Consider the following 144,179-nt stretch of genomic DNA (forward strand, 5'->3'; position numbering starts at 1 on the left):
TAGATGATACAAGGTACTTGTATATTATGACCATGAGTTTTTATTGGTACGTGTACATCTTTCCCTCTAGTTACCCTGAGTAATCATGTTTCATTTACGCTAATGAGGTATTTGCCAGTTTACCTTTCTCATTTTTCTTTTCAGAGTTTTCTGCAAAAATATCTATCACCATAATCACTAGATTCTATATTCAAGTGCACAAATATCTGTAATTGTCTATGCCTTTTTAATTTTCTTAATGCAACAGAAATAATTTTCCCCTTAATTCCCTACTTTATTCATTATTTTCCCCTATCTAAGGTGTAAGTAGTATACTGACCTCTGCCATACTTGTCCCTATAGTACTGATCTCTGCCGTAGTCCTGCCGTGATCTGGGTCTATCCGTGTCTCTGTTGTAGTCGTGTCTGGATCTAGGTCGATCAGACTCTTGTCCTCCCTTGGAACTTGATCCATCATCATCAACTGTTGAAAATAATCATCATAATCACTTCAAATTCCGAAGTATATATTTTTAAATTTGATTCAAAATCTTATATTAGATTAATTTGATATTTGTTAGAATGAAAGAAAATTTCATACGGAGAGAGTGTCTTGATCTCGGTCGATCGTATCTCTCGTCTCCATAGTAAGGATCCCGTCTCCTCGACGGTGGCTGTCTGTCGTAATAGGGATCATAATCCCGCTCCTTTCCCCGGGATCTGTCACTTTTATAATTATCCCGATCTCTATCACGATAACCCTCACTCTCTCTTCTTCTTTCCTTATCCTCCATCCTCCTGGTTATCTCCAGTTCCCTGTCGATGGAGGAGCCCCGTTCGTGTCGATCTCTCTCTGAACCTCTCTGATGGGGTCTCTCCTGTCTGTTATCATACTGCTTACTTCCCTGCTTTGAGTCAGCAGCTGGCTTATCAGTCTGCTTTTCACTCATACTGTTGATCAACATTTGGACAGGAGACAGTACGTCCCTGCTGTCTTTGGTTGTTTTCGAGGGGGAGGTTTTTGTTGAAGACGTGGTACTTGAAGCAGGAGTGAGGATTGGTGTAATGGCAGGTGCTGCTGGAGCCAGCAGGATGTTAGCCACAGGCAGAGTATCATTGTTTGCCCAAAGTGTTGTGGCAGGAGACATGTTATGCTTTGCTCTTTGTTTCTGCACCTGTTGAAATGCCGATTCTATTCGTCGAGGGGACATCACACCACGAGTTGACCCCATAGGGGGTCGAGACTTTGTTGTGTCCCTTGGTGGCCGTTTGAATTTCTCATTCTCCTGTCCCTGCTTTGAAGAAGGAGATGTCAGTGACTCTCTAGAACTTGATATTTGGCTGGGAATACTGGGGCTGCTAGCCTTGACCTCTTTTTCAGATTTTGGCTGGTCCTCGGATTCACTGGACTGAGACGACAACGTGCGTCTCCTGTTTGGCGGCTGGAACGGACTTTCCTTTCGAGGCATGATTGGACTCTGTGGTTGTGTTTTCTGGGCTGCCCTCATTGAATCCTCTGAGCTGGCTACTATAGGGCTTGGCATCTGTGGATTATCAGACCTAGAAAAGGGCTGTGATATACTTTGTGCTTTTGTATCTGCTTTCTTTGAAGCATTTGCCTTATCTTTTCTAAATGGGTTGTTCTCACTAAGTGCCCCACTTGGTGGGGGACCAGCGGGAGGGGGAGGTTTATTTCCAGCCTCATCCTCTATTTTATTCTGGCCTGGAGAAACATTGGGAGATGATGTCAGCTGTGGCTGAAGGTGTTCTGTTGTGAGCTGTAAATTATCAACAGTGTTCTCCTTCTCTTGTTCTAAATGAGTGTTGTTTTGACCCTGAAGAAAAAAACCCAAAATATTGAAATATACAAAAACACATATTTGAAAACTTTAAATGCTGAAAAAGAAAAAAAAATTATCGATCTTTAAACTGTTTTAAAAACTTAAAATGCTGAAAGAAAAACAAATTTTATTGATCTTTAAACTTTTTTTTTTTCAAGCAGGACTTTAAATGTTTTTCGAAAGTTTTCCATATTTATTACCTGTTGAGATGACTCTGGAGTGTGTCTAGCTGAACCATCATCTGAGTTTTTCCCAGAACCAATAAAAAACTGCACATTATTGTCAAGAGACCCCTCACGACTGTGCTTAGTTTCTCCCCCAGGAACCTCCAACATCTGACTGGATTCTGGGGGCACCACTTCCCAGTCACTCAATCCATGCTGATCATCAGAATGGGGACTTCCTCCCGACACATTTTCAGACACATTACCTGTGCTGTTCACTTGTCCATGTATGGCTGACTGGTTCAGGTCATTTCCCTCAGGGGGATGCTGTGTGTTTGTCTCACTTTCTTTTAAATCTTCAAACTGTCCCTGGGTTGACATAGACATCTCCTGCATCTGATCAGTGACTTGCTGAACACTTGGAGTTGACACAGCATTGGCTGCTGTGTCCAGCGACCCTGTAGAATAATTCAAGGTTTGCAGGCTTTCGCCACTGATCTCTGGCTTAATCACATCCCCTGCATGCTTTTCTTCTTGCATTTGATTCAGTGAATTCTGAAGAGATGATTCTTGGAATGAACTATCATAAGTCCCAGTATTAGATTCTGTGTCATAATCATCATTCTGAAAAAATCCTGACATTCCCTGACTAGTGGATGACTGGTCCAACTTTTCAGAATCAACAGACTGGTCTGTATTTTGTTCATGATGCTGACCATCACTTAAAGGGTGACTATTTGTCCCCATGTTCTCACTATATTCATAACCTGTATAATTACCACCATACTCATTATAGTTTTGAGGAAAATTTCCTGATGGTGTTTCTATGTTAGATCCATTGAACTGCTGCTCTGGTTGCATATTACCTTGACTTGGGTCATAACCATGTGTCTGGTCATATTGTTCATAAAATACCCACTGTCCTTGATTATGGTCATAATACATTTGTCCCTGATGTCCATACATGTTTGGATTTTGGCCAAATTGACTTGGATCTTGTTGAGCATAATTCCAGTTCCAAGATGGATCATGCCCCATGTTGTAATTTTCTGGCTGTCCATTGAATGCCTCTTGTTGGTGTCCAGTATTTGCATCTTGTTGTGCAGGATCAAACTGACTTGGACCATTAGTCTGCTGTTGTGCTGGATCAAACTGACTTGGGCCATTGGTCTGCTCTGAGAACTGAGCTGGATTGAAAAGCTTGACTCCCCCTGGATCAGTATTCTGTTGCTGATAGCTCCAGGGAGCTGAGTGACTCATACTGTCAAATAACCATTAAAACAGGGTAAATGCACAAATAAAACAAGAGGCCCATGGGCCACATCGCTCACCTGAGAAGCTTTGACCATTCTGTTCTTTACCAGATTTCCCCCTTGTTATACATAATGCATCCCCACCCTACCCCACTGATCATAATTTAGACATTTTGAAATCTACACTACCCCATGATCCTTCCATGGGCATATATGTTTCAGCTTTTTTGGCCCAGTGGTTCCTGAGAAGAAGATTTTCAAAGATTTTTCCTATATATTTCTATGTAAAACTTTGATTCCCTATAATGGCCCGGCCCTTCCCCCAGGGGTCATGATTCCTACAATTTAGAATTTATACTACCCCAGACTGCTTCCACATAAGCTTCACTTTTTCTGGCCCAGTGGTTCTTCAGAAGAAGATTTTCAAAGATTTTTCCTCTATATTTCTATGTAAAACTTTGATTCCCCATTGTGGCCTCGCCCTTCCCCCAGGGGTCATGATGTGAACAATTTAGAATCTACACTATACTAGGATGCTTCCACATAAGTTTCAGCTTTTCTGGCCCAGTGGTTCTTGAGAAGAAGATTTTCAAAGATTTTTCCTATATATTTCTTTATAAAACTTTGATTCCCCATTGTGGCCCCGCCCTTCCCCCGGGGGTCATGATTTGAACAATTTAGAATCTACACTATACCAGGATGCTTCCACATAAGTTTCAGCTTTACTGGCCCAGTGGTTCTTGAGAAGAAGATTTTTTAATGACCCAACCCAATTTTTGTCTTTTCTTGATTATCTCCCCTTGCGAGGGGATATGTCCCTTCATTTTAACAATTTAAATTCCCTTTTACCCAAGGATGCTTTGTACCAAGTTTGGTCAAAATTGGCCCAGTGGTTCTTGAGAAGAAGTCAAAAATGTGAAAAGTTTACAGACGGACAGACAGACGGACAGACAGACAGACGGACGGACAGACAGACGGACGGACGACGGACAAAATGTGATCAGAAAAGCTCACTTGAGCCTTCAGCTCAGGTGAGCTAAAAATAGTCTTTAACTCGGATAAAGATGTGAAAACACTGTTTCTTTTGTTTGCACATTTCCTATCAAATAGCAAAACATTTAATGAAAATTACCAATGAGAGGTTTTGTAAACACGAATTCTGCAATTTCTTTGACATAGAACACACCATATACCGGTCTGGTACAATCACTAAATTTTAGCTATGTAGCTTAATTTACCTACTTAGTTTTATTTGCCTACCTGAGTTAGCTTTATTTAGAGCTACCAACTCAATTTATTTCTATAAAAAAGCATTTTTCTCAGGATGTGCAGAAAATCTCATTTTGATGCAGTGATCATTTTCAACCTTGAAATCATCTGAAAACAATTCATGTAAAAATCACTCTTGAAGAAATCTGCACAATTGCAATCAAAGTTCTGAAAGTTTTTGGGCTATGTATGACAATTAGATCAGTTACTTCTTGAATGAAATGACAAAGATGTCCAGTTCTGGTTAACACGATAATAGGTCGGTAATTATTCAGCACAGTGTGAAGTAATCATACTCAGCCATGCCTCACCGCACCTAATAGAGAGGACAGTTACCCAAACAATGGAATTACATGTTTTGTTCCAAATTGTCCAAACGCAGCAATGTATAAACTGTCTCTGCTTTGGATTGTTTTTTAAAACCCCCCTAGTATAAATATTAATAGCCATTTAATTGCGATTTTTTGTCTCTTTTTACTTAAAAGAAAAATTGTGAAAAATTGCATTGAAATAGCTAAATAAAGCTACCTGAGTTAGGTAAATAAAGCTACGTAGGTAATTCTACCTACGTAGCTAAATCTAGTGATTGTACTGGACCTGATATATTAACAGCTTATTTGCCTCATTGACAATATTATCAATAGCTTACTTATTTTATTATTTTTTTTTTAATCTCATCTTTTTTAAACTTTAGATTTTTTTAAACTTTGGATTTTTCACATTCAGGCAGTATAACCATTCTGTTAAAGTAAAGTGTTAACTCCCTTGGAATGTTCACTGATTCTGGTTCATGATTTTTATTCGAGTTGATTTGTTAACATATACCTATTACAATATAACAAATATAAAGTAATCAACAATAATATTTACATCGTATAACTGTCGCCATGATGCAAAATTGCCAAATACACACAGCTGTGACAGATGACTGGTATCTAATCTTTCTGTCAGGGTCGTTAAAAATAGGTAGAATACGTAACATTAAAGAGGAATATCTATAATAGATACTTCTACTTTTGAAAGGAAGATATTAAAGTTTGATTTAAAATGGTATACCTTATTTACAATTGCCTTATGTTCTAATCCAGACGTGGAAAGTTTACCGGAAGTTCACATAGAAAACAGGAAGTTGGCGTACTCAGTTTCTTAATCTTCAAAACGTTTTTGTTTAGGATAATGGAGATACAACATACAGTCTGAAAATTTACACTGAATCTTCCCCACGTCACCGAAACAGACGTCTCAACTAGGTCTAACATATTTCGTACCACGGTAGAGAGTGCAGTACTGGAGGAATTGGCTTGAAATATGGTGCTTATGACAACGATTGCGAGGGTGGCGGACGCCCTTCCATTGGCAGCGTCAATGCAGGAGGATGAACAGGTAAATATTTTTTCCACAATTTCTTCTAATGTTCTATATCCAAAAAAGACTCATGAACTGGTCTGATGATACTGTTGTGAATTCAGGAGTTTGATGTGGACAAATAGTTCTTAAGATGTGTCCCCTGTTTGTGAGGCCACTTCACTGCTGGTCATAATGGCATCTGTGCTCTGCCCTTTCCCTGGAACATGATCATCATGATACAACCTGGCATGTGCCTAGCTAGGTTGGGAACGCACCTGTCCAGTGACCACCAAATGGTGATTTCACCCCCATTTGGTTGTTGATCGCCAATATCAGTGGCGATATTTACTGATTATTTGGGAGAGAAAAATTGTATTGTAAAAATTGTTCATTTAGTGCATGATTTTACATATAGTGTGGAATAAAATACACAGACATTTATCTGTGCTCTGTATGAATAAATAGGGATGGGTATCGCCAAAAATTTCGCACCGCGATATATCACGATTTTTTCCCAAAATATCATGATAATATCATGATATTTTTACAATCAATTTTTACAATGATTTTTAATGAATTGTCATTATTTTTCTTAGAAATATGCTAGAAAAACAAAATTTCACTTTTTAAAAATTTTTATGTACATAAAATTAATCATGTTTGGATGGTAAGATGCTGTTCTTTGCACCTTTTACAACATTTTAAAGACTTTCTATAATTGAAATTTGAAAGATTGGACAAAGAAATGAATAATTTCTGGACTTTATAATATGTACTTAAATACCGGTATTTAGGTTTCCGTATCACGATATATCATGCAACAAAAAATCGTGATATATTGGTATACCGATAAAATCGCACATCCCTATGAATAATATGAGAAAATTTAATATTGCTCTGTTCTTTGTGTAGTGTTGTTAAAAACCCCACATAAACAAGTGCAACATATCACCATTTTAACATTTATAGAAGTAGTCTCTCCTTTCTGAACATTATTGCACTTGTCAATCGACTCGAGTTTCTTATTTTCTACGCAACTAGAAAGAGTGCGTTTGAATGAGAAACCAAGAACATCAGAGTTTTTTGTATGCATCATAGGATTGATCAGGTTGAAAAAAGATTTATGGAATGGTCCTAAAATGTACCAAGATAAAAATCTGGGCCCACACTTTTACATCGTATAGCACCATACATGTAAGACATGTGCATGATCAGTCCCTATCTAAATTAAATTTCTTAGTCCGTCAATCATTTTTGTGCATATTTACAAATGTTTTGCTTTGCTCTGTTAATGTAGGCCAGGACACAGCCCAAAGTGATTCCTGTAAAATTCTTTTTTTGTAGGGATAGTAACATATTAATTAAAAAGTATTTTAAATATACTGTGGATCACCAAATATTCACAAGACCTTAATTTTACGAGATTGTCATTTGGTCTTTACAAACAGGGCATAATTTTAAAAAATTGAATTTTAATTGATGCTGTAAAATCTTAACTTATATAAATAGACGAGAGAGTTTAATTTTCATGAGCACATGGTTGCGTATAATTACTTGAAAAGTTCTCCTGAATAAAACATGATTTACCTGAATAAAACATGATTAACAGTAGCATTAGGAAAAGTCAGGCATCCTAGATGACTGCCTATACTTTAGATAGGACTCCAGGTCATATTGATGGGATGGCAAGAGAGTGCCCTAGAATTAAGATGCAGTTACAGTATCCCATAATTCTTAAATATCTACTGTTATTTATACCATGATTACAGTGAATAAAGCAATAAAGTTCCAGCGAGGAAGGGGGAAAAATATATAATTGTATATAATTACATATTTCCTTTATGTATGCCAAATCACATCTTTATCTTTTGCACTTTGTCATGTCAAAATACAAGTGTGTATAATTTTTATGTTTCACCAATGCATGAAAGATAATTAGTCAGTTGAATTGCTTCCCAGAATTATATACAGTCACATACTTGGAATAGTACTGGGTGTTTCAACAAACATGTTTTGGATGTCTGTATTTTTGTACAGCAAGAAAATATTTACAAAAGAAGTATTCAGAAGAGGAGCATTTTTTGTTGGAAAGTTTTTTTTTTACATTGTGTCTGAATCAAAGCAGTTTGGAATCAGACAAAATAAGGCTGGTAAATGACAAACATAGCAGTCTTTAGGAACACATTACACCATGATGCTAAACTGAGAAATGCTTGTAAAATTTCCATTTATAAATACGTGTTCTGCCTAACTTTTTTGGAATTCACAACGGCGGGACTTGTTTGCTAGAATACTTACATTCATACTAACCATTTAGAGTATATTTTCTGGTGAAATTTATATTGAGATTTCACTTTCTTTATAAGCTCTAGTCAATGCAGTAGCAAGAAATTTTTTTTGTAGAAATCGAATACATGAGCATGTCCAACAGCACAGTAGCATAATAAAAGAAAGACTTGAACCTCTGAACATGTGTGTCAGAGTTAAGATTAAAAAAAAAAGATAGAATTACATGTACATCAACTTCTATAGAAAATTTTCACCTATTGCTAAAATTAAGTATTTTCTTTATGTAATACAGCAAGGGAGAGACTTGATGGAATATCAGAACCAAGCTAAACAGTTGTTTAGGAAGCTGTCTCAAGATCCACAGCCCCCAGCAAGGTGTAGTCTAGAAACTGGACCATTTATATTTCAGTAAGTTCAGCTTAAATGTTTTATGATTTTTTTAACCTTTACGAGAGGATGATTACTTTAAACATTATATGTATGTTAATACATGTAGTATCAATGAAAGCTACTGGTAGCTAATAGCTATCAACTGTTGATTTTTGATCCATAAAACAATGTTTGGATAGATGAAAATACCAGCTTTGAAGAAAGAGACACAGGGTTGAAGATTCTTTAAATAATTTGCATGTACTAATTAAGTCACATTAACAGACCTAGACAATTCACTAATCTATGGGTCAATAAATTGAATACCATGTACATGTATTACTTATTTTAAACCCCTTAAAATAATTGTTTATGTCCATTGTTTGATTCATAACTCTGTATTAACACCCCTATATACGACTAGTTATTTAGAACAATAACATAATACTGTATAGTTTCATTTTTTTTCCACATATGTTATTGCATTCTGTAAGGTTCTGCATACAGTGTTCCCATTTTCAGTTATGTGATAGAGAGAGGGGTTTGTTTCTTGGCGCTGTGTGAGCAGTCATTTTCAAAGAGACTGGCGTTTTCCTTCTTAGAAGATTTACAGACTGAGTTTACTTCCCATTATGGACAGAAAGTGGATTCTGTTTCCAGGCCGTATAGTTTTATAGAATTTGGTAAGTCTTACATCATTGTTTCGATACAACATAAAATTTGTGTAACTATTGTCTGAAGCATACACATGTAGTATACAAACATATTTCTATATTTTTAAAAGATGCATTGAATGTGTAGTTAACATGTTGGAATTTCACATGACTGACATGTATACACTTGCCTTTTTTTACCATTCTGTAAATAAGATGCTTTATTATTGCACTTTTATCACAGATTCTTACATAAAGAAATCAAGGAAGAGTTACATGGATTCCCGAGCGAGGAAGAACCTGAGTAACATTAACTCGGAGTTACAAGACGTACACAGGATCATGGTACAGAATATAGAGGACGTCTTGTTAAGGGGAGAGAACTTGTCTGGTAAGACATTTACTCATTAACAGTATCAATGTATTTCTACTGCCTGAAGGCTGAAATATTAACAAAAGCATATCAAGTCAGTAGCTCAAACAGCAACTTTTGAATTAATAAAAACTAATACAAGGGTCCTTTACCCCCACCCCACAAAAATAACTTTACCAATTGTTACCTAACCAAGTAAACCAACCAATGTCAGAGACATCAAAGTGTGAAACCCATGCACTCACTTATCACTCACTTATCACTAATCACTGTCTCAAATCACCAAACATGTCAAAATTACTTACTACAATACTAGTACATTTACTTCACATACATCACATTTCTTGGGAACAGGTGTGTTCAGACAGCAATGAATTTGGTGCAAAGATTAGCTATACTCAAAAAAAGAATACTAATTATACCCCCCGCAAACGAAGTTTAGGGGGGGTATATTGGAATCACCATGTCCGTCTGTCCGTCCGTCCGTCTGTCTGTCTGTAGACGAGATTTTGTCCGGACCATTACTCAGAAACTATTGGAAGGATTTGTCTGAAAATTTGTACACATATTATTCACCATATGAAGTTGTGCACCTGATATTTTCATCTTGATTGGATTATTATTTTGAATTTTACAGGTGTTTTTTCATTTTTATTTTGTGGTTTTGTCTGGACCGTTTCTCAGAAACTATTGCAAGGATTAATCTGAAAATTTGTACACTTATTATTCACCATATGAAGGTGTGCACCTGGAATTTTGAACTCTTTTTGTTAATTTTTTTGCATTTTACAGGTTTTATTTTTTATTTTAATTGACTTGTTCATTTTGGGCTCATGTATAAGGTTTGAGATATAGAATCTAGAATATCTGTTCAAAAATACTACAGCTTAAAACTACTCATAAAAACTTAAAAAAAAGAAACATCATCAAGTGTTAAAAACAGTTTTTACACTGCACAGAAGATAATGTAATTTCATTTGTCTCTTGGGAATAATGACTGGACATGCATCCAGTTAAAGATAAATTAATGAGTTTGGTATTGGAAGTTGTTAAGGCATATCTCTTATCAAGCGTGTGTGTTATCTAATCTCCAGGGAATAAGGCACAAGAATTAAAGATCTCTCTTCTCTTATTCTCTTAATTGTAATTTATTGTCTGTCAAAGCACTTCATTACTGGATAACCAGCTCTTTATTTTCAAAATGCATTTCAAATTGATATATCAAGATTAATTTGATTTTGTATAATGGTTTTTTTTCAACAATCAGTTTGCAGAGTGACATAACACATACCCGGGGTAATTGCAATATACATTGTATTTTTTTAATGCAGAAATAAAAAAAAATAAAATGAAAAAAAAAAAAAAATAATGTTACAATGGAATTAAATTGTATTAGTATTGATGTTTCATTTGGTTGCATCTTTGTTTCATTCATTAAGAAACATGATGAGCAATAATATTTCACTGCAAATATTTGTAAGTAAATTGTGAACACCTCTAGATCCATACAGTATTTTTGAATTGGCACCTTCTCTGAAAAACCCAGAGGGGGGTATTTGTCCCTACTGGACAGTTCTAGTTTCTCTTTTCTTTTACTTTTGTTGCTTGTTTTCATTTTACTTTCTTTGTAAGACTTTTGATGTCATGAGATTGTTCGTAACATAGAGATTACTTTTCCTATCATTGTAGAACTTGACAGTAAAGCCAGTAATCTGTCTGTGATGTCACAGAAATATAGGAAAGATGCTCGATACCTAAATCTGCGATCAACCTACGCCAAAATCGCGGCCATAGTCATTGTCATCATCGTGCTCCTGCTGTTTTTGAGGTACATGATCTGGTGATGAAAAATACAAAGACGTTAGGGAAGTTTAAAAAGTGCTGTAAAAACAAGCATCTAGTCTACCCTTAATATGCAACACACCCCAGGTTCATGGAGTTGGGAAATAATTAAGTTAATGTGCATTGTATTATTGTTATGAGGGTTTAAAATGGTGTTGCTTGGAAGTACATGTACCAAAAGAATCAATTTGTGAAAAAGATATTTTTCATCTAGACTGTTTACATGTCAATATTAGATGAAAAACAGATTCAAGGGATTCATGTATGTTAATAGTGTGTTTGAAGTCTTTATTCAAATTTTACTTTTCAATGTTTTCATGTGTTCAAAGCATTCAGTTGTGCTTTAGTGGGAGGATATGTGCTAACATTAGGCTGTGTGAACATGCATGTTTTAATGAATGACAAGAGTAATAGTATACTGTACCTTTAAGTTTTTGTTTTCATCATTTCATCTGCTGAGGTTGTATAGTACTGGGTATAATTATATGTTCACAGGGTTGTCCCTAAGAATTAAAATAGAGGGGGACATTTAACAAGTAGAAGGGGATCTAGGGTTCCTTCCCAAATGGGGAGTTAAGGAGAAATGTTTAAATAACTAGGGGATTACATCACTATAGGTGGGAAAAATCCCCAGTCCTCGGGTCTTAGGGACAACCCTGAATGTTCTGTCATTATGTGAGTATGAATCACAAGAAGAGATAGTGATGACTGAATTGTACATATGGAGCTGGACATTACATAACTGAGGTGGACTTTTTCAAGTCCATTCCATTTTCATGTTTGAAAAGCTTATATACTGAATATCACCAAATATTTGCCATGCCTTATTTTTGTGAGCTTGTCATTTGCTATTTTGAAATTACACATAAATATATTTCTACTGATAAAAATAAATGCGAGAATTGATTTTTCGCGAGTAGAGATGATCTTAAAAAAAATTTAAGTTCTGATGAATACAAAAAGATTTATAGGGCTCCAATCGTTAGATATTTTAGGGCATGAACATTAACATTTTTATTAGTGTTTTTCATACATACATGTATGTTTATTTATTAGAGATGAAATGTTCTGTAAGATTTGGATGAGTGCTTGGTGTGTATGTGTCTTTATATGTCACTTTATGACTTGTTGAATATACATTGAATTTCATGACTTTGTTATAATTGGATTAAACTAATTCTACAATATTATGGAGTTAAATTATTTCTTTTACAGATCAGGCTAATCACCATATATAGTTACATCTTGTCAAGTTATCTTGCAGTCCAATTTATTACAGTGGTTTCTGACCTCCATCCCCCACCATTGAAAATGGAAGAAAATCTCAAAAGATTTTGAAGAAATAAATGTTAAGATATAATAGTATGATACTTTGGTATTTGGATCATGGAGTCAGAATTTGACCACCTTCTCCCTTCTTTAGCCAAGTTCTTTGTTGTCCCTTCCAGTCCTTAACAACCTTTACTGATCTCCAAACATATTTAAAAACCCAGATATCAGTAAAATTTCCTAAGCCCGGCCTTATTCACTTCTTCCTGTGCCAAGATTTAATGTTTTCTTCCTAAACTCAGACATTTGTTGTTTATCATCCCTTTTGAGAATTTTTCTTTGGTATGGAGACACCAAAAACGTAATTAATATCCTCCTGATCCCAGTTCTAAGACCTTTCTTAATTAATTAACTGAGACCTCGGTCACCCCTTCTATCGCCAAGACCTATGTTGCTGCTTTCTTAGGCCAGGCATTAATCAGCCCTGTCTGAGCTTAAATCCTGGACTCCTCCCTTATCCTTGCCTTTATTAACCCTCTCCTGAGCCTTTATACCTTAGTCAACCCTTCATAAGCCTTGTCTGACCTTAGGAATTTTTCATCCCTTCCAATGCCACATCTTAATGAACTCATCTTGAGCTTTGACATTAATCAGCTTGTACATGTTGTAATTCATTACTTTTTGAGCTCTGACTTATTTCATACTTTTTTATGCCCAGATCATAACCAGTCCTTCCTGATCCAAGACTTTTAAACACATCCCTTTTTGAGCTATGACCTTTATCAGTCCTTCTTGAGCCCCAGACCTTCTTGAACGCTTATCTTTTCTATATATAAAATGCGAGGATAACGAACTGCATTCAAACAAAAATCTATTACAATACAAATGGGGAGCAGAGCAGACACGAACATATGAGGTAGGATCAGATGCAGTGGAGAAGTAAGCATACCCTGTCCACCGTTCACACCTGCTATGTGCTCCTTGTCATGATCGCGGGAATGGAAAAATCCACGGACAATTCAGTGTGTAAATAATTACCTAACAATTGTATAAAAAAAGTCAGTCAGCGTGCGACTTATTTAAATTTATGATTAACCCGATGTGCTCAAAAGGTCATTGTATTGACCATAGAATATACAAAATGCTTACTTTTCCCAAGACTGTTGGAATGCTTGGTGGATCAACTTTTTTGTCAATAATATGTCCCGTATTTGAGATTGTTCATACGTAGAGCATTCTCTTGAGTATCAAAGACATATTTAAACTTAATATGCGCGTGATAAGGGTTATATTGCCACATAGAAAAGGAAAGTTGACGCACAAAAAAGTTGAAGTCATCAGGTTTATTATAAAATTTGTGAGCTTGGTCATCATTAACATCTTTTCTAGTAAAATATATCCAGGTATGAAACAGATGTGTCCTGTGGTGGTATATTTCTGCCCCATACATGCAAGATAAATTATGTCAACATGCAAGATAATGTGTCAAACTCTGAACACATAGTATTTTTTGTTTCAAGTTCAATGGGATATATCAAGTCAATAAATGGAAGTAACTATTCTTAATTGATAATATGCCTTTGATAAATCGAATTGTCGAGTTGAAGGCCACAGCAAGTGTTTTCTTCTTCTTGGGTATAATGTTTCAAAAAATAAATTCTGCTTCAAATGAATGCAAAAATAAGTCTGCTAAAAACAGGGCACAATTGACTGTGAGATTGTTGGAAGACTTGATTTCCCACATGACATAGTTATTGTCAGTCAGAAACTCAGACACCTTTTTAAAATACAGTATCAACTTCCTAGTACTTTTGTGTAAAATCGAAAAAAAATCATAAAATAATTTGGCAAAAGACCAACTAGGTAAGTAAACCGAGTTCTATTTTTATTGAAAATGCAGCTGTCAATGATGTCAGAAAGCCCGGACTTTAATTTATCGTGGGAAGTGGTGCAAAAATGTTGAAAATTTTCTTGATTTTGTAAAATTTTGCGATTTCAAATTTTCTACAAGTTCATTGGAGTTTTCGAATACCTAAATCTGATTTACACCACTTTTCGAATATATTATTGTACAGTACTCCTGAAGTTTCTCTGCTGCTGTTAATATTCTAGTGAGAAGAAAAGAAAGAGGCTTGTAAAACATTTACTAGAATCTGCTTGTTTGAAAAGAATTTTATGTAGTTAAGGAATCCAGTATAAGTATTGTAATTCAAATTTAACTTGAGTGTTAGCAAGATAGAATATATTTTTAAAACTGATGATGCTTAAAAGAATTTCATCCTTGAAGGAGGAGCCATGGGTAAATGTTGCATTTTCATAAATAGCCGAATGATATCCCAACTCCTTTAGAATATAACAAACACAGTGATGTCGTTAGTCCGGACTATGTTGTCGTCTACTTTGTCCGTGGGATGAAACGAACGGGAAGGCGTATGTGAGCAATGGTAAGAATTTAAGAAAATACATTTTTATGAAAAAGTTTGGTCAATTCTTCTCTGAGGAACGTGATTCAATGTTTAATAAAATTTTTCGATCAGGAAGAACTGTCAAGGTGGCAATGCCAAAAGGAGGCCTCGATCGCTGTTTATTTTTTAGCAGTATTATTTACAGATAATGGTTTTAACCGATGATCTCTTTTTTTCAGTTGAAATTTATAACAAGACAAATAATTTAATTTCTAACAATGAAAACAATTTAATCTATAATTCTATTCTTTCTTGCCCCCCCCCTTCCGTGTATGTGTGTGTGAGAGAGAGGGAGGATGTGTAAAAGAGGGTGTGTGTGTCTGCATCCTATAAAAAGGACAAACGAGTTTCTTTTAAAAAATGAATTCTCGAACGCCCTGCATATATACAAATATTTATTCAATTCTGCAAATTTGTTTTTAAAAAGTCTATAAACCGCATTAAGATGCTCATAGCTAGGTGCATTTAACACCAATTACCAGTCCATGAACAAAACTCAATGAACATTGAAATTTTAATTGCACATTTATTCATTCACACTGCTCCGAAAGAATCCAGAGAGAGAGAGAGAGAGAGAGAAAGAGTTGGAGGATTTTTAATGGTGATAATATACTGAAAAAGTTTGTATATCCTCATTCCACCCTAACCTCCACAGCTGGGTGAGAGAACTGAATAAATTTTCTAAAAGTTCAAATAAAATGTTTTAAAGAGGAATGGCTATCTATTTGTGGCAGATTATAGCTAGAGTACTTAACATCACATCCGTTACACTCACTTTCCATTGCACAATACAATTAATGAAAGTAAACTGGAAATCCATATCTTATATTGAGTTCATGTCCGGAAGCTTTGGTAGTGAAAGTCCACAAAATAACAGAGGAGCGTCGAGTTTGATGTCTTTTAAATTCCTTACACCTATCGTCTGTTTAAATCACATATCGGGTTTCCCTGTCGTGTGGCCCCGGATTGTGTTTAGGTTAAATTTTCTTCCTGGTCTATCTTTGTCAGTTGAAATGTACTTCGTTAGAATTTCGGACATAATATAAAAGTCAACAGAGGTCTGTAATTTTTCCTGTCCCATCTGGAAATAATATCAGAAGCTGGACAATTGGTCTCTACTGAGGTAAGTGAAATATCTGGGGGAGGGAGAGGGGGATGGTACCTCTCATACCGTCTCTGGTCACTGTGTTTATGTCTCTCGGATAACTTATGTCCATCTCACAGGTCGCAAAAATCTCTGAATAACCAAGACATGTTTAGAAAATGTTTATTTTAAACAGTGTATACAGTTTTTCAAGTTTTAACCACTTTCCTATTCTGTGCTATTGATGTCTCTTTGATATACGCAATGTGCATATCTGTTTAAGATATATATACATGTGACCTACTTACAATGTAAATCCGTTATGAAACAGCGTGTTGACAGCATTCAGTATTATATGTGTCTTATCTTATACATGCCTGTAGACTTTGAATATTTTTATACTTGATTCATTTGACAATTTGTAAAATTAATTTTTTTTTTTTAAAAAAGCGTAATGATATATGGTAGAAATGTGAAAAATACACTGTACTAGTATTTATCCAATGGTATTTTTTTTTATTTTACACGATTTGGATTCGGCAGGACAACATGCAGAAGTTTTTATAATAACAGTGAACATAGAAACATAAATTAGCATGAAGGAATTTCATACTAATTTACCGAAAATACGTGAGGTACTATTTGATTTAACATCATCATTTAAGGCATCAAGTATTAAAAAAAAATCATAATCAAACGGAAATTATTGTCACTCAAAGTCTGCCCATTGTACGTGACGTCCTTGTGTTTCCGATGTTACCGGCGTTATTAGGATCGAGTATTTCCGACGATCCAATGCCTCCTGGCCTTCAAGGGATGGTCCATTCAGGTTCTTATTAAAGTAACTTCAAAGTCACTTTATTATTAATTAGGTTCAGGCACGTAGCATCGTTTTTGAAAGTGAGGGGGGGGGGGACGGTCAGAGAAAATTTTTTGTTACTTACCTGAAAAAGTTGACAAGCAAAAAAAAAAAACAAAACAAAACAGGGGGGGGGGGGAAGTTACTCAAATTCGAAAATCCTATTTCGTGGGGGAAAGGGGGGGGGGTGTAGAGGCTAACTTTTTCAAAATCAGGAAAATGTCAACTACTGTCAGTACCAATTCCTAGACTATATTTTCCGTGCATAACTAATAGTGGGGGGGGGGGGGGGCAACCAGACTTTTAATTAACATTTCCTCTAGTATAAGTAAGGTTTGGGAAAAAAGTGGGGGGGGGGGCAGGCCCCCTGTTGCTACGTCCCTGAGGTTTGCAGATGTATTGTACGATTTTCCATTACAACTCCTGTCCTTCGTAACATCCACAACACATGCAGTGCACATGTACTAGTATCCCCCTTTTTTGTAACATGATAGGTTACTCAAATCAAAGTGTTTCCTTACAGAATTAAGAAGGATCTTCTCTTCCCTCTGACAATTAAGTTGAAATCAAATCTGAACGTCCCTGAATGCGGACATAACGGAATCACAATGAGCTATACGTGTTATATAACAAAATACAGGAAAATATTCTAAAATGTCAAGTAGATTCAGGCTGTAAATGGCCATATTAAAATATAAATTTGTTAAAAAGGAGGTCAGAGTAGAAAATTAGTATCTCTTGTCCAATATGGCGCCCCGTTCGAGTCGAGGTGAAGCACCAGTGAGAAATACTCTTGTACAGAATCTGAGAATGACGATGTAGCAGTCGTAATTATCCTATGTCAGAAAGATAAAAATGAAGAGACCGAGTCGACCACAAGCATATAAACTTAATTAAAACCATCTCTTTTAACTTATTATTTTTTTTTGAAACACCGATGCCCCCGTATGACAGCTCATGTGATGGTGAAAGTTAAAATTTGTTCACATGCCAACTCCGAGGTCAAGGTCAAGAGAAGAAAAAATGCTAGTAGCTAAAAAGATCGGTACTCAAGGAAAGGTACATGTATTGTCCTATGGAATAAACATTGGAAATATGAATCACTTGCACCAAGTTTTTAAAAGTAATGACCAAGGTTAAAGTTTTCAAAAAATGTGGATCAAAATCTAAGGTCAAAGTTAAAGGCCTATCAAAATCAATATAAATAAAAAATTATGGCTAAGTTAAACGGTAAAACTTTGCAAAAGACTGTAAAACTAGGTTTGGTAAAAAGTAATTTACAAATGAATGAGATGTATTTGTGAAACAATGATGCCTCCGTATGGCAGCTTAGAGCAAGGTTTGAAGTTTCTCAAATGCAAGTCAAAATTATTGGTATCCCCCCCCCCCCAAAAAAAAAGTCTTGTCACAAAGAATACAACTGTGAAATATGAAAGCCCTAGTAATGATGTTTCAAAAGTTATGAACAGGTACAAAAACTTAAACCTTAATCCCATACCTTTTGGTTGGTTCTAGTTATGGCTTGATGATAATAATAAACGTATACAGTACCAGTAAATTAATCCATATTTATTATACTGATTTACAAAAAAACCGGCACATGTTTCTGAGCCTTAATTAAATCTAACTACGAAATTAATTAAATATAGAGAAAAGAAATCTTTGACAGTATATTTCGGTATACATGAGCATGTCAGTGGTCAACCAGATTAACAATCATGGAAAATCTCTCACTCTGCTAGCACCACAGGGAGAAGTCAAATAGAAAGAGGCCATAGTCCGAACAAATATATTCATTTCTCTGAAAAACAAAACAAAACAACACCATATATCTATTATCCCTAATGAAGAGTCACAAAATACATGTATACTGTTTAGTTTGAAATTCTTTTTTCTTTCCAGATCATGATATAAAAAATGGCAGCCCTCGCTATGAGTGGAGCGCCTCCACCGTTACCTAGCAGGGCAGGGCGACCAGACCCACCATCAGTTAGCACCCTCCCTCGTAGGGGTCCCACCAGCGCATCCCGACCACAGTCCGCTCAGTCGCCCAGGAGCCGACGAGGGTCATCCGATGACTTACCCCCACCCCCGCCAAGAAATAGACATGACCCCCTCCCACCTGTTCCTCCCTCCATTGCAAATATACCCATCCCCCAAGTTAACCAAAGACCTAGTTCAAGTACTTTACCGAGAAATTCACGAAGTGAATCAAACCTTCAGAGTCAGGATGCCCCTCCCAGACTCCCCCCTCGAAGGGGTACTTCCTTCCACGGCTCACATTCCCCCAGTGTAAGGCACAACCTAACCAATGGCGCCATTCCAGCTCCCATCCAAGAGAGTCAAGGTACGTACGTTAGAATATATTTTAGAAATGAATTTATTTTTGAAAATTCACGAAGTCTTGAACTGTACGATGCTACATGTCGGCCTGCCACTTGGGAAATATTCAGGTTTGTACAGAAACGTTCATTTACATATACCTCCTGAATGTTCAAATAGAAGATTTGCTCATTTGAAACTATGAGTAGGACAAAAGGTGTCCATCAACTTTAAAATAATCACAAGTGGGGTATTTTATTTATGATTGTAATACACATAAGAAAACGAGAAATGATTTATCTGAAATTCTTGTTAACCCTGTTGAAATGTCATTTTTCCCGCTTGTGATAATAACCACAGTTTTTTTTTTTAAATTTGGTACTGTATTGCTGTGAGGAGCGGATAAAACCTGTTGACATTAAATATTTATTGCAGCATAAATCAATCAGAGATTAATTAAAGATTTCATTTAAAGCTCATATTAAATTTGTATTTCTTATTTTTTTTTTTTATTCAACCAATTGAAAAAAAACTTGAAATTCCTTTTATTTTAAGACCTGCAATCAAATTATTGACAAAGATATAGAATCAAACATGCATTCAACGAGAGACGTTCAATAAGTAATGGCACCTGATGTAAACCCTCCTCCTTTTTTTCAATTTTTTTAAATAGATACGATAACTTAAAAATATACACGAATTCCTTCTATGTTGTATCAATACTTCGATATTTTATATGTTATATTTGACGATTTTTCTCTTCAGTAGGGAAATAAGACACTCATCTGATAGGAATATTTTTAGTTTTATTTCCTTTTGTATGTGAACTCTAAATATTCTGTTGTGATGATGAATGATGATGAAATGTTAAGTGTTTATCAATGTAAATCTGACATAAATTTTCAGATATAATGTTGCTCACATCTCACTTTGTATTTTTGGTATCCCTGTAGATTTTAATCAATCAATGCAACTCTTTTTGTTAGTTTTAAATTTCTTAATACATCTGACTGGAACTTTTCTACTCTGAAATTTTCTACATTTTATGATAAACAGTACAAGTATGTTGCTTAATAATTGAGTAATCCTGTATTTGATTCACGTTTAGTTCAGTTTATTATTAATGAAACAAGGAAGTTGAATAACTGCTGTCTATACTTAAAATCGCTATATAGTTAAAAATATAGCTAACTCATAAAATGTTTCATTAAGTTTTCGCATTTTCCGAGACTCATGAAAGCAACTTAATCATATAAATAGAAAAAGGACGATTCGGGTTTAACTTTTTTTGGTTTTTTTTTTTTTGTACTGCAAGTGGCTTCATAAAAATATACATGACGATTAATTGTTATAAAATAAATGTACCATGATCGCCTCCAGCTTTTACATGCATCTATACGTGATTTGTCTCATTAATAAAATGAATTATTGTGCACACCAAGAGTTGAGATTTGTTGACGTTTTCTTGCATTTTCTTTGTCACATCTGCATTTGCATGGATACTTATACATGAACCGAAAACTTATACCTGCAAGGAATATGTATTTTTAAACATAAACAATTAACTGTTGCAAATCAAAAGAAATGTTTTTAAAAGATTTTTGGGGGAGAGGAGTAGGGGGATTCGTTATTTGGACTATAACACTCTGTATGACAGCTAACCATAGTCTGGTCTTGTAAACAATTGAACCGCAGGGGCATCATATCCACTCTGTTCTCTACTCCACTTATGTGGAGTAGAGGACAGAGTGGATAAGATGCCCCTGTGATTGAACATTTTCAAAAAGAAAAAAATACATGCACGTTGATGACAAAAAAATCCCCTTAAAAATAGATGTATGGTAATCATAAATGAACATACATGTACTGAGTATATGATACAGCATTCAACATCAAAAGAGCTATACATTTTATCTTGTCTAATGTCTATCTTTCCCTTTTTCTTGAGTTTCCGCTCCAAGTAGATTAGTAATACACACTAAAGTATTATGTAAATATTAAGGACAGATGATGCAAACAAACTTTTGTCAAAAATGTTTAAATTGAATGAGTTTCACCGCGTAGTCTCTAATTTTTTATTCAAAGTTGAACAAAAATGGAATTTGAAGTGAAAAATATTTGCATAGAAAAATAAGGATGGTTTCAAAAGGGTAAAATTTTGAATATCACAAAATGTTTACAATTTCTTTACATTCCAGAAAGTTATTTTTTTCCATTATTTGCAATGACATTAGGTCAAAAAAATAGATACCAATCCAGGCATCCATTTTTTTTGTTTGTATTATCTTTCCTAAAAGTGAAATCATTGAATCCTTGTTATATTTTAGATCTCGAGTCTCGCTTTATGTTCCATGATGTCAACGAATTACCAGCCCCTCCAGAATTTAAGGCTGTGAAGAAAAAGTATTCAAGTCAAGGTAAAAACTTGAACACCTATTTTGAAGGAAACATATTTTACGTCACAAAATGAAAATTTTGCTAAACAAGAAGATCCACTTCTTTCATCTGTGAAAAAAGCACAGAGATACTTTAAAATAGTACATGTATGACAAAAGTTACCAGGAAATGAACAATCTGTAAAATTTGGGGGTGCACAGATTAACATTGTAGTTGTTTTTTTTTTCACATCGATCATATCGATGTTTCGTTACCTCTTGCATGTGCATAGGCATCGGAAGCAATTTGAAAGTGGGGGGGGGGGGGGGGGGGGGGCGCGGGGTAAATGAAAGGGGGGACAAAACCTAGAAAAGGTAAATGAAAAGGGGGACTAAACTTAGAAAAAAAGATAAACCCCAATTTTCATTACATATATTATGTATATCTTTGCAAAAAAGTGGGGGGGGGGAGGGTGCTCACCCCCCCCCCCCCCCCCCCCCCCGACGCCTATGAGCTGAAACTTCTACATGTACATGTATACACAAGATTAAAGAAAGATAGCAAACTCTAAGTTTAGGATCACTATTATGGCGTGGATATGAAAAATATCTGGTTTTTACCCTGTTAGGAAAACGAGCTTTTATCAATAAGAGTGGCAGGAACAATTTCTTTTGCAGAGTTATGTGTAACAAACGAGAATAATTCTTATCAATAATATGCAGAACATTCACGTCCTTAGGATTCTAAGGCCAAAAGGAAGATATCAAGCTTTATTTCATAAAACATTCGAAATAATTATAGGTCCTTTGGTCTAGATCACATACCTTCTGATGATTAGACAATATTATATTACGAACTTCCTTTTACAACACCAAAATGTCTCACTAATATGTTTGCTTTCAATATCTCTTCAATATAATGAACTATCAAGTTGATATGTTTTTCCAAATATCTAATTAGGTGGTAAGTACTTGATTTTAAATTAACAAGGAAAAACATAGATAAAAACTAATGATTTAATGAATATGCATAATTTTTCCTCAATATATTTTCTAGAATATGAGAGGCATAAGCGACAGAAAAGAACACCGGAACCCAGGTATGACTGACATTGGATCCGCGCCTTAGTGAAGCATGAAAGCAACCTCTATAAAACGTACAGAAAATACTTGTATGCAGATACAATATTTCTATGACTACATTGGATGAGTGGAATTTATTGTAATAAACGGGACCATCACTTTCAGATGTAGCATTATAGTTATTTTGAATAACTGCTCGACACTGTTATGGTGGTGAAATAATTTATTTAATTTTAACGCTGTAAAGATGCTTTTTATTGCTAGAATATCATTTTAGTTGCCCGACACGTGCTTGATTGAAAAGTACGAATGTGCAAGTGAATAACATGTGATGTATGTTTTTATACATATTTATAAAATTTTATATATTTATACGAAAATCAAGCAATAAAAACAAATGTTGACAGATCACAGTAATAGTTCATCATTTTTGAAGTAGATATTCTACTAAGTGACAATTATGAGGGTACCTGTAAAGTGCGAAACGAAATAGAAACGAAACGAAACGAAACGAACTGAAACGAAACGAAATCTGCCGAAACGAAACGAAATCTACCGAAACGAAACGAAACCTACCGAAACGAAACGAAATCAAGACGAAACGAAACGAAATCAAAACGAAACCTGCCGAAACGAAACGAAACAAACCTTTCAGAATGTTTATATGGTCTATTTTTACTTCATATGAAATTTATATAGTTCAAGCACCACAGGCAATTGTTTCGCTTCAAGTTCCTACATAGGCGTCGGAAGGAAATTGAAAGTTGTGGGGGGGGGGGGGCTTAACCAACAAAAAAGGTAAACCCAGTTTTCAATGCCTATGTAATATTATATATTTTCAAGATAGTAAGGATTGAGGCTAAACCCCCCCCCCCTCCCCGCCGCTTCCGACACCTATGTTATATTTTGTTAATATCTTACTGAATAATTTACCTACTTAAAAGTGATATCGTTCGCTTAGAGAGACTTTTTACTTGTCAGTTAAATCGTTTAAGACGTCTATGGTCGAGCCTCTTTATTGCAAACCACTCCTTTCCTCCTCCAAAATTACCTCGATAAAAATAGGACCGTATGTACGTGTAGAAAGGATACACAAGATTTCGGTTGGAGTTACATGTATAATCTGATTGAACAAAAAACCAGACACCTTGGAATGGAATAATAAATACTCTAAGTCTCTGGTTTATCCTATGTTTTAAGACATTCGCAATACAACAGTACAGTGACTTTATTTCGACCCGTACATAAACGAGCCTTTACATGTATAACACATCAATGTTGATAGATATGTTGAATCTGGATAAATAAGGACTGAAAATAAGAGTAAGATATAAAAATTAGAAAATAATGCACATATTGAAACTATACATGCATAGTACGCTCGTGTATATTTGCAGCTTGCAAACATGTAAATGCATCATTAGACTGAGAAGGGAGCATAATTTATCGGTAATTAAATTTTATATTAACAAGTGCTTGAAGTATATGAATTTTATTTGAAGTAAAAAAAATCCACATGTAGTTACACATTTATAATTATATACATGTACCTTGATTTACAAAAAAAAAAACCCAACATTTTGATAGTTTTGTTTCGTTTCGTTTCGGCAGGTTTCGTTTTTATTTCGTTTCGTTTCGTTTTGATTTCGTTTTGTTTCGGTAGGTTTCGTTTCGTTTCGGTAGATTTCGTTTCGTTTCGACAGATTTCGTTTCGTTTCGTTTCAGTTCGTTTCGTTTCGTTTCGTTTCTATTTCGTTTCGCACTTTACAGGTACCCCAATTATGAATATATACAGCAATCAGAGGAAGAAACGCACTAAAGTAAATGAACATCATTGATGTAAAGAAATCTAACACTATTAAATCTTCAGCAGTGATGCTTTACAGAGTTATCGACATCATTGCGTGTATGAGAGGATGACTTTCATTTCCCTGTTGTTTGATTCTGCCGCAGACGACAATACTCCTGCAATCTGAAACGAAACCTCGATCTTGTCATAAATGTACCCAAAATTTCTTTTACATTTCATTGTAACATGATAATGTGAAACCACATAATCTGATTAATCTCTTAATTTTCTCCCAAGCTAACAAATTAGCAGAAATACCCCTTTCTCTAAAGTTTTCCACAATTAAGAAATGAAGCATGTTACTGATATATTTTTTACCTTAATGCATTGATTTTGATGAAACCACCTGCATCTGTTGGTTCGTAGTCACCTTGCACATCCATACTGCCAAACAAAACAAGGTTTAGAATAAAGAGTATAAAATAAAACGACCGCCTAATAACGATACGTGTTCTAATGATAATTCCTCTCACTCCGTTTCTTATTTTTTTTTCTTAAAGTTTTATTTGTTACAATTTTTTTAAAAAAATGTTTCTTTCCATTCCCTTTACTATTTAATTTATAAGTTAAATTTTGGGAAAAACAACAAAAAAGTAAGTTGCCTGACCTTACGAGTTCTGCATTGTAAAGAGATAATGGTGACTCCCGGCCTAGAATGTACACCCCTCCTTTGTACAGTTTGACAGTGACGTTACCGGTCACGTGATTTTGGCTCCCCTGAATACAGGCGCGCGTGTACTCACACTCTGGACTAAACCAAAACCCTACAAATCAGTCCTTGTGTAAAAGACTTGTACAACTTGTTACATGCCTCTTTACATGTGTCATTATATAAATATTGCATGTAGTTGAGTGTAACATTGAAAATTTTCACCCCAAAAAAACCACTGTCAACCGAGGCTGACAATGGTTTTCGAGGGGTGAAAATTTTCAATGTTACACTCAACTACGAGGGTTGTTCCAAAAAGTCGTAGACAGGGAAAACAGTTTTGTTTCTCTTTGCTTTATTAAGTTTCTTTCCTTGTCATAGCAAAAAGTAACATTTTATGATCATGCATTTCAAGTTTCATGTTGATATCGCATCTTATAAGAAAATTATGAAGAAATAAAGAAAGGATATAAGTGTTCACCGACGCACGAAAGAAAGCATAAATTACGTCTCTTATAACGTCATGGTCTCTGTTTGCTTCACTTGATATTGATATTCACTTGATATTAATATTCAATAATTTTTTAAGTGATAGACGACTCTTGATTAAGGGACATATTTAAATTCACTACTGTCCGTTTGTTTTTTACTTGTTTTTGTTTTTAGGGCAGATTCAAATTCAGTCGAAATTTAGTCGAAAGATTGTCTTACATTGTAGGCATCAGATGATGTTTTGTGGGTGAATTGAGGTGAAAACTTAGATACAGTAACTTTTACAACAGAATATAGTTTGAAAAAATTAAGAACAATTGAAATAATTCAAAATGAGCGAAAATCCTATGTTAACTTAGTAAATGAGAACGGTATTGGATTTCTAACATGTTTCCACTTATAATTTTTCTCAAAAAAATTTACATTGATTTTATAAAGGTTTTAAGGGTTTCCTAACTTCTTAAAATTACTTATACCCATATTTTGCTGTAAAATTTTCCTTTTTACCCACAATGCATCACAGTACCCAAAGCAATATAGCAAGTGATCCAAATCAAGTAGATTTTCGATTAGCACTTTGTATACAGTGGAAATCACCTGTTTCTATTTATACATACATGTACCTTTTCAATTCAAGATCAAACTACATGTATGTAATCATTTGTGGACCAGTGCTATATTTTCATTGTTGCAAGTCTGTTATATGACAATCATTTCACTTGTTCAATACTCTTATTCTAAACAAGATTTTTAGAAACAAACTAGCAGCTTTGACTTTGGGTCATAAAAATAGTTTAGGGCTGTTTTTTCAGAGGCACTTTCAAGGTGTAATGTTGTATTATATATCTCTTACATTATTTATACATGTATTATAAAATAATAAAAGAAAACATAGGAAAAATGCACAGAAAGAGTAGAGGCCCATGGGCCACATCGCTCACCTGAGAAGCTTTGACCATTCTGTCCTTTACCAGATATCCTCCTTGTAATACATAATACATCCCCACCCTACCCCACTGATCATAATTTAGAAATTTTGAAATCTACACTACCCCTGGATCCTTCGATGTACAAAAGTTTCAGCTTTTCTGGCCCAGTGGTTCTTGAGAAGAAGATTTTCAAAGATTTTTCCTATATATTTCTATGTAAAACTTTGATTCCCCATTGTGGCCCACCCTTCCCCTGGGGGTCATGATTTGAACAATTTAGAATCTACACTACCCCAGGATGCTTCCACATAAGTTTCAGCTTTTCTGGCCCAGTGGTTCTTGAGAAGATTTTCAAAGATTTTTCCTATATATTTCTATGTAAAACTTTGATTCCCCATTGTGGCCCCACCCTTCCCCCGGGGGTCATGATTTGAACAATTTAGAATCTACACTACCCCAGGATGCTTCCACATAAGTTTCAGCTTTTCTGGCCCAGTGGTTCTTGAGAAGAAGATTTTCAAAGATTTTTCCTATATATTTCTATGTAAAACTTTGATTCCCCATTGTGGCCCCACCCTTCCCCCGGGGGTCATGATTTGAACAATTTAGAATCTACACTACCCCAGGATGCTTCCACATAAGTTTCAGCTTTTCTGGCCCAGTGGTTCTTGAGAAGAAGATTTTCAAAGATTTTTCCTATATATTTCTATGTAAAACTTTGGATCCCCATTGTGGCCCCGCCCAACCCCCGGGGGTCATGATTTGAACAATTTAGAATCTACACTACCCCAGGATGCTTCCACATAAGTTTCAGCTTTTTTGGCCCAGTGGTTCTTGAGAAGAAGGTTTTCAAAGATTTTTCCTATATATTTCTATGTAAAACTTTGATTCCCCATTGTGGCCCCGCCCAACCCCCCGGGGTCATGATTTGAACAATTTAGAATCTACACTACCCCAGGATGCTTCCACATAAGTTTCAGCTTTTCTGGCCCAGTGGTTCTTGAGAAGAAGATTTTCAAAGATTTTTCCTATATATTTCTATGTAAAACTTTGATTCCCCACTGTGGCCCCGCCCTTCCCCCGGGGGTCATGATTTGAACAATTTAGAATCTACACTATACCAGGATGCTTTCATATAAGTTTCAGCTTTTCTGGCCTAGTGGTTCTTGAGAAGAAGATTTTTTAATGACCCCACCCTATTTTTATCTTTTCTTGATTATCTCCCCTTGTGAGGGGACTTGGCCCTTTATTTTAACAATTTAAATTCCCCTTTACCCAAGAATGATTTGTACCAAGTTTGGTCAAAATTGGCCCAGTGGTTCTTGAGAAGAAGTCGAAAATGTGAAAAGTTTACAGACGGACAGACGGACGGACGGACGACGGACAAAATGTGATCAGAAAAGCTCACTTGAGCCTTCGGCTCAGGTGAGCTAAAAAATAGAAGCGTGGATAAAAACACGCACTGTGAGACTTGAACTCACGAGCAAATATGTCTGCAATCCTACCACTACGCCACGAAGTCATTGTGATCAGATGAATAAATTTAAGACAGATTGTTGAATCTTAAAATAATTTTGAGATGAAAAATTAAATACATATTTTCAACATTTTCAATATGAAGACCACCTTTAACCAAAATTATCTAAATGTAATGAAGTGCAGTCACCTAAATAAAATTATTCAAAAATTGTTTTTCTGGTTAAGGGTCATCTTTTGCTACAGTTTGTCATTGTTTAGGGAGATACTTCAGTATTTACTTTATTCTCCATAAAAACTGAACGATTTTTATATTTATCATATAAGGGAACTATTGATATTTAAATATTATTTTTGTGTGATTTGCTTTAAGGCATGTATAAACTAACATTGTATGAGAAATTTTGGTTAAACAGAGTATTTAAAAAATCACTACTAGAGTAGACGTAAGTGACTATCAAATACGCTATGTCTTTTTAGCCAAACTAAACTTCGACGACGACAAACGATCGACAAAATACAGATGAAAAAATCGAATGAAATCTAGAAATGTTTAATTTGAATTCAGTTGTTGAGGATTCTTAAGGAACACTGTCTAGTTAGTATAGTATGCCAGGGCATCAACGATAGTGGGAAACATGGGATAATTTGAATAAATTATTTGCATAAATTATTCCATGTTTCCCACTATCGTTGATGTTACTGGCATATTATACTAACTAGAAAAAGATTCCTTATATTTCCATTTCATTGTGAAATTAGATTAAAGACTTTAAAAATATAGACATAGATTTAAATTACACGAGGACTCCCGTGCCAATTTCAATAGTCTTCGCCCACTGACGTCAAACACAAATGCAGTCGCATGAGATTTACATGCATATTTGGACTCCTTAGCGTCAGACACAGAGAAAAATTCGCATGAGATTTGCATACATATTAGGTCTCCTCAGCTCCTGACCTATCGACCTGCCTAAATTTACATTCCGGTACAATTATCAAGAAATAAACTCCGATAATTTTCAAAGAGTTATTACAGAGAAAAATATTAGAAATGACAATATGGGTTACTAGTATATTAATCGAAACATTGTTGGTGAGAAGCAAATGTGGTCTGCGTGTTGGAATTGCTATGAGCCAAACTTCGACCTGAAAATGTATTTCAAATGAAATATGGAAATGTTACAGTTTAATTATTTTCTAGGGAAATTTTAACTGCAAAAGTCAGTGTAGATTTGACGGTTTTAACTGTTTTCTATATGGAATATTATCCGTAGGTCGATTTTAAAGTGGGTTTTCTCGACAAAATGGGGTTGCCGAAAGGAATTTAAAGCAATTGGGAAATTGTGTAATTTAAATTCAAGTTTTGTGAAAATTAAGTTTACAACAGTGAAATAATGTGCATTTGTCTTGGATTCATGGACAGCAGATACTGTGCAGACATTGCGTTCTGAATTAACTTAGATTTATGTGTTGTTGTTTTTTTTGTTGTTATTTGCGCATACTAAATTTTAAATCGCAATTAATGTTTATGTTTTTGTTTCCCTGTTGAGCACATGCCAAATGTTCATATTCTCTTTGTTTTAACTGTGCATTCTTCTCCAAAAAGAATGGATATTTCATAAACTGGTGTTTGGGGAGTTAGCTTAACATTAAGATATGTGTACCGATATATACTACCAGTACTTGACAACACAAACAAAATGTTTGCGTTACAATTATGACATCCTCATAATGCCAAGGGCCCCGTATGGAACGCCGGGACTGTCTTATATGAAGATTAAACATTATTTGCAGTGTTTCCTTCATTTTATGCGGTACTATTTTAATTATATGAAGTAGGTTTTACATTATATTGTGCACAACTTACATTATATGCAGTCCTTCTTTCATTATATGATGTAATTATATTATGTTCATCTGTCATTATATGAGGTGTTTTTATCATTATATGAAATGCTTTTAACATCATACGCTGTAGTTCAAACATTATATGCAGTATAACACAATCTCACTCTCCGCACTCTTACTCTCTCAACTCTTAATCTCCACACTCTCTGGCCTCTCTCCCTACCCTCTCCCCCCACTCTTATGCTTCCCCTTTCCCCACTCATCTCTTTCTCTCCTTTCCTCTCTCACCCCACTCTCGCTCCCTCTCTCACCCCACTCTCACTCCCTCAGTCCCCACTTTTACTATCACTCCTCTTTCTCTCCCCACTCTCACTCCTCTCTGCCCACTCTCACTCTCCATCTGCCCACTCTCAATCTCTCTCACTCCGCTCTCTCCTAACTGTCACCCCCCTCTCTCTTTCCTCACTCTTACTCCATCTGATAGAGCGGGAAAGGATAGAATAAGAGTGGGGGAGAAAGAGGGTCTAATCTCACCCCACTCTCTCTCTAATCTCGCCCTCTATCTCTAACGACAGCGAGAGAGATAGTAGGAAGATAATTGTGATTAGGAGAGAGAAAGGAGAGTAGACAGAAGGTGTTTAGGTAGAATGGGAGGTAGTCACCGCCCACTCTCACCCTCTTTTCTCTCCCTCACTAAGTCTCTCCGTCTCACTCCTCCTCCCCTCCCGTTGTGTCTTTCTCTCTTTCTCCCCACATTCTTACTCTCTCTTTCTTTTTTTTTTATTTTGTCTTTCAGACTCCGTTTTTTATACCTTGTGTGAAATAAACTATTTATATGCATTATACATCGATTTTTCGTAATTGTTTACAATTAAAAATAATGGAAATAATTCTATTTCCATAATAATGAAAACATTCTTTTGTTGTTGTAAAATAAATTATAAAATGTCTATTCTTGATCCTTTTATCTTAAGTACATTTATCAGAATTGACAATTTGTGCCAAAAAATTATGCCATTTAATTTTACAAGGGCGATAACTTAAGACAGAAAATTATAGAGACGGCCTACCAAAATATTTTTCATTTCACTTAATATACATGTATATTTCGGGATTGATATTCACTATCTTTATCCCTTGTTTGCAATCAGTTTATTTGAATTCTATATTTTACATATTTTTTACTGCTCATGCAGACATTGTGAGGTTGCGTTGACACTAGCCAAAATGCATTTGCATCTTGACTCCCTCGTTGTTCTATTATATATTTTTGCTTTAAATTGAATTGTTCGTTTGGTATTTTATTCAAATATGTACTGTTTCTAAAACTTCAAAGAATCTTTATTTGTTACATGGTTATACTCTTCTAACCATAGGTTTTAACTTTACAGTTTTTGGTAAGTTAACCGATAGGCCTTCAGCGTATGAGTGAATTCTCACCTATAATTACGGATCCTGGTCATGTATGCCTCTGGGAAAATACAAATCATTTAATATAGCAGTAGAAACATACATTAAAAAAAGGAATTCGACTAAATTCCTTGAAAAAACATGGCCGTAGGAACCGGGAGGGGGACTGGGTCCGGGGGAGAGGCGGTACTCTCCCCCATAATTTCCCGATGTATAGAATACTATAGACATTAAGCCACTTTATGCCTGTGTCCCTTCAATAAACATGTTTGATAACCTTTTTGTTTGCTTGTCAAGGAATTTTTCGTAGTCAATAGTACCCGAACTGAAAACCCCTTCTCCTTTCCCTCAAACTGAAATTGCTTCTTACGCCCTAAAAAAAAGTGTGACTAATTTTTCGGCGTGGTACTCGCCAAGTATATGTTGGTAAACTTTCAGTATTTTATTTGAACCGGAGACATTACATCTCATAGGTAAACAATATTCATACATAAGATTTGTACAGGCTATACAATATGCATGTAATAATTGCATAACAATATCATTTAATTATTATTTAGAACATCATTTCTTACTTGATGAGAAAAATACAAAAATTTGCCCAGGTTACATAGTTCTTTAGTATTTGTAGAACTCAATAGCTGTACTAATTTAAATACTGATGGTTTTTTAAAATAATAACACTTAATATATTTACTAGTAATTCTAAGTTCTTCATATCGAGGACATTTTAATACAAAATGAAATTCGTCCTCTATCTCACCTGACCTACATATTTCACATTTTCTATCTTTTCTTTCTATATTACTGTACCTTCCCCTTTCTATTCTTAAATCATGAGCTGATAGCCTTAAACGACTGATAGGTATTCTATACTTAGAATGCAATGGTTTTCTTAAATAAGTCTGTAATGCAACATTATCCACTAAATGTTGAAATAGAAAATATTTAGGTGAATTACAAATTCTTGCCATAATTTCTTGTTTATAACAGTCATACATTCTTTGAAATATAATGTTCAGAGTATTATTATTAATACAATCACTATTATACATGTCAGCTAAACCAAGCCTTTGGAATTCCTTCTTAATGTTTACAATCCATTCATCATTATTTTCAACCATATCTTGATAACATGCTTGTAATATACAATTCTCACTGTTTTTTAATTTCACCCAGTATTTCAAAATTTTCTTTTTCCTTTCAAGTATAAGTGGAAATCTACCTGATTCACAGTAAATCGCATCATTACTAGTGCTTTGTCTGACCTTTAAGACTCGTTTACAATAATTCAAGTGAACATTTTCTATGTCTTGACCCTTGTGAAATCCCCATACTTCAGCTCCATAACTCATAACACTGTTAACATAAGTATCGAATACAGCTAATTGTGTTTCTACGTTAAAATGCAAATCCCTGATTTTACTATTTACACCATACATAGCTTTTTTACCTTGACATGAAAAATGTTTCTGTGTTTCAGTAAATTTTCCAATATAATTAAATAACATACCTAGATAATTAAACTGATTAACAACTTCAACATTGCAACCGTTGTATATCCAACGTTCATTTTCCAGTATTTTACGACTATTGCGAAAAATTAATATTTTTGTTTTTTCAACATTAACAGTTAGATTCCACTCCGTTGTGTATGTATATAATGCATCCAACATACTTTGTAAACCCTCAGCTGAGTCAGATATCAAAACAGTATCATCTGCATACATCAGTAAAAATATATTTATCATCTGCAGTTCGATTGATGGACAATTATTTGTAATAAAGTGACGTTCAAAGTCATTCAAATACATAGAAAATAATAATGGTGATAAAATTTCACCTTGTAACACACCAGACGTAATTTTGAAATACTCTGTAAGTAAACCATTATATTTTACACATGCCTTAATATTATCATATAAAGATTTGATAATACAAAATAATTTCCCTTGAATACCTTGAGTACTAATTTTAAGCCACAAGTTAATTCTATTGATATAATCGAAGGCTTTTTGATAATCTACAAAACAACAATAAAGTTTTCTTTTGTTCCTTAAGAATTTGTTAACTAATGTCTGTAGAACAAATATTGCATCAATGGTACTTGCACCTGACTTGAATCCAAATTGCGCGTCTGTAGTTATGTTATACTCTTTATCCCAATGCATCAGTCTATTATTTAATATGCTTGTAAATAATTTAGCCATGCAACTAACAAGTGTAATTCCCCTATAATTATTAGGATTATTACTATCCCCTTTCTTAAAAACTGGCACTATACACCCAGTAGCCCAACTCTCTGGGTAATGGCCTGACGTAAAGATTTTATTGAACAACATGCATAAAATAGGCATGAGTATTTGTTTACAATGGATGAAGAATTCGTTAATCATGCAATCTTCTGCATTACTTTTATTATGATTTAATTTATAAATAGCATATTCAATTTCTTGTACCGTAATTTCCTGATCTAATTCACAGTATACTGATGACTGTGTCTCTACGTAATTAAATTCATTATTCCAATTGTTTTCTGTATTACATTCAAGCAAGGTTTTGAAATGTTCTAAGAAATCGTTAGCCGATAAATCTGAACTTACTTGCCCTTTCTTACGTTCAAACAATTTGTAAAATTTTTTGGGGTTATACTTCCGAATATACTCGATTTTATTACCTTGATGTCTCTCATAATTGTGTCTACATTTTTTCATAACTTTCTTGTAAGCCGCTTTTTTATTAACTAATATTAATCTATTGTCAGTAGATTTCTGCTTATTAAAATGGTTTAGAGCTGTCTCATATTCTATGTACTTTGTCTTACACTCTTCATTAAACCATGGTTTATCTTCAGTATGTTTTGAATTAATATTTCTATTCATATTAATAGATCTATTACTCTGTGTAATTTTACAGTATGGCAGAATTAAATCACTTAATGTTTTACTAAAATTATTAACACACTGATTTACTACTTCTCTGCTATCAAACGAATGAATCAGACAATCAGAAAGCAAGTCAAAGTTATTATTGAGAGTAGTATTTATCTGCGTTACATTTTCTTCGACCCATTTTACTGATTTAAAAACCGTTCTACCTGATTGCTCTTGACCACAAACAACCTCACTTTCTTTATATGCACCACCTATAGAAAAAATAATTGGTGCGTGGTCTGAAAAAACAGAAAAATCTCCTAAAGTAAAATCTACAATATTACTAGCGTTTTCACTCTTTGTTATTAGATAATCAATAGTACTCATACCATTTGCACCATAAAAAGTTATACCCCCATGTTGATCATTTTTATGTCTTCCATTGATAATTCGCATACCAGTGGTTTTACACAAGTCTATCAATTTTCTACCAAAATTATTCACAAAACTATCACTGTTGTTCCTTGTAGACTCGTTTGTATCTAAATCGTAATCAGTAAAAGCTTGCATATTATCTGTTACCGATTTATTTATCATATCGTTCCTTATAAAATCATCTAAATTACCACATCTAGCATTTAAGTCTCCTGTTAAATAAACCTTTCCCTTGCTAGCAAATCTGCAAATTGATTCCTCTAAATACTGAAAAATATCTACATCTTCTTTTTTATAAAAAGTACTTTTTTCAGGTGGTATGTAGCAAGAAGCTAAATAAATAGGCTTTTCATTTACATTTGACTCTTTTCTAATTTCTAGCCAGATAACAGTATTGCAAAAACATTCTATAATATTAACACTGATACTGGGCACGTTTTTATAAAAAATGACAATACCTCCCCCTCTTCCACAATTTCTAGGGAAAGTGTAACAATTGTACTCATCTAAATAAATACCTAATTCATCACCTGCACAGATCCAGCATTCTAAAAGAACTATAATATCATACTTATTTACAATATTTACAAACTCCTTATCTTTCAGCTTTTGTCTAATACCCTTATTTACATTCCAAACTATGAACGAAAGGTTAGAAGTGAAGTCACTGACCTCTCTACCTCTACAAAGTTGATCAGTCACATGATTGTTGCGGCCGCACTCACGATGAAGAACGTCACGCTGCTTGGATGCACGCACTCCTATCTGAAACCCATTGCAGTGTTCTGCGATGGAGCGTGGCTCCGGTTATTATTTGCGTTCATATCATAGTCCATAGGATCGTTCGTGTCCCAATCTTCTTCCTCTGCGTACATGTAGCTATGATTGTCCGGGTCATACTGCCGACCGTTCACAATTAATTTATCGCGCACAAGTTTGACATGCGCCCCCTCACTACGTAGTTGGCGCATGATTGGTATGAGCTCCCGTCGACGTTTTTCCATGGTCACTGGATATTGTCTATGTACTCCAAAGGATGTTCCCCGTAGCCAACTTGATCGTTCCAATACCATATCCAGATCCTCTTGATACAGGAAGCGAGCAACAATTGGTCGGGGTTTCCCTTTAGTGAAGCGTCCGAAGCGGTGGACGTTACTGAATTCTACGTGATGCGTAATCTCCAGTTCGTTGTTAAGAAATTGACGCAGCTTTTCCTGTGTATTTTCATTCTTTCTCTCTCCTCCCAAACCACTAAAGACCAAGTTCATTTTCATTGACCTAAACTGCAAATCTGTTATTGTTTCTTGCATTTGAATTTTATCTCGTCTTAACTGATCCATATTTTTTGCCATGCCTTCTATCATCTTTGAATGTCTTGAAAGCTCAGTGTCAGCACTCTTGATCTTGCTTTGGGCTGTTCGTACTTGGCCTTGGACGGTTTCTGTATCGAGCTTTGTTTGTTGGGTGATTTGTTTTACAGAGGACATCGCAACTGTCATTTCTGCGACATTTTTTTTACTAGTTTCAAAAGTCTGATTCATAAATTCCATTGCCTTTTCAACTTCTGTTATTCTTTTATCCGCTAAGCAGACTGTATTTTTAACTGTTCTTAATTCTGTTTCAAACTGGCTTAGTTTCATTTCAATAATGTCCAGTTTTTGTAATTTCCCGTTCATTTCATTAACTGTCTGGGTAAGTAAGTCAATTCTACCACAAAGGGACTCATTTAATTTGTTGATTGGTGAAAGAATTTCCATTCCAACAAATGTTGCCTGAGGGCCTTGTGGACCTTCCGAAGTTTTCCCGAGTACCATGAGATCTGGTGCCGAGGGAAGCACTTGCAATTTTGGCGAGCACTTGCGAACGTTCGCTCTGCTGAACAGGCCTTAGACAACGCAAAATGCAATAACAAAATGCAATAACACAAAATATAATAACAAGATTTTAGATTATTACATTTTGCGTTATTACATTTTGAGTCGAGATCAACGCAAAATGTAATAATGTGCTTTTTTCGTTGTATTTTATTTTTGCACTGAAGACAACGCAAAATGTTATAACACAATATGTAATAAAACAAAATATAAATAATTTTTTTGATTGGGTTTCATACAAAGCAAATAAAATTAATTTAAATATATAGATGCACATGTAACCAACATAGAAAGCACACTTTACAAAACTAAACCAATGAGACCACCATTACGGCTTTTCCGGACAGAAATATACATCTAAATGTATCTTTTTTTCTAAGTCTGATTTTATTTTTATTGAATACACTGTACCTTATTATAAAGCATAAGTTAAACTTTGATTGGCATATTTTTGATAAATCAGTCTTATTAACCAGTAATAGATTTTTAATTATCAAAGGTTGATCATAGGTCAATAAAAAGCTTTTGATATGTAAGACCGCGCGGAACATTAACTGGCAAGATTGGAAATATGCAGCTTACGTCATTTCTATCTGTTACAATCAAAACATTCAATGATAGACAATGGGCGAGTACAATTCGACGCGGACGCGGGGGAAACATTGGATTGAAATTCGAGTTTGAAATTCATTTACCGTAACAAAATTCAAAATCTACCGCACGGAATGCTAACTGAACCGGACATAATATTAAACGATCAGCATCATCATAATAACAGAAATACACATGTACTACATATAATGATGGATATACTTGTACTGTATACATATAATGTGAGAAGACAGTACATAATATATTGTGTGTACTGCGTATAATGTTAGATCTACCGCCTATAATGTTAAAAGCACTTTATATAATGATAAAAACATGTAATGATAGTTGTACATAATATAATGATATCTGCATCATAAAATGAAACAAGTACTGTGTATAATGGAAGTTGCATACGATATAATGTAAAAACTACTTCTTTTGATTAAGATAGTACCGCGGAAACACTGCATATAATGATTTATCCTCATATAAAACAGTCCCGGCGTTCCATAGCCCCGAGTCAACACGCTGCCGCTGTCCAATGTGTTGACTCAGGACCCCCGGCATTTGGACGATGCAATGTTTTAATTAAATATCATGATAATTACTGAGCTCCTAAACACTTTGAGGTAAATATATAATACTATACCTTTATACACTTGATCTGAGAAGGCGATATCGAGATTCCGTTTTATTTTCCGTACTTCCTGAAAGTATTAATAATTTAAAATGATGAGAATAATGCTGAAAATTAAGCTACCAAAGGACTACAATATTCTGAATATCAGGCTACCAAGGGAAAATTTGCAATTCGAAGGTTTTTACGTCACTGTATTGACAAAAAAAAAAACAGATTTTGAAAAAAAGAAAGTAAAATGCTGTGTTCATTTTTAAAGTCATTTCCAAGTGAACATAACTTGTGATTTTCTACAATGTTTGATGGTAATAGTAATTATTTAATCATACAATATTTGCAATACTTTGTTCTATATCTTAAAGCAACATCAACAAAGTTACCCTGTCTAAGGTAAACAGCTCAATGTCCATATGTGCAGCCAGTAAAATAGTTCCACCGGGTGTTTCATAAAGACCTAGAGAAGAACCAAAGACCAATCAAAATGTCATGAAATCTCTTTTTAATACCGAACAAGATTTAAGTGAACTGTGCCACAGATAATGTAGATGCGAAATTTGAAATTAGGTACTAGTAGATACGGGAAGGCTACTAGTAAACATTAGTATGTTACCTCTAGACTTCATTCCAATGAACCTGTTTTCTACTATGTCTATTCTTCCAATGGAGTGCTTTCCACTAGAATTATATGAAAAATACAATATTTACGAAAAGAAGTGTTTTGCAGTTATTATATTTTGCAGCTAACTGTAAAGTTTCACGTTACGTCACGATCTAGTTGACAGCTGCACTCAAGGTAAATTGTACACGCCTCCTAACCGCAAGCTTTACGACTGGAAACATCCCTCATTGGTTGCTCGTGCAACAATATATTGTCAATGTTGATAATTTCAGTTGACCAATCACGTGAATTGTTTACGGTGGATGCAGCTAACGAAAAAGATCGTGACGTAACGTGAAACTTTACAGTTAGCTGCAAACTATAATATATTTTATTTATAATAATTTCAGTAGGCTTTTTGAGTTTAATATTATATACCCTAATTCATTCATGTAAGAGAAAATTTCAAGTGGTTTGTTCTTTTCCGTGCTGTTTCCTAAATTCTTAACATGAACAGGCAAACCTGTAAATAAACAAAACATTTCGTTAATTACATGTATTTATTTATTCGTAAATAGAACAATTCTTAGGTAAGCTTGGACTTTTAGTAAGGCATGGCATTCTCGGCGCTACATAATTAGCGTCTGTCAAATGGCGAATAGATTCTGATTGGTTAAGAAATTGATAACATCAGGAACTTTAGAAATTGTTGTTGACGATGAGACGACTTCAGCCTCACCTCTTTGCCGGTAAGACAATGTTATTGTTTTATATTCGATACACTAATTGGCATTTGCCGAAATTCTATCCCATGTATATTTCAACAATGAAGGAAAGCTGTGTAAGTTTCAGATGCTAATTATGTAACGTTGAGAATACCACGTCTTACTAAAAGTCCAAGCTTAACTGAGCCAAAAAATATTTTTGTACTTCAATATTATTGAGGATTAATGTACTAGGTACATTAAAAACATTTTTTAGATCGATGTACAGTGCATATTGATTAATTATTTCTCTTTATTTTTTTAATTTCTGTATCCATTTTGAAAACAAGTCTTTGAGTATTTTTTATACAATATAACATATATATAAAATTACCATTTTTAAAGGAGATGAGGATTTTCTCTGCCTGATCGGGGGCTTGTTCCGGATCTACAGTCATCTGGTAAATCCCCGGAGGGGCGTGTTTGGCTGGATCCTCCAAAACACCCGACTCGTAGCTGTATTAGAGAGAATACCAGAAACTTGAAGGGTTATGTTTACTCTCATGTGAAATAAAAGAAAAAATATATTAAAACTACACAAAAATAATAGATATCTATAGGTTTGAATCAAAGATCACTTTAACACATACCAGGGTTATAAACATTTTTTTACCCAATTCGTTCATCGAATTCACATACGATTTTGTTTTTGGTTTTGTTTTGTATGTATGTGATTTGTATTTAACTGGTATATACATGTTTATATGAATAGTCATTGCTTGGAATTCTGACCTGAACTGACACAGGGCAGGAAGCCCACCTCCCGCAAACTTCCTCAAAAATATATAAATTCTTATATAAATATAAACTTACCTTATATGCATTAAATTAGCGTCCATGCTCCACGGGGCTTTTGGGGTTACCGGCAGAGCAATGCCATGTTCCTGAAATGATGCAGGAATGAATATAACATACAAAAGTATATGATTTTACAGGTGTATGTATTTCACTATAAATTATTGGTTGATTTTTTGAAGAGATTGCAATTCATGTAGGCCCTATGAAGCACGATCTTTTTGATGGGAAGGTGAGGTGCAACCCCCCTCCCCCCCCCCCCCCCCGGTTCCTAGGGATTAGCTTTGTACGGATCATTTCGATAATTTTAACAAATGCCCAATGCATTTTTATATACTAGCGTGAAAATATCTGTGTGTATTTTAACTACTGTGAACTGCTTGAACAAAATTCAATTTCTTTAGTTGAATTAGATTACCTGAAAATTCTCAGTCGAATGATTTTACCTGTGCATATTTAAAAAGATCTGCTCTGCCCTGAAAGCGGTTGTAAAATTCCGGCAGACGCCATGGAGAAATAACCTGTACATATAAAACATTTTTTTAATAAGAAAGTGATGTGAACAACATATTCATGAAGTTTTTTTCCTGGTCGATATAATACGATTTGTCAAAGTCATCATGGGGTTCAACCTTAATTGTGGGGTGCAATGCATAAGCCCCCAACTCAAATCTGATCTGATCGTTGCCCTTGCCTGTGGCCCCATGGGAAACAAACTGCGCCTTCTCCTCAACGGCAACCTTGATCATAGCCCTGTAAAGAGAAAAAGTCTCACATTGGTCAATGCGCCTTCTCCGTCACCCTACGATCACGATGTTGAACGTCACAATCTTCACCTGGCTATACAAGGCCTCGCCAGAGCGGTGCCCAGGAGGTACCGGTCCTCATAGGCAGCGTTAGCCTGGATAGCTGGCCATATAAATTCCTCTACAAACTCAGCACGTACATCAGGAATTACCATCTACATATACAATTAAAATGAAACGTGAACACACACAAATCCTAAATGCCTAAAGGAGACGCTTTGACTATAGATACAAAAACATTGTTGTATAGACTTTTCTTTCATTTCAGTCCACTTTTAACAATAAAGCTTTTAGAATAATATACCCGCTTTGCACCAAGCTTTAGTGCCTTTTCTTTTGCAGCCTCGAAATCTTCATCCTGCCCGATGTTAGCCTATTCAAGATAAAATATTGAAGTTTGCTTTTAAGGATGACGTTTACTCAGGTTTCAGAAATCAGAGAGGAAATTTTATAAAGTATAAAATATTAAATCAAAAATTGTTCTAAATTGATAAAATAACTAAGTTTTATCTCAATATCAATTTAGAAATTTAATATGTAAGTACTTGAAGAAAATATACAGGAACAAAACTCAATGTATGGCTATGCAGAGGAAATTCGGACTAAATTTTTAATTTTTCAATTTTGTCAAAATTTTTATTTCTTGAAATATGAATCACAAAGTAAAGATTACATGTATATTAAGACATCATGTTGCAAATTTTATATGTGTTTAAGCTCATAAATTATGTCAAATAAATGAATGCTATGAAATAAATAAATTCAAAAACATGTACAAAAACCACTGCAGTCAGCATATCTCAATAATTTGATCATTGACCCCATATAATATTGATACCATGAGAATGAGGGTAACAAAAGTAACCTGAGGCTATAAATAATTTAGAGTTCTTATCAGTCAGATTTTTGCAACATTTGATTAAAAATAGGGAAAAAATATAAATATGACAGAGGAAATTCGGACTGTCATAATTATCACGTTTATGGCCCAAACTCTACTCATTTCTTTATACGGAGCAACTCTATTCCATTGTTATAATATTTCATTATTTAAAGAGTTTTGTCGCTTGTAATATTTTGTGAGTGAAGAAAAAAATGGTCATAGTGTGAAAAATTGAGGTATTTCCCGAAAAATACTCAGGGGCCCGTAGCATGAAAACGAGGCCATTGACCTAGTTATTTGAAATTGAAATTTAACACAAGAATCATAGGTGTACAATGTGAAATAGGTGGTTTTTCGTTCTTATCAGTGGAATTTTTAGTCATCTGTGTAAAGGTATACCTTAAAGTTTGTTTCTTTCGAACAACCGATCACCTTTTCCATACGTATGCCAATGTTAGACAAAACTTACACAGAAAGCAATGACTTCGTATCCCTGCTCTATCAGCCAGACCAGGATGCAGGACGTATCCAGTCCCCCGCTGTACGCCAGGACAACACGTCTACTGCTGGGGTCAGACATCTATATACTGCTACTTTCTGTAGAAATAAAATCAGTTCTTATATTTTCCATTTTAATATTTTTTACGAATAGTATTCCAAAAAAGTACTCTTTAATGTGGTAGTGATAACTCCCATAGGAAAAACCCAAATGCGCGTATCCAGCTCGAAGAACAATTTAAATTTACATAGTATTCTACTACGATTATTGCCGAGATCAAAGAAATGCCGCGGATATTATTCTCCAATAAATCACGAACGTCATCAAAAAATTATTGATCAGATCAGAAACACGTATCAAACCTGTGCACGAGAAATGTACATTTGACTTAAGAATGAAATACATGTACTTATTAAGACCACATTGATGTGTCGTCTTTTGCAATTTAAACACTGTATATTGCAGAAAGTAGGTGATGAATGTATATTTCTAAAGCAAAGCGGGGATGTTTCACAAACCTCACTACGCCATAATTTTATCCGTGATACTCCGTAATCTTACATTCCCATATAAAACACAATAATTTATGTTTTTTCCTAAACACTGGTACAATGACAAAAATGTTGTTGCAGTTGATTATCGCAAATCTCGTTTGAAAGTATGATGCAATCTGTGATGTCTTGCAATACCTGCACAGACTTTTCACACTATCTATTCACCTGAGGTATACAGGTGAACTACGATACCGTGTTGTTTATAAGAATGAAAACATGCAATTTTCTCCGAATGTCTGGATGCCTATTTTTTAATACTTGAATATATCTGTTGATCAATTTTTAATTCGAAAATGTATATACACCTTATGCATTGATTCGTGTTCCCTGATAATATATATTTGAGAACTGTAATTAATGGTTAACTATAATAAACTATGAAAGAATACGTACATGTACCATAGATAACTAGAAATATGTCCATAGGACATGAATGCCCCGTCGAGGTTATATCAGTAATGCAACATGAAAATTAGAATCTGTGTATGAAATTTCATAATATCTTGAATAGTGATGCAGTTGAATTGCTTACATCAGTATGTATCAGCATATGAGGTTTAGCACTTATTTAAGAAAAGTGAGGTCAAGGTCAAAGGAAAGGTCGAGTTCAAAAATATTGATGTAGTTGAATAGCTCTCATCAGTATTTATCGGCCTATGAAGTTTGATGAAAATATCTTGGATAGTTTCTTTGAAACTGAGCTTTGAACTGAGCTAAACGAAAAGTGTGACGGAAGGACAGACGGAAGGACGGGAAGACGGACATGACAAACACTTTACGCCCCGGCCATATTCATGGCGGGGCATAAAAACCAGTTAACTTCGTGAAGATGAATTGCTTACATTATGTATCAGCATATGAAGTTTGACACTAATTTAGGAAAAGTGAGGTCAAGGTCAAAGGAAAGGTCAAGGAAAAAATGTTGATGCAGTTGAATAGATCTCATCAGTATGTATCAACATATGAAGTTTGATAACACTATCTTGAATGGTATCTTTAAAACAGAGCTAAACACTCATTTAAGAAAAGTGAGGTCAAAGATACCATTCAAGAAAGTGTTATCAAACTTCATATGCTGATACATACTGATGAGAGCTATTCTACTGCATCAACATTTTTTGACCCTATGAAGTTTGATGAAAATATCTTGGATAGTTTCTTTGAAATTGGGCTTTGAACTAAGCTAAACGCAAAGTGTGACGGAAAGACAGAAAGACGGAAGGACGGAAGACGTACATGACAAACACTTTATGCCCCGGCCACAGTGGCGGATCCAGAAATTTTGAAAAGGGGGGCCAGACCAGTTTGAGGTCAGGGTAGGGGCCCACAGTCACACCAAAAAACATTGATTTATCAAATATTGTGTATTTTTGAAGACTCAAAAGGGGGGGCGGGACCCCTGGGCCCCCCTCTAAATCCGCCAGTGGGCCATATTCATGGCGGGGCATAAAACCACCTAACTTCGTGAAATCAGAGCCATTTTGTGAATATTTTCAATTATGATTTTCAGAACCTAAGGATCGGACTAACCTGAAGGGGGTCCGGACCTCTTTGATCCCTCATATAGATTCGCCTTTCTGCATATTACATGTATACACACATGTGCATTCACTGAACATATATCTTAACTACGCAAGAATGTACGGTGCCTGCATGCTTTCACCTGTATGGTATACCTGTCTGTCATCTTTGCCGATTTATCGACTTCTCAATCGAAAATCGACAAACATTAGCACGGACTGTTCTGAATCTTTGATCAATATTAAGGATGCAATAGGGTAGCATAATTATAAGGATTAAGATGTAAATCAGGAATGGGATTATTTTAACGATAATCTAAATGTCTGAGATACTGTGAATTTTGTGGAACACATTGCACCTGTACTTAGGTACAAACCTGATATCTATTATCATGGAATGTCACACAAGATAACGGTTAATTTTCCATATATTACATTGGAAGCTATTCTGCTTTAGATATGCAGTACTTAAACTTGACCTGAATGGAGAGAGAGAGAGAGAGAGAGAGAGAGAGAGAGAGAGAATCTCACCTTGCCATGCAGTTCCTAATAAAACAAAATTCATCACATTGACACGGAGATTAGGAAAGAGATCTATTACCCCGTTAAAAAATTCGCCACACTTACAGTGTAGGAAGGAGAGAGAGAAAGAGAGACTAGGGGGTCACCTTGTCCGTTACAGTGATAAATCAGCCACACTCTTTACCTAGGAAGAGAGAGAGAAAAAAACAGAAAGAGAGAGAGAGATCTCACCTTGTAAATTTCTGGTAGGAAATTCGCCACACTGGCTCGCAAATTACGACTTCTCTTCTGATTACAGGCCACAGTGGTTGACGACTTGCCGCAACAATCGATGGAAATTGGAATTACTGACTCCGGAGGGAAAAATGTCAACTGAAAAATTGTGTATTTTAGGGAACTAATAAATCTAATGAACAAGAAGACAAATATTACTTGCAGTATGTAATCTTCTCATATGGCCTTTTATTGATAGAAATCTGATTTCCTGCTTTAACCTTGATGATCAATTAATTATCAAAGAGACTGGAAACGCACACAGAGAGAGAGAGAGAGAGAGAGAGAGAGAGAGAGAGAGAAGAGATTCAACATAATGCTTTCATCACAGGCATTAGGGGCTGGATCTGCCCTTTTCATGCGTCCGGATCGAAAGATCCGAGGCGTATATTGTATTTGTCCTGTCTGTCTGTCTGTTTGTCTGCAAACTTTAACCTTCGCCATAACTTTTGAACCATGAAAGATAGAGACTTTATATTTGGTATGCCTACTTCACTAATGAAGGTCTTTCAAATGACACCAAGGTCAATGACCTTGTGACCTTGACTCTGACCTATATGCTAAAAATGGAGGTTTTTTTGCAAACTTTAACATTTGCCATAACTTTTGAACCATAAAAGATAGAGACTTCATATTTGGTATACATACAACACTTATTAAGCTTTTTTAAAAGACACCATGGTCAATGACCTTGTGACCTTGACTGTGGCCTATACGCTAAATATAGCTTTTTTGACGGCAAACTTTAACCTTCGCCATAACTTCTGAACGAAGATCAATGACCTTGTGACCTACACTGTGACCTTTAGGCTAAAAATATGGGTTTTTTTTTAAATTTGTTGCCGCCGGGCGCATAGTGTTTACAAACGCATCTTGTTTCATGTTTTATCTGGGGTCGACAAAGCTTTTTCCTATTAATCGAAGCTTCGGAGGTATGTTTTTGTATTATCCGTCTGTTTCACAGTTGAAACTTGAACCTTGCCCATTTTTTGAGTGGTTAGGGTATAGCTTTCATAATTTCATAGCTGTATTCCCTGTGACAAGACCTTTCTTCGGGGTATCACTAAATTTGACTTCCTGTCCTAGCTGCAGAACTGTAGCCCTCTGCTTTATCTGTCCAAATTTTAGCAGAGAGCTAAAGTTTTGCAGCTACTCCTGATCTTAAAGTTTGAATCACTTTTACCAAAAACTGTTAATCTTTAACATTGTTCATAACTTTTGAAAAGTCGGTGCTAGGACTTCACATTCTTTACTAGGACGTCATACTTCACATGAGTATTCAATGATTTGACAAGACCTTAAAGAATTTATGACCTGGACCTTTCAGTGTGACCAACTATTTAAAAACTTTAACCATGGCCATAACTTTTTATGCCCCAGTAGACGAAGTTTCGGGGGGTATATATAGTTTTTGTCGTGTCCGTCCGTCTGTCTCTCTCTGTCTGTTTGTTCGCAAAAACTTTAACCTTGCTCATAGCTGCATATTTCACATGTGTGTTCCTTGTGACAAGACCTTTCTTTGGGTACCACCAAATTTGACCTTTTGAACTTGACCTTGGAGTTTGACCCACTTTTACACAAAAATTCCAAACTTTTACTTTGGCCATATTTTTTTGACAGTAGATACCAGGACATTTATACTTAGTATATATATTCTTTGTGGAAAAACCTTTCATTGGATACCAGCAATCTTTACCTTTTGACCTTGACCTTGGAGATTTCCGTACTTATGAAAAAAACTTTAACCTTGGCCATAACTTTTGAACGGTAAGGGATATGGCTTTCATACTTTATATATTATATAATCCTTGTGAGAAGAACTTTCATTGAATACCAAGAACTTTGACCCTTTGAACTTGGAGTTTGACCTACTTTTAAAAAGCAAACCTTGACCATAGCTTTTAAAGGTTTAAGGATAGTGCTTTCGTATTTTACATATTTAATTCTTGTGACAAGATCTTTTATTTGATAGCAAGACCTTTGACCCTTTGACCTTAACCTTGGAGTTTGATCTACTTTTTAAATTTTTTAACCTTGGTCATAACTTCTGAACGGTTAGGACTAGGGTTTCCATTCTTTTTATATATGTATTCTTTGTGGCAAGACCTTTAATTGGATACCAATTACCTTGACCTTGACCTAGGAGATTTTCGTACTTATGAAAAACTTGAACTTTGACCCTTTGACCTTGGAGTTTGACCTACTTTTAAAAAGCAAACCTTGACTTTGTTGCCATAAGGGGGCATCAGTGATTCACAAACACATCTTGGTAACAGTTAGTACTATAGGTGCAGAACTGTAGCTCGTCGAAAAAACATAATTATATCGACAGACCAGAGAGCTACAGAACACCCAAAAATGTGTCGTTTCTCGATTTATTTCTCCGTGTTTTTAAAACTGTAATCTCCAAATATTACCATATCTTTTACTGTTTTCACAGCAAATCATTCCTTATAATCGTTGTTATTAGCCCGCTTGGTCCTGAAATCATTGAGGTCATCGGAAATTTCGTCTATTTAAACCGCAAATTTGGTTTGCCAGAAAATTCGGTCCATCACGCTTCAGTTAGATGTCAACTACAAGAGTATTCGATTGAGGAGTAAGAATTTTTATATATATAAATTTAGCTTTCTTGGTATGTATGGATTTGGAGGAATTAATCCAGACCCAAGCGCAACTTTTTGTGCGCAATAAATATAGTTTTGTCTATGGGTGGCACATGCAGTAGCTCTCTGGTCGTCCATCTCATTTTTTTAAAGACCAACAAGCTACAGATCTGCAGCTTTTAGTAGCTAATAGAGATTTTCATGGTAAAGATTAGAAATATGGTACTTTAATAAGCAAAGTTCACCAACACACATATATTCATTAATTTGATCATTGAACAGTATGGAAGTGGTAGAGGTAACAATTGAAAGGATTGCTAAAATCTGATTATTTTTTGAAGCCCTGTGAAATATTCCAAATCTCATATCTGACCCGAGAGTTTGTGAATCATTACATCATTTTTATACGCCCGGATCGATAGATCCGAAGCGTATATTGTTTATGCCCTGTCTGTTTGTCTGTCTGTTGTCAACTTTAACTTTAACCAACTTTTGAATCGTGAGAGATAGAGACTTCATATTTGGTATGCATACTCCACTAATAAAGTTCTTTCAAATGACACCAAGGTCAGTGACCTTGTGATCTTGATTGTGACCTTTATGCTAAAAAAAGCTTTTTTGAACTTTCAACATATCTTATGAACCATGAGAGATGGAGACTGCATATTGCATACTCCACTACTTAAGTTCTTTCAAAAGACACCAAGTCTATGACCTTGATTGTGACCTATATGCTAAAAATAGCTTTTTTGTACTTTGTTGTTGCCAGGTGCATGGTGTTTCACAAACACATCTTGTTTCTAATAATACTACGTCATTTACAACAAGAATTTCACAAGCATCTGTTGTAAAGCATACCAAAAACAAACTACAACAGCTTAACATACATTTATTAACTGAATGATTTGGTACTGCAAATTTTTGCCAAATAAATGTCTGTTAATGCATGAAATAAATATGAAAATGTCATTTCTCAATAAGCGACAATAGAACACAATGTTCACCAATCATCTTCATCACTGCTAGCATCATCGTCCCGTCCTTTGATGGTTTTCTTGGTTTTACTGAATCCTAAAATCCCCCCTTTCTTCTCCCCTATCTCTGGAGGATTCAATAGATCCCCTTGGTAACTGATGGCCTGAGCACGACCCAACCTCCATTCCAGCATCTCTGTGGGAAAGTCATCCACTCCCCCCAGATCATCAAAACCCACAATATAGTCCGTAGTTTTGCCATCCATAGCAACGCAAATTGTAGGCATCACAACAATTCTAAGCCTTTCTACTAAAAATGGACATTTTTCAGCATTAATCTTAATAAATTTGGTTTCCACGTGCTTGGGAGCCAATATTTCTAAGTGTTTGTCCACAATTTTGCATCTAAATGTACTGTCCCTGTAAAAATGACACACCACTTTCTTGCTCCTTTTGCACTCGTCAAAGAAATCTTTTTCTGTGGCTATTTCATAGTATTTGCCGTGACCTTTGGCCAGCAGTTCTTGTTTCTGTTTCTGAGCTTGCCTCATGGCTTCCAGTCTCCTCTCACGAAGTTTGTCAAAGTCGTCATCATCCATACGATCTAACTTCTCTATCTCAGCATCCACTTGCTGCTCCATGATCCGTGTTGCCTCAAGCAACTGGTGTTCCAAGGCATTTTGTGCCATTTTGACTCCTAAAACATAAAAAATCCTTTCAATATAAAATGTTAATGTATAAAATGAGTATATTAATTCATAAACTAGAAGTGTTTAGTCTGTCATTGTAATTTATGATTGTATATTCAAGACTTAATTTCCGCCATGATGGCCAAAACTATGACTAGTAAAAATACTTAATGTGACTAGAGTTTATTTATTTAAAGTAATTTTTAATTATAATTTTTATGCCAATGTTTTTATCATTTACTTTGGATATCTGAAATCCAAAGTAAATTATGAAAACAGTAACATGACATGACGTCGCTTGTTTAGACTTTACCAGCAAATGTCACTATATAAAAAGCAGGGGTTTAATAATAGAGTCAGAGGAATCATGGATTACCCCTTTAGGCTTTACTGAGTTTTTGTGTCTCAGAATTTAGATCCGCGAAATAAAGATCATAAAAGGTAGACAGAGTTGCCATACCAACTGGTTAAATTTAACTTAAAAATCAATTAACATGCTTTTGTTATAAAACATCAAGTAAAATGAGATAAGATGTTTGCTATTTGAAATGAAAGCCTAATTGAAAACAACAAGGATGTCAAATGGGACGGTTATGTTAATTTATGTATTGTGTAAAGAGATCAAAATGTAATGTTGAAAAGTAATTAATGAAATTACACGAAATAGGCCTACACTACACTGTACTTAGTTAGAATAATCTAACTGTGTCTCGGTACAAGCCCTCACCACAGTTAGAATACCACCCATATACTCGTAATGTAGCAAAAACTTGCAGAATCGCACCGAAACGATTTTGAAGGATACAAACGGATTTGCACTGAAAATAACTTGCAAATTAATCATAACAAACCTTTTTGAAATTGCTTATGCCTTTTATCCCAAAAAAATAATCCATATAAATACGAAAATCCAATTCATTTTCTCAACGTTTTTCTCTCGATTCAAATTACCTCCATGTTTACATTCGGAACTCTCTAGATTGTTCCTAGTAAATGCACTATGCGAGTTATCGCCCGTGTTTCTTTCTGCTACATTACGAATACACGGAACGAACTCTATCGTTAAACCGGGTCCGTAGGACAATATCATTTTAACGATAGAACATTCTATCTACACTGTACTCTGTAGTCTACAGATCATCACATGACTTGCGGTATGAAAAAAAAATCCAAAGGCAATGGAAGCACTATAGTCTGTCCCACGACCGGAACGTCACTACTTTTCGCAAAATATCTCAAAATAAATAAATACCTTGAACTTCAACCTATGTCCGATTGTTAGATTGATTTTTTTCCAAACTTCCTGCATTTATCCGAACCCTTGATGTCAACCGGTGTAAACACACGGCGGCAAATTCAAAGTCTACGGGGATTTAACATGGTAAACTCGTCCATTAACGTCTAGGTTACGGGGCCGGGAACCAGTTTTTGAAGGGAGTAGTCGTCCTTTGCAAAATAAATTTCCGAAAAATCTTTAAAAATTAAAGGAATTAATTTAAATTGCTTTCATTAATAATACAATTTTCACTTTGAATTAAAATTAATTTTAACAGCAATTAACAAGTTTAATTATTAACTTCGAGAAAATAGTCCGAATCTAACGAAGTACAACTTGTGGAGAATGGATGTTGACATGATGATGCAAGCTCGCCAGTGTTTAAAACGTAAGTTGTTTATTATTTCTAATGGTATTTTTGCGCTTTTGTTGTTTTACTAGCTCATATACACACAAGAAAGAAGTGTCTACAAATGGTAAGAGTGTATAAATTTCAAAACGCGTGATATTGATGACATTAGATACAAAGATTTCAGCTATATTTGTATTTGGTAAGTGCTCATGGTTATTGTGCCCTGTAACGGTCTATATGAAAGCCCATGTGTGAAAGATGGTAAAACAAGTAGGCCTAGGTAAAAAATTACCAAAAAGAAAGGCACAGCTGATTATCATAGCAATTAACTAAAGTTTATTTCTACTTTCATTTTCAATTTATAACATTTCATGTACATGCATTTGGCACATATATAACAAGCTATAGATCTAAAGATCAATTTTAATTTTACATTTATGTGTAGTATCAACACCCTGGGAGCATCAAAACAGAGTTTCAATAGATAACACATTTTAGTATTATTTTTCAAAACTTTATAATATTAAAATATGTGCATGTATTTTTTAAATCAAATCTTTGTCAATTAAACAGGATTGAGTTCTAATGGTGATTTATGTACATGCATGCATATTGATGAATTAATTAGCAGAACCAGACATAAAGTAGATGAATATGCATGTACTGGCTGTTTCAGGAAACCATTTTCTTGACCTTGCCGTCTAAATGAGAAAGTAATTTAAACACTATTCATGAAAGGAAAACAGAAAGAACATGTCTGTATAATTTGTTCAGCATAGAAAGTTAAGATAGGCTGAATCATTTCATCTGAATCTGAGTACAGACTTGTAAATATGTACATATAACACCAGAGACAAATTCCCATCAATACTGTCATGCACATACTATGAGTTCAAATTCTCGGCCAAGTCTTCTTTAAAAAAAGTTTGATTGCCCTGTCCCAATTAAACTGGCTAATGACACAATTTTTTTTTTGTAATCTCCAGGAATCATTTTTTGGGGGGGAGGGGGGAATAAATTAATAAAATTTATATTAAATTTTCTGAGAATAATTTTCTCACCTACCAGCCAACCTAATCCTGAGTTGGAAGAGGGCAAGTGAACGCTATTTTCAAGCTGCACGTAGCCTCAACATCATCATTTCTCTGTAAAGTCCTATACTGCTTAAATGTGAACTTAATTTGAAAATTTCCATTTCCTTAACTCTAGAAGATTATCATCTAAGTAATTGTTTTTAAAAAACTGCAGGCCATGATTAAATTATTTTTGTTTGATATACTCTGACACACATTTTTCAAGGAGGGTAGGTATAGGTATAGCTTTTTTTGGCTTAATAGTATTGATCAAAGTGATATTAAAGTGTCATTAAAAAATTGCAGACTCAGAAATTTATTAATGTTTAACAGTATAACAGTTTTCAATACACACTAGATTACTATAGACAGATGAAATATTAATCATTAAAAAAAATTTTAACTAATATACCACAGTTTTAAAATGAAACGGTCTCTATTTCTATTTAATGAAACTAAATTAAAAAAAAAAAATCAAGTTGCTTATAAAAATTGTTGGGGCATTTTGATGGGTCAGTCGGAGTACATCAAACAAAACATTTTATCCTTATTTGCTAGTATTTGTATAGCATGGTTGACTTTACATTTGACCTACTTTACAAAGAAATACCCCAGTCAATTTAAATTAACTTTAGACTTTTGAGTGGCAGTGTTGATAAATTAACATTTATTCAAGTTTATTAACTTATAATACTGTTCTTTGAAACTGTATGATATTCAGAAACCACACAAACTGATATTTTAAACATTATGAGATTACATTGGGATTGGGTCCCACAAAGTTGATCGAGCAATGTGACAATTGCTTTGAAACCCATATTAACACGTTAAATGATAAAATTAATAATTGTTATAATTATTTCAACTAAATTATTCAGCTGAGGGTTGCATACTGTATATGCCAGTAGCATAAAAATAGCTGGCCGCTCATAGATTTAGATGCATCTTAAAAAAGAAGCTAAAAGCAAGTGACACATTTGTTCCTTAATTTGGAACACTCTAGTTTATGATGAAATTGATGTCCTGTTATACACTTTTATGACACTTTCTCTTCTTTCAGCAGTATGAAGCTTGATTTAGACACTGCAATATAAGAGAGAGGCAGACCAGAAACCTTTGGCTAAAGCAAAGATAATATGCATAACATAAGTAGTAAGTCTACTATAAAATTCAAGATATTCAAAATATCCTGTCTCTTTTAAATACAGTGGAGCCTCATTTATCCGTCCGCTTTGTTTTATGGTCAATTTGTCCAGATATGTGAAGCATCCGCATATCTGAATTATCTGCTAAACAAGAAAAAATATTAAACGTTAAAAAATTTTGTTCTGATGAAAAATCATCCGGATACTGAAGCATCCAGTAATCTGGTGTTCGGATATCTGAAGATCCACTGTACATGTATTGAGAATGAATTTTTTATGCTCTGAGCACCTGATGTCTATTTCAATTTTCCCTCTAATCTTTCAATTGCATATTATTCTCATAATATCCTTAAATTTCTTCCCATGAACCACTGGGACAAAAAAGCTGAAACTTATGTGGAAGCATCCTGGGATAGAGTAGATTCTAAATCATTCAAATTATGATCCGGGGGGTAGGTCGGGGCCACAATAGGGAACCCAACTTTTACATTGAAATACTCAGTATATATTAAGAAAATTCTATTAAAAATTTCTTCTAGGGAATTACTGGAAAAGCAAAGCTGAAACTTATGCAAAATCATTGTGGGGTAGTGTAGATTTTATATTGTACAATTTATGATCCTGGGGGTAGGTTGGGGTCAGAAAAGGTATAACAAGGGGTTAATCTTGTAAAGAACTGCATGGTCAAAGCTATTCAGGTAAGCAATGTGGCCCATGTGCCTCATGTATTTTTGTGTGAACTAAATGCTATTGCAATATATGTGATAGTCATCATATTTTACAGGATATTTGAGAAAATATTCACTTCAAATCTGTGTAAAAGCACCTTTAATAATGCACAATCTCACCATTTGAAAAATAAATAAACCTTGATCAAGAATATATTAATGAATGAAGCATAGAATATTTGATTATACATGTACTTTTATTACTAACTTACAAAATGATGTTTTATAGGTTACGTAATTCACAAGAGTGCAAAGTTATGATGACCATACAGAGACAAGATACCACAACAAAGACATGCATGAAGAAGGATGTTCACTCAATTTTTCAGAATAATGTGTCAGATTGAAAGTCATCTTATGTTGGACAAAACAATCAGGATGTTCATCTGGATCACAGCTAGTAAGTAGTTATTTGAATGAAAAAGATTTTACTCTTCCTACGTGTACTTCAGATTGGAACCTGAAAATGAGAATTAACCAAGTATATGTATTTTTAATAAGTAAACAATTCATGTTACTTAATATGATGAACATGATCTGAATTTTTAATGTATCTTTAAATTTCACTTTGCACAAATTTATAAGTATTTTTTATGCACTGAATCTTATGAAAAATTAAAATGTTTCATCATCAATTTTTTCAGGCACAAATTAAAGTATTGACAAAACCAAAGATTACCTGGTAGTCTGCAAATGGAGTGATCATTGGATGAGCCAAACAACACCATTTTCCTCAGAAATTTTAGGATAGAGACTAGTCACTTGATCTCCATCTTCATTCATAGATGACTGATGTTGACATTTTCTCACTTCTGTTTCATGTCTTAACTACAACTTGGACTCAACACTTCAGCATCAGTGGGCGCTTGACTTTTATAAACATTTATTCCTCTGAAATTCATATAATATCCTTTAATATAGGACATATATAACAAATTATTTATCTTGTAAAATATTTTATTAAATTTTAATTAATAAAACAATGAAAACAGTTCAAACAAACTGGTTTATCCTATAATCTAAAACTGTTTTATGTTTGAAGTAATTTATAATTTTACTGTTAAGATACTTAAGGATCCTCAGACAGGAAGGATAACTCTTTAATTTACAATTTAATTCATAGTCTCAAAATGAAGCTTGAAATTTCAATCTTTTCGTGCAACAATTTTCATTTTATCATGATAATATTTATAACTTCTCAATGTCCTTTAAGGTTGTTTGAAGTTCTCAGAAAGGTCTTATAAAAAGTCCCAATTTTTAGTTTTAACTTATTAAGTAAAACTAGGATAAATAGCAAAGTCAAAATTTGTTTTATCCATATAAGGAATTCCTTATATTTCCATAGCTGGGGATCCAAGAAAACTTCACTATATCCGTGAACTTGCAATATCCATGTTCGTTCTAAACATTCAAGTTTTACTGACACAGTAAAAGTATTTCAAAATTACTTTGCCTATTTTATACAGTTATAATAAAATAATTCCAAAGTATTTTACAATTTTAAAAACAGTTTTCTCAATATTCTAGCACAAATAAATAATTTTTAAAGATTTAAGTCTGTATTTATTTCTTAAATATAAATTTTATTCTTAATACATACAAATTAAACAGAAATGATTTGAAATAAGAGGGCGAACTGGGACCGTCCCTTGACAATAGGCCGAGACAGAGATAGCTCGGCCCTGAGGACAAGACAGCCCTACTTCCCATTTGCTGTCTCGCCTAGTCTAAACAGGGCTGATACACTACTAGGTATATGATATAGGCGAATTAGGAATATACATGTTTGTGTATTGGGAAATTGTCAATGAATAAACATACTTTGAAAATTTACAAAAAATTTTGTTGGGACTGAAAACCAAACTCAAGACATCTGCATTATTTCATACCTTGTAAAATATATCTGCGGGTACTTATGGCTTAAGTTAATATCTGTAATGTACACAGCCATTTTTATGCTTTTCCATCTTGTGTCTTCACCAGGTATTCACTTAAACAATAAAATGCTTTCTTTGTTTGTTGTTACTGGAATGAACGGAAGCAGCTGTTGCAGAAAAAATACATAACCCGCGTAAGTGGGTTATGTAATTTTATTCTGCAATAGCTGCGACCGTTCATTCCAGTATTAACAACAAACAAAGAAAGCATTTTATTGTTTATATTTATATCTGTTTAAATAATCAATTAAAGTAGGATTAAAAAGATTAATTATTGATTTAATGATGCGAACGTCTTTATACGTTTCATTGATGGAACAGCCACTGATTAAGTAATCTGTACAGGCGACCTGCCTACTGTAGTTTATTTAATTATGCAGTGATGAACGCAATGGGGTTTCTTAAGAAATAAAGGAGAAAATATTCAGTGGATGTAAATATTTTTCAGTATCCTACAATAAAATATTTGTTCTGATAAATCATAAAATTTAATCTGTTAAATTGTTTTAGGGAAAAAATTTTATTTAAAAAATCCATAATTCTTCACACTTGCGTTATGTACTTTAAATTTGTGTGTATAGGAATATTTTTATTTTTGGTATTCTGTTATATTTGTGGGAAACAAAAATGCATATCCTGGGTCTGAATTTACCTAACACTGATATTACAGGAAGTTTTGGAAGGGCAAGGTCAAAATTCTTTGGTGACGTAGTTTGATGCAGACAACAAATGTTGTCTTGCACTGGGATTTTAAAATAAAATATCAACGAAGGATTTATGTGTTTAAAGCGTTGGATGTATAACAAAGTCAGGAAATCTGTGGCTTGTGCATGTAAGGACATCACTTGTTCACATAGATATGAAGCTTATTTTGACCGTGTGTCACAGTTTACAACAAACTATAAGGGGTTGGATTTATATGGAAAGCTGGGGAGAAACAGGTAAGACAGCATTTTTTAAAAATCTTAATACAGCTGTAGTGATATAAAAGCAATTATTCACTCGAGCTAAATTTGCTGTAACCTAGCCTTGATTTTTTTTTATATAGCAAGGTTATGATGGCAATTTACTCACCCCTTATATGAATTGAGTCATACCTCTTTGCTTTATGCAGTGTATAACCCTTTAATGAATCTTTGATCCCTTCGGTCTCAGTCTGGGTATGAACAGATGAAAGTTTTGTTGAAGACGTAATTTTTGCAGTACAGATATATATACTTGGCAGTCTCGGGCGTTATAGGTAATTCAGACGTCGATAATAGCACTGGTTCTCTGCCCTTGATTCCAGTCGCTGCCGCTAGGAATTACAAGGACAGGTAACCTCCGCCGCCATGACAGTGGAAAAACTCACTGCTTGCTTCGCGCATAGTACTGCGCATTCCAAAAATAAATAGCATCAGTTTGCAGAGAAGAATGTTAGGTGGATCCAGCGATTTAAATAACAGATAAAACAAAACGTAGCATATCTTTCTTGATGAATTAATAGAGCAATTGAATACGGTGAAATTATTCAAATAACATAGTAAGGACTTTCTTAACTGAGTATATCATTAACTTACAATATAATGTCACAATGAACTTTCAAATGTTCCGTAGTGTTAACATATTGTAATTCTCCTGGTGCAGCACATGGAGTTAGAGAAATGAGTTATAGCATAAATTCCCCGTAAACTTTAGAACACGAATAATGTTAAAGAACAAGTGTTATAACTAAATCGATGATTTAATTATCATATCAGTGGTAAATATGTAGGAAAATTAATCATGCAATAGACCTTGATTTGGTAGCTAGGATATGCATATGGGACCTGTGATATCGCTTTACATTTAATGGTTTTTGAGGCAGCACTTCTTTATGGTTTTATAGATGCTTTAAAATCCGTCTACTTTCTTTGTTAACAGCAGTGTAGCATGTGTAGAGCAGAGGGAAGGGTTTATTTACTTCAGCACTTCTGGATTTACGCTAGTCTAAATATAGATTTTATCATCAGTGCCATTTCCTGTGACGCGATAAAATGGCAGTGGTTACCTGTCGTTGGTTTTTTAGGGCGCTTGCGCCCGTGAACCAATGTCAGGGTACCAGTCTAACGTCGATAACCATAGAGCACTCCCGAACGTGCGTGACGTCATTTCCTTACTGACGGCAATGTACGGAAAATTACGAACAATGGATGATCCCCTTCCGAAGCGGTGGCCATTTTGACAATGTTAAATCCCCGTAGACTTTGAATTTGCCGCCGTGTGTTTACACCGGTTGACCTCGAGGGTTCGGATAAATGCAGGAAGTTTGGAAAAAAATCAATCTAACAATCGGACATAGGTTGAAGTCCAAGGTATTTATTTATTTTGAGATATTTTGCGAAAAGTAGTGACGTTCCGGTCGTGGGACAGACTATAATATATCACCATGACTTCTTATCTAACACTTCAATCTTCAAACAACAGTCTTTAATTTTTCAAGATTTTGGGTATCACGTAATTTACGCACTGGGGAACAGAGGAATTCCTGGCTAAAAGCAAATCCGTAATTCACAAATTATTCGTGTACTTTAAAGAATCACCAAACATTTAAGACTTAAAAGTACGCCCAAGTCTGATATATACACTTTGTAATTCATCATTTACCTTTTTAAAACGTTTAAAATTACCAATAAAGTGTCCAGCAGTTGTTTTCTTCAATGTAACTCTTACACGCCCAAGAGACTGTCTATAATTGGTTGAATAAATGGCTTCCGGTAAAATTAACCAATCAAAATATGTTTTACGAAACTTAAGTTTAGTGACAAACCGTAAACAAAAGCACGTTGTAAAAGTAATATGTCCAAGCAAGCAGTTGGTGCCAGTGTTTACCTTGTCGTCAAGGCCACATCGATACACACTTACGGGTGAAACACAATATAGGGTGCATTTAGAATACCACATTGTTATACATGATTTTAAGAAATGTTATTTTCTTTACATGCAATTTATTGTAATTCATTTATAGGAATACTTATAAAGGACTTGTGTGCAAAATTTTGTTGATCTAGCCTTAACAGAATTTAAGTAAATGCAAAAAATGTACCCCCAAAATAACTATTTTTCAGCGTTATGCGGTTGCGCTTTGAAATTACAGCATTTTTCAATTGAAATAATTGTTAAATATCATAAATTTTCATGCCAATGATCATTATCAGACTTTAGAATTTATTTTACAAATTATTTTGGTGCTTGAATTTTCAGAATTGAATAACAACTTTTGAAGATATGAAAGAAAATGTAACAGGGGTGCAATGTTATACATTTTTCACATAATTTTACCCCTCTCATTATACCAAATAAAAATAATGTCCATGTTATTTAATTTTTCAGATTTCTGTCTAAAATCACAGTATTAATGCTCTGTTACTTACAGAAAAAAGTTGGGTTATGTAAACATTGTAAAGAAATTTCATCATGTTTTAATGTGGAAAATTAAGTTTTTACAAAAAACTGTAGTGTCCGTAACCACTTAAATTCTGTGAAATTGGAAGGCTCTATAAATATCTTAACAAATTTCCTAGAGAGGCATTTCATATAGATGCTGAGACGTGTTGTAATTTTCCTGATCATCACCACTGTTTCTCTGTTATGATCACAAATGTGGTTTACGGACACCACAAAATCCTGTAGTGTCTGTAACCTGTACTTGAGGCAGTTTGAAACAGGCTGTGTTAAAACACTAATGCTAGTATATTCACAAAGGTCAGAGGTTTGTTTAACAAGTTAATCAATGTACTTTATTTTCTTTCTCATTTTGATAATGCAACTAATTTGGGAAACCCAGATTGCACCATTCTATATACAAGATCCTTGGTGTTACATCACTTTGATATTGGCAGATGCTATTGACATCCTAGGATTTGAGTCAAATAGTATTTCATTATTTTTTCACTGTTTAAGTCAACTGGTGTTACATTTAAGAAAATCTTGTTAGAATTCCTCTATTTAAGGTTAAGTTTTATCCTATTTTAAATAACTTGTATAGTGTAGTGTCCGTAACCCAAAAGTTGAAAAATGAATATCTTTATTTTTTTCTCCATAAAATTTACAGATAAATTTTTGAACCAGTGTATTAATAAATTTAGAGATAAAAAGGTGTTTATTGGCTGGAATTCTTTTAGATTAGGTGGTTTTTTTCTTTACTGCTAGTACTTAAAATAATGACTGGACACCCAAAATGACATAAAAATAGTTAAAAATTATTATCATGAGTTACAAAATCCAATTATTTCTTGTAATATATTGCTTCAGTTGTCTAGTTGCTTATTAGGTGATATCTCAAAATGCAAGTAAATTTGCATTCAAAATGTTAAACAGTAGGGAAGTAATTTGGTTACGGACACTACAAAAAAATTCAAAAAAGAAAACAACTAAAATTACACCGATTTCAGATAAATTATTGTATATTTAACTGTTTGAAGAAGAACAGAATGCTTCATAAAATAAAAAAAATAAATTAAAGAAATAAAAGTGAGCTTTACTCTTCAAGGTTTGACTTTTCTACTTGCAAATAACACCTGTATAAAGTTACATGTTTATATATTTATTCAAAGTATATTGGTTATGGTATGCTTTTATCAGATGAAGTTGAGATCCGAAGAATAAAAAAAATCGGGAGAAACAGAAACGACAAATAAAATCCTGAAAAAAGTTAGGAAAAGGGCTGAAAAACAAGAACTTCATGCTCAAGCCTGTGAAAAATTTAAGTATTGTGTAGTGTCCGTAACCCTTAAATTTGGTTAATTGACTTCGTTGATCAGTGCACCTATATTCTAAATAGTTTTCATAGAACTTTAATGAATTAGAGAACTTTTCTTCTGCACTTCAGTTATATAGTTATGTGAAAAAAGGAAGTTTCAGGATTTCTTAAACTGGATTTTTTTTTACTATTGGCATTACTTCTGCGAGTGAATTGTTTTTACTTGAAACAATATCTAATTTTCATGCATTTTGTATTTAATAATCATTTAAATCTGATTTCTAATAGTTCAGAAGTTTATAAAATGTTTTTTTTTTTTTTTTTTTTACCACAAACCAAAAGCCAATCATAAATATTTGGGTCTTGTAGTGTCCGTAACTTAATGAAGTAGAAAATAATAAAAATGATATTTCCTATTTTAATGGAAGTATTTATATTTCAACAAAGGCATAAAAAATGTTATTTATAAATAGTTCTTTCTTTATTTATATTGGTTTTAAAGAGTTCACATAAATTGAAATACTACCATTTTCAACAAAAATGAACGAAGTAAGAACTGTTTTCATTTTGAAGTATAATGCAACCTTTTTTACGAGTTGATGGCATCAACTCAAGTTATGTTACTGGTAAGGGATTCCCATGTATCGAAACTAATCACATTTTCGTTTGAGTATTTTGCATTCAGATTCTTGTATAATATTGGCTTATTTACAATATTCATGATCTACAGAATAAGAATATGTTTCCTGATATGATTTGAAGTGTTTATAAACTTAAATACTTATTATTTTATTTTTTTGGAATTTGTGTAAATCCGCGAGAGAAAGTAGTGCAAGGGGCATGCAGTCAAAAATTGTGACATGTCGTGCAAACAAAGTTTTGATTTTTAAGTCAATAAATACTAGTATTTTCAACTATTTCAACTTATTTTAAGTAATTTGAAAATAGATTTTGAAAGAAAATTACACAATTAAATATTGTACAAACCAGGTTATTTTTACAAGACTGACGTGTTAGTGGTGTATAAATAAACTAATCCTTGCGCTGATCCAGCATGCTAACGACCAGTGCAATTTTCCCGCGATAACTAGTGATGAAGTGTTTATATATAGAACACTACTTATGTTTGTAAACAAAGCGAGAAACACCTAGTTAAGATAGTCGAAGTTAATCAAATATTAATCTAAAAGGGAAGAAATGAGCTGTACCAGTTGATAAAATATTTTTATGTGAATGCCATTACTTCTTGTGCAAACAATAAAAGAACCACTGTCTTCCGCAATTTAGATCTGCATCACAGCAAGTTTTAAATACAGTAAAGGTCACTTAACATGCCTGTGATTCTTATCTTATTGTCTGCGCTACTCTGGAAAGAGAGTTCCTTTACTATATCCAGCTGTGTCTAACTATCAGATGCTGGCAATGTGATACTGTGAATTTAAAGTATAGAAGACAGTAAAAAAAATAATAACCAAAAAAAAAAAAAAAAAAAAAACAGAGAGATTAAATCGGGTGTTATTCATAAATAAAATGAGAAATGTTTGTTTATAAATTTTAATCAAGAGACTGAAAAATCAAATATATTCAATAGTAAATCGATTATGTAAATAGAGAATATTACAGTATGTAGTATTCTATTTATCATATATTTAAAACACTTAATATGCAAGTTCCCATATGATCATTATACAGTTATTGACTGGGTATGAGGGCAACATATGATTTGTTGGACCTGAAGGTGAAAATGTTGCCCGAGGCCGCAGGCCAAGGGCAACATTTTAATCTTCAGGTCCAACAAATCATATGTTGCCCGAATCCCAGTCTATAACTGTTTTGTTATACCCTTCACTGCTCACTTACGATTGATCAATTTAATCAATACACGCTATATTATCAATTATTTTATATGGAAAATTATGGCTTCTTCAGTAAATATATAACATCAAGCCGAGAAAGAACAAAATCAATTATATATCTGTTGTATCACAAAAATTATTTATCACAAAACATACTTTTCCCTTCTTCCTAACCGTGCTGTTAGCAACAACTCTTGTAGCTCTTAACTTCGGCTATTTTCACGTCGCCGATATTGAACGATGATTAATTGTGACGTAACAGACGAGTGACGTTGCGGTCTAACAATTCTTATGTAAGACCGGTCAATAGTGAAATTGTTAGACCGATGTAATTAACAGTTCTTTTGTTGGACTTTTTATAAGTAATAAATATATAGAATGATATTTATAAGGGTATAACAATGATGAATATTTCCTGCTTGTTTGTGACATTTCTCTCTAAAATCTAATAAAGCCTGTTTTAGGTAACTGAAAAAAATTAAGACCATATATGTCATTAAAGAAAGATTTGTTATGAATATTAAAATAAAATCAAGTAAATTGACTTTTAAACGTTATACAAACGTTACTTCCGGTTTGATATGGATTTTCGGCCCGCCAGTCCAATAGGTGATATGGATTTTCGGACCGGTCCGTGATATGGGGTATTGTGACGTCACCCGTATCACACCGTGCAGAATCGGTGTATTTACTACTAAGTATATGATAAACGATTAATATACCATGCTATTGTGATAAAGTTTTAGTCTTCAGTCAAAAGCCAAAAAGAATTGAAATATTAATCCTTCATGAATTTATCAATGAAAGTCATGTAGTTGAATTACAAAAGAGCTAAATTGAAAGAAATGAAATATTACATGTGCAAATCAATGAATTGAAGTCAGGTAGATATATTTCAAGAGTGTCTAAACCAAACGAAAAAACATAAAATTAAAATGTTCATTTCAACTAAAAGTCAAAAAGCATTGAATTTTAAGAGCAGCTGAATCGGGAGAATTGGAGTATTTATTTTGCATATCAAAGACCATACAAGACAAGGAGTTGAATTTCAGGAGTGGCTAAATCAAGAAAATATAAAATATATTGCAAATTTTGAAAGACGAGGAGCCGAATTTCAATAACCATATTAAAGAAATCAAAATTTTCAATTTTGTAATATGCATATCAATGAAAATAGAAGATTTGAAATTTAATGCCCTGTTCACACGGAGAGTTTAATTCAAATTAAACGTAAAGTTACTGCGAATTAGCTTCGCTTTGCGTTCACACGGAGAATTTAATGCGAATTAGTTTATGTCGAATTAATTTACTGCACATTAAATTACTTCGCATTAGCTCCGTGTGAACGATAAGCGAAGCTAATTCGAATTAAATTTTGACGCATGCGTAAGGCCAGAATTAAGTCACAGGACACGTGTTGGTGGTTATATATAGGTATTTGTGCTATATTTGGTTCAAAAACTGAGGGAAAGTATGTTAATCACTAAAATCAATGAATACCTGTAGCCACTACATGATGTATCAAAGGATGGCTCTACATACATGACGTAATTTACAAATGACGTCATAATAGACTTACTGACGCCTGACTGTAGAAGAAAAAAATTAATTCGCATTAGTTTACTTCGCATTAGCTGTCGTGTGAACGCAATTTAATTCGCATTAATTTGATTCGCATTAGTTTACTTCGCATTAATTTACTGCGAATTAAACTCGTCGTGTGAACAGGGCATAAGAGTGGCTCAATCACGAGAAATAAAACATATTGATGTGCACTGAAAATGTCAAATTATTTGTCAATTTATGAAAATAGTGAAAATATTTTATGTGCATATTATTGTGCATATTAATGATTTTATTCATTTGCGCTCTTTGTAAGTTTATATAATTCCCTATTTTAATATTGTTGAAGGTTGGTCCTCTTAGTTTGAAATATTTGTGTGAAAAGCTGCTTTATTTAATTTTTCATCAGAGCACATACTGTAACACATATATAACCCAAATATGCATCAGTGACCTCAACTCATTTTAACAGTAAGTAGTTGATCCTTACATCGTGCGTTCGAATCCCACTATGGGACGAGGCGACCGGTTCTACAGATGAGAACGTATAAATCGAGGTCCTGTGTCGCAGTATGTGCTGGTACAAAAAAGATCCATCACTGATCAATGGCCGTAAAGTGCCGAGCATAGGGCAAAATTTGCAGCTCTACATTGGCAAGTGGTGATGCCTAGTCATATGAGTAAAAATTCTCGAGAGGGATGTTAAACAACGTACAAACAATACCATCAACTCGTAGCAGTAGTTTCAGTACTTTGATTAGTACAACTTTTGTCCATATTTTGTATTTTTATATGTTGTTTGTTTGTGAGCAGTTCAAAAAATTAAAGTTTATAAGCAGTTTTCAATATTTATTTCAAAAACAACAACACTTGTAGTGTCCGTAACCTGTGTAAATGAGGCTATTATCAGCTTGTAAAAAACAAAGTTCTAATGTGAATTTCAGATCCTTGAGATAATCTACTTTTTAGAAAAAAAAAATTTGGGCCAAAATAAAGACATTAATTTTTTATCCTCAAGTGCAACCTTACTGTCCCCTTTATTGTGTTTCACCCGTTACAATATCACTTATTATTAATAAATAATTATATTAATAATAAAAAATACACACAAAAGAAAAAGAAGCTTGTAACTTTAGTTTTAAAAATGTTATCTTAGTTCACACAATTTAAACACATGAACTACATGTAGTGGTTTAACTTAAAAATAATACACCTGTATACTATAGATTTTGAAGAGGGGGGGGGGGCAGCCAGAGAAAAAAATTCCACCATCCCCCCTTCCCCAAAAAATTGACAGGCTCAAAAAAAGATTGGGGGAGGTATAATCCTATTTCGGGGGGCGGGGGATAAGGGTGTTATATATACACGTACCAGGTCCTAACTCCTTTCAGTACCTTTTTTTTTCGTACACTACGGGCGCATTTGATTTGTCTACACTTATTAACCCTTGTGTAGAAGATTTACACCTGATAATCAAGTGAAATTGGGTGTAGTGTAGCAAATTCAACATGGACGTCAAAATTTCAACCAGCTGAGGGAATGCCATTTGCAGATTTAAGATTTTTTAATAAAATATTTGTTGCGATTGTAAACAATTTTTAAAATCCATTTAAAAGCCAAACACTTCATGAAAAGGCAAAGCTTTTTCTATAAAACAGATTCATTGCCAGTGCACCCCTTATAAACCCTATAACTAAATATCTAGCCATAGTCAAAAATATCTAGAGATCTTATCACCCAAACTTGCAAAAGCATATTTTTAATTTTACAAAATATGAAGTGTTTTATTTTTCCATTAAATGCACAAAACACGGTCCACTATATTACTGAAAATAATTTATCAAAATCAGCCTATCAAATACTTGACAGTATTCTCAAATACAGAAAAAGACATTCTGAAGTTTTACTGTCTTGGCATTTGTCAACGCTATTGAATTTTTGGTTCAATTCCCTACACATGCTCTGCACAGGTTGTAGATGGTATACACCTAAAGTGTACACTTTTGCACTTGATTATGGAAAAGTGTACACCGGGTGTAAGGTGTAGACAAATCAAGCACGTCCGTACATAACCAGTATTGGTCTTAACTGCAACAAAAGAGGGGTGACCTTGTTTTGTTTTATTACTTTATATAAAGTTATGACTTTCCTGTAACTACACAATTTAAAGAAATATAAAAAATGTTAAACTAATAACCGATTTCTTTAGCGACTTAACAAATGAAGTCAATTGTACGGAAGCGTATTAGGGCCGCAGCAGTATCTTTTTTTAATTTGTTTTTAACAAATTATCAATTTGTTTAAACAAATTAGTAATTTGTTATAACAAATTAATAATTTGATATAACAGATTAATAATTTGATATAACATAATATTTTGTTATAACAAATTATTAATCTGTTTTAACAAATGAATAAAAGATAGTGCTGCGGCCCTAATACGCTTCCGTACAATTGAACTATATAAACGTCAACTTATTCAATTTGAAAATTTTAATTTGAACGTCGTATGTATCTTGTATATCTAAACTCATATTTTTTTTTTTAGCTCGGATACACCTAATACACATGTATAGAACTTTGGAAAATTATATTTTCCTGTCCATATATCATCATCGTCGCAAACCATGGCCAGAATGTACGATCCTCTTCCATTCTGGAGAGAGCTATATATGCGGACTCCGGACCGTGGCTTGAGACGATGATATATCATGTACAGTATCCCAACTAATCATTGTTTTTACATAAACATCTCCAGTTCGTATTATATATGTTTGAGGCATAAATTAAAGAGAGGTGTGGATTTCCCCTTTTAATACCAAGTTTGAAGAATGGATGGAAGTTGTTCACTCTCTGCGGCACTCATTGATATATTTTAAAAGATTTTTGTACGTATTAATTTATCAAAGATATTTAGGAATTTAAAAAAAAAAGTTTTGTTTGAGTTATTGGTGCGCTAATCGCACAGACTTGTCACGTATAGGCATTTTCGTATATAGGCATTTTCCATGAAGCGCCCTCATAGAAAACACAGCAACGAAAAGTAAATATAAAAACTATCTTTGTTCTGGTTTCTTTATACTTTATAGATATAGAATATAGCAAATAATCCTTTATTCAATCATTACCCATAGAGAGCATGACAGCAAATTGCATTTGTAAATTATTTAATGCACAACATTTTTTAAAAATTAAAATACCATGAAAAAAATGTTATACCGGTATTTGAGATTTAGATTTCCCCTTTCTTAATTTTTCCATAAAATAGGCATCTTGCTCATCATGTTTCCCATTGTGTAAATGTGAGGGTGAAATCAATTGACAAATGAAAACTTGTTGGAATTTTATAGCTCCAGGATCTCGTCTTTTAATCCTTGCGCTTGGTGAGAATTCCCTTTTTTGGTTTTAAAACAATGTGGTATGGGGGAAGAATGTGACCTAATTAACATAGTGGTAAACTTGCATGTACAAAAGTTTCAAATACCACAATAAAGATACTATACATATAATTTTATTTCTTTATTTATGCAAGATTGAATGAGGAGGTATACTTGAAGTTTTTTGGCAGTGCTGCTCTCCAACCTTTTCTTAGTTTTACAGACATTTTATGTACAATATCCTGGTATGAAGGTAAAGAGGCCACATTGTAATGTTCTTCTGGATCTGTGTCATGTAAATACAGCTCCCTGGCAAACACTTTGTTCCAGTTCACTGTGAAGTTGTTGGGATAAAACTGAATCCATTCTGTGTATCTGCTGTTCTGGGATCGTAGGGAGTAACCCATGATTCTGCTATCGATGGCCTTTGGTTGATCGCTGTTCTCCTGGGGCTTCAGACTTGGCCGGGGATACTGACTGAATACTCCTGACTTCCAGCTTTTCAGGGGAGGATTAATGTCTGGTCGGGTAGCATTTCTTATCAAAGGCACGAAGCTGAGCCCTTCTGTACACACAGTTATATTGAAGGAACTCTGTGGACACGTTTTTAAGGCAGGGAGTCCTGCAAGTTCCACCAGAGAAGGAAAAATGTCTACCAGTTCTACCAGACCATCTGTGGTCTGATATTTATTGTATGCTGTTTTGGATAAGGAAACATGTTGAGATGGTCTATGGAGATCAAATGTCAATCCTGGTACTGACACCAACAGAGGCACTCTAGTGGCCACCTCAAAATTACTGAACTTGGACCATTCTTGGTTCTCACCAAGGGCCCAACCTGTGGAAAAAGTCATTAGAAAGTTACTAGGTCAATGTATATATTGGTTGTAAGAAATTTTACAACTTGTGACATCATAGCTTACCATGATCACCTAGAAGTACTGTGACAGTGTTTTTGGCAAAGCCATTCTTGTGTAAGGCAGTCAGCACATGACCCAGAAGGTCATCTATGTAGGTCACCGAGGCATAGTAACTCTGAATCATCTTCTTCTGCATGAACAAATGAAATACTTAACAGATATCACAGCTGAATCCTTAAAACAAGATACAAAAGGGGTCACAATCCTCAAATTCCTAAGTGCAATGTTTCTCTTACTGACCCCTCTTATTGTCACTTATTAACTGAACTCTGAATCCCTCTTTCAATCCTAGATGTAACCCCTTCCAACAACCATCCCCCCAAAAAAGAAGACTTTGCTTTGGCTTTGAACTGAGCACATTTGAATCAAGACTTAAAAAGATAAAAGTATACAGTATCTCTGTTCTGAAGCAATTTACAAGTCCATAGAATTCTAATTTGATGGGACCAAATTTTTGTTGATTGGTTAAAATTCACATATCAACGTATATAAATATCTAGATCAATATAAAAGACTTTGCCATGTTTTTGAGTTATTATACATGTATTAATAACATATGAATTAGAAATCAATGAAAATTAAACCTGAAAAATATATATATAACTTTTTCAGAGTACATGTTACAGTATACCTGGAAGTATTCTGGAACAGGGCCATATGGAAAACTAACATTAAGGCTCTTGACATCATCTCTTTCTCTCAGATCAGCCCACGGATTCCAGGCCACCGAGGGGAGACCTGGGGGTTTGGTGGGGTACTTGGCAAGTTTAATATCCTCTATTGGGTACAATTCTACAAACGCAGCATAAAATAAACATCTTAAACATTAAAACTTAGGACTTAAGACTTTTTTTTTCAAATCTGACTAAATTTTGTTTTGACAGAATAGTGCATATTCAACATTCTATTAAAATTTTTTCCATCATGCAAGGATCAAATGTAAATTATTCATAATAATTAATTATTACTAATTATTATTCTTTTCTGTTAAGATAATCTTCATTTTAATTGTCTCTATATACTTAGGAACTCCTCTGGAAATTTGAATGGGATGTGAGGTTTGTGGTACCCAAGAGCCAGAAAGAAAGGTTTGCTCTGATTGGTCCATTTTTGTATGAATTGTACAGCATGCTGTGTGGATTGGATATCTGGTAGAGTCTGCTCTGGCTGTGTGGAGACATTCACTGGACAAACTATATTCATCTGTAGCTTGCCTTGTGGACCAGGGCAGACCTGCATTAAAAAGATAATAAAATGAATACAAATATCAAATATCATTTAATATAATAAAGTATCATCCAAAAAATTATCCAAAATCATTATGAAATAATTCATTTCTTTCTATAAGCAAAACAAGAGTTTAAAAACATTGCTCATGCATCTAATTGATAAACCACTCAAAAAGAAAAGAGTGACCATCAATCTTTAAAATAAATGGTGGGGATGGATTCCTGAGGAAGTTACCTTTTTCATCTTGTACTGTTGTGTGGAGGGTAAATAAGGAGGTACAGTCCAACTGTAGGGGTAATCTGTGGTATGTCCTGAAACTATTCCTGTAAAAAAATAAAGATGACTTCCCTCCGAGTTAATAGGAAATCAGAAATCCTCTTTCTAGTTTCTAATACTTGTACTCATGCAGTAAGCACACATTGATTGATCTATATTTGAATTAAAATCTTGTTAATACCTGGATGAAATATTTTCCCGAAGGATTCTGTATGATACCCATTTTGTTTGAAGTACTGAGGCAGAGTTGTGTAATTCCCAGCAGCTTTTCGCCAGTAATAATGTACATCCCAGAGTTTTGTTGTGTCTGGCCGACGACTAGTTAAAAACGAAGTCCTGCTAGGTCCACACAGGGCTTGCTGTGAGATAAAAATAAAATAATATCAGTTACATTTGTCAAATAGCTTAGATTTTAGATACATAATGACTTTGAATTTTGACAAAAACTTATTCAAGTACTTATGAGTATACAACTGCTAAGCCCCTGTTCACGTAAATGAGAGACCAGAGGATGCACATTTTTGTTTTGGTGAAAAAGGCCTTGGTTTACTCACTGATAAGTGAAGTGCTTCTACATCCTTGCTTAAACATAATTAATCAATGTCTTGTGTTCTTGATAAGAACTTTTTTTTAAAGATTTTGTTTGCTCATTGTGACCCCACCTACCCCTAGGGGTTTGATTTGAACAAACTTGAATCAACAATACTTCAGGATACTTGTATTGAAATGACCAATGGCTTTTCTATTTTTGAGAAGATTTTTCTCATGTGTTCCTTTGTTAAATTTTGAATGCCCTTTGTGGCCCCATTCTATCCATAGAAATCATGTTATTAAAGAAACATGAATCTACACTGTGTACCCGAGAGTGATAAAGGTTTTGCAGCTTCATCTTTTCTGGTCCTATGGCTCTAGAAAAAATATTTTAAAAGATGCCATGGAATCTTTTTAAATTCTTGATTATATCCCCTTAAAACAGAGAATCAATCGGAATATATCACTCGGTCTTTTCCTTAAAGTTGAGACGGACTTGACGGAAAAAGACTGAGTGATGTTCCAATTGAAAGAGGATGCTCTTTATTTCTCCTTTTACCCAAGGACGTTTTGTGACAAGTTTTGCTAACACTGGCCAAGTAGCTCTGAAGAAGAACATGTGAAAATGTTATCCAAACAGAACATTGTTAAAGATCTAAAGACAGTCAAATTTTTATCAGAAAAGCTCAACTGCGCATTCAGCTCAGGTAAACTAATAAAGTTTTAATTCTCACTGTCTAAAGTGTCTTGCAATTTTTTTTCACTGGTATGTCATAAACTCTTTACAATTTCCACATAATGAAAGAATCTCACTTGAGCAAATGCTTTGGTAAAGACTACAGAGTTCCTGGCTACATAATCCATGTTAGGAGCCTCTATCAACTGGTTTCCATAACTGCGTAGAATAGGTCGGAAATCATCTAACACAATGAATAAAATATTTGGTCTTCCTATAATGAAAAATGTATTTTTGTCATAAATTTACTGTGTAGATAATATAAAAAAAGACTTTGCACTAACCTAGTGCTGAACATAAAGTAAATTAAGTTTAATAATGTTAATTAAATTAAAGTTATTTATGCTTATTATCAGAACTATATAATATCGTATAAGTGGAAATTTTAGCGAGATGCAAATTTAGCGATTTGTCCTTAAAATATGGTAATTTATTTTTAGCGAGACGTAATTTTAGAGATTTTAAAATTATCAATATAAAGAAGCTATTTAAGCACATTCTGTATTAACCATGTCAACATCCAGTGCCTGTGTAAACAACACAACCTGACAACATACCACAACATATTATCTGACTAGTCATCCAATATAAAATTATGAAATTCCAGAGGAATGCAACTATCCGGTTTCTGCACTGGACCAACAGTGCCAACATTTTGTTATAAAGCTGTTCTTCGTGGTTTTGGCCTTGATTCTCATCTGACAATTTGAGATGTCATCATATTGTCTTCGTGAATAATTCAGTAGTGGTTATGAGTTCATTACTTTTAAGTATTTCCGTTGATCATGTTGATGGTTCTCATGTATCTGCTCCATTTTGCACAAAATATAGACCTTGAGTACATGCAGTCTACTTTCATTTTGAAAGGAACTAGGACGTGTTGATCAAAGTACTAAAGGTACTGAGAGTCAATAGTATCGACTGGAACGGTGTTTATTAATATATTCGATCAGTGCATACTATTAGTTCAAGATATATTACTGTAGTCAGCGGCGGCTCACACATATTGTTCCGACGAAAATAGTTCCATCATCAATAAGTAAATACAACATAATTGTTCATGATGAGAATAATATACACTTATCCACTGGTTGTGAGTGGGATAGCTCTTTTATCAAACCATTGACAGGAACTATTCCCCTCGGGCAAGCCCTCGGGGAATAGTTCTCTGTCGCGGGTTTGATAAAAGAGCTATCCCACTCACAACCAGTGAATAAGCGTTTTATTATACTGATGTATAATATAATTTCTGAGGTTTGAATTTTTTGGAGTAAGATAATTCTGCAAGAATAATCTGAAATCCTGATGACGTCACAATGCAACTGAAGTCATTATGACATCATCAGTTTAAAGATTTATCGTTGGAAATCAAAACTGGAGGCAAAAATTGCATGAAAATTTTCCGAGGGTGGATAGCAAAAACTATACCCCGGGGTATAGCTTTGCTATGCATGGACTATACAGGATAGTTATTTTACCCTCTGAACTTTATATAGGAAACATTTTAACAGAAGTATAATAATTTTGTTTATTATATGATTGAATATTTTCCATCTCTCTGATTGGCTGAGATCCAGCTATGTTAAAGAAATACTACGTTGTATTGACCTGCACGTGACGTTCCAGGTCAATACAAGGATTTATTTCCTCTACATTGATCTAAAAATAGATTGGGAAATTCCAAATTGATACAAATTGTTTTGGAAAGCTATTTAAACGACTGTGATTTTTTTTTCATGTGAAAAAACATAAGCGAATATATATTTTAGGGTGAGGGTGGTAAGAAGGGATGCAGGAACCCCTCCCACCTCCAACACTTTTACTGAACAACATGTTTTTTTTACTTTTTGGCAGTCAGTTTTCCCTGATAATGCTCCTTCCTTTCAAAATTTATCCTATAAAAAGACTGACATTATATTATTTTAATCATGGAAACTAAAATTGATAAAAAAAAAAAAACATTTCAAATTGATAGGACTGGTAAGGTTTATTCACATTTTAATTCTGTTTCTCTCTTGTATTTGGCTATAGGACTTAATTAAATGCAAGTTAACAAGGAATGAGCTGTATCATTTTATCAGTGAATCATATAATAAAATAATTATTGCTGTTTTTTGAGGTCAATACAATGATTTAGCCATCTTCGAAGTACAATATTCACCTCGCCCTTCGGGCTCGGTGAATATTGTACTACTCAGATGGCTAAATCATTGTATTGACCTCAAAAAACAGCAATAATTGTATAGTATGTCATACGTAAAAGAAACCAAAATTAATGTTAATTTTTCCTCCAAAGATCTCTTTTCCCCCTAAATGCAAATAAGAAATGTTAATATTCCTACGCTCGCTCCCTCCTCCCTCCTCATCTTTTTTTTTTTAACATGTTTGATAACAGAGAATATTTAGGTCATTCTTCGGTTGATATTTTTTTCACTGATGAATTGATTATACTATATCAACAACTGTAGTAAAATCATGTTAATTGTTCGTTAATTATCATATAGTTTCCTCTTAGAGAAAAAAAATAATCATTCTGTGTGTGTAGTATATTCAATGACGGAATTTTCAATCCCTGAGCAGATTCCTGCACGTGTGTAGACAAACTACACATAGGGAAAGTATCTATAAAATGTGTAACAAAACCCGAACTAGCCGGGGATTCCTAAACTGACAATCGTTTAATTTTTATTAATCAGAATTTGTATTCATGTGATCTAATTATGAAAAAAAGTTCTGTCTGCCATCGTAACTTCTCTGTTCGCGGGAGTCCGTTTGACAACTCCATCACACGTGTGTATAGAACAAGGCTAACTGGTCTTGCGGACATTGGTATGTGTACTGTTTGTTAGCATGGTTAGGAGATGGGGTGACCGTAACGTTACGGACTCACGAAATTTACACAAGTTCTATAACTAGACAGTGCAGTTTTATACACAACTTTTTTCAGTTATTTCCCTTAGTAAAATTTCATCCCGGTAGGGGTCGCAGAAAGCAGCCGCCATTGCATCCGTGACGCTGCATAAACAAACTCCGTAGCAACAACACACCGGTGTCGGCGAAAGTTCGTACTGTTCAACTGTAAATATTAGCGCACAAACAACATTTAATATATGAAAATCTTGTAAATTCTTTCGTTTGCCTCAAATATGAATCAATATCAATGTGAAAATTGTAAAGATCGAATTATTTCCTCGCCAAAAGATGTCAAACCCACAGGCGCTTGTTTCATACAGTGAGCTTAGTTTTCTACTATATAATAACACAAGGTATCCATCTTTCTCGAGACCACAAATGTAGGTCACCAATTCAAACCCCTTTTTTATTTATTATCCGCCGCTGGCAACAAAAAACCCACATGTAATGGTTAGCGGAATTCCCCTTCTTGGACCTCATGTATATTTCCTTACCTCACCCCCTCGCGAACTTTGACATTGACCATAAAATTACACGCTTCGTCAACCGAAAGAAAAAGTACATCTCTAAACAGCTCAGCACTTCCGGTTTGGCAATCGCGATATAAAACACAAGATCTCATTGGCTACTGGTACATTTTGCTCTGGTGTAGAGAGGATCCATAACAAAATATTTTTGCTTAAATAATAACTATCAAATCATCTTAAAAATCACCAACACGTTGTCATCTTACAAAATATTTGACAGAAAACCTAGAACAATATAGATTTTCAAATTTGCGCCAAAATAATATTTCGGTTTTCTCTTGTGCCTTGTACAATTGCATGGAAAACTCCCGAGAGTACCAGTAGCCAATGAGAACTTGTGAATCATATCGTGGTTGCCAAACCGGAAGTGCTGAGCTGTTTAGAGCAATCTCCTATGCAGAGTTGTCGTTCGTTTCTCTCTCAGACACCTCTGCAATGGGCTCACGTCAAGATTTTTGACATAACGTATAAAACGTGATATTTGAAGAATTGTTTCAATTTAAATTAATAGTTCTGTATTGGTTTAGTAAATATATATCTCAAAACTCAGACATAATTATAGAAATTGAATTATAATGAATTAAAACAAACGCACTATTTCTCGTGTTTAACACTGTGTATACGCGAGCCAACGACAGAGGTGAATGAATGGGCGCACTTGTTTCAGACAGCCGGGCGATGACCCGGTTCACTTTTATCACATGGCATATTGACCCGGTTAGTGTCGCTGAAACGAGTGAAAAATAAGCCGGATTGGCTGGTATTGGTGCTGTTGCTGTAAAAAAAAATTATCTGAACGCACGAGAACAACGATTTAGTGGATATATTTCGTTTTAATATTTACTAGTTCCATTCAATGTACAATTTGTGAATTTGGAGCATATATGGGGTCTCGTTACCCACAGAACTGAAAAGCAGCTTTAAAATTGAAAAAAAAAAATTGTGTCGTGCAAATGTAAACAAATGTGTTGCAAAAGTCTCTTATTATCTCAGTAATGTTTGTTTATTGACACCGAGACTACGACAAATGATAAAAAACGAATGTTTCACCATCAAGAACATTTCTACCTCCGTTTTCCGCCATATTGCTTTTCATTTGGCCGCTCGAAATTTTTCGGGCGATCCGGGCTACTTTCTGACCGCCCGGCGGCTTAAATATATTTGAAACAAGTGACTTGCCCGGTTCCGGAATATTAACCGGCTTGACCCGGCTTATGAAACAAGTGCGCCTTATGAGCCGATGGTAGAGAGTGGTTTAGAGATGTACTTTTTCTTTCGATTGACGAAGCGTGTAATTTTATGGTCAATGTCAAAGTTCGCGAGGGGGTGAGGTAAGGAAATATACATGAGGCCCAAGAAGGGGAATTCCGCTAACCATTACATGTGGGTTTTTTGTTGCCAGCGGCGGATAATAAATAAAAAAGGGGTTTGAATTGGTGACCTACATTTTTGGTCTCGAGAAAGATGGATACCTTGTGTTATTATATAGTAGAAAACTAAGCTCACTGTATGAAACAAGCGCCTGTGGTCAAACCGCAAGAATGGAAGGACGATATGCGGGAGTGGCCCCAAGTTGAGTATGGTGATATTTACAATTATTTAATTTTGAGTAAGGCGTGTGATGGCCAAGGGATGAAAAACTACAAATCTTTGGACAGTTTCAATTATTTTAAAAGTGGTTCCGTGGGGAAAATTCTACATTTTGTTATCAACAAAACAATAGTTGTTTTAAAATCTGAAGTACGCCCCTCACAAAAAGTCAACTCAGAGTTTCATAATGCATGGATTATATGTGACATGGTTGGCACGATTTTTAGTGCTGGTTGTTCATGTATGGCAGGGAATAGTAAAACGTGTAGTCATGTCGGTGCTGTGCTATGGAAAATTGAATATGCTGTGAGGTCAGGACTAACAGGCAAATCCTGTACCGATGAACAAATGCAATGGAACAAGGGTTCAACGAGAAACCTGGAACCAGGTATTCTTGAGGAGATGGATTTTAAGAAACCTAGATACGGTAGTAGTGACGTTAACAATAATGATGAAAAACCACAAAACACAAAATCAATATTCCCCATGTTTGTATCCCATCAATCCTTTAAATATTTTGTACAAAACAGTGAACTTCAGGAATTGTTCTCAGTAGAAAATTCTCTTTTAAAAAAATCTGTGCAAGCTAAAGTGGATACTCTTCAATTCAAACCTTCATCTGAACCTCATACTGAACACTCTGCAGAACTTACGTGTAAAAAGTGTTGCCAATTTTTTAACAAGTATATAAAACTTACTGAATCTCAAATCAAGTCCTTATCTCATACAACTATTTCACAAAGTCAATCAGAACTGTGGCATAACAGTAGAAAAATTAGAATAACAGGCAGCACTGCTCACAAAGTTCCAATCCGTGACACTACAAATAGTGATAACTTCATTAGAGAGCATTTATATCCTTCCTTTAAAGGCAATAAATTCACAAAACATGGACAGATTGGTGAAAAGCTTGCAAAACAACAACTGCGTTTGGCTGGAATACAAATAGAAGATGCAGGGACCATCGTTTCAGGTGAAGAGCCCTGGCTCAGTGTTTCCCCCGACGGAATAATTACTGAAGATGATGGCACACAATGTCTTTTAGAAGTAAAATGCCCAATACTACAAAATGACCAGACCCTTGACAGTTTATTTACAGCTGGTAAATATGACGTTGTAAAATCATTGCAAAATGATTCTTTGTCCCTAAAGCAGAGCAGTTCACGAGGATATTATCTACAGATACAATTGACTTTGCATGTTACACATCTAGAATTGTGCAAACTTGTTATATGGACAGCTAATGAATACAAGATCATTGATGTTCAACATAACCAACAGTTCTGTCAATCATCAATTTCAAGGCTACGTTTATTTTACTTCAACAAACTTTTACCCAGAGTAGTTGATGACTTTGAATCTGGCAGATTGAAGATTAGTAAAAAATATGAAAATTTTTCAAACTGATGCAAATAAAACTTGTTTCTAACACAAAAATCAAATATCTTTTCATTCTGAGGTAATCATTTATTACTAAATACATGTGTATAATATGTACACATTTTTTTTTAAAGTTTGGTGCCACATCAAAAAATCAATGTCTGATAAAAAAGTAAATTCAAATAGTTAGTAGAAGTGTGGAGGTCAAGAAGCCTAAACAGTATTTGTTGACCGACATGTAAAGACTTAAGTGTGCATGAATGTACCCATAACCGGTACTTAACTTCACATGAATGGAGTTTCAAATGTTTTTTTTTTTTTTTAAATGAACAAAAGAAATTTGTTTTTTTTTTCTGTGTAAAAAATACTTGTACTGTGATCAAAATTGAATTAACATATTAAAATCTTGGCAAACCATTGATTGGAAAATAAGTGAATTTAGATTTCTTATCAGACATAAAACTTTTGGACTCACTCCCATGTTATGCCTAATAATTTAAGAAATCAGTCAGAATGGTTTTTACCTTAATACAAATGATATATGCCCAAGCACAGTATCTTTTTTAACAAATATTGGTGCAAGTTACACTGACAAATATTATAACAAGAGGCCCAGGGGCCACAGCGCTCACCTGAGCACATCAGGCTTGAATTTACTCCCACCAACCCACCCCCCTCCAGGCGTTCATCATTTGAAAAAACTAGAATTTACACTACCTGAGGATGATTCCATATAAATATCACTAATCGTAGCTTTGAAGTACTTGTAAAGAAGATTTTAAAAGGTTTCCCTATATATCCCTATGTAAAACTTGGGCTGGCCATTTTGGCCCCACCCTAGCCCCGGCGGTCATGATTTGAACAAACTTAAATCTCCTCTACCTGAGGATGATTCCACATGAGTTTCATCTTTCCTGTCCTAGTGGTTCTTGAGAAGAAGATTTTTCTTATATATTCCAATGTAAAACTAGGGTCGACCATTTTGGCCCCACCCTTGCACCGAGGGTCATGATTTGAACAAACTTAAATCTGCTCTACCTGAGGATGATTCCACATGAGTTTCATCTTTCCTGGCCCAGTGGTTCTGGAGAAGAAGATTTTTAAAGATTTTTCCTATATATTCCTATGTTAAACTTGGGTCGGCCATTTTGGCCCCACCCTAGCCCCGGCGGTCATGATTTGAACAAACTTGAATCTACACTAACTGAGGATGATTCCACGTGAGTTTCATCTTTCCTGGCCCAGTGGTTCTGGAGAAGAAGATTTTTAACGATTTTTCCTATATATTCCTATGTAAAACTTGGGTCGGACATTTTGACCCCACCCTTGCCCCTGGGGTCATGATTTGAACAAACTTGAATCTACACTACCTGAGGTTGCTTCCACATGAGTTTCATCTTTCCTGGCCCAGCGGTTCTGGAGAAGAAGATTTTTTAAAAATGCCATTAATTTTTTACAAATCCATGATTATCTCCCCTTGGAAAAGGGCGTGGCCCTTCATTTGAACAAACTTGAATCCCCTTCACCCAAGGATACTTTGTGCCAAGTTTGGTTGAAATTGGCCCAGTGGTTCTTGAGAAGAAGATGAAAATGTGAAAAGTTTACGACGACAACGACGACAGACAACGGACAAATTTTGATCAGAAAAGCTCACTTGAGCCTTCGGCTCAGGTGAGCTAATAATGTGAAAACATAATGTTATTATAAAATAATATCCTAATGAAACCTGCTGATGTAAAGATAATATAAACAAAATTGACAGGTATAAACTGATTGCAGTAGTGTATAGGGGTGGGACAATACATAGATCTTGAATACAAACATGATAATGTTACATCTAATCTAAATACATGCTACATGATACAATACAGATCTTGATAATATAATTAATAAGAAATATGTAGCCAATTAAAAAACTTTATATTTTATTTCATTTTATTTTTACTTTAAATGGACAAATTTTTCTACATCAAATCATGGGCTTTGAAATCAATATTTGATGTTCATAAATTTCTTTGACTAGAAATTTACAAAAACAATATAAATTGTACATATTGCCAAATGTCTATACACAAGTTGATTACAAATAGTAGTGTAGTTTATCAAGAACACTTACTAAAGATTCATTTTTAAAAAGTCATGTACATTGATATTGATTAATGAAAGTCTGTAACCAACTTGAGTTTACAAAAAAAAAAATTTCAAAAGGTTGTTTGTGAAATGTTTCCATCTGATACTTTAATGCATGTATTCTAAACCGTATCTTAGATAATAGTATATATCAATGTATCGTCCCAACCCAGGAGGTGAAAGCTGAATTTATAATTTCACCATAATCATTATTTACTCATCATCATCTTTGATAAGGTTATTGCTGTAAGTTTACCAATGCAGCACAAACAATCAAGTATTTACTGAGTTTCTTCACCGAGGTAACTGGAACTATCTGACTCAATATGCAATACCTTAAATCGTCTAATAGCCCGTTCAACGTAAATAATAATGGCAATTGTGTTGATCTCTGTAACATCCTGTTTGAAAGTTGGTCTTTACCTTTTGTAAAAGCTGGAATGTTAAGTTTCACTTTCAGAGGAAAGAGTAGGTCATCGATGGTAAAACCTCGATCGGCCATGATTTCATCCCCAGGAAGAAGGTAATTGATATTCATCCGATTCTTCCACAATTGCTTTATCACTAGACCTTCCTCCAAAGCCCTTAGATATAAACATAATCTGACCATGTGGTGCAATACCAACCAAATACTTCCCTGTGTTGTTCGACTTGTAGTGACTATATGTTTCTCCTCTGGTCTTTAAGTTTTTTGCTCGTTGAATAAAAGTTTCTGCACAATCAATGATGACTGTAGTTTTGGGAAAGTTCTCACGAAAAGACTTTGGCATGGTTGCTCTAATTGTTTCACGTGGAAGCCAAACTATTAAGTTTTTAAGTTTTGAAGCCATAAAAGAGAGTCTTTGATTAAAAATATTGCATGCATGAGACTCAGATATACCAAATCTGTTGGCAATATCTGCAAACAGTAAATTAAGCCTTAATTTAATAAGAACTAGTAAGACTTGATCTGACACAGGCATAGTAAATGTCAGTGGGTTGTTCAAACTTTCCATAACACGCAAAAGAGTTCTAAGAGTCTTCAATGGCAGTCCTGTGTAAAGCAAGGCTAAGGAGTTAGTTGTTATGTCAGCAGCACTGAGACGTACGTGTAGAGTGCTGCAGTTTACACCTTTTTCCTCCGTCTTGATGACTGTTGTTTGTGTACCTGAATTCCTGGATCCTGCAAGGAATGTTCTTGCATATTCATGTTCACACAGTGTGAGATCCGTCCACTGTGTGCCTGCAGTTCTGCTTTCTGTCATGCTCGTCTGCACAGAAGAAGATGTCATGTTTGGTTCAGTTTGAATGTTGAGGGTTTCGACTTCATCTGCAGCAGTAGCAGCCAGTTTTTGAAAAATCTCTCCTCCTTGTTTTATAACTTCTGTCCTGCAAAAGATTTACAGTATAATACAAGAATTGACAAACATGAAAGCAAAATCATAAATTTCAAGTTCTATTAATAGATAATAATTTAATTTTAGTTGTAACATGTCATTTGATTGGTAAAACGGTTTTATCCATTTTGTATAACATAACTTGCCTACGTCACAATGAGTTATGTCAATAACATATTAATCCACTTGACGTTAACATTTAAAATATGCAATATTTGAAGCCTTTAACCAAAGGAAAATAAGGAAAAATTGTCTCATTGTCATTATTGAAATTAAATTATAAAGGTATGAAGCTTATTTTAACTTATGTTATACGATTTAACATAACTTTGGGCAGTTTATGCTTTATACACTGCGAAACATAACTTGGGGCAATTTACGCTTAAGTTTATAAACCGCTTCACGGTTCACAAAGTGTAAACTGCCCAAAATTATGTTATATCATTTAACGTAAGTTGAAATAAGCTTCATTTTTTAAATAGAGTTGTAACGATACAGGAATATATTGATTGTAATGATCCTGAGTTTCAACAATACGCATATCGTAAGATTCATCTTTTCAGAAAGTGATAGCAGAAGTTTCCTTTACAATAAAAGTTAAAAAAAAAAACAAAACAAGATGGCGCTCGAAAATGACCATTATGACCACTCTCATCGAGTATCTCCACATATTATACGGGGTAACTATCGCACTAACTTATTCAAATTTGGAAGTGGGGAGGGGGACTGATCTGTTGCTGTCAGGTATCTCTAAAAATAATATCAAAATAATATCTAATTTTCTGAAATTATTTTCAATGGCAGCACTACAAAATATATATTTATCTCTGCTCTTTCATTATTTGGAGTCACACATACCCATCCGTCTTTTGTTCTGCAACAAACTTCCTTTTCAAAAGTCGACGACCAACTTTTATGGGAGCTTCATAACCTGCAAAAATTTTCTACATTAAATAGACAAAATCTAGCAGCATTTAACTTGTACATAGATCACTGAACAGATGAATAAAGGGGGTATGGTTGTATCAAACGACCACCTTACCACTCTAAGTATCTTGTGCATAAACATAAATTGTGCAAGCTATATAGTAGTTACCATTTTTTCTTGAAACCCACGTTCAGTTCGCTTTAAAAATTTAAAAGTTTGCATATCAAAACAAGAAAATATAAGGCATGTAAACTATATACTATAGATTATATTTTGTGCTTGCATTTACAAATTATTTCAAAACGTGGTAAGGCACAATAAATTAATATTATGCCTTGTTTTTGAATGCGTCGTTGCAAGCATCGTTCTACTTTCACTTTACATCAATCAGCTGTCAATGTCAAATCTATTTTTAAACATTATGCATGCAGCTTTTTTATGTTATAAACAAACCTAAATTCAGACTGGGTATGGGATTTCTTGCAGTTGGTCGCCCATCTATAAAATGTGTTGAACATACAAACACATTCTTCGGCAAATCATTGCGATGCAGTGCTCGTTGCCATTGAAGTTTTTCGGGCTCCGCTTTAGGCATCTTGTGAAGGCTGTATGGAACAATGCACGGACAATCTTTGTGGAGAATGTCACCGTGAAGTTTGCAGATAGACTGCTTCCACAAATAAATTTTTTTTCTGTTGTTAAAACAGTTAAATACCGCACAAGATTCACCCCCTCCATCTTTATACATCTTTCACGGCTCACGGGTTTCACGGTTGTAATGGCGGATGCATCACGTGACATGTGATGGCTACGCTCTGTAACTATGACGTAATTGCGGGAAAAAGTTGTGTATATTATTAAACACTGTTAAACATATTAAATCTAAAAGTCGAATATCTTTGGATATGGGGTAACCCATATCTATTCTTGTTTTTATCCTGCAACTACCCCTTGCATTGACCTAATAAAGGTAACCTAATATAAACTTTATTCGGTCACTGCCCTAATAAAGCCTCGTGCATGTATTCCGACGTTCTAAAAGCATTGTACGTGACGTCATGTATATTGCAATGTTTACGCCATGGCGTCATAGTTTCAGCTGCAGGCATGTGCTTTAAAATCTGTCGGAAATAGCTTGTTTTGGACGTTTAAATGTAAAATTGTGTGGCAGGATAAACAAAATACATGATAACTGTCTTGAAATATAAGCGATATTTGGGCTCGGGTCGAAAACGCAAGAGGGCTCGGCAAGCCTCGCCCTCTATCAAGTTTTCTTACCCTCGCCCAAATATCGCTTATATTTCAAGACAGTAACCATGTATTTTATATATTACCAACTCTGCATCGAAACATAAAATAAAGAATAATTTTTACGTCTCCTCAAACGAAGTTTTGTTGTATCCGTCTGTCTGTCCACAAAAAAGTTGACCTTGCCAAAGTGTATTCCTTGTAACAAGACCTTTCTTTGGGTACCACCAAATTTGACCTTTTGGCCTTGGAATTTTACCCACTTTCACACAAAAAAAATACCACACTTAACCTTGTTCATCACTTTTGAACAATTTCATCTAAGGCTTTAATTCATACTTCACACTTGGCAATATGTGTATTCATTGTGATAAGACCTCTCAGTGGGTATAAATATGTTTGACCTTTTGACCTTGACCTTAGAGTTTGACCCACTTTTTAAAAACTTTAACCTTGGTCATAACTTTTGAATAGTTAGAACCAGGACTTTATATTTCACAGGTGTATTCCCTGTAACAAGATTTGGGTATACCAACACTATTGACCTTGACCTTTGGAGTGCAAAGACCAGTGTTTTTCCTCTGAATGTGTAAATGAGTGCAATTTTTGGAAGGGGATACTCTGTGTAATTTAGAGTGGGATACCTCGTGTTATTAAATACTATTGGTTAAAGAATTATTACAAACACATGTACAAGTGCCTGTGACCTGTACTTAAAATAATGCGACCAAGAAAATGTTATATATTATTAATCCCTATATCATGCTTCTCACCCCCCTCCCATCCCACACTCCCATCCTTCTCCTCCTCCTTTTTCTGACCACAATTCTCACTTGAATAACTTAGGCTATGCTGTTCTTCACAGGGGTGGGAATAGGGCTGGGGGATGATTTAAAAAAAAAATTGAGTCTACACCAACTTAGGAAACTTTCATATACTAGTACTCAAGAAGAAGATTTTAAAAGAATTTTTATGTAATATTTCAATGTAAAACTTTGATTTCCTCTTGTGGCCTCACCTAGCTACTCCTGGGTGCCATGATTTGAATATAATTTAGAATCTTCAAAACATCAGGAAGCTTCCATGAAATATATGGAGAAACATACATGATTCAAGCTCAAAAGTCCATTCAAACAAACCAGAAGAAAAGCCAAAACTGACAGACCTCTAAAACATCAGAAGTGGAATCAGATGGCATGAAGGAGTGAGTATACCTTGCAGACAGGTTACACCCACAGTGTGCTCCTTGTGTGATTGGAATATGATGGAAAAAAAAACACACCAAGAATTCTGTCTCTGAATAATATCATACCAATATGAAAAACATACAACTTTAAATGAGATTGAATTGATAATTTTGTTTCAAATTGTTTGTCAATAACTTACCTCTTTTTGTTCATATGCAGGGTATATCACCGTGTATATCCCAACATGCGGGGTGTATGCTATGTTGTGCGCGGGGTGTATGCTTCCGAAGCGAGAGAAAGGGGGTCAATGTACGTTCTTTGTCCATTTTCTCAACTTACGGATATTTTTCGCCAGTAAGCATATGCCTACGGAAGGAAGAATTGTCCAAGGAGTATATGGATACCTGTGAATCCACTGGACACCTTCTAGTTTTATCAAACACCTCAACACAATTCCGAAGATCGGAGCAAGATTGACGCTACACTGTGTTTATGATCAAATATCAGAACAAAGCTTTGCTTTATCGTCACTTTTATATTATTGTTAGATACGTGTTTACAAAATAAACGTTTGTACAAATTGTCTATAAATAAAACAGTTCGTATATAAAGAAATTGACGAAAAATCAATGTTGGGGTGTATGCAACATGTTGTACGCGGGGTGTATACCTCATATTTTTCTTAGGATTGTTTAATGCAAAGTATCAATGGAAATATTATATTCACACAGGTTTAAAAGCGACAGATAGTGTTGATAAAAGAACTTAATACTAATGCCGAACCAAAGAGTAATTTCCATAAATTTTCTGAAATAAAAAAAAAAAAATCAACTAAATTTAAAAAAGAATAAAAAACAAACCATCATATTCCAACATAAAAGGCGCTCGATTTGCAAGGAGCGATTGTTAGTTGACTATATATAAATGCTACATTGTAGATGGTGCAATGATCTAAATCGACGTAATCATAAAATCTCTCCAAAGGGTCCCTCGCCCCCCCCCCCCCCCCTCCCCAATGCCTGCATTGAGGACACTGCCCTTTTTTGGTTCATTTTAATCTACCGGTAAATATTTCGCCTGTTAATAAAAAATAGAAACTCTACATGAATGGTGTATAGGAATAAATCGTTTTGTTTGTTTCTGCAACATTTATGTTATCAATACATGTATTCTTAAGCATTTATGAGAGTGATGTAGAATCTTTTTTGAAGGGGGGGTATACCTGAAAAAAAAAATCCTTGGCATAAGTTGACTAGCTATAAAAAAAGGGGGTATCGAAACTCAAACTCCTATTTCAGATAGGGCTGTAGGTCCCATCTTTTTTCAGTACCAATTCTCCTTTTTTACTTAAACATACTACATACCATTTTTGAATATGCTGCAAGAAAAGGGGGGTGCAAAATGGGGGGGGTGGGTGGGGGGGGGGGGGTGATACTACGTGTCTGTATGATACATATATATTAATTTTACTTTCAATTTTCGCAATATGTGGATTCATTTTTCCTTATCTGAAAAAATTTTATATTTTACAAATCACAATAAACATGTAAAGCCGGCTATAAAATGCACATTTGTAATAAGGGATGACAATTTTCCGAGGGCATGCACAATTGAAAAAAAAAACTTTTTTGGTACAATGAAAATTTTACGTTGACGTGTAATTAATATCAATCATGTTCACCCTCCTCTAATTTATTATCATATATACACGTAGTAAAGTTACCCCCCCCCTCCCAAATGGCCTAAGACACAAACACACCCTCCTCGGGCCCATTCCTATAGAAAGTATGTACTCAGTAAAATACAATGCCTCAATATAAAACAAATAGTTTACTGCCAAATATGGGCTCCTGGGGGCAAAGTACACAGCATATAAATACTACATGAAGGAGAACATTTTTTCTGGTGTTTATGACATTACAAAAAGCTAAATATTTTCAAACTCATTTAAAAAGTATTGAAAAAAAGTTATGAGAAAATGTTAATTATTCAAAATGATGCATGTGTAAAGCATTTATTAAGAAAGGATCTGAATAAGGTGCCTTTAAATCGAAAGAAGGGATGAATTGTTGATCATCACATTAAACAGTTAAACAAAGTATCCTGTACATTTACTTTCATGTGCATGCAAAGCCAAAAGTACGATGAACGTGTATCAATTTTATTTCCAGTAAATCGAATTCATGAACCTGAAGTTGTGATATTACAAAACTGGTGAATAATTTAAAAAATAAATAGAACTTTTACAAAAGTCAATTGTTAACAATTTTTTAAATGACATTTCAGACGATGATACTATAAAGTAAAGAGAGGGGTATACACCCCGCGTACAACATGTTGCATACACCCCGGACACAACATTGATTTTTCGTCAATTTCTTTATATACGAACTGTTTTATTTGCAGACAATTTGTACAAACGTTTATTTTGTAAACATGTATTTAACAATAATATAAAAGTGACGATAAAGCAAAGCTTTGTTTTGATATTTGAACAAAAACACAGTGTAGCGTCAATCTTGCTCCGATCCTCGGAATTGTGTTGAGGTGTTTGATAAAACTAGAAGGTGTCCAGTGGATTCACAGGAATCCATATACTCCTTGGACAATGCTTCCTTCCGTAGGCATATGCTTACTGGCGAAAAATATCCGTAAGTTGAGAAAATGGACAAAGAACGTACATTGACCCCCTTTCTCTCGCTTCGGAAGTATACACCCCGCGCACAACATACAGTAGTATACACCCCGCATGTTGGGATATACACGGTGTATATGCTCTAGCTGCATTTGCATATCGAATAAACTGGGTGCCCTTCTAAATTTCATGTCTTCTGATCCAGTATAGTTCTTGAGAAGATTTAAAAAGATTTTTCCAACTGTAAAACCTTGATTCCTTGTGGCCCCACCCTATGCATAGGGGCCATGAAACAATTTGAATCTACACTTTTTGAAGAAGGTTCCACATGATTAAAAGTTACACTTTTCAGGTCCTCAGGTGCTTGATAAGATTTTATAATGACCCTCCCTACTTTTGTCTTTTCTTGATTATCTCCCCTTGTAATTATCATTTTGATAATTTAAAATCCCCTTCTCCCAAGGATGCAAACTTTGGTTAAAATTGGCCCAGTGGTTCTTGAGAAGTTGAAAATGTGAAAAGTTTACAGACGGATTGATCATAGATAATGGGTGTAAAGAAATTTCAGCTCAGGTGAGCTAAAAAAAAAGGAGCTAAAAATAAAATAATAATTTGTTTGCACATACCTTCACAGTTATTATAGACTATATCTCTCTATAAATAATGATTCAATGCTTATATTTACATTTTTACTCCTTGTCTTGACTGCAAATGGGATCCATATATCAAACCTCCTGTATATTATCCCTCGGGGTAAGTTTATTAATGGAAGAGCCTTTGCAACAGCTTTTGTTCAAAAGGAGCATGAATTTTGGTTTTCCCTTTTGATATGCACTTCCACATTGTCCAACATTTGTGACATTAAAACCTTTTGACCCTGTGTCCATGTAATGGTGTTCTGAATATGGTAACTTTAACACACATTTTATAAGCAAAATACATGAATTGTGGAGATATTTTTAATATAAAAACATAGTCTGTTCTGTTGGTACATTAGTCTGTCTAAAAATCAAAGAAATGTACACTGCATATCAAGACTTCAATTTGTGCCCATTAAATAATGTTATTAAATAAAGTAGAATAAAACTAGAGGTACTGTGAGCGATGAGCTCACTAAATGATACCCCCCGCCTCCATATAGTTATAATGGCAAAGTCCATGTTTTGCTGTGGCCTTGAAACCCAAAATATGTGTCGGATCAAAAAGTAAAATAGGAGGTGCACAATGGCAATATGTAATAAAGATTCTGTGAAAGTTTCATCAAATTTCATTCAGTGGTATGAGAGGAGTTGCGGATATGAGATGGATACCCCAAAGCGTAACAGACGGACAGACGGACGGAATTAACGATTACTATATATCCTCCCGCTTTTCAAGCGGGGGTATAAAAACATACACATATAACTCAAAATATTCATTATTGTTTTATACAGTAAATGTAAGCACATCAGAGATATCATATGATCTTTATTATGGATGATTTAATTTGCAGACTGACTTTGTCCAATGTTGTAAAATTCACAGACATTTTGTAATGACCCTGAATTCACATTTCCCTGTCCGACTTCCATCTTATATATAGACATTCTTTATGTATATAAGCAACACAAGTCTAACAGAGTCAGATTCTGTCGAAAAAAATGCAAATACATTATTCAAACAATTAAATGAGCTATATGTAAACAAGAGGCCCAATGGCCCTGAGGATCACTGAAGTATAAAAGAATAGAAAAGGAATGAGTATGACAATTTATTTTACAATTAACTGTATATATACTGGTATTAAAATGAATTACATTGATTATATGAATATACATCATCACAAAGATCAACTAAATCATTTTGTTTTGTCAAGTAAGGCATAAAAGAATTGCTGTACAGTAAAACTCGGTTACAGCGAAGTCCTGGGAACCCGTGAATTTAATTCGCTATATCCATAATTCTTTATATCCGTATAACCAATTTGTATTACTGTATAGCAAATTTGCAATATGCACGTTTTCCTTCAAGAATTTCTACCGAATATGTTAGGGAAGCAATTATTTAAGGAGTTAGTATAGTTAGTATAGTATGCCAGGGCATCAACGATAGTGAGAAACATGGGATAATTTGCATAACGGGCGAAGCCCACTGACGTCAAACACAAAGGCAGCCGCACGAGATTTGCATGCATATTAGGCCTCCTTAGCTCCTGACCTATCGACCTGCCTAATTTACATTGCGGTAGAATTATCAAGAAATCAACTCCGCTAACTTTCAAAGAGTCAGCAAAGAGAGAAAAATTAGAAATGGAAATATTACAAAACATACCTTGGATAACTTAGGTTTTATTATGAATTGAATTTTATATACAAATACTTAGTGAAAATAAAGTAAGTACAAAATAACAAATTTAGAGATCTTTGAAAATTTGTTATAAAAGATGTAAATTACATTATTTTTAACCTCTACAGGACTCAAAATCAGTTTGCTATATCAGTAAATTCACTATATCAGAGTTCATTATAACCGTAAAATTTTTACAAAGAATTGTTAAGAATTTTGCCAGGAACCCCAACAAACTTCGATATATCCGTGAATTTGCTATATCCGTGTTTGTACTAAACGAGTTTACTGTACATGTAGACAAGCGATTTTAATGTAGAATGTAACATAAAGTCCATGGGCTACAATGCTCATCTGGTTTGTGTCATGATTTAAACAATTCAGATTCTACACTTCTCCAGGATGCTTCCAAATAAGTTTCAGGTTTCAGACCCAAGTGTTCTTGAGAAAAAGATTTTTCCTGTATATTTCAATGTAGAACTTTGCATTCCCTATTGTGGCCCTGCCTTACCCCTGGGGGTCATGATTTGAACAATTTAATAATTTGAACAATTCAGAATCTTCACTATCCCAGAATGCTTCCACACTGGTTTCAGACTTGAACTCCCTTTTGATGACCCCACCCTACTTTTGTCTTTTCTTGATTATCTCCCCTTGTAAGGGGTCTTGACCCTTCATTTTAACAATATAAACTCTCCGGACAGACAGCTGACATTGGGTCAGCAGAAAAGCTTATTTGAGCTTTCAGCTTAGGTGACCTAATGAAAAGATTGACTTCTTCAATCCTACTTTTTAAAAGTTTTATATCTTCATGCAGATTTCCTAAATATTGATAGTTTCAGCAGTGCCTATCCTATCACAATTAATCTAAATGTACCGGGTATATACTTTGATCATGACATTAATAGAATCATAATTTGTACAACCTGTTACTAAGAGACAGTACACCATAAATTGGTAAAGAAAGAGCTCAGAATTCTGTGAACCAGAAATATATTTGACAGGAATCAGAGTCTGTCGTAGGTGATCAAGTATTCCGGGTAACACTGGTCTTTATCATAGACCACAAATTCTCGGAAAAGTCCCCCTGTCTGTTGCTTCACTCCAACCACGGAATCATATCGTTCATGATCAGGATCTGCACAATCATCCTTGTGACAATTATAGCATGGTGGCTGTTTATATTTCTTATCTTTCTCTGTTAGAAAGATATGTCCGAGAAGCATGCGCATTAGAAACATTTTCCCTTTTTGTCCTCGTTTATCTTTATCATCTAAAAAAAAAAGAAGACATCATTTTTTAAAAATCATCCATTAATGCACCTCCCCCCCCCCCCCCCCCCCAATTTAGACATTTTTAATACTATATACAGGAACATTTTTGCCCCGGTTTCATTTTCGCCACTTTTGCCCTACTTACTGGTGGGCAAATTTAAAAAGGGGCAAATTCAAAGAACACAGTATAATTTCTTATACCGAACTGTAATTGTGTGAATCTGAAATGGATAAAAATTGCTTGCAAGTGTGAAAGGGTGAAAATATCATGGAGCAAAAATAAGCCTGCATACAGTAAATACAAAACAATGCAAACAAACCTGCATACTGGTCAGCTTTTGTAGAACTTTCAGCACAGTAAATACCACGACCAAACATGCCACCATCACTTCCATGTTTTGGGTCCACACCCTTTGCCTTTATATTTCCAACAAATTGACTCTTAGTGCCATGAAATAGATACACTTCGTTCAATTTTGATACGATGTCTTGTTTTAGTCTTTCATCCATTATTTTTTCCGTAAAAATAGCACCTTTAGCGACAACATTTTTTATTCCTTGCTTTTTAGGAACTGCTTCCACTTTAGTCGGGAATTTTGGAGATTTTGTTTTAAAGACTTTATGTAACATCTTCCTGCGTTTACGGCTATATTCTTGATACAAATCAATATTCTCAATAAGTTCTACTTTTTGAACATGTATTTTTTTATGGCTGAGGTTTCTTGCATCTGCTCCTTGCCCCACTAATTCGGGGTTAAATGTCTTTTCTACTAGTTTGCGAATTGCATTGAAAGTTTTTGGATCCACATCATGGGTTTTTTCTATGCTTGTTACAATTCCTTTAAAAAATTCCATAATTGATTTCCCATCCTTAAAGTGTTTCCAGTAAGTTGGTACAGTTGGCTCCTCTAACATTTTTCTCAAGTCCTCATCAGTGCCGCGGCGGTGTCTGTTTTCTCGTCTTACCGGGGCCACCTCCTGAGGGGACCCCGATGGACAGATACTTTCTATCTCTTGTCCTGTTTTGTTCACTTCCTTAGCTGAACCTTTCAGTGATATTCTATTCTTCTCTATTAAATACAAAACAAAACCAAAAAAGTCATTCAATTCATAAAAAAAGATCTTAGCAAAAATCATAATAAACTTATTTTTATACAAACATATTTTTATCCTTTAGAATGAGATACAGTTGTGATTCAGTATCTCAAACACTAGTGTTTCAAATACCATGAATTATATGTTGAAGTGATTTGGAAATTCCAACCACTTATACCACAAGTGTTTTACCCCTGATAACTCAATTGTCAAACCGTTTTTCCTCCGTCCTGTCTAGTTCAAGATAATAAGGTTTGACTGTATTTTCTTATGAAGACTATGAAAACCCTAATTATTATACACGTATCTTGGATCTTCTTTGGCAGTTTTGATTAAACTGGTCCATGCATTGGTATTGCAGAAGTTGAAAATGTGGAGGTTGTTTCAAGTTGGATGAAATAAATAGCAATACATTTGTCATTTGTTATACAGGTAGCCTAAAAAAATTTTTATTTGAATTCCTGATAACCACAAATCGTTAAATTAAGCTAAATATTATTATCATTATTCATGAGTCTTTAAGGACAGACGAGACGTTCCTTAATAATAGATAAATTTTTCTAAGAGTTTGTCATTGAAGTGTTGCTACTTAAACGTTTACTCACAAAAAATTGAGGTATCTTACCAGGCATTTCTGCAAGATACCAGGGGTAGTTTTTCTTATATAATCCTTTGGGGAAGAAAAATAATTTTCCAATTTCAAATATTTAAGTGTTTGGATTTTTTAAAAACGTCTAGAAACTGGTTTAGAAATCAGAATGTTGTGAAAATTTTGAATATTTTTCATACATTACGAAGATATACAAAACAGATTTTGAGGAACGTCTCATCTGACCTTAAGCTTTTCTACTATAAAGTCAGGCTATTCAGCCCCAAAGCAGCAAAATATCACATACTCACAATGCCAGGTAAAATAGATGTTTACGTCAAGTCTTTAACCTTATCATTACAACACTTCTTATTACAGACATTCAGCCATTAAGCTTGATTAAAGTTTACTATGTACAACTTTTCAAAGTAGTACCTTTATCCAGTGAAACAAAGACTCCATACTTCTGACCAATGTCATACATTTTCCTCTCTTTCTCTTTTGGTATTTCACTAAAATTAATTCTCTCAATGCTGTGTTCATGTAAAAACCTTTCCTTGATCATTTGGGAGAGTTCACTTCGAATAGATTCTCCTTTGTCTCTGGATAAAGCATATATGTGAAGTTCCATCACAGGTGTCATTTTGGACGGGTCTCCTGCACTGGCTTGTGGGGTTCTCTTAGCACTCTTTGGACGTGACCAGTCCCTTTTTCGATCAAATTCAACATCTTTATGGTGATCTCTGTACTTTCTAAAATCTGGTGATGAGTTTCTTTGTCTTTCTCTGCCTGAGGTATGAACATAGAGACTAGGAGCAGAGGCCTCCCTTCTTAGAGCTCTGTATCTGCCAGGATCTGTAAAAAAATATTTGTAAATTTGAGTCCTTCATAAAACAAGCAGTCAGAGAGTATATCATACACAAAACTGGGTCCATTACTAGCATTTACCATATACTTAGTAGTAAATACACCGATTCTGCACAGTGCGATACGGGTGACGTCACAATACCCATATCAAGGACCGGTCCGAAAATCCATATCACATATCGGACCGGCGGGCAGAAAATCCATTTTTTCACCGGAAGTAACCCTTGCAGAAAGTTTAAAAGTTAATTTACTTGATTTTATTTAAATATTCATGTAAAATAATTCTTTAATAAAATTTGCCGTCTTAATTTTTTTTCAGTTACCAAAAATTGGCTCTATTGGATTTTAAAGAAAAATGTCATAAACAAGCACGAAACATTCTTCAGTATGCAAATGTAAGCTCGCATATTACAGTCCCTGAAACGTTCTACTTTCCCATTTTTCCGTTCGCTCAACGTTCGTTCACCGTTCGTTCTGCGTTCGTTCACAGTTCGTTCAGCGTGTGTTCACCGTTCGCTCTCCATTCACAGTATTGCGTTCATCGTTCACCGTGCGCTCGCGTTCACCGTTCACAAAACGTTCACCTTTCGCTCTTCGTTCCGTTTACTTTGCGTTCATCTTGCGTTCACCGTTCACTTATCGTTCAGTCTTCATTGTCATTCGGAACCCCGAAGTGAAAGGACTTATCTTTTTGATGGTAAGGATTTACACGTTTTTTAATTAAATAACTTAGATATCGTGTTTGAAGAATAATTATTTCATTGCAAAAATTATCTATGATATTCATATTTCTATTATTATAACTCAGCTGTTACTTTATTCATGAAATTTCCCTGGAAAATGATACATTAAGTGCCTACATATATGTAGAACGATGCTAAAATATTTAATTAAAAAAAACGGCAATGTACAAATGCTTCATGCACAGCCACAATTTGTTGTAATGTTTAAGACGAAAAATCGTTAATGGATGTATAATAATTAAACCAAGTCTTTTACAAGGCAAGAATACACAAAAAAATTATTTCTACAGTAACACATATTTTAAACTACACGTAGGTCTGAGAATTATGAACAGTACTGCAAATATTCAGTTCATTAAATATCTTTAGAGCTAATTAATTAGACTGATGGTGTGACTTTAGATTTTAGAAAAGATCAACTGTTTAAAATAGTCTATTAATAGAGAAGGAAATTCCTTCCTTCACCGTACCTAAATATATGTTTGCCATTTTAATAGTATAATCAAGACCCCCCCCCCCCCCCCTCCCCCGGTGCCTCTTCTCCCGAAATAAAATTCTTAGTGAGTATTTTCAGTATATTTTGATTAATATTTAATGTGTATTGTAACACAAGAAAACCAGTCTTTAAACCAACATCAAACAGTCATCAAACAATAGTATTTTAGAATACACTTGTGCAGACAGTAGTATTTCAAATTGGCAGGGAATATGTTTCTAATTCAATTTAAAACTTAATCCTTCCAAGTATATTTTCCCACTATTTATCAATTTTTTCTGCAGAAATGCAAAAATCAGATCTAGAAATGATAGGGAAAAAAATTAAAACTTCTTGGAAATACTAAGTGACTCTTTGCCTTCGGCATGTTCGGTGAAACGCGATTTCCACACCTCCACTGTGTCGAATGATTTGATTGACAGGAAAAGCACGTGGACTTCCTGTGAACTGTGTGAACTTGATAAAAGAAAATAAAAGCCAATGATTACTGTAAAAGAATCTGTTAATCTAAAAAAATGATTACCTTTACTGCTTGGAATATTTAGGAAAAATAAGAATTTTTATTTGATACAACAACAGACATCTAAGAATTGAGGGTATCTCTCTCTCTCTTTCTCTCTCGTACATTTCTCTGTTCAATAAAAACTATGACAGCACATTACTTATTTAGTTTTGAAAATTTAATCTATTACAAATAATCTGAATGCCTCTTTCCATCATCTTGATCAAGTATAATCACGGCCGGGAAATGTCTACAGATACAGTACATGTAGAAGTTAGCTAAAATAATCATCATAAAAGAATACAAAAGACACATAAATATAGAGTATTTTGCATTAGAAGTTTAAAAAACGAAGACAAATGTGAATTCATAAAAAAAATAATCCATTTTTTTACTCAGAATAGCCTTGGCATGGAAATACATGTATGTTTGTTTCAACCGCATACAATGTATTTAATTCATTCTATAAGTTAGTAGTAGTTTTATCTTCTAAAGTCCACATCATTTTATTAGTGAAAAGAATAAGCATAATTACTATATAAATAGATTTATTTTATATATAAACTACCTGCGTTCGGTAACAAATAAACAATCATGTTTTACGGTAATTAAACTCGTGTAATAAAAATATCGATTTAAAACAAGGTACAAATATGTACAGATAAAAAATGTTTTTATTATTTATTTATTTATTTATTTAATTATTGTTTATTTATATTAAAGAACCTGAAATTAGAATTATAGAGTAATAAAATAATTTCAATGCAAGGAAAATACCGGAGGCATTCCGAATAAATCGTTCATCTTGCGTTCACCGTTCACTTTGAGCTCCGTTCGCGTTCTGCGTTCACTCACCGTTCACCAAGTTGTGTTCAGCGTTCGCACATCGTTCACTCACCGTTCGCTCTGCGTTCGTTCACCATTCAGGTGGGAAAGTAGAACGTTTCAGGGACTGTAAGTATTTTAAATATATGATAAATAGAATATTACATACTAAAATCCATATCATATGTCACATCAGCCCTTCGGCCCTATATCAGCCCTTGGGCCTTCGGCCCTCAGGCTGATATGTCATACATGTATGATATGAATTTTAGTATGTAATATTCTCTATATATATCTGGATCCCATTAATAATCAATGATGAAAATATTAATAAAGAACTGCTCAGTAAAACGGACAAAAAATAGTTCAATTTTTTAAAGGTTACAAGTTGAAATTGTCACCCCTCAGAAAAGCATTAATTGTCATTAACCCCTGCTTTTGTTTTATATACTGTAAGTCGTTTTAATTCCACAGTGGTAAAATTGCACGATTTCTTAAAAAGTACCAATCACAATGGTTTTAATTTTATGCTCAAGAACTTCATTTTAATTTTGTATGCACATTTAAACATTTTTTAAAACCAATGACAGCATTCATGGTGGGTTTAATTTCACAGAAAAATGACGAATCGCGAACATAGTGAAATTAAAACCATCGTGATTATTTGCCAATCTACAGTATGTAATAGATTATGCACTATGGTTTTCAAATGAATGTCAGTTTTAGCAATTACCCCTTAAAACATGCACTGATTATATAATATGGATTGTTTCACATGTTCATTGTATACTCAGCAAATAAAATATTCCTGGAACAAAACTAAAATAAATAAACATCATTTACTTGTTCCTTCCAATCCCTGTCTCCTCTGGTCGAGATGCTGTTTAAAAACCGAGAAGGTTTCTCTGTCATATATGGCAAATGTTATCTGAAAAAATGTATTGTTGTAAAATGAATATTATTAAATTATACAAGTCTACATTGACTAGAGAATGGACAGAAACGATATTTTTTTTTGGAGCAAAGAAGATAATAAAAAAAAATCTGGTAAGAATTTTTATGATCCAGCATTCATTTAAATAATAGTTTTTCAACACTTTAAATAAAGGAAATATTCTTGACTTGAGATTGTTTCCTCTTTACCTTCCAGTGGTTGTCTGTTTTGGCCAGTGAGACACTTTCTGTGATGAGGAGAGTAGCCACCTCCTCCACAGGATACCTCAACAACTGTCCTACACCTAAAGCTGGAACTGCTATATCATACACACCAAGGTCACCACATAGCCTAAAACATTCCCTAACTGCCTGCTGCAGCTCCTAAAATGTCATACAATACAATAAACACATGCAATATTAGTACCCAATATATCAATTATTGGTTTAAAATCAAATGTATTTAGATGCACTTTTTTGTTGAATTCAAATCCTCTTTTCATGCATTTGCATTTAGTGGGGGGGGGGGGTCTCATCTACAGGACCTGCATTTTTCCCCCATTCTTCTTTTCAATTTTAGGGGGTTCATCCATTACATAAGTGCACCCTTCACACCTGATTTTACATTTGTACTGTAAGTCATTTTAATTCTGCGGTGTTAAAATTTCACGATATCTCAAAAAGTACCAATTGTGATGGTTTTAATTTCACGCTGCAAGAAATTAATTCAAAATTCGTATAAGCATATAAACATTTTTAAAAACTAATTATAACATTCAAGATGGGTTTAATTTTGTGGGAAAATGATAAATCCCGAACATAGCGAAATTGAAACCATCGTGAATATTTGCCAACCTACTGTATTTCTCCCATGATAAATGGGTGAAAGACATTTTACATAAAACATTAAGTATTCATAAATCAACATGATTGTCATTATTGAGACTTAATTGATACAATGTACCATCAAGGAATCTTTAAATATCTTACTTTATCTGCATGCAACTTCAATAATGTTTTTTTTTTAAATGTGAAAGAGATGATTATAAAAATGAAGTTTGCATCTGCCCAATAACAGACCAATAATCATACTCAGGTATATCTTAACATTTAATTTAATGATACCCAGGGATATGATTTGAACTAGTCTTACCTTAATTGATGAATGATTTCCCCTATATTTTGGGAGTGATATATGGCACACATGCTGACATTGAAGTTTGCCACCATTTTTTGTCATGACAACATTTTCTGAAGAATCGTAATTTGAAGAGAGTTCCTAGAAAACAACAGAATATGTCAATTGATACAGGAAGAAATTTTTCAGACACAAATTTCAATAAAATAGCTCACTCAAGCCTTGGGTTCAGGTGAGCTTAAAACCAAAAATTTTCCCCATTTACAGTCTCCTTCAAGTTCTATTTGAATGCCTGATGCAAAAAATATTGCCTATGTACAAGTGACCTATGGAAAAATTCATGAATACATACATCAAATAAATCTTGTCCACCCTGTTTCATGAAGCGTTCAAATATCTTGCCTCTCGTTGCTAATCCTGATGGTCGATCAAAGAAGTTTACCAAACACTTGGCCTAAAATATTAATAATAATATAAAAACATGGATTAAATTGTCAGTTTTAAGGACATCATTGACCCTCTAAGAATGTAGCTCTACTAGTTTATACTTATAACAAAGGAAGAGAAAAATAGCATTTGAACTCGAAACTTTGCAACAGCAATACACTAAAAATCGATCTTAAGTTCTACTGGTCAGAGACCAGAAAAGCTTATGCAATACTAATGTGTCCATCAGTCCATCTGTCTGTCTGTAAACAATTTCTCAATATGCTACTCCTAAAGTTTTGGTCTGATTTCAATATAACTTGGCACACATGTAGACTATACTAAGATACATAATTCTGTGTATTAGTTTTTGGTTTGAATCATCAGTGTTGCCATGGTTACTCAAACACAGAATTTTCTGTGCAATACTTTCAAAATGCTACTCCACATAAGTTTTGGTCTGATTTCAATATAACTTGGCACACAAATACAATACACTAAGATACATAATTCTATTTAATATTTATTTTTGATTTTAATGATCAGTGTTGCCGTGGTTACTAAAAATAGATATTTCTGTGAAATACTTTCAAAATGCTACTCCTCCTACAGTTTTGGTCTGATTTTAGTATAACTTGGCACACAAGTAGACTACACTAATATACATAGTTGTCATTATTTTTTAATTTTGGTGAATGATGTTGCCATGGTAACTAAAATAGAAATTTATGTAAAATTCCATTCAAAGGCTACTCCTACAGTTAATGATCAATTAATCAGTCACTATTAATCTATCTCTGTGAAAAGACTATGAACTTCCAATGTTACAATTCATTAATGGAGAAAGACGGACAGACAAAGTAATTCCTATCGCAGACGCATAGTCCACTGGCTTGTGATGATGTGATATAAACTTAAAAATTATGACTGATGTTCAGGGTTTGTTTTGAATTGACTATGTTATTTTGATGCACTGGGTCTGTTTTGAATTGACATTTTAATGTTTCATCTTCAGGGCCTGTATTGAATTCACTTTGTAATGTTTGATGTTCCTGGCCATTCCTGGCTACTGGTAAAGTTGTAGTATTATTACAACCTTGTCTCAAAGAGAGACTTAATCAAGGATCATTATCAAGGATCATTATAATATTCATGCTGTTGCAAAGTTTCAAGTCCAACTGCTTCTTTTCTCTTTGTTAAAAGTACAAAGTAGACCTACAGTCGACAGAAACTTCTGGTTGGTTTAGTCATTTTCTGGGCAAGATTTATTGAAATCAGACCAAAACTGTAGGAGTACATGTAGAGGCATTCTGAAAATATTTCAAAGAAATTTTCTTTTTTTAGTTACCATGACAACATCAAATTGGTCATAAAATTGAAAACCAATATATGTATCTTAGTGTAGATTAATTGTGTGTCAAGTTTTATTGAAATCAGACCAAAAGTGTAGGAGGAATTGCATTTTGGAAAATTGTTTACAGACAGACAGACAGCTAGACGGATGGACGTCGGACACCTTACTATCACATAAGCTCTTCTGGTCCTCAACCATTACAGCTAAAAACGCAGCTAGGACTTCCAATTCACTTCAACAAATCCAGGTATACAAGGTATCATTGACTAAATTAAAAATAACAATTATCCACTTTATTTGAATTTATGTAACAGGGATGTCTCTTAAATGTACTTTAGATCTATTGCTCATTGAGATGCTTTTCAAAATTTTCTGCTATAGATTCTTTTGTTTGTTAAACTTTGTCCCCTACTTGTGGTCAACCCATGCCCATTATTATACAAACTTGAATGAATGTCAACAATTTGATCGAAAATGATTCTCATATATACAGTCAGAACCTCGTTATCTCAAACTTGATAGGACCCAGAAAAAATTTAAAGATATCCAAGGATTTGACAGGTCTTTGAGGGTAAAATACTTGAAGAATAAGTAGTTGGGACTTTAAAAACACTTTGACATATCATTGTATTCAAGATCTCAGTGTTTTAGATCCAGAACTTCAACTGTAATATGATTATTGGGAAAAAAAATCTTGAATCCCACCTTGTAGAGTGTTACATCAGCTTTGACGACTTGGATTGTAGAGGACCTCACTGTTAATTTCTCTGAATGTGACGCTCTCTCCTCACCAGAAAAATCTGGGGATCGAGACCCTGCTACAGAAGTTGGGAGATCACTGAAGATATCCTCCTCTTCATAACTAACAAAAGCCAATGATATCAAATTTTATTCCATATTTCCTCTCTGGTTCTTCTAAAAGTATGTGTGCCTTCATTCATATTTACCTTGACAGTTTTAGAGTATCATCTACTGTGGTTTCACCAATTTTCCTTGGCATCAATTTTCGTGGATTTTGTAAAAGAGATGTTTTCGAGGATACGTAATTTCATGGACAAAAGCATTGCCCATACAAATGAATATCATATTTCTTAATTCAATGAACATTTGAATTCGTGGATCTGCACAACAACGAAATCCTCGAAAATTGGTGCTCAATGAATATTAATGAAACCACAAAATCATCCATTCTGGACATTTACTTAAAACTACAAGCTAGCCCAAATGAAAAAGAAATCTAACAAAATACTTTTAAAATATCTTCAAAACCCTACCAAAACATACTTTTGTATTTTGTTTGTACGTTTTGAAAGTGTTGCATTTAACGAAACATCAGTGCAACACTTTATAGGATGGGGATGGCATGGTATTTTGTTAATGTTTCATTACAATGTTGGTGTTTTATTAATGTTTCATTACACACTGCAAAATGAAATTGCATTTTGAAAGTATTTCGTTACACTTGTCTGCATCAAAGTAATATTTTATTAGCGTTTCATTTGATTTACAGACATGTTTAGGGTTGAATTATATCTAAGAGTTGTAAAAGCTTCCAAGAACAACTTAACTATTTACATCCTGTGTAAGACTAATATTTGCGCCTATTTTCAAACCACTAGTACTAGGTCAGAGAGAAACAAAGAGATTGGTGAAGGGATATGCAAAGTGTTAGTATATATATATATTGATCCTTGATTGGAAAAAGCAAAATCAGGATGAATCTGGATATGAAACAGGTATTTATTTGACATAAAGTTCTTTTTTACTGGACTACAGTAACCTTCAGTCTGTGAATGTGGATGTGTATATGGCCTGTTTCTATTGGGTTTTTATTTATTTTAAGATTGACCTTTAATCCATATATACTAGCTTAATTAGATCAGTTTTAAGCATTGGATTAAGTGATGAATTATTATACATGAAAATTCTCTGTAAATGTATGTGATTGGAGAAATGGCCAATGACTTGAGAATTATATCTTTTAAACCAAAGGAATTTAACTGCAGAGAATGATATAAGAGAGTGAACTTGGTGTTTTTAAATGTTGGAATGGTGCACTATTGTCTATTGAACAATAGTGTCAATCCTGGAATTCAAAATACTGTGAAACAAGAAGTGTTTATGTTTCAAAATGAGACTGTGTTTAGATGTTTTCAAAGACTTGTGGATATTTGTTAATTATTTAATTTGAAAAATTCAAATTTAGTGGTTTATTGATGATTTGTTGCTTATGATTTGTTAGTAGTTTGTTGGAGTGTTTTGTTAGCCTCGTTTGCATGTGATTTGCTATACAATCGGAATACTTTCAAAACACAGTGTTTTGTAAGTAGTTTGTTAGAGTGTTTAGTTAGTAGTTTGTTAGAGTGTTTTATTAGTAATTTGATATAGTGTTTTGTTAGCTCATTTGCATGTGATTTGCTATACTATCGGAATACTTTAAAATCACAGTGTTTTGTTTGTATTTTGTTATAGTATTTTGTTTCCCCTTTTTTTTCATTTGGGAGTGTAACAGATGTTACTAAAATAAGAAACAACGATTGAAATAATATAAATCTTACGTCTGTCTACTTGATTGTGACTGGAAAGGAAGCCTGACTTTTTTACTGCTATTTCCGACTATAATTCCACACTGAAGCTGGCATTCTGCCATTTTTATGAACTGCTTTTCTTCCTTACGAAGTCCGTTTGACATGATTGCAACATCTGTCTCTATTTCGATTAAATAAGGTTAATTTTTGTGTGATGTAATGACAGACATACTAAAGAAATGACTGACAGAGATGACAGATTTTACGTTCCCTCGCTTTCACAAAAGCTGAAGACAATAAATTCAAACAATGATTATTAAAAAGATGAATTTACAGCTGAGCAAGATTTTAAAATTTGTATCTTTGATCCAAAGCATGCTTAGTACATACCATCTTTACTAATTCTGAATAAATCCAGTTTTCCATCCCATATTTTCTGCTGTATGCTCTTCAGACTTTCCAGGTACTGTTTCCCATGTGCATCATCACCGACAATCTCAATGATCAGACACTTGTCTGTAGTCTCTCTTCTGACTACTCTAAGGAAAGGAAGACAACACATTAATTTAGACAAAAATCAAACAGAGGCTTGGTGGTCAAACCCCCCCCCCCCCAAAAAAAGAAATGCTAACTCATAGACATAAAAAAGCTGCCCAACAGATAAAAAAAAAATAAAATAGCAAAAAAAATGAAACAACTTAACATAAAACAAGTTGCCTTAATTAGTAATGTAAAACTGAAATAGCTAATTAACAGGGACATAAAATAAGCTGCCCAGCCGTTCAAATAGTGAAATAGCAAACTAATGTAGATTGACATATCGTCGCTGTAATATCAAAATGTCGTAAGTCGATTTTTGGCGCAAAATTTTTTTTGCTAATTTGGAATCTGCAATATCGAATACATGTTCTGTCAAAACGTCATGTCTCTAGGCCAATTAGAAAGTGAGATACAGACCTGTGATAAAAGCGCGTATGTCCATTGGATGCAATTTTTTTCTGACAAAAGGTCGTATGTCTCTGGGCACTGACAAGGATGTCACTTGAATATCAAGGTTAAAATTATGATTTTACTTAAATCTTTTATAATTTTTATTAAAAAATGTGTTCAACATACACAACAAAGTAAATTTATTTAATAAACAGAGTAATTAATGGAAAAATTGATGAAAAGTTAGATGTAAGGTTACTTCATGACAAACTGAATTCTGTTTTCGCAGTTTGTAACTGCAATCAATTTATGAGTATGTTAATTCATATAATACATTTCAGAGCGAATATCAGATTCGTACGCTTAACAATACATTGCAGGGATTTGTTTCAATACTTTACTGGAGATACGACAATTTGTACAGAAAAAACATCCAGGATAGAAAGGAGAACACTAGACATACGACATTCTAAAAAAGATGTTTTTTGTCTCTCCTGAAAAGTTGGGATTTTTGACTTACAACAATTTGATATTACAGCGACGATATATAGGATCTCCAATGAATGATTTGTAGTTGGATAGGATTTTTATCAGCTTGTGTGATTTTTATTCCCGAGCCTTGGCCCTGAGGCCGAAGAGTGTATAGAGTACAACCCGGGGAAAATTCCTGTACACCCTTGATTGGACCTGGATGACAAATTTACTTCCTATGTACCCATAAAAATACTTTGTAAACATCAGAGTCTAATCAACTGTGTCTCAACCTAGGATAAGATACACACTACAATGCATCGTGACCTCATGTCAATTGCTTTTTATCATACAAGAGGCCCATGGGCCACATCGCTCACCTGAGCACTAAGAGTAGGAAAAAGTAGAAAATGGCTTTTTATTGTAAAGTTTAAATCCAAAAGTAGTCCCATGACCAATCATGGATTTGCTATTTTTTAGAAAATGATTTTTAAAGAATTTTCCTATATATACCATTAAAAACTTTGGGTTGGCCATTTTGGCCCCGCCCTACACCTGGGGGTCATGATTTGAACAAACTTGAAATACACTACCTGAGCATGCTTCCATATAAATATGATGAACTCGGGCTTTGTCATTCTTGAGAAGAAGATTTTTAAAGAATTTTCCTATGTATTTCTATGTAAAACACCCCCGGGGGTCATGATTTGAACAAACTTGAATCTACACTACCTGAGCATGCTTCCATATAAATATGATGAATTATGGCTTTGTCATTCTTGAGAAGAAGATTTTTAAAGAATTTTCCTATATATTTCTATCTAAAAGTTTGGTCGGCCATTTTGGCTCCGCCCTACCCCTGGGGGTCATGATTTGAACTAACTTGAATCTACAATACCTGAGCATGCTTCCATATAAATATGATGAATTATGGCTTTGTCATTCTTGGGAAGAAGATTTTTAAAGAATTTTCCTATATATTTCTATGTAAAACTTTGGTCGGCCATTTTGGCCCCGCCCTACCCAGGGGGTGATGATTTGAACAAACTTGAATCTACAATACCTGAGCATGCTTCCATATAAATATGATGAATTATGGCTTTGTCATTCTTGGGAAGAAGATTTTTAAAGAATTTTCCTATATATTTCTATGTAAAACTTTGGTCGGCCATTTTGGCCCCGCCCTACCCAGGGGGTCATGATTTGAACAAACTTGAATCTACAATACCTGAGCATGCTTCCATATAAATATGATGAATTATGGCTTTGTCATTCTTGGGAAGAAGATTTTTAAAGAATTTTCCTATATATTTCTATGTAAAACTTTGGTCGGCCATTTTGGCCCCGCCCTACCCCGGGGGGTCATGATTTGAACAAACTTGAATCTACACTAACTGAGCATGCTCCCATATAAATATGATGAATTATGGCTTTGTCATTCTTGAGAAGAAGATTTTTAAAGAATTTTCCTATATATTTCTATGTAAAAGTTTGGTCGGCCATTTTGGCCCCGCCCTACCCCGGGGGGTCATGATTTGAACAAACTTGAATCTACACTACCTGAGGATGTTTCCCCATAAGTTTCATCTTTCCTGGCACAGTGGTTCTTGAGAAGAAGATTTTTAAAATATGCCACTAAATTTTCATTAATTCCCAATTATCTCCCCTTGAATGACGGGCGTGGCTCTTCATTTGAACAAACTTGAATCCCCTTCACCCAAGGATACTTTGTGGCAAGTTTGGTTGAAATTGGCCCGGCGGTTCTTGAGAAGAAGTCGAAAATGTGAAAAGTTTACAGACAGACAGACGGACAGACGGACAGCTAGACAGACAGACGGACGCCGGACAAAATGTGATCAGAAAAGCTCACTTGAGCCTTCGGCTCAGGTGAGCTAATAAAAACTATGCATTGTGACGTCACATTTTATTTACCCCGGCTCAAGTCTGTGCATGGAAATTTACACCAGACTCTGTAACCATGCAATCAAATCTTGTGTTACAAGCTACATAGGAAATAAGAAAAAATATCACATGAGTCATATTCACAGGATAAAGGGGTAAACACAGGATAAAAAAAGAATAGGCTTGGAATTTTCAAAACTAGAAATACAGCAAAACAAAGTGTACAAAACACTTCTGTGAAACTAACATAAAGAAACCAAAAAAAATTTAAGAAACTAAACAGTGAAACAAGAAGCTGCAGATCTGTAGCTCGATCTCTGCTTGAGAAAATTTGGACAGATAAAGCAGAGAGCTACAGATCCAAGCATTAATTGTAACAAGAGGCCCATGGGCCTTATAGGTCACCTGAGTAGCATGCAACAACTTTCCAACAAATTAAATTTGCTTCATGTTTTAAACCAGAGGCCATGGAATTCTGACACAATTTTGAAAAAGGCACCATTGCTTATCATAATTATACACTCAGCATGCTTACTCTGATTACTTTTAAATACCCCGAGTAGATCAGAGTAACAAAGAGAAAATGCATTTCCACTTTTGGATCAGTTGTGCACCCCATCCCGCAGGAACCACTGAACCTTGGGCCACATCTTTCAAAATTTTGGAAATTTTATAAATTTTATTTCATCATGTTGTTGATTAATACCAAAGTGCAGATTTCAAAGCATTAAATAATTTTCAGACAATGTAACCCCCCCCCCCCCCCCCCCAGTACCTCTGTCCCAGGGGCCAGGAAAATAACCGTTTTTGGAAGAAGCAGCTTTCTTCATCAAATATATATACTAAGATCAATTGGCATAATACCTAGGAACAAAGGAAAACATTTTCAAAGAATGCATGCATTTTCACTAAATAAACATTAGAGCCCCACCCTAACACAAGAAGCCCTGATCCAGGGTCCCTGAAATTCAAAAATCTCAAAGAGGCATCCATCCTTCTCATAACTATGTACATAGTTCACTGGTTGAATACCCAGGCGAGAGAAAAAGATTTCTAAAGAATTTATGCATTTTCACTAATATTATCAATAAAGCCCCACCCTAACACCAGAACCCTCAACCCAGGGGTCATGAAATTCACAATTTTGGAAGAGGCAGTCTTATTCAACATAGCTATGCACTTGGTTAGTTTATTTAATGCCCATGAACAGAGAAGAAGAATTTCAAAGAATTTTTGCATTTTCACTAATTAATCTATATAGCCCCGCCTTAGCATTAAAACCCCTTGCCCTGGGGCCATGAAATTCACAATTTTGGAAGAGGCAGTCATTTTCAACTCAACTATGCACTTGGTAAGTTTACTTAATGCCCAGAAGCAGAGAAGTAGAATTTCAAAGAAATAATGCATTTTCACTATATATCCTATATAGCCCGGCCCTAGCCACTAGAACCCCTGACCCTGGGGCCATTAGATTCACAATTTTAGAAGAAGCAGTCTTATTCAACATGACTATGCACTTGGTTAGTTTATTTAATGCCCACAAACAGAAAAGAAGACATTCAAAGAATTTTTGCATTTTCACAATATAATCTATATAGCCCCGCTCTAGCACTAAAATCCATTGCCCTGGGGCCACAAAATTCATAATTTTGGAAGAGGCAATCATTTTCAACTCAGCTATGCACTTGATTAGTTTATTTAATGCTCAAGAGCAGAAAAGAAGAATTTCAAAGAAATAATGCATTTTCACTGTACCTATTTAGCCCCGCCCTAGTACTAGAACCCCTGACCCTGGGGCCATGAATTTCACAAATTTGGTAGAGGATCAGTGCTGATTACAATCATACCAACAGTTTGACTGCTTGATGTCCAGGAGTAAAGAAGAAGATTTTTAAAGATTACACTAATTTTAGTGGTTTTTGCCCCACCCCCCAGGCCCCAGGGGGACAGGGACAATGAAATTCTAAATTTTTGTTCCCCTTCACCCATAGATGCTCTATGCCAAATTCGGTTGAAATTGCTTCAGTGGTTTCAGAGAAGAAGCTGAAAATGTTCAAATGTTAACGCAACGACGGATGACGACAGATAAAAATAGGTCACCTGAGTTTACTCAGGTGACCTAAAAACCTTCAATTTATGCCGCAGATTTTTGTCGCTCACTTACTATTTCTGGTATTTTATGCTTTCCCCAGTTTTAAATGTGGTATGTATCTGATCGAGATATATATATATATATGGATGTCCAAATGGCATTGTAAATCAAAGGTTTTTACAAGGCTTGGATCTGTAGCTCTCTGCTTTATTTGTCCGATTTTGTTCAAGCAGGGAACTACCGTTCTGCAGCTATGAAACCGATTGAATTAAAATCTCACACATCAGGTACAAAAACTCACTTATCAGCTGAACCAATAGACCAAGCAAAATGATAGCCTAGAAGAGGAAAACTTATCACTTAAAGATGCACTGTTTACAGTGTGTATGTGTTGTTTTATAGATCTAAAAAGATAAAAAGGGGGGTAGTGGCCAATTTTTTTCAAAGCCAACTTCCTTTCACTTCCAATTTCTTTTCCACACAATACTACATTTCCTTGATATCACTATACTGTGGAAAGAAGTGGGGGGGGGGGCAACCAACCTTTCAATGGAGATTTTCAATAGTAAAGGTAATGTTGGGAAATAAAGGGGGCAGGCCCCCCTGTTGCTATGTTCCTGTGCCTTATGATTCAAAAGCTAAAATATAAAGAAAATACAAATGATTGAAATGAAATTTACAGCAAATCAAAAAATATGTTGTAACTTGTCTTGTTAATTTCTGATGAAACCATTATATTAGGACAGAATTTTTCATTCATAGGTTCTAAATTATTCTTTATCAATTAAAAATTCATAGCAATTAAGAGTAATTATATAAAAATATATGAATCTATCTCTGTGAAAAGACTATAGAGCTTCTAATTTTACAATATTAATTAAATATATGGTTAAAGATGGACAGTCAAAGCAAATCCTACTACAGACTGACATACTCCACAGGCTTGTGATGATGTGATATATATATACTTACAAATTATTACTCTGAATTGAAGTAACTTTAGATATAAAATCTGGGTCCCTCTTGTAGCATCTTGACTGTCCTCTGTTAAATTGACATCTTAGTGTCTGATGTTCGGAGCCCATATTGAATGGACTTTGTAATGTTTGATTTTCAGGGCCTGTTTTGAAATGACTTTGTAATGTTTGATTTTCAGGGCCTGTTTTGAAATGACTTTGTAATGTTTGATCTTCAGGGCCTGTACTGAATTGACTTTGTAATGTTTGATGATCCTGGCCATTTCTTTCACTCAGGTTTTTTTCAATCAACTGTCTAACAGTTGCAACATCCTCAATTCCTCTCAGTGATATGACATCACTTTGTACCTCGATATCAACAAGATATTCACTTTCCAAATCACTTTGTCTTTGTCTTTCGAGTTTCTTTCCATATGGAATCGGAATTTCCTCTTCAGAAATAAGGGTGGCAGTAACATCTACAGCTATTTCAGCTGACGCCTTATTTGCTGCCGTCCCAAACAAACAAGATTCCCCTTGGACTTCTACAAAAGCTTCGATTCCAATTTTTGCCAAAGCTTTTCCAATACATTTTGCTGCCTTTGGTTTAGATAAAATCTTAGCATCCCTTTTTGATATGTTTTTCCTGTGCTCATTGATGTTGCTCTGATTGGCTCCCACATCAATCCTTGCAACAGTTTCCTCTTCCTTTTCATGGCAGCTGATATATGGTTTTGGTGTTGTGACATTCTTATCTTCATTTTTTTGTGTTTCTGGAGAAGTTAACTTCTCAGAACTTCCTCCTTTGGATTTTTTATCTGTTTCTTCCTCACTGTCAGATTCAATTATCATCAAATTTGATGCCATTGGAAATCGCAGACAGAAATAGGTTTTGATCTTAACAAAGTCAAAATGTGTGCCAGTAATGTTTGTTATTGTCCCACTACATTCTGTAAATTAGAAATTTTGTTATGACTGAGATTTAATAATTTTCAACTTCTTTTTTTGTCAAGACATTTTCTTTGGTTAATCAAACCATATTCTTTAAACAAGAACTTTAAAAGGGGCCACGTACTGTATAAATTAATATTTAAAATCCTCTATGGCTGAACTATCCAGGATCAGATAATATATTATTCATATAATTAATTTACAAATGCACTGGATGTTTTTTTTTAAATAACAAAAATATATATATGCAGATATTTTCTATACTTATATCAATTTCCAGTTTCCATAAAATGAAGAATAGATGATTAACCCATGAAGACAAATTTAATAACTTTTCGATGAGCTTGCAACAATAAAGTAAAAATCCTCATTTGTGACATTTCGGTTAAACTCTTTAAAAGAGCTGTCGAGATCAAATAATTTTTTACTAGCGCTCTCGAGTGCTAGCAACTACATGTATGTTAGTCCATTTGTCTGCAATACGCATGCTCGGTTTCACGGTAGGGCATTCTGGGAATTTGACTTAAATTTACAGTCTAGTTGTCTGTAAAAACGACCACAGATAGACTGTATGATAACAATTCGTTGTGTCATTAAATAATACTGACCTTTTCTGTTTCATTCTGAAGTTTGTTTATTTTATTGTGTATTAAACTTACACTTAAAAAGTAAACTACAAAAGAACAAGAGGCCCATGGGCCACATTGCTCACCTGAGCACTAAGGGTAGGAAAAAGTAAAAAATGGCTTTTTATTGTAAAGTTTAAATCCAAAAGTAGTCCCATGACCAATCACGAATTTGCTATTTTTTAGAAAATGATTTTTAAAGAATTTTCTTCTATATATCTTTAAAAACTTTGGTCGGCCATTTTGGCCCCGCCCTACCCCGGGGGGTCATGATTTGAACAAATTTGAATCTACACTACCTGAACATGCTTCCATATAAATATGATGAATTATGGCTTTGTCATTCTTGAGAAGAAGATTTTTAAAGAATTTTCCTATATATTTCTATGTAAAACTTTGGTCAGCCATTTTGGCCCCACCCTACCCCGGGGGGTGATGATTTGAACAAACTTGAATCTACACTACCTGAGCATGCTCCCATATAAATATGATGAATTATGGCTTTGTCATTCTTGAGAAGAAGATTTTTAAAGAATTATCCTATATATTTCTATGTAAAACTTTGGTCGGCCATTTTGGCCCGCCCTACCCCGGGGGGTCATGATTTGAACAAACTTGAATCTACACTACCTGAGCATGCTCCCATATAAATATGATGAATTATAGCTTTGTCATTCTTGAGAAGAAGATTTTTAAAGAATTTTCCTATATATTTCTATGTAAAACTTTGGTCGGCCATTTTGGCCCCGCCCTACCCCGGGAGTCATGATTTGAACAAACTTGAATCTACACTACCTGAGGATGTTTCCCCATAAGTTTCATCTTTCCTGGCACAGTGGTTCTTGAGAAGATTTTTAAAATATGCCACTAAATTTTCATTAATTCCCAATTATCTCCCCTTGAATGAGGGCATGGCCATTCATTTGAACAAACTTGAATCCCCTTCACCCAAGGATACTTTGTAGCAAGTTTGGTTGAAATTGGCCCAGCGGTTCTTGAGAAGAAGTCGAAAATGTGAAAAGTTTACAGACAGACAGATGGACGCCGGGCAAAATGTGATCAGAAAAGCTCACTTGAGCCTTCGGCTCAGGTGAGCTAAAAACTTAGGTCAATGCCAAGATTCTAGACATCTAGCTAGTGAGTTATAATATACCACCTTCCTGAATTGATCAATGCAGTTCCACACTAATATAATATAATAAGACTATAACTAATTTCGTTTTCAATGTAATTTGCACTTCACAAAAAAAATTATAACTCTAATTATCAGACTATAGACTCATTAAACATGAAAAAATTCCTTTCTGTGTTTAAAAATTGCTACGGCGCTAGCTCACTTATCTTTTTAAAAAGATAAACATTAAACTTGTAAACAGTTATCACATGTTCACTAGATTGTCAGAAAACAGATAATAATTATTTGTGATTAATGATTAGATAATGCACCACACATTAAGATGTTAATAAACTTACTTACTAAATTGACTGTACCTTACAACTCCTTTCAGTTTCACTTTCTTTTCTTTTCTCAAGAAGCACACAAACCGGAAATTCACCAATTTGGCTATAAATAGCTCATGGGGGAAACCAGCATTCACACCAAAATAGAATACAGATAACACTGGTAAAATCCACCTGTGACGTCATTCTTTTGTTTGCGCGCTCCATTACTTTTAAGGTCAAGATCTAGTAAAACGTTTAGACTAATTTTTTGGTGCTAGATCCATTATGACGTCATAATCAATTTCAACTTTCTTTTTCCCGTACTATGCGGCTTTAGCAGAATTATGTAGAAAATAGGGTATTTTCATGTCATTCAACTTGAAATCATATGAAAAGTAAACCGGATACCTATATTAAATTTGATATTGATTTAAGGAAGAGGCCATGAACATACTAATTACCGTTTTCTGAGAGACTGTAGGCAATCTGGATACATTTCCTTTGCCGAATACGAAAAAAACTCCCATTTTCATGATTGGTTTTCTTAATTTTTCAATAAAAATGACAGTTTAAAATACAGTTTTTCATCTTGTTTACCTACAAATTATGCCCCGAAACACCTTATTTGACCAAGCTAAAGTTGTAAAGCATCAATAAAGGAATTTATTTCTCAAGTTTGATAAATCTGTAGGCACCTTTCATTTACTAGATCTTGACCTTAAGGAATGGAGAGTTGCAAATTACATTGAAAACGAAATTTGTTATAGTCTTATTCTCCTTTCCGTGCCTCTACCAAGGAAAGAACTTAGTAAATTTTAGAGAAGAGTTTTGGAAAATTTTAAAGGTTAGTTTCACATTAAGAAAAAGTAGATCATCCATGATGAGAATCGAACCCGGTACCCTCACCATAGCAGTACGATGCTCATTTCACTGAGCTAGCGAGGCAGTTGGAAGACCTTGTTTTAGATTAAATTCAGTACATCTTTTTTTTTAGTTTTTCTTTCTATATTATATATAAATATAAATACTACTACTAATATGTAAAAAGTATTTACAATGTATTATATAAATATTCTTTATTATGTATTAACAAACAATAAAAACAAGCATTCAGAAAGGCGGATTTTACACGGGTTAATATACTCGTAGCGCTCCATTCCTTAAAAGTAATGGGCCTCTGCTCCATTACTTTTAAGGAATGGAGCGCTACTCTGTACATTAACCCTTACATAAAACAAAGATAAAGGCCTTTATTTAACTCTAGGATATCTAACTTTGCAAGTGAAATAATCTTTCATTAAATAATTACATTTCTAAGATACTATTTCAATTTTTTCACAGTAACTTCTGTAAATTAAAACAAGATACCCATGGGCCTGAGTTATATGTAACAACTTTACAACAATTTAATTTAGTTCATGTTATAAACAATTCACAATTTTGATTTGAAAGAGGCGCCATTGTTTATCATAATTACAAAATGTATAAACTTAGCATGCTTACTTTGACTACTTAAAACCTAGAGGTAGATAAGAGATTATAGTAACAAAGAGAAAATGCATTTCCACTTTATAACCACCAGTTGTGACCTCATCCCACAGGAACCACTGACCCTGGGGCCATATTTCTAATTTTGGAAATTTTATCAAATTTTATCTCACCATAAATGGATGATTATTGCCAAAGAACAGATTTCATATAGCATTATTTATTTCAGATTATTACCTAACTGACTACTGTAAACGTATTACATTTAGCGGTGTGTTCTAATTAGCGATTTTGGCGGAAAGCAGAGTCCGCTAATTCAAGTACAACGCTAAATGTCTTGTATATTAACTTTTATAACAAGCAAATTCAGACAGCGCTAAATCAAATCTACGCTAACTTCTTGAAAATTGAATTTCCGCCAAATATCGTACATGCCAAATGTAATATGTTTACAGTATTTAAATTGTAATTAGGCATTCTGAACTGTTTCACGATTTATTTTATGTTTTTTGCGTGATCATGAAACAGTCGAACTGTTAACCGGGCCACAGAATGAACTGTACGCTGATTGTTTAAAGCGTCATCGTGACATTCAAGCGTTTTGATGATCACAACATCACTATTTACCTGCTATATAATTAATTAAATTGAAATATAACACACAAAATATCAATTTATTAAGTATTACTTAAAATATTAAATATTAATTTATCTTAATTTCTATAAATTTAATCTTTATATTATGTGTTCAGCTAATTAATAGAAAAGTATGTGAATAAACAGTTGTTAAAACTCTTTATTGATTGTTTGTGTGTTTTTATTCCAATTTAATTAATTATATAGTAGGTTAGGTAATAAAACACTTATTCAATGACTACTCGGTAAAACAGTCAAACTGTTGTCCTTCGGTAGTGGGGAAGACTTGGGAAGGTCTTCCCCACTACCGAGGGACAACAGTTTGACTGTTTTACCCATCGTCGGAAACCCACGGGTGATCTCGTCTTTACTTATCAAGTGATAAGTAAAGACGAGATCACCCGTGGGTTTCTGACGATGTGTTTTACCGAAAAGTCATTAAATAAGTGTATATACTATGTACCCCCTCCCCCAGCACCCCTGAACTTTGGGCCCTGGAATTAACAATTTTGGAAGAGGCACCTTTCTTCATCATATGTACTTAAATTATTGGCATAAAACCAAGGAGCAAAGGAAAAGATTTTCAAAGTATTCATGCATTTTCACAAAATAGTCACTCAAGCCCCGCCCCAACACTAGAACCCCTGACCCAGGGGCCCTGAAATTCAAAAATTTGGGAAGAAGCATCCCTCCTAATCATAACTTTGTACATAGTTCACTGGTTTAATACCCATGAACAGATGTGAAGATTTTTAAAGAATTTGTGAATTTTCACTATATATTCAATAGAGCCTCGCTCTAACACCAGAACCCCTGAACCTGGGGCCATGAAATTCACAATTTTTGGAAGAAGCAGCCTTATTTAACATAACTATGCACTTGGTTAGTTTATTTAATGCCCATGAGCAGAGTAGAAGAATTTCAAAGAATTTATGCATTTTCACTATATAATCTATTTAGCCCTGTCGTAGCACTAGAACCCCTGACCCTGGGGCCAAAAATTTTGGTAGAGGACTCAATGCTGATTACAATCATACCAACAGTTTGACTGCTTGATGTCCAAGAGTAAAGAAGATTTTTAAAGATATGCACTAATGTTAGTGATTTTGGCCCCACCTCAGGGGGGCAGGGACCATGAAATTCACAAATTTTACTCCCCTTCATCCATAAATGCTATATGCCAAAATTGTTTGAAATTGGTTCAGTGGTTTCAGAGAAGGCTTTGTTATTCTTGAGAAGAAGATTTTTAAAGAATTTTCCTATATATTTCTATGTAAAACTTTGGTCGGCCATTAATTGTGGCCCCGCCCAATCCCCGAGGTCACATGATTTGAACAAACTTGAATCTACGTACACTACCTTAAATGTGATTTTTATTATTCAATTTTGGTAAACATGAAATTTCAAGGATCAGTTTATAAAAATATGTGGCAAAAGACTTTCGATTTTCGTTACAAATATATCTGGAAAAATGTATATTTAGCTAAAGTTAAGTATATACGTATAAAAAAAAAATGTTGCTGAATTCAATTATAAATTACTGAATTGCATATTGAATAATAATCTAAATGTACGTAAATGGAACAAAGATGTAGAACCTTTTTGTGAATAATGTATGGTTGTTGAAGACAATGAACATCTCTTGTACAAATGTAAACTCTTTGAAAACATATGGAAATCAAAGTACTGAGAGTTCTGGGAAGCGCTAAGCATGGTTTGAATTTGAAATTCATCAGAATTTAAATTCCTTATCGCATTGGAATAAGTACATGTAATATTTTGACGGTGCAGCTGTAAAGGGGGGTGGGGGGGGTGCGGTGAACTCAATTGTTTAATTGACATAAACCCAGCTCTTGATTGACTTGACTGTTACATTAAATAACATCGAATGTAAGTTGTATTACAAAAACGTTTTTAAATATGCAAAAAAAAAAAAAAAAATTAACAAAGAGAATCTAATTTACTATCTCTGTGCAATTTTTTTTAACGCAAGTGAGTTACTTTTATAACCTTTCTTTGTTTGTCACACCATAGGGTAGCTGCAATAATGTAGCCCTCTCTGATTTTTTTTTTTTTGGGGGGGGGGGGAGGGCTACAACTCCTTAGGATCTCCGTAATGGTGCAAATGCGGCTGTGAATCACTCCCGCACGGATTTCGGCTCAAATCATCAGTAAACGGCTATTTTATTAACATCTCTTACCTGGACTCCAAAAAAGTAAGTATGCAAGACATAAATCCATCCAAAAATATTCACAACGACCCATATATCGGTTATTTTTCATGTACTAGTATGTCAACATCACAACTTGAATTTATCCGCCATGTTTACTGACCTTGATGGATTTTATTTTGGGACAGCCAATAAGAATTTAGATTCTATAGGAGCGGATCTTTTAGGAATTCCCTTATTTTAAGCATACATATCGCTATTTGCGTAAAAATAACACTTGAAATGGTTTTATTTATCGATATTTAGACGGGGTCACGTGACCCCGTCTATTAGTTTACTGTCAGAGCCCTCAAACAGGAAGCCGTGGTGATAACACACGAATTAAATCTACGCTATATAAAAGAGTGCAGAAATTGTTTTGATCAAAATATAAACATTCTGTATCAAACTGTAGAAAGTTAAAGGAACTTTTTTATAAATGAAATTAATGAAGCGTTTTGTAAACGAAAACACAAAATATTTTAATATCGTAAAACACACTAGAAAAAGTACTTTCCTGCGTAGTATTACGACTGCGTACGCATCATCCATTGTTTACTTCCGGAGAAATATTAATTCGGACCAGGTGAAGTTCGGACAATTCAAAAAGGTTTCTAGTCTAAGCAATTTCTACTTCAAATTAAATGAAAAACGCGAAATTATATTATTATCAACACTTCTGCTTTTAATTTGTTAAATAAAAAAATTATCGAAACTCGAACAAAAAAAAATCACTTTTTTGAAATCTAGCATGAAAATTATTTTGACCCCGTCTTTCAGTACTGTCTCAGTACTTTGATTTTGTGATACATTTCAGGACAGTCGTTTATAAACATCGACATTTGCTTTTTTTAGGTTGTTCCTAGTTGTTAGCTCACCTGAGCCGAAGGCTCAAGTGAGCTTTTCTGATCAAAATTTGTCCGTTGTCTGTTGTCGTTGGCGTCGTTGTCGTAAACTTTTCACATTTTCATCTTCTCCTCAAGAACCACTGGGCCAATTTCAACCAAACTTGCCACAAAGTATCCTTGGGTGAAGGGGATTCAAGTTTGTTCAAATGAAGGGCCACGCCTTTTTCCAAGGGGAGATAATCATGAATTAGAGAAAAATTATTGGCATTTTAAAAAAATTTTCTTCTCAAGAACCACTGGAACAGGAAAGATGAAACTCATGTGGAATCATCCTCAGGTAGTGTAGATTCAAGTTTGTTCAAGTCATGACCCCCGGGGGTAGGGCGGGGCCAAAATGGCCGATCAAAGTTTTACATAGGAATATATAGGAAAAATCGTTAAAAATCTTCTTCTCAAGAACCACTGGGCCAGGAGAGATGAAACTCATGTGGAATCATCCTCAGGTAGTGTAGATTCAAGTTTGTTCAAGTCATGACCCCCGGGGGTAGGGCGTGGCCAAAATGGCCGATCAAAGTTTTGCATAGGAATATATAGGAAAAATCTTTAAAAATCTTCTTCTCAAGAACCAGTGGGCCAGGAAAGATGAAACTCATGCGGAATCATACTCAGGTAATGTAGATATAAATTTGTTCAAGTCATGACCCCCGGGGGTAGGGCGGGGCCAAAATGGCCGATCAAAGTTTTACATAGGAATATATAGGAAAAATCGTTAAAAATCTTCTTCTCAAGAACCACTGGGCCAGGAAAGATGAAACTCATGTGGAATCATCCTCAGGTAATATAGATTTAAATTTGTTCAAGTCATGACCCCTGGGGGTAGGGCGTGGCCAAAATGGCCGACCAAAGTTTTACATAGAAATATATAGGGAAACCTTTTTAAATCTTCTTTTCAAGTACTTCAAAGCCAGGATTAGTTATATTTGTATGGAATCATCCTCAGGTAATGTAGATTCTAGTTCGTTCAAATTATGATCCCCTCCCCCAACTTAAGTTAACTTTCAGTTCTGATCTGATATGTGTTTTTTCCTAGCTGATGTGCTCAGGTGAGCGCTGTGGCCCCTGGGCCTCTTGTTCTAAATTCAGTACGTTACGCGTGAACTGTCATGGCTGCTGCTGGTAAACATGCAGATATATTTTACATGGTTTTCGAGTTTAGCAGGCTATGTTGTTGACAGTGAATAAAAATTCCGTCTTATAAGAAGTAAGTTGAATGTAAAAATAATTTATTTTGCCTTCAATCGCCCGTATTTAAAAAATATATTTGCCCCATTACGGAGATGCGATGGAATTGTAGCCCTCTCCAGAAAACATCAGATAAAAAAAATCGGAGAGGGCTACATTATTGCAGCTAACCATAGGGCAGTAACACAGTTACCCGTCCGGACAACAAGATTACTTGTGTTGCATTGTGGGTCCAGGTTTCTGCGATAAAATTAAATTTATATCAATGTTACAATACGATTTTTTTCTTCTGACTCATCTCATTCAGATTATGTATATAGCTCTACATTAGCTGGAAAGCTGGAGTTTTTTTTTGGGGGGGGGGGGACAAATTTTGAATACCTAAGATGTTGCTGAAAACCTTCTAGTGAAATTTTGAACAATAAATCATTCTACTCTCAAAAATATTATTCGTACTTATACTAAAATTCAAAATTGACGGTCGGCGACCGTGTCTGCCTTTGTTATTATCGGCCGCATAGGTGATCGATCTATTGGCTGTTGTATTTGAAAGTGCACGGGGAGAAATGAGATATTATTTTTTATTTGTTCCATTTAAAACATCCTTTAATGATAAAATATTATTAGGATTATGAATAAAAGATTTTTAAAATGCCTTAAAATTTTGTTTGAACTGTTTTTATTTAGTTATAGATATTTATAAAGTTATAATTTTTATATAAACGGTTTAAAAAAAATCCTACCATGGCAACTTGTAATATATACACGCAATCAATAAAAGTTACTGCGTATACAATTAATGAATAGAAATTGAACTTTTAAATTTTGTATTGAATATGCTACAGTTGAAAAACACATCAATACTTTTTTTTTCAATATTTCTCATTAATTGTGATACCAATCCCTATTCGTGCAGTATCTTGATATCAGCATATAACAAAAATCCCCGAAGACTTTACTTCTTTTTTTCATTTTATTGCTATAATATCAATTTTGGGTATAAGGATATTTGGGTATAAGAATTTTGTCTTTTTGATGAAAAAAAACCCCATTCTTATCCTTCATCTCTGATTCTCACGCACATGAATTATAATTTATTTGTACCGAAAATTAAAAACGTTTGACCATTATTTTTCTCTTGTAATATTTAAAACTGATTTCTCAATATTTCTTTTTAAAATAAAAATGTTTAATTAACTACTAGTATACTCTTCTACTTAGAAATAAAAATATATCATATTAAATTCGTGAGTATTTTCCTTTGATTCATTTTGGCGGAATTACTTTAAAATGCTTCAGTTTTTTTCCTTCACTATGTAAAACATGCTGACAAGAATGAAATAGCCACAACACCCAAGCGTTCAGTCTAAAGGAATTTTCTGCATATACGAGGGGCGTTCAATAAATAATGTCATTGGGGCTCAGAAAGAAGCAAACGACGCTTTTGAATAATTTAGTCTTCATGATTTTACTTATTAATCTATTTTAATTCAAACACATGTCCGTAACATTTTTTATCCAATTTCTGATTGTTTTTAGAACTCATTTTTGGGTATGACCCTTAGTATACTGGAAAATGGCAGATCCAATGATTTCCTGGACTTGTTTTTTCCTTCTGAAAGGTGTTTTATTCAAGTTTGGAAATAGAAACAAGTCAAAAGGTCAAAGATCTGGCAAATATTGTTAATGTTAAAAAACATTAACTTTCTGTTTATCCCGTAAACCCCTTTACTCTTTAGGGCATGCGGGTTTAAACACTGTCATGAAGAAATTCAATGTAGTGGATTCCTGATTCTGGGTCCTTTCTCTGATAAACCTTTCGATTTCTTTGCAAAAAAACTGCTTTCTAGACACCTCCAGATATTAAACTGTCTCCCCGAATACGAATTTGAACAATAATACCACTAATATTTAAGAAAATTGCATATAAATCTGTTTTTGTGCTCTTGCATACCTTTGCTCTTGACAGACCTTCGCCGTTTTTATCAAGTACATCTTATGGTAAATTTTGTTTTAATGGTTTTAAGCAATAGATTCATGTTCCAATATCTGTTTGAATATAAAACAAGCGTGGATTACCACAATTACTGATATTTTAAAATAATTGTTAAGACTTTTGTACACGCTGTCGTTTTCACTCATTTTTCAAAATACAGGGTGACCTTAGAGTACCAAGCTTAATTACTGTCAAACGTTTCTTAAAAACATTGTAAACTACTCCCGATATGATGTCTATCAAATTTGCTATGTCTTAAAGTCAATCATACAACATCAAATATTATTTGTTGAAATTTGGCAAATAGTACATAAGTTGTTATAATTTTTGTTGGCAAGGAGGGTACCCATTTTTGATGCCTATTATATAATTTTTTATCTTTGAAATCCACCTGCTAATTTGTCTATAAAACAGGCATCGGTTGCTGTAAATGTCACATATTTAAGTGAATATTTCTTTGGGATTTTTAACAAGTTTTACAGCAGCTTTAATGTAGCTTTTATTTTCACTCTAGTTTACTGATTCTTTACCATTCATTTATAATGCAGTGTCTCGAATAGCCCTTGTTTCCCAGCTTCTCACAATAAAACTATGTGATGAAAAGTGGTCACATAAACTGTTATAAATTCATTAAAGACTCAATAATGAGAGAAAGTCAAGCTTTATGTCATATGACTACTATGTTGTATGTCATCGAGCTAATGACATTATTTATTGAACGCCCCTCGTATTTTAATACAGATAAAGACTATGTAGAAAACTTAGTTAAACATTTATTTTAATGGAATCATACATGTACTACTCATAGATTTGATCCAATTTGATTTTTAGAAACTCACTGAAACTTTTCAATACACGTGCACATTAAATGTTTTTTCGGTATTTGTATTAACTATTTCGAATTACACCGCAGAAATAAGATTTGTGACATAACTGGTGTTTGCCAGTACTTATTGATATGCACCATATTGTTCAGAGATAAGATCCGCCAAATTTCCGTACAAACGAAAATTAATATCAACTGTACTAATTAACACCTATTATGATAACTCCTACAATAAAGTAGCCGACAGAGGGTCGGGGATTTCCAGTTGCATATTTTTAGACGACTTGGTACAGTTACATAACTTGCTCAGTGGCGCTGTATTTCGTAAGCTTACTAGTTAGCGCTGTATCACTCCTCGAAACTGAGTTCGTCATTTTGAAATCGAACATAATATACAACATTTATTTTAAAAAATATAATCACCTTTAAAAAGAACCATATATATTACACGAGGGAGATGATTTAGGTCAACAATAGGAGCCCATGCCATAGAACTCTATTTGTTTACATAATTATATCATTAATCATAGAGGGCGCGTTAGGGGCGCGTTCAAGATCTTAGTGCTAGATGGAATTTAAGTACAGAAACGAATTTCGAACAAGAATTTTGCTAGCCTAGCAGCCGCGTAAAGAATTTGTATTATAAATATTTATGCTAAGTGATAATTTGTAATAGAATTAACAATTTACAGGTAGACGAGCTGTGTTTTCAAAACGATTGAGTATGTAGCATTAAACTACGCGCAAGTTTACTGGCAACTATGGTACTGAACGCAGCAATATATACGGCCGGTAGAGGTCGTTGATAAAAAGATCATGCAAATCATCATGGAATCTGAAGACACCCTAGTAATCGCTTGCGCATGCGCGCTTAGCGCTTTCAATTCCTGACCTGCGTTTCACTTCCTCCAGACCTCCAATTCTAAGCTTCCCTTCAGTGTCTCCTCCTGACCTGACTTTCACTTTATTCTGAAACTAACCGCTCCCCCTTGACAGACTCCTCCTGGCCTAGCTGCTTCTGTTTCTTCTATCTTATTCACTACACTACACCCCCCCCTTTGGCAACCTTCTTCTGACCACCTTATTGATGCCTCCTCTAATGAACAGTTCCCCCTCGGCAGCTCTTAATCATTTGCTTTTTACTCCCTCCTCTCCGTTGCTTCCCCATCTGTGGCCTCGGCCTCTTCAGTTTCTTCCTCCTCCTTGATTTTCTGTTCCCCTTCATCAGCCTCCTTCTAACGCTCTTCTTGATGCCTTCTTTAATTTGCAGTTCCCTCTCATCGGCCTCCTCCTAACGCCCTTCTTGATGCCTTCTTTAATTTGCTATTCCCTCTCATGGGCCTCCTCCTAACTCCCTTCTTAATGCCTTCTTTAATTTGCTATTCCCTCTCATGGGCCTCCTCCTAACTCCCTTCTTGATGCCTTCTTTAATATGCTGTTCCCCCTCATCAGCCTCCTCCTGACCCAATTTTTCTCCCTCCTCTTGTTCACTGTTCCCATTGGCAGCCTCCTCCTGACCCAATTTTTCTCCCTCCTCTAGTTCACTGTTCCCATTGGGTGCCTCGCCCAGACCCCCTGGCTTCTTACTCTCTCTCCTCCTTTACACTACTGCTCCCTTGCACCCCCTGTTGCCCCCACCTCCTCATTTCCCGCCTCCTCCTCCCCCCCTGGGATATGGATCCTCCTCCTCATCCTCCTCCTGGATCATCATCAAGGTGACGACGTCACGATCCATATCCCAGGGGCGGATCCTGGATCTTCTGGTGCTTGTATAAGAACAGCTGGCCTGAGGAAAATAGGTAAAAGTAAAAAAAAAAACATGATGAGCAAGGAATTCATTTTAAAAATGATTTATTAAGGGTCAGTTAAAAATATACTAACGTACAGTAATGATACCGATCATGTGGTAATGAACCATTTTCCCCAACCCAAAACACACACTCGACTCCCCCCCCCCCCCCCAAAGAAAAGAAACAAGAGGCCCATGGGCTACATCGCTCACCTAAGCAATGTTGCAAGGAAAAAAGCAGAAGTCAGTTTATTATTGAAAAGTTTAAAATAGTGGGGAGTGATTTGAACAAACTTGAATCTACACTTCCTAAGGATGCTTGCATATTTCTTTGACTACCTGTGGCTTTATTGTCCTTTACATTTGAACTTACATTGTGGCCCTGTACTACACCCAGGGGTCTTGAGAAGAAGATTTTTAAAGAATTTCCCTATATATTCTATGTTAAACTTTGATCGGCCATTGTGGCCCTGCCTTACCCCTGGGGGGTCAAGATTTGAACAAATTTGAATCTACACTACCTGAGGATGCTTCTTATAAGTATCATCTTTCCTGGAACAGGAAAACTTTGATCGGCCATTGTGGCCTCGCCCTACCCATTGGGGTCATGACTTGAACAAACTTAAATCTACACTACCTGAGAATGCTTCCATATGAATATGCTCAATCATGCCTTTGCTATTCTTGTGAGGAAGATTTTAAAAGAATTATTTCCCTATGTATTTCTATGTAAAACTATGACCAGCCATTGCGGCCCTGCCCTACCCCTGGGGGTCATGATTTTAACAAACTTGCATCTACACTACCTAAGGATGCTTTTCTGTAAGTTTCATCTTTCCTGGTACAGTGGTTCTTGAGAAGAAGATTTTTAAAACATTACACCAAATTTTCACTTTTTCTGCATTATCTCCCCTTGGGTAAGGGCGTGGCCCTTCATTTAAACTTAAATCCCCTCTACCTAAGGATACGTTGTGCCAAGTTTGGTTGAAATTGGCCAAGTGGTTCTTGAGAAGAAGTTGAAAAGTTAACGACGACGACAGACAAAATGCAAAGGACAAATTTTGATCAGAAAACCTCACTTGAGCCTTTGGCTCAGGTGAGCTTAAAAGCACGAGCAACCACGTAGGTACATGTGCCTGCATACCTCTGAAAGTATAATGTGATTCTTTACATATACTTGTAATTTAACTTTTGAGAACCCGTAGCCCGCGTGGCGCAGTGGTAAGAGCGTCTGCTCGACCTAGAGTCGAAAAGTAGGGCCCGGAGTTGTGCGACGTGGGGACCGGTTCTTCGGATGAGACCGTATAAACCGAGGTCCCATGTCGTAGTAGGTGCTGGCACGAAAAAGATCCCTCACTGGTCAATGGCCCTAAGTGCTGACCATAGGACAAAATTTGCAACTCTCCACCGGCAAGTGGTGGCGTCTCCAAATAAAGTTAAAAATTCTTAAAAGGGACCTTAAACTATATACAATAAATCAATCAATCAATCAGTCAATCGATCGACGATTCCCCTACTTTAGTAAAATAATCTCGAATTGGACGTTAAACAATAATCAATCAATCATTTTATGACAAAATTAAAACTTCATTAAATTCAGCAGATGAAAATAAAGTCTTTGCACTATTAAAAATTAAACTAAATGCGTGATCTGAAATACAAACATGTATATCTATATAAATAATTTCTTGCAAAATAACATATTTTTAACTTAATTACAAATCACTAATCAGATCAGATAAAGTTAAGTTTTTCATTGTCGATAATACCTATAAAGAAAGAGGTCGAGTTGAATTAGAATTCCACTTTTTCTTTCATTTATTTTCTGGTGTTTTAACATAATTTTATTTTTTAAAATATAATTTACCAATATTATTAATTGATTGATTGACTGGTTTTACAACTTTGTTTTAATCGTCACGACCAAGTGTATTTAATTCTAAACCTGTAAAATGTAAGACTTTTATGCGTTTGTTTGTCTGTGTTTACGTTTTTAACATAGAACTGACCTCCTGTCCCTCCTGCTGTGACCGGTTGACCGGGGCAGATTTTGCCCGTTGTTGTTTGTCAGGCCTGCTTTCTTCCTTTTCAACAGTGTCCGTGAATCGTTTCATCCATTTTTGAACCCTCTTCCACTTGTAGGCCATCTCTATATTTTTATTTTTTTCTTTTTCTTTTGAAGTCTTAGCCCTTGATGATTTAGGCCGGATTTGTTTGGTAGATGAAAGTGTCCTCTCTGCAACGCTAGCCTGTTAGAAATGATGTTTGCTCGTAATATGTAGGTTCAATATCGTTAACCCCTCCCTCTCAATAAATTCTTAAGATTTCAATTCTAAAAAAACGTTCTTTCCAAAATTTATCGAAAGGGGAGGGGGGGGGGGTTCTTTTGATTTATTGATGAAAAGAGAGTCTAACATGTTTTGCATTCATGACATGTAACTTAAGCGCCTGGCAATAAAAAAAGAATGACAATTGAAGACATGATTAAGGTGAAATGATTTAGAAAAAGAAAATGAATATTATATTTTTTTTAATTGTTCATATTTTTCCTCTCCAATGGATCATGAGAAAAAAGGAGAAAATTTCAAATTACTTTTTTTTCTTGTGAATTGGATCTTTAAAATGAAGATATTCAATAGTAGAAAATGATATATTTCACTAGTTTAGAATTTTCATAGAGATTTCACAATACACTCTGCATGTACATATAAAAGTAAATAAATTAGCGTATTCAAAATTTAGCGCTATGCATTGATACCGTATAATGTTATCGAGTATTCATGAATTACAGTAGTTGTTGTTATCAAAGCCGCTAAAATATGAAGCCTGCTATTTTAAAGCACACACGTTCTTAAAATCCTTGTCGTCGCTTTCAAAATAATTGACTCAACAAAGATGTAAATACATGTACTTCAGCGCGTTTAGAAATATTTCAAAGCAACCCTCATGTGCCTTTGTCTGTATTAAATGCATGTACATTATTTAATTTACTGGACTTAAAAAAAAAAGACTATACTGGAATAGATTTCCTTATATATATATATTTATATTCCTTTTACAGGGTAAATTAAATCCGCATTTGATAATGAATAAAACATCTTATTTGCCGGTAAGAATATTTACCTTTTTGCCTTTCTTTTTCTTCGTATCTTTGAGAGCACTGGTCTTTGGCTGAGAGGTAGGGAGGGGAGTCCGCGGCCTGGCCCCACTGCCAGCGGGCGCTTTTTTGCTTGGAGAGGTAGGGAGGGCAGTACGAGGCCGCGCCCCAGTGGCAGCGGGCGACTTCTTGCTTGGAGATGTAGCTGGAGTTGGGTTGCCCTCCTCCTCCTCCTCTTCTGTTTCACAGCTGGGTAGAATTACGACAATATCCCTTTTCTGCCTTTCTTCTTCATCTGGGGATTTAGAAAAGGTAACGACCTCTTCTAATTCTCCGGAGAAGGATACCTTTTTTGGATTCCTTGTCTGCTCGACTGCTGGTTTTTCGTCATCATCTGGGGGCACTGATGAAGGGCGCTCGGCTTGGGTGTTACGGTCACTGCATGCTGGGGAGGGCGACTGTCCATCCATGGCATTCGGTACGAAGTCTTGTAAAGCCGATTCAGTAACACCATTAGTACATGTGGAAGTACTTGGTTGTCCCGAATTCTCTTCCAGGCAATCGCGATTACTTTGCCCTTCTTCACATTGTGTCTCCTTGGTTGCAATTGGTTCAGCCACTGAGACTCTTTCATTTTCCGGCGGGTCTTGGTTGGAGCTATGGGGGGAATCATCAGATGGTTGAATATTTAAAGGTTGTATTCTTGTTTTCCGGAATAAGTTGGCTATTCGGCGGATGCCACGAGGGGGACCAGTCCTTCTATTTCTAACCCTATTTACTTCCTCTGGATTAGCGCATTTAGAGTTGATACAGCCCATTTATATTGCGAATTTATTCCCGTCAAAATCATGCAAACATAGATCTATACAATGGCTACACTACTATGACATCACAATAACAATTGTGACGTCATAATAGCCCATGAACTTTTACTTATCATGACGTCACATTTTTATATCCTTTTTGTTCTCATCTGAGTTACAGTGATAGGCCCTAGTTACGTCTTCTTTATAAAACTAAATGAATAAAGAGTAGAAACCTACTTTGTATTTTAAAAATTATCCATTTAAAAAAGTAATACATAATTTCATAATCTAATGACCTGTGTTTGAAATGGTAGTAATTGGAGTAAGCGTTTTTAATAATGTGTTAAGTGCGTGTGTATGTAAATTTTATACAGAGATATGTTACAATAAGAAGCATTGACAATTCTTATTTCTTTTTTTTTATATATATATATATATAAATTATAAAACCAACAAAATCCCACGCTAGATCCGCACATGTCTTAACAAGAGGCCCAAGGGCATTGAATCGCTCTACTGATAAATTGTACAATCTATCACTTCTATTTGAAGCCTCTTACTCTAAGTATCCTAAGATGCATGAACTGACAAAGTTTGATGATTCTTTGCCTGTTGGGACTGAAGATATTTCAGTATAGCTATAAAATACTATAAGTAGGACATGGTGACCTACTTTTTGATTTGAAACTTTCTGAGGACTCAAGATGCATTAATTGACAAAGATTGATGATTCTATTGAATAAGTACCTCACATAATGATATTAAAGTAGATCACTGTGACCTTCTTATGGTTGACATTCCCCGAGGACCAAAGATGCATCAACTGTCAGAGTTTGATGATTCTAAGCCAAATAGTACCAGAGATATTTAAATAAAGCCATAAAATGTCAAAAATAGGTCACCATGACTTACTTTTTGGTCGACATTTTCCGAGGACCTAAATGCATCAACGGACAATGTTTGATGATTCTAAGCCAATAAGTATCTGAGATAATTAAAAGTAGGGCATTGTGACCTACTTTTTGGTCGACATTCTCTGAAAACACAAGATGCCTCAACTGACAACGTTTGATAATTCTTAGCCAAAAAGTACCTAAGATATAGCGATAAAATGTCAAAACTAGGTCACAGTGACCTACTTTTTGGTCGACATTCTTCGAAAAACCAAGTTGCATCAAATGACAAAGTTTTGATAGTTCTAAGCCAAAAAGTACCTAAAATACTTAAGGGGGCACTCTACAACGTCACAACATGGCGTACTTCCATAAAAACGCCATTTTGATCCCAAATGATCAGATTCAAATTCACTTAACACCGATAAATCACTGAATATAACACAACATGCGATATTGTGGATGGAATGTCCATAATATCACATCAATTAATACAGTGTTTTGCCCAATACGTATCCTTTCTTTAAAAATGAATTGTTTGTCAATGTATTCAATTTTACTTATTTAATTATTAGATAATACATTTACAAACTTATTAGAATAAGATTTTTAGATGAGAAAAAAATGATATAAAACATGGCTTGTCCATATGCTAATTCATCATTACGTGTCAAAACGCCATACACTCAGAAATTCATTTCTTCAATAATCATATATGCTTTTCAGCAAAATATAGGCCTATCCCCCAAATTGCAAATTTGATAAGATAAGACATATGTATTATCTTCCCATCGACTAGAGGATACTCTGTTCTGCAGGTTTTAGACGAAGCGTGCATTTGGTTATAGGAATTTCTTTTACTGCTTTTGGCCATTTACCATCTTAACTTGTTTTGTTATATATAGCACTGGATAACACATGCAAGTTGGATAAAAACGGTAAGAAAATCTACCTTTCTCAAAACCATGAATTCACTAAATACATGTCTTTGTCATTGACTGGAAACGCGATGATTTTCGCTTAAACTCATTGAAAAACAATACATGTACAATACGAACTTCTTTAAATGTCCTTGCGTGACAATTTGTTTAATACTTGTGCAAGTAGAGTTTATTTGAAGTTTATTTATATATATATATAAAAAAAAAACAGTACCGAGATATTTGAGTCCACTCTTAAAGCGGATCTCTCACACCTGAATTTTTGTGATGTTTATAAATTTTTGACAGTTTTTCAATTTTTTTCAATTTCTTTTTTTCATTGTTTTTACCCTTTGATATTATACATCTTTTCAGATATTGAAGAGGATCCAACCAGCTAATCTCAAGAAAATGCTGTTTTAGTTTTTCTTTTGTCTATTTTTGTAAATTTAAATAAAAATTATGTTGATTTTATTTTTATTTTTGTTGGTTATTATTTCAATATTTTATAACACTAAACTTTGAAGAGAAATTTAAAGCACTGGGCTTTTAAAAATATAGATAGGAGGGATTTTAACAAAATAAATAAAATATTTCTAAAAAATAAATTGGAGTACTTTGGAACCTTATTTTATCGGATATGGGGCCTATTATTAGAAACAAATGCATGCAACAAAAATCAGTTATACTTTATAGGTGTAGAGAGCCCCCTTAAATATAGCTATAAAATGTCAAAAGTACGTCACCATGACTTACTTTTTGGCCAACATTTTCCGAGGACCCAAGATACATCAACTGACAATGTTTGATGATTCTACGCCAAAAAGTACCTAAGATACTGAAATATAGCCATAAAATGTCAAAACTAGGTCACAGTGACCTACTTTTTGGTCGACATTCTCCGAAAACCCAAGTTGTATCAACTGACAAAGTTTGATGATTATAAGCCAAAAAGTACCTAAGATACTGAAATATAGCCATAAAATGTCAAAAGTAGGTCACCGTGACCTACTTTTTGGTTGACATTTTCCGAAGACCCAAGATGCATCAACTGACAAAGTTTGATGATCATAGGTCTGAAAGTATTCAAAATATGCCTTTTAAACAATTTGAAAACAAATGCCGATAAAATTCAAAAAGTAGGTCACAGTGACCTACTTTTTCAGAAATATGTTTTAAGGCCCCAAGATGCATCAACTTACAAGGTTTGGTGAATCTAAACCTCTCAGTATCTGAAATAATGGGATGAAATGTTTTAGAAAAGATGAGCCATAAAATTCAAAAAGTAGGTCAAGGTGACCTACTTCTAAGTTGACCTTGTTTAAGGACCCAAGATGCATCAACTGACAAAGTTTGATGATGATAGGCCTTAAAGTGTCCAAAATATGCATCCAAATCAATTTGAAAACAAAAGCCCGTAAAATTTTAAAAGTAGGTCACCATGACCTAATTTTGTGTTAACATGATGTGAAGTCCTTAGATGCATCAACTTACAAGATTTGATGATCCTAGTCTTTATAGTAAGCAAAATATCAACGTTTTTATTAAGTGTAAATTTTGGTTAACTTTGAAGTGACCTTGAGACCACGCCCTTTGCCCCAGGGTCATGCCTTGAACAATTTCTATTCTTCAACATATCCTGAACCTTGTATGTAAGTTTGGTGAAAATCTGCCTGGTGGTTCTGGAGAAGATTTTTTAGCAACCAGTACTTTTGGTTCTATTTTCCTGATTATCTCCCCTTGTTTTAGGGTCCCAACCCTAGTTTTAGTATAAATGGTAGCCCTTGGGCCAAGGATGCCCTGTAACAAATTTGACAATGATTGGCCAAGGGGTTCTTGAGTTATGGCCCATATTCTAAAAAGTTAACGCACACCGCACGAAGCACAACGCACAAATGGCCATAGCATTAGCTCTTTGAGCCTTTGGCTCAGAAGAGCTAATTATTTCAGTGTACTTAAATGCATGGCTGTAGGAACTGGGAAGGGGAGCCCCCCCCCCCCCCCAATAATTTTGCCTATGTACAGCTGTATATAGCAGTATACTGTAGAAAACATAGCTACTGTACTAAATGATCACGCCCCCTCAATAAATCGTAAGATAACTTTTTTTTTTGGTGGGGGGGGGGGGGGTGTCTATCCGAATTTTTTTCAACCAGAGAGCTACAGATCTGCAGCTGGGGGGGGGGGGGGGTAGCTGCAGATCTGTAGCTCTCTGGTTGAAAATAATATCCGAATTTTTTTCAACCAGAGAGCTACAGATCTGCAGCTGGGGGGGGGGGGGGTGTTCAAGAAATTTTTGGTAGTTGAGAGTGCCCCCAAATGAAAATAAACGGTTGGCCCCCACCCCTGAAATTTCTTCCTACGGGCCTGAAATGACGGGGAAAAATCATTGAAATAGGCTAGACCTTGACTTTTGTAGTTTGAATGAAATAATTAAATACCTGAATACTAGGAGTTGAAATGTGAAAATGCGTGTGAATGCATCGAAGTGCATATGTACAACTGAGCCACTGCTAACACGATAAGATAGTAGCTTTTCGTACTGGTAGATGCTTCGAGATGTTCATCAGGCACAAAAATTTGTTGTCACAGTGACTATCATTCTCCCTCCTGAGTGGATATACTCTGGAAGACCATCCCAACACAGGATAATAATACTGAGGGGAGGGAGAACTTTTTTTAAATTCTTAAACATGAAGTTAAAATAGTTTTTAATTTGACAAGACTTTGGAATGAATTTTTAAAAAATACAAGTATTATTTATCCATGTCATTTTTTTTGCGTTGAACGCGGACCATAATAAAGAGAAAATCAATTTTATTTTTAATTTACAGATGCAGAGCTGCCAACATTCTGAAATGACAAATAGTAAGGCGGGTTCGAGAGACCGCTTAGGCACCCTGCCGCTGAAGATGTTTTGTAAAAGGACATACAATCTGAGGTTTGTTTTCATTTATTTTACTTTAAAAACATTGACATGAATGTGATCGGCCTTCTAAAACTGTAAGGATGATACAAGCAATCCTTATAAGGATTATGAATGTATTTAAATAGTAGAAAGTATAAACTGCCACCTATGAAAATTCCGGTAATATAAACTGAACTAGAAAAACCGAAATCGGAAGAATATAGAAAGAAATCGTAAGGCGTATTTTAGAGGCTGATTTCGTACGCTTTACGCCAAAATCGGAAGGGTTGGCAGCTCTGCAGATGGCCTAGTCAACAATTCTTCCTAGTAAGTACATATCATAAATCCATCTAAGCCCTTTCCTTGGGTATTCTGATTTATCAAACCTTTAAAATTAATAAAAAACATTTTGCACCAGCGCATTCTATTTTCATTAGATACAAAACTAATACATTATACTGTTCCATTCAGTGATACATAACAATGGACAAACAAAAAGGCAGAAAACAAGAGGCCCATGGGCCACATCGCTCACCTGAATAACTTGGGTGATGCAGATCTTTACCAGATTCCCCCTCTTGCTATAGTCCTATCTTGCCCCACTACCCCCTTCCCTTTTATGATTTTAAAACTTTAGAATCTACACTACCCCAGGATGTTTCCACATAAGTTTCAGCTTTCCTGACCCAGTGGTTCTTGAGAAGAAGATTTTTAAAGATTTGTTCTATATATTTCTATGTAACAAGAGGCCCACGGGCCTTATAGGTCACCTGAGTATCATGAAACAACTTTCCGAATATTAAATTTGGTTTGTGTTTTAAACCAGATTCCATGAAATTCAAGATTTTGAAAGAAGCGCCATTGCTTATCATAATTATACACTTTATAGAATTATAGAAAGTGTAATTATACACTTTTTAGAATGCTTACTCTAGTTACTTAATACCCAGAGTTAGATCTGAGTAAGAAAGAGTAAATGCATTTTCACTTTATAACCAGCTAGTGTTGCACCCCACCCCTCAGGAACCACTGACCCTGGGGCCACACATTTCAAAATTTTGGAAATTTTATCATAAATTTTATTTCAACATAAACGGTTCATTAATACCACAGAGCAGATTTCAAAGCATTTAATATTTATCTTCAGACTATGTACTTTACCCCCCCCCCCCCTCCTTCCCGATATCCCTGACCCAGAGATCATGAAATTTATCATTTTGCTAGATGCACCTTTCTTCATCATAAATATATAAACTAAGATCATTCGCATAATACCTAGGAGCAGTGGAATAGATTTTCAAAGAATTCATGCATTTTCACTATATATAATCATTAGAGCTCCACCCTAACACCAGAACCCCTGACCCAGGGGCTATGAAATTCACAGTTTTGGAAGAAGCATCCTTCCTCATCATAACTATGTACATATTTCATTTGTTTAATACCAAGGAGCAGAGAAGATGATTTTTGAGAAACAATGTATTTTCACTATATAGTCAATAAAGCCTAGCCCTTACATCACAACCCCCAACCCAGGGGCCACAAAATTCACAATTTTGGAAGAGACACTCTTGTTCATCATAACTGTATACTTACTTAGTCTGCTTAATACCCAGGAGCAAAGAAGAAGATTTTTAAAGAATTCATGCATTTTCACTATATAATCAATAGAGCCCCGCCCTAGAACCCCTGACCCTGGGGCCATAAAATTCACAATTTGGAGGATGCACTCTTGGTCATCATAACTATGTTCTTAGTTAGTTTATTTAATACCCAGGAGAAGAGAAGACGATTTTAAAAGAAATAATGCACTTTTACTATATGATCTATATAGCCCCGCCCTTACACCAGAACCCCTGACCCAGAGTCCATAAAATTCAAAATTATTGAAGAGGCACTCTTGGTCATCATAACTATGTTCTTAGTTGCTTTATTTAATACCCAGGAGCAGAGAAGAAGATTTTCAAAGAAATAGTGCACTTTTACTATATGATCTATATAGCCCCGCCCTAACACCAGAACTCCTGACCCAGGGGCCATGAATTTCACAATTTTGGTAGAGGACTCAATGCTGATTACAATCATGTCAACAGTTTGACTGTTTGATGTCCAGGAGTAAGGAAGAAGATTTTTAAAGATTGCATTAATTTTAGTGGTTTTGGCCCCACCCCTCAGGCCCCAGGGGGGCAGGGACCATGAAATTCACAATTTTTGTTCCCCTTTATCTATAGATGCTGTATACCAAATTTGGTTGAAATTGGTTCAGTAGTTCCAGAGAAGAAGTTAAAAATGTTCAAAAGTTTACGAACGACGTACGACGTACGACACACGACGTACGACGAACGACGACAGACGAAAACGGATAGCAATAGGTCACCTGAGTTTACTCAGGTGACCTAAAAATTTGATTCTCTATTGTGGCCCCGCCCTACCCCCGGGGGTCATGATTGTAACAATTTAATATCTACACTACCCGAGGATGCTTCCACATAAGTTTCAGCTTTCCTGGCCCAGTGGTTCTTGAGAAGAAGATTTTTAAAGATTTGTTCTATATACTTCTATGTAAAACTTGGATTCCCTATTGTGTCCCCGTCCTACCCCCGGGGGTCATGATTTTAACAATTTAATATCTACACTACCCAAGGATGCTTCCACATGAGTTTCAGCTTTCTTGGCCCAGTGGTTCTTGAGAAGAAGATTTTTCAGTGACCCCACCCTATTTTTGTCTTTTCTTGATTATCTCCCCTTGTGAGGGAACTTGGCCCTTCATTTTAACAATTTAAACTCCCCTTTACCCAAGGATGCTTTGTACCAAGTTTGGTTAAAATTGGCCCATTGGTTCTTGAGAAGAAGTCGAAAATGTGAAAAGTTTGCAGACGGACAGACGGACGGACAGACAGATGGACGGACGACGGACAAAACGTGATCAGAAAAGCTCACTTGAGCCTTCGGCTCAGGTGAGCTAAAAATGGTTGTCCCGGACCTGTCGTCTGGCAATGCTATTTGTCTAGCCCTGAACCTTAGATCCCCCTTTACTTTTTTGATGTCCCCTTCTATTTCGATTCTTCAGGACAACCCAGTATATTGCAAGGATGTACCTGTTCATGTTCCTGTGACCAAAGACAAGAAAAAACTTAACACTTCAGCAATTTATTTTCATTATATTTTTAAATTGTTATATGAAAAATAAGTAATATTATAATAAACCAATTCAACAGATAAATATTATAAGTTATTAAATATTAAATGTCAAACAGTGTATTACCTATAAATTTATAGAGAGTCTAAACAAAAATAAACTTGTTATCAATAAAAACATCTACATGTATGAGGTAACCGTTCCTGAATTCATCCTAGATTTACTTGATGTCACACAGAGCTGCTACACCCCTTAAAATCCAGTGATCAGGACTTTGATTTGTCTTTAATACAATGAAAGTAATGTAGGTGAGATCTGTGCGGTTTGGCTTTTTGTAGACAGGACACTGGTATAACCTAGGGTCTTTGGGAGCTGTGGAATTGATAGCATACATGTGAACTACAGGCATTGGTGTGAAGAGAACTTTGGGTGGGGGCTCACAAAGGCGACAGTTTCTCTTGTCCCAACCAGCACCATCTAGGTAAAGTCCATACACATACACACCCTCCTACAACAAACATTCCAAGTTTTCTGTTGAACTCAAACATCAAGAAATCTTGAAAATAGCATATGCACTTCCTTGGACATTTCAAGTAATTAAGAACAGTTGACTCACCACTGGTGGAGCAGTTATGTCTTCCTTCACTGCCTTGATAACCTCATTGTGTAAAGTCACAGAATCAAGAGCCCAACCTTTGTGTGCTCTTGTAACCTCTTGTCTCATTGCAGTCAAAAATCCTAAATTAACATCCAAAAACTAAATTTAATATATAGCCAATAGAATCATGGCATGTACTACTGACAACTCAGGATGAAAACAGATCATAACCAAATAGATCACCTGAGTTATGTGGATGACATAAAATGATCATTACTGAATCACAACACTGGATAAGTATCTATTAGTTTCTTTGAAGAGCTCTTGATCACACCCTATTACCGGCAACTGTGACAACCGATGCAACTGTGACAACAGACGGCAAAGTTATCAATCAATATGACAGAGACCTAATTGATATCATAATTTTGACTATTTATAACATTCATTTACTTTCGTTTGGTGGTTTCCCGTGTTGATCTAACCTTAAATTATTTTTCTGTTAAATATAAAACTATGATTCCTTATTGAAACAAAACAAGAACAGAATAAAGCTAAATTTCAATCGTTGTTCAGGAAAAATTGGTCAAATTGAGCTTATATAATAAAAATTGCTATTCTACGGTCACATTTCTTGTTGTATATAATAAATTCAGACTCTTTACGACATAACTTTAAAATATGGATAATTTTTGTTGTTTAATAAAAGCGCCGCAAGCGTTTAATTTTGTTTGGTGAAATCATTTTGGCTATCAGGTACAACAGACGAGGCAAACAATGACAGCAGATTTAAAACGAAATACGGCAATCGGAAACAGTGGATACAAAATTTGATCAAGTACAAATTAGCTGTATCCTGATACTAGTAGGCTTCAAATTAAGTCAAGACATATTTTGGCTGTCAATATTGGTCAAATGTATGGTACTTGCTATCAAAGGAATTTATGGACATGCCCCTCGGAGGGGGGGGGGGGTGTTATTCCTCTCCACAAGTACCCGTGCATGGTTGCCATACGGCAGCTACTGAATAACTATTCTTTGATAATCAACATGAACATGTCTAAATAAGACGGCCCAGTGGTGTTCGTAAAGAAGATGGGGGGATAAGGCGGACGAAATGCCTATAGTGCGACAGATAAGAAGTTAAAAATCAAATCTCAATTGTATCAGAATTTTATTTGATATTTTATCTAATAATGAAGTTTATCTAATCTAAATCTCTACAATTTACAAAAATCTGACACAGACTGAAAATATTTGCCTATGAAAAAACTAAAAAGAACAAAAAGGATCAGTTTCTCATACTTAAACAATTTTTTTTAATATGAGTGGGTCTTCGTTCCATTTTTTAAAAAGATGATCCTAAAAGTTTGCAATAGAATATACAATTTGTGGTTTACTAAAACATGAAGCGAAGACCCACTTTACTTTAAAAGTACACTTTTATGACAAAAGATTCGCATCTTTTAGAGAAATACTTTAAGTCCATTAAGTCAAGAGTAACCGGTATATCACAGACATTATTTTTATGCCCCAAATCATCATGAACCATGTAGCATAGTGGGTAAGGCGTTAGTCTCAATCTCAAAGCAGTATGATTTGTCGGATTTTTATTGCTAGGGTTCGAATCTCACTAAAACCATCTAGTATTTTTATAATTTTGTCGATTTTTTTTTTCTTAGAAAAGTTTTTTTTTTCTAATAATATCATAAATTCAATAATTGGAAGTTGATCTAAATACTAGTACTTAATTCACATATTGAATATGATTTCTTAATACATGTATTTGTTGCCATAAGCATTATGCCCGCCTTGTTCCCCCATCTTCTTTTGTTTTTCAACGATAAGAAACAGAAAACGGATATTTGGAACTGTAACATATCAAGGACCACAGTAAAGTACTTAAAAGTGATTTTTTATGTACAAGTTTTATGTAGTTATAAACTTAGGTTTTTAAAATTGCTAATTTTGGCATTCCTCAGGAAACTGTTATGTTTGCTGCAGACTTTAGCAAACAAAAATGTACACAGGAAAAGTTTTCTTGCAGATTATTGTCGCTCGCTGCGATGTTGCGGCCGACATTACAACTATTGCTATATTATCTTGCAAGAACTCAAAATGTTTGCAGGAACATTGCAAGAAACATACATGCCTCTATATACAGCAGCAACAAGTTCGTTGGAAACGCATGACAGTAAACAAGTCAAACCAGCCAATGAAATGTAGACTGTACCTAGGTCAACAAAGAATTCGCCATTTTGAAATATTTCAATTGAAGTTGTAGATATCACACAACGTCTGGCTGATAAGATATGGTTTTGTTTTATTTTTTCTTATTATAAAACTGTTTGCTATAAGCTTGTCAAAACTAGCGACAAACTTGCTGCAAACACAAAGGTTTTAAAAGTTTGTTATGGTTTCTTTAGCTTCGTTGCAGCGAAGGATCCTTTGCAGCAACGTTTGTGTAGCAAGTTTGCATCAATGTATGTTGAAGACTTGCAGCAAATGTTTGCAGAGAGATCATATTTCGTTCTTAGATAGACAATCATCTTCTGAAATAATAAATTATATAATGTATAGAGATGTCTGACAACTAGTCATATTTTTGTCAGTGATCTTGATAAGAAAAAAACGTTTAAAAAGTTGAAATCCAGATTAAAATAAATGTGTTACCGATTGCCATTATCTGTCGTCAGTGTTTGCCACAGAAACGAACATCTGTTGTTCACGACAGCCAAAATGTCTTGACCCATCAAAATCAAACACTTGCAGCACACTTGTTAAACAACAAAGTCCAATCACATTATAAAGTTATGGTGTAGAGAGTCTAAATTAATTATATACAACAAGAAATAAGACCGCAGAGTAGTAGTTTTTATTTTATAAGCTGAGTTTAACCAATTTTTCTTGAATAACGATTGAAATTTAGCTTTATTCTGTTCTTATTTTGTTTCAATAAGAAATAATTGTTTTATATTCAACAGAAAAATAGTTTAAGGTTATATCAACACGGGAAACCACCAAACGAAAGTAAATGAATGATATACATAGTCAAAATTATGATATCAATTAGGTCTCTGTCATATTGATTGATAACTTTGCCGTCTGTTGTCACAGTTGCATCGGTTGTCACAGTTGCCGGTAATAGGGTGTGTTGATAGGAATGGATAATAAATGAATTGTTTGCCAACATTTAAACCTTGTGGGTTGAAAAATCCTGTCATCCAGAAAGAATCTGGTCTTCCAACAAAAACCCAAGTAGAAAACTGGTCATTTCTTTCCAAAAGTTCTGTGAACCAAAATCCTAATGTTGATGACTGCCAAGATATTTTTCTCCATAAACTGGGGACTTTTGCATCAAACATGTTGTCAAGGGCATCTCGAAGATTCTAAAAGATGGAAATCAGGACACTATAAACCTCAATGCTTATAGTAATAATATATTTTGTATTTATAATAAATCAGCATCATTCCAAAACTTGATTGTGGCAATAAAGCAAGTACATGTACCTGTACTAAGATTCAATATATATTACACATATATTACATGGCTTCAAGGGCAGCATACCAGAATATTTGCCCCTCGGTGACAAGAAAGCCCTGGAGTGTTATGTCACCCGATGCCAAAGGCAGAGGGCGACATAACACTCCAGGGCTTTCCTGTCACTCAGGGGCAAATATTCTGGTATTGCTGCCCGAGAATTAAGCCATGTAATATATAGTATATAACATTTTTAAACATTGATCCCCAATTGATCATCGAACATATTAATTGAACACTATGTTCACATGTACGTTGAGCATAATTCCGACATATCCCATTCTGTTTCATTGGAGAAATTGAATGTTTTCAGTATACTGACACTTTGTTGTATTTAAGGATTTTTTCTCCTCAATTAAATTATCCAATTTCTCTGAATTTAAGTAAACAAATCGCAGACTTTGTGCCAACTTTTTAATTTTCTCGGAACTGTTTACGTTTGCTTAGCAAATGCCTCTGTGAATTTTGAACCCGACGTAATTAATATGCAGAATGACTGCACGTGAGGGAACTTAACTGTGTTCAGGAGGGCAGTATAACTGTTTCCAGTGGAATATAACTGTACCAGGCGTGATTCGGCAGTCTTTCGGGGCATATGGATAAAATATTATATTTGTGATATAATGGGAAAACTTCTTTAAAAATGTTATATAACATACTGATACCCCCACTATATCTTGACAAAACTTGTGTTCTTGAAAACTATAACTTTTATGTTCCCTACTAATATTATAATGTAGAGAATCCTACCTCAGACATAATGATTGTACCATCAATGGCTAACTTTAAATCTGTTAGGGTGACACGGACTGTGGAAATCACACGTTGCATCCTATCTATTTCTTGCTTTAAGAATATATTAAGAGGATGCAGGTTTCCATACTTTTTCAGTCTGTCTTTAACCTGAAAAAAAAAGACGTATTATTAGCATTAATTCTTGACAAAAAATTAAATCAAGTTGGTTCCATAAGTTTGAAAATTGAAATTTAAGAGAATAATACTTTTAAAAAACAAACAGGATCAGGTCAAAGAACCTTGAGAATCAACTGAAAACAACCTAGCACTCTCTGGGGCACAATGATTTAAATGTTGTTGATCACCAGAGGACAAAACAAGTTCTTGAGAAGATTCTTAAATACCCCAACCAAATTTTCACTTTGATCTCCCCTTGGAAATGGGTATTTCCTTTCATTTGAACAAACTTGAATCCCCTTTATCCAAGGATACTCTGTGACGTTTTGTTGAAGTTGTTCCAGTAGTCCTGGCAGCGAAAATGAAAATGTGAAAGTTTACGATAATAATGACATGCAGTGCCAATGACAGACAACTGACAAATTTTGATGAGAAAATCTTACTTGAGCCCTCCACTCAGGTGAGCTAAAAATTAAAAATTATATTTCTGCTCCAAAATACCTACTGACAAAAATATTTTAGTTTTTAGCACATTTCTCAAAGTCGCCCTCTTCTGAACATTACCTCATGAGGAAGGTAATCCACAGGAAGTTTGGACAACATGTCGGTAGAGAGTTTATAGACAACACTCTCTCTGGTCTCCCCTCCTCCCCCTCCACTGTCTTTAGGCTGAATGCTCATGATTGTATCAAGAACATCTTTGGATAAGTTTGTTTGATATCTGAAAAAAGTGTTACATTGTATCACAAATTAAAAGCCACATTGAATACCGAGTATATTAGCATGGAAATGAAGACTACTCACTTGAAGGCAATTCCTATTAGGTTTGTCATAATTTTATCATATAAAAGACAGATAATAAAGAATTATAAATCTCATTATTCCATTAAACAAAACAAATCAAGAACAGGGCAAACATAAGAACCCCCTGGAAACACCAGAGGTGGAATCAACTGCATTGGAGGTTTGCATGAAAAATAATCTTAATTTTCTGAAAAGTTGACACAGTCTAAAAGAGCTTCAAAATATGTTTAGCTCACCTCAACGAAGTTGTGGGGAGCCTATGTAATACCCTCGGCGTCGGCGTCCCGGGTTAAGTTTTTTGGAGCAGTTTTCTTTTTAAGTACCTCTATGTCCTATATTGATTAGACATGCATGAAAGATGTTTCTAGTGTGTTTCATTGTACCAGTCAAAGTTTCAGATGCTGCAATTTCAGCAAAGGAATGACCAGGTTAATGTTTATGGGGCAGGTTAACATTTTTGGTGCAGTTTTTGGTGTAGGTCTCATTTCCGAGTAACTATAAGCCCGATGTTGACCAAACTTGCATGGATGGTACATCTTAGGATGCATACTACCAGACTTGCTTCGGATGCTGCATCTAACCTACATTTTCCGGTTGAGTGAACAGGTTCAAGTTTTTGGTGCAGGTTTCATTTCCAAGTTACTATGAGACTTATAGTGACCAAACTTGCATGGATGGTACATCTTAGGATGCATATTACAAGACTTGCTTCGGATGCTGAATCTGACCTACATTTTCCGGTTGAGTGAACAGGTTAAAATTTTTGGTGCAGGTTTCATTTCCAAGGTACTATGAACCCTATAATGACTAAACTTGCATGGATGGTACATCTTATGATGCATACTACCAGACTTGCTTCGGATGCTGAATCTGACCTACATTTTCTGGACGAGTAAACAGGTTAAAGTTTATGGTGCAGGATTCATTTCCAAGTAACTTTGAGCTCTATAATGACCATACTTGCATGGATGGTACATCTAAGGGTGCATTCTACTAGGCTGGCTTCAGAAGCTGAATCTGACCTACATTTTCAGGATTAGTGAAAAGGTTAGTTTTTAAGCGGTTAGCTTCGCTAGCCGCTATATGGCATGTGTCGGCAACCGGAAACCTCCATAAGGCGCTACCTGTCGGCATCGCTTTATCGCTCGTAACCTTATCCTTCTGGAACCAAAACCGGAAACTTCCACAAGGACCTACCTATCAACAACGGTAACTTCAGCAAATGATTTGTATACTGTCGGCGTAATACGCCCCCTGGTTAGAGATTGACAATATGCTGTGAAGTCTGACTAAAGCCAGCCCCTACTATATCACTTCGTACTAACGAAGTATATGCTGTGTATGAAGAGTGGCTATTATAACGATTATATCGAATTCTTATTAGTATATTTACCAAAGCATTGACAATACTTACAACACTTACTTTTAAGAACTGAGAATTTGGTCCTTATTACATGTGTATCGCGCGATCGCGATTTCTGGCAACTGTTAGTTTATTTTTGAAAGTTTATTATACAGCAGGTTGGAGGTTATTACAGACTGCAAAAACATCAGCAAATCTCTCGATCGAGTTTGTTTTTCCTTGCCAAAGTATTAAGAAACACCATTTATTAAGTTAATACCTGAAAAGCGCTTTTATAAAAACACCGAACGCATCTGTAAGTTTTACACTTTTTGTAACGTTTTATGGAAACAATAGGGTTACCTCCACTATGAAACGTTTGTTTTTCTTCTCTTTTCTTCTCTGTCTAATAAACAGATTATAAAAGCTCTGCTCCCAGGGATAAATTCTCTACTCCGTCTTTGATAATTTATAACAATCGATCATAAGGGATTACTTAGTATTAGTTTTGTAAAAAATAATGGAGCACTTTAAGTAGTAAAATCAATTTTGAAAAAAAAATGGAGAAAATATATATTAATTTTAATCAGCATTGTGATCCTCTTCTAAAAATCAACCGATATTGTTTTCACAGAAGAATGAGGTATGAAAAATTTTGGCAATTAGCAAAAAAAAATATATACTTAATGCTTATTTATAAGTTTTGAAAATTTGATCAATTCCTAAGGAACGTATTATTAGCTGTGTAAATACTTTTAAAATTTGAATTTTACAATTTGTCGATTATTGTTTTAAACGTTTGAGAAGGATAAAATTAAAATACAGGTGTTTAGAGGCACATTGATAGAAAAGAAATCAGTGTATAACAGGGTATTATTTCAGCTCGGAATAATTATTTCATTCGGAATCTAAAGAATTAAAAATAATAAGCTACTAAGTCTCCTTACATGTATTTGTAGCTCAGTAGAAAAATATGTTGCCTTAGATCTCTGCATATTTTGTGAGTATTTGGGTCAAGATTTTGTTTATAAACTCATTAAAAAAGTTATTCTATTTTCTGTTAATTATTTCTTCTTATCTGTTTATTTGTTTGTTATTTGTTTGTTTATTTATTGTTGTGTTTGTTTATTTATTGGTGTAAACAAGGCTGCATGTACTGGCAGGGGTTAGATGAATTTTTTATTGGGTTAGTTGGCGCATGCCCAAAGGGGTTAGTCGCCGCCGGGTGTCGACTAACCCCTTTGGGCATGCGCCAGTTGTGTTAGTTAAAAATCCTGTAGTAAATCCATATTCAATGTGTACTCGGTCTGTATTGTTAATCAGTCCACGCAATGTACGTAATAAACGGTAATTAACACTGTAGAAGTGTTATTTACTGCCACGATGCGCTTAAATCCTAAGTATTTCATTCCAAGTATCCATGAATGAAGACTAGACCCGGGTCCCTACACCATGTGCACATGCCGATCTCCCGAAGAAAATAAATCACGGAGCAAGAGAACGAAAATACATACCAATGCATATTCATCACGATAACTGAAAACATATAGTCGTAAGAACGATTAAATCCAACAAATAGCCAGTGAAACGCGGCGATGTCAACACTGCCAATGCACTACAAACAACTCCTGTTCGACGTCATTTTTCGAAGTACGACGTCACAGGTACACTGTTTTCCCGAACTTTCTCTCTGTATCAAAATGGCGTATAGGCATTGTACGTAATATAAGGTATTCTGTCACTAAGGTACATCATTTAAACATTATTTTTTTAGCTGAACGTTTTCCTTTACCTGGACAACCAAATATCACAAGAGGGAATGAATGTGAAAAGTGTTTAGTACAAAAAAACAGGCTTTAAAAATTGCAAGATCCAGGATCCGCGCACTTGTTTCAGCTCCGCTAAGAGGTGCAGTTTTAGTGTGCACATCTCAAGTTTTCGATCTATTGTGACGTAGGCCTATCACTCGGGGACAGAATAAAGTGAAATGCAGTATGTCTATAGATCTGCAAGAACATAATGAAGGCTAATAAGGTGTTGAAAATATTTCTTGTATCTTTCTTTTGTATTCATCATTCATATAATATTTTGATAAAAGGAAGGGGGTGAGACAATTCTTTTTTTCCCTCATAAATACTGCGTGGCATTTAACCCCTACCTCCGTATTGACAGAAATATTTTTTAATCAATTTTGTATTATTTAAATTTAATTTTATTTTTTGCCGACTTTGAAACAAATCATGTGGTGTGTGTGTGTGGGGGGGGGGGGGGGCATATCGACGCTTACGGAAAGGAAAATTTAATGGATCAAGACAGCGTTTAAAATCTCGGACATTTTCAGGTAGAACACTGCACTTTTCGGCAATAAAACAGGATTGAAGGCCCAATATATGAAAACTTTAATTTAAGGAAGAAATCATGAACTGCGAATAAATCACCGACATCCAAATAAATGAATCTCTCTCTTTCTGAGGCACATACAGTTAGTGTTGTGAACTTTCGCCCATTTTTAGATAGAACTTTTAGTAGCAGAATTGAAGACTTAACATATGAAAAAATTAAAGGAATTAAATTATAAATAAATCACTGAAATCCAATTTCTGAGATTTTAAAATCTACTAATGAAGCAACTGTATAATAAAAATTCCCCGACTTTTAATTTAGTGCATGCACATTAATAAAATATGGCGAAAGAG

The 144,179-nt window shown here is 34.7% G+C and overlaps 9 protein-coding genes and 1 long non-coding RNA gene across 15 annotated transcripts in view; 3 read left to right on the forward strand and 7 right to left on the reverse strand.

The window, feature by feature from the left end:
- Positions 1–67: 67 nt before the first annotated feature.
- LOC134266729 (serine/threonine-protein kinase fray2-like) lies at positions 68–5,654 on the reverse strand. The gene is made up of 4 exons (XM_062748949.1): positions 5,563–5,654; positions 2,021–3,245; positions 581–1,814; positions 68–463 (listed from the first exon to the last, which is right to left on the reverse strand). The coding sequence occupies exons 2-4, from the start codon at positions 3,242–3,244 to the stop codon at positions 282–284; spliced, it is 2,640 nt and encodes an 879-aa protein (XP_062604933.1). The 5' UTR covers position 3,245; positions 5,563–5,654; the 3' UTR covers positions 68–281.
- Positions 5,655–5,669: 15 nt separating this feature from the next.
- Positions 5,670–12,566, forward strand: LOC134266732 (vesicle-trafficking protein SEC22b-like). Its single transcript, XM_062748954.1, has 5 exons — positions 5,670–5,889; positions 8,435–8,550; positions 9,034–9,194; positions 9,409–9,555; positions 11,227–12,566. Exons 1-5 carry the CDS (start codon positions 5,815–5,817, stop codon positions 11,379–11,381), a joined length of 654 nt encoding a protein of 217 aa, XP_062604938.1. The 5' UTR covers positions 5,670–5,814; the 3' UTR covers positions 11,382–12,566.
- Positions 12,567–15,964: 3,398 nt separating this feature from the next.
- LOC134266733 (WAS/WASL-interacting protein family member 1-like) lies at positions 15,965–23,249 on the forward strand. The gene is made up of 4 exons (XM_062748955.1): positions 15,965–16,236; positions 18,959–19,403; positions 21,706–21,795; positions 22,811–23,249. The coding sequence occupies exons 2-4, from the start codon at positions 18,974–18,976 to the stop codon at positions 22,861–22,863; spliced, it is 573 nt and encodes a 190-aa protein (XP_062604939.1). The 5' UTR covers positions 15,965–16,236; positions 18,959–18,973; the 3' UTR covers positions 22,864–23,249.
- Positions 22,420–45,195, reverse strand: LOC134266730 (argininosuccinate synthase-like). Of its 4 annotated transcripts, none has more exons than XM_062748951.1 (16): positions 45,078–45,195; positions 42,221–42,348; positions 41,173–41,241; positions 40,899–41,023; positions 40,695–40,815; positions 40,509–40,583; positions 40,081–40,151; positions 39,602–39,723; positions 38,942–39,026; positions 38,516–38,580; positions 38,286–38,359; positions 37,918–37,975; positions 25,293–25,449; positions 25,004–25,069; positions 24,600–24,808; positions 22,420–23,283 (listed from the first exon to the last, which is right to left on the reverse strand). In XM_062748951.1, exons 2-15 carry the CDS (start codon positions 42,329–42,331, stop codon positions 24,760–24,762), a joined length of 1,248 nt encoding a protein of 415 aa, XP_062604935.1. In that variant the 5' UTR covers positions 42,332–42,348; positions 45,078–45,195; the 3' UTR covers positions 22,420–23,283; positions 24,600–24,759. The 4 variants fall into 4 exon arrangements, with proteins under 4 accessions (XP_062604935.1, XP_062604936.1, XP_062604934.1 ...); XM_062748952.1 differs by lacking the exon at positions 45,078–45,195 and adding an exon at positions 44,856–44,941; XM_062748950.1 differs by lacking the exon at positions 45,078–45,195 and adding an exon at positions 44,335–44,433.
- Positions 45,196–48,598: 3,403 nt separating this feature from the next.
- On the reverse strand, positions 48,599–58,644 carry LOC134266726 (thioredoxin domain-containing protein 9-like). Of its 2 annotated transcripts, none has more exons than XM_062748944.1 (2): positions 58,525–58,644; positions 48,599–49,396 (listed from the first exon to the last, which is right to left on the reverse strand). In XM_062748944.1, exon 2 carries the CDS (start codon positions 49,386–49,388, stop codon positions 48,726–48,728), a length of 663 nt encoding a protein of 220 aa, XP_062604928.1. In that variant the 5' UTR covers positions 49,389–49,396; positions 58,525–58,644; the 3' UTR covers positions 48,599–48,725. The 2 variants fall into 2 exon arrangements, with proteins under 2 accessions (XP_062604928.1, XP_062604929.1); XM_062748945.1 differs by having other exon boundaries at positions 58,548–58,625.
- LOC134266725 (uncharacterized) lies at positions 50,733–55,844 on the forward strand. 2 transcript variants are annotated; one of them, XR_009992029.1, is made up of 4 exons: positions 50,733–51,052; positions 53,150–53,241; positions 54,192–54,362; positions 54,607–55,844. It is a non-coding gene; the product is annotated as an uncharacterized LOC134266725 (long non-coding RNA). The 2 variants fall into 2 exon arrangements; XR_009992030.1 differs by having other exon boundaries at positions 53,153–53,241.
- An 8,889-nt stretch (positions 58,645–67,533) lies between the features above and the next one.
- LOC134266734 (uncharacterized) lies at positions 67,534–111,537 on the reverse strand. The gene is made up of 18 exons (XM_062748956.1): positions 111,519–111,537; positions 108,485–109,418; positions 102,508–102,656; positions 102,148–102,298; positions 100,295–100,451; positions 98,162–98,263; positions 97,825–97,950; positions 96,882–97,055; positions 96,582–96,666; positions 92,741–93,160; positions 90,942–91,691; positions 71,186–71,322; positions 70,023–70,200; positions 69,800–69,888; positions 69,358–69,568; positions 68,967–69,127; positions 68,339–68,465; positions 67,534–68,253 (listed from the first exon to the last, which is right to left on the reverse strand). Exons 2-18 carry the CDS (start codon positions 109,333–109,335, stop codon positions 67,562–67,564), a joined length of 4,560 nt encoding a protein of 1,519 aa, XP_062604940.1. The 5' UTR covers positions 109,336–109,418; positions 111,519–111,537; the 3' UTR covers positions 67,534–67,561.
- On the reverse strand, positions 80,155–82,792 carry LOC134266724 (uncharacterized). Its single transcript, XM_062748943.1, has 3 exons — positions 82,406–82,792; positions 81,883–81,955; positions 80,155–81,016 (listed from the first exon to the last, which is right to left on the reverse strand). The coding sequence occupies exons 1-3, from the start codon at positions 82,698–82,700 to the stop codon at positions 80,155–80,157; spliced, it is 1,230 nt and encodes a 409-aa protein (XP_062604927.1). The 5' UTR covers positions 82,701–82,792.
- A 10,839-nt stretch (positions 111,538–122,376) lies between the features above and the next one.
- On the reverse strand, positions 122,377–126,438 carry LOC134266727 (neurofilament medium polypeptide-like). The gene is made up of 3 exons (XM_062748947.1): positions 125,647–126,438; positions 124,533–124,772; positions 122,377–122,520 (listed from the first exon to the last, which is right to left on the reverse strand). The coding sequence occupies exons 1-3, from the start codon at positions 126,436–126,438 to the stop codon at positions 122,377–122,379; spliced, it is 1,176 nt and encodes a 391-aa protein (XP_062604931.1).
- A 7,843-nt stretch (positions 126,439–134,281) lies between these two features.
- Positions 134,282–144,179, reverse strand: part of LOC134266728 (dynein axonemal heavy chain 8-like) — a gene marked incomplete at its 5' end in the record, with an annotated part of 101,370 nt that continues 91,472 nt past the window's right edge. Inside the window, 5 exons of the mRNA XM_062748948.1 lie at positions 134,282–134,794; positions 134,903–135,024; positions 138,084–138,273; positions 139,176–139,328; positions 139,902–140,058. Of these exons, the coding sequence (XP_062604932.1) occupies positions 134,507–134,794; positions 134,903–135,024; positions 138,084–138,273; positions 139,176–139,328; positions 139,902–140,058 (910 nt within the window). The remainder of the gene's footprint in view (positions 134,795–134,902; positions 135,025–138,083; positions 138,274–139,175; positions 139,329–139,901; positions 140,059–144,179) is intronic.

The sequence above is a fragment of the Saccostrea cucullata genome, unplaced genomic scaffold (genome assembly GCF_032062105.1).
Source record: "Saccostrea cucullata isolate Sc308-1 unplaced genomic scaffold, CSIRO_AGI_Scuc_v1 ctg1177, whole genome shotgun sequence".
Taxonomy (NCBI): domain Eukaryota; kingdom Metazoa; phylum Mollusca; class Bivalvia; order Ostreida; family Ostreidae; genus Saccostrea; species Saccostrea cuccullata.

Coding starts and splice junctions, on each gene's coding strand:
- LOC134266734 (XM_062748956.1), bottom strand. CDS start 109,335: ATGGCATCAAATTTGATGATAATTGAATCTGACAGTGAGGAAGAAACA. Junction 97,056..97,824: donor GAAATCATTCATCAATTAAG/GTAAGACTAGTT, acceptor ATGACATTTTAG/GAGCTGCAGCAGGCAGTTAG. Junction 93,161..96,581: donor ACAGGGATTGGAAGGAACAA/GTAAATGATGTT, acceptor ATTTTTTTACAG/ATCCTGGCAGATACAGAGCT.
- LOC134266732 (XM_062748954.1), top strand. CDS start 5,815: ATGGTGCTTATGACAACGATTGCGAGGGTGGCGGACGCCCTTCCATTG. Junction 5,890..8,434: donor CAATGCAGGAGGATGAACAG/GTAAATATTTTT, acceptor TATGTAATACAG/CAAGGGAGAGACTTGATGGA. Junction 9,195..9,408: donor GTATAGTTTTATAGAATTTG/GTAAGTCTTACA, acceptor CTTTTATCACAG/ATTCTTACATAAAGAAATCA.
- LOC134266724 (XM_062748943.1), bottom strand. CDS start 82,700: ATGTATAAAGATGGAGGGGGTGAATCTTGTGCGGTATTTAACTGTTTT. Junction 81,956..82,405: donor CATACCCAGTCTGAATTTAG/GTTTGTTTATAA, acceptor AAATTTTTGCAG/GTTATGAAGCTCCCATAAAA. Junction 81,017..81,882: donor GCAGAACAAAAGACGGATGG/GTATGTGTGACT, acceptor AATCTTTTGCAG/GACAGAAGTTATAAAACAAG.
- LOC134266729 (XM_062748949.1), bottom strand. CDS start 3,244: ATGAGTCACTCAGCTCCCTGGAGCTATCAGCAACAGAATACTGATCCA. Junction 1,815..2,020: donor CTCCAGAGTCATCTCAACAG/GTAATAAATATG, acceptor TTTTTTCTTCAG/GGTCAAAACAACACTCATTT. Junction 464..580: donor GAGATCAAGACACTCTCTCC/GTATGAAATTTT, acceptor TATTTTCAACAG/TTGATGATGATGGATCAAGT.
- LOC134266730 (XM_062748951.1), bottom strand. CDS start 42,331: ATGTCTGACCCCAGCAGTAGACGTGTTGTCCTGGCGTACAGCGGGGGA. Junction 40,152..40,508: donor ATCTTTTTAAATATGCACAG/GTAAAATCATTC, acceptor GCATCATTTCAG/GAACATGGCATTGCTCTGCC. Junction 24,809..25,003: donor ATCAAAATCAATGCATTAAG/GTAAAAAATATA, acceptor GTTTCGTTTCAG/ATTGCAGGAGTATTGTCGTC.
- LOC134266726 (XM_062748944.1), bottom strand. CDS start 49,388: ATGGCACAAAATGCCTTGGAACACCAGTTGCTTGAGGCAACACGGATC.
- LOC134266733 (XM_062748955.1), top strand. CDS start 18,974: ATGGCAGCCCTCGCTATGAGTGGAGCGCCTCCACCGTTACCTAGCAGG. Junction 19,404..21,705: donor TCCCATCCAAGAGAGTCAAG/GTACGTACGTTA, acceptor GTTATATTTTAG/ATCTCGAGTCTCGCTTTATG. Junction 21,796..22,810: donor GAAAAAGTATTCAAGTCAAG/GTAAAAACTTGA, acceptor TATATTTTCTAG/AATATGAGAGGCATAAGCGA.
- LOC134266727 (XM_062748947.1), bottom strand. CDS start 126,438: ATGGGCTGTATCAACTCTAAATGCGCTAATCCAGAGGAAGTAAATAGG. Junction 124,773..125,646: donor AGAAAAAGAAAGGCAAAAAG/GTAAATATTCTT, acceptor CATTTCTAACAG/GCTAGCGTTGCAGAGAGGAC. Junction 122,521..124,532: donor CACAGCAGGAGGGACAGGAG/GTCAGTTCTATG, acceptor TATTTTCCTCAG/GCCAGCTGTTCTTATACAAG.